Source organism: Phacochoerus africanus, chromosome X, assembly GCF_016906955.1.
Source record: "Phacochoerus africanus isolate WHEZ1 chromosome X, ROS_Pafr_v1, whole genome shotgun sequence".
Taxonomy (NCBI): Eukaryota; Metazoa; Chordata; class Mammalia; order Artiodactyla; family Suidae; genus Phacochoerus; species Phacochoerus africanus.
Genome location: NC_062560.1, coordinates 22,844,020 through 22,969,884, shown reverse-complemented (window position 1 = coordinate 22,969,884; position 125,865 = coordinate 22,844,020). Strand labels below are relative to the sequence as shown.

At 42.9% G+C, this 125,865-nt stretch overlaps 1 protein-coding gene across 5 annotated transcripts; it reads right to left on the bottom strand.

Annotated features, from left to right (window-relative positions):
• Nucleotides 1–7,139: 7,139 nt before the first annotated feature.
• Nucleotides 7,140–121,457, bottom strand: PDK3 (pyruvate dehydrogenase kinase 3). 5 transcript variants are annotated; one of them, XM_047763962.1, is made up of 14 exons: nucleotides 87,443–87,528; nucleotides 86,535–86,633; nucleotides 71,219–71,364; nucleotides 65,750–65,891; nucleotides 60,633–60,704; nucleotides 55,962–56,146; nucleotides 53,925–54,014; nucleotides 40,340–40,417; nucleotides 30,869–30,945; nucleotides 29,432–29,533; nucleotides 28,349–28,459; nucleotides 25,187–25,300; nucleotides 22,937–23,076; nucleotides 7,140–17,664 (listed from the first exon to the last, which is right to left on the bottom strand). In XM_047763962.1, the coding sequence occupies exons 4-14, from the start codon at nucleotides 65,857–65,859 to the stop codon at nucleotides 17,634–17,636; spliced, it is 1,110 nt and encodes a 369-aa protein (XP_047619918.1). In that variant the 5' UTR covers nucleotides 65,860–65,891; nucleotides 71,219–71,364; nucleotides 86,535–86,633; nucleotides 87,443–87,528; the 3' UTR covers nucleotides 7,140–17,633. The 5 variants fall into 5 exon arrangements, with proteins under 5 accessions (XP_047619918.1, XP_047619915.1, XP_047619917.1 ...); XM_047763959.1 differs by lacking the exons at nucleotides 71,219–71,364; nucleotides 86,535–86,633; nucleotides 87,443–87,528 and adding exons at nucleotides 120,465–120,534; nucleotides 121,036–121,457; XM_047763961.1 differs by lacking the exon at nucleotides 86,535–86,633 and having other exon boundaries at nucleotides 87,443–87,798.
• Between the last annotated feature and the right edge of the window lie 4,408 nt (nucleotides 121,458–125,865).

Here is a 125,865-nt window from a genome sequence, read left to right as displayed (position 1 = left end):
CCCTCTCAGGGGAGAAGCTCCTCGGATCAGCTGGAAGCAGAACGAGGAGGGTGGAGGCGCCAAGTCAGGACCCAGATGTCAGCAATGAAGGCGGATGTTGATGCTCCGAGCATTGCCCTCACGCCCTCCGCTAGCCGAATTCAGGAGCCTCTGGTAACTCCACCTGCCGAGGTTTAAGCTCTTCGAAACAAGAGTTCTAACGTTAGCCTCGACCCTGGAAGGAATAGAGCCAGGCCTGCAGGCAGCTAGGGAATTCATTTAAAAACAGAATACCCTTTGTCTAGATACTCATGTTGCAACAGAACAAAGGAGAGGGGGGGATGTAATTGTAAGGTATACATGTAAGGATAACTTGATCCCCTTGCTGTACCATGGGAAAATAAAATAAAATTAAATTAAATTAAAAAAAATAAAAACAGAATACATATCACTGGTAGACCGTATTACTCTGGCTTTGCCACACAGATCAAACACATTCTTGACAGGCTGTATTCGGAGTAACAGTTAGAGGTTTCTTTTTGACTTCCACGATACCGCAGAGATGTTCGCAAGGGGAAATCAGTTCTAAGGCGTAATAAAACTCATGTTTAAGAGCTCCGGTAGTTGCCCCAAAGAGAACGAGCCTTTGTTAATAAATTCCTAGGATTAAAAGGTACACTATCAAAAATATTTACACACACTTCTCTTGGACTGGAGTCCTCACTGGTGACTGGAAATTAGGTTTAAGCAACTTCTCCAGGTATTCAGCAGAAGCTATTAGAATAAAAAGACTCCTACAGAGATGCTTTTCAGACCAAGAGTGACAGTTCATAAGCACCAATGTATACCCAGTGATCAGATTCTTTAAGAAACCATCAAGTGAAAAGCAATATAGAACCAGTAAAATCTGAAATTTATCTCACTAACAGCGTAAATATCCACAGGTCCCAAATGATCTTTATGTTAGGCCCTGCACTGCCACAATTTATACTGTAGAAAAAACACCATATTGGTTGAATATCAGCTGCAGACGCCAAATGTAGGAAACTTGAGAAGCGTTCAGAGTAGGGTTGACTTGTCTCCTAAAAGCAGTATTTATTTTCCATGCCTTCACTGTCTTTCTTAGGGGGCAGGGAAAGGAATCAATCTGCAAAATTACTGTACTCTATTCACCAAGGCTGAGTTCTGAGGGAGAGATTACACATAAAATATTTGATATGTAACCTTCCATTTTAAAAGAATGATTGAATCCAGGGAGTTCCCGTCGTGGCGCAGTGGTTAACGAATCCGACTGGGAACCATGAGGTTGCGGGTTCGGTCCCTGCCCTCGCTCAGTGGGTTAACGATCCGGCGTTGCCGTGAGCTGTGGTGTAGGTTGCAGACGCGGCTCGGATCCCGTGTTGCTGTGGCTCTGGCGTAGGCCGGTGGCTACAGCTCCGATTGGACCCCTAGCCTGGGAATCTCCATGTACCGCAGGAGCGGCCCAAGAAATAGCAGCAACAACAACAACAAAAAAGACAAAAAGACAAAAAAAAAAAAAGAATTATTGAATCCATACCTGAAAGAGCTGGGATACTTGACCCTTTCCACAGTGACCTTTTCAACTTCTTGCAAATGAACTTGTCACTCTAAAATTTCCAAGTTCAAAAAAGAACCTGTCATCTTCTGCCATGCACGGGGCAGGACACGACTCATTATAGAGCTTGAGGCGATAAACAGACTTTCTTGCCTGGTAATCATGTTCTACTGGAAAGATGTTGATGTGCCATTTCCCAGCCCGACCACACCAACTGACACTGACACAACGGAGTCGCTGATTCTTTTTCCATTTCCCCCCATCTCTGGTACCCATGGATTAACCACAGATGAAAGAGGTTGAAGGGGTGTGTATTAGTTTCCTACTGCTGTAACAAATTCAATGGCTTAAAACAACACAGGTGTGTTATTTTACAGTTCTGGAGGTCCAGAGTCCAAAATGGGTCTTACTAGACTGCAATTAAGGTGCTGGCAGAGCTCCAGTCCTGTCTGGCGGCTGTAGGGGAGAAACCATTTTCTTGCATTTTCTGGCCTCCTTCCATCTTCAAAGCCAGCAGTGGCCAGTCCGGTCTTTGTCACATCACCTCCCTCTCACACTCCTGCTGCCTCTCTCCTCTGCCTAAAAGGGCCCTTATGATCACACATTGGGCCCACTTGGGTAATCCAGGACACTCCCCCTATTTTAAGGGCATCAGCAACGTTAATTCCGTCCTTCCTGGGCTCTGAGGACTGGGATGTGGACATCTTCGTGGGGGAGGCATAATTCTGTCCACCGCAAGGTGACTGGAGACAATGGGCATACGCCCATGAACCTTTCTCCAGGTCCTAAAAGAACTGAGGAGCAGTAATCCTCATGCAGATAGATCCATGCTCCTCTTTTTAATAGCCCGACAGCTACTCGTGAGGAACCTGCTTGAGTCTTGACAGCCACAAGAAATGCATGAAATAGGCATAATGGGCGATGTCGGACCCAAGTGAACGTGCTAATTGGTCCACGAGAAGAGGAAGTGTTGGGTCCTCAACTCATGAACATGCAGCTGTGGCTGGTAGAGAAGGAAGCTTAAGAGCTCACCTCCCCCTTTCTGTCCGTTTCCCCTAATTCATACGCGGCTACACCAAGAAGACAAGCAGTACAAGCGTTCTAACCAAAGTCTGATCACCGGACACATTTGGCTGAAACAAGCCCAGGAATAGTTTCCGGCTGGCAGGCAGAAACTGTTTGCTACCTCATCTCCCCCTGGTTTATTTTATTTTATTTGTCTTTATTTTTAGTCTTGGTCCTTGGATGTTGACTCCAGCCAGTTTAAGTTGGGACTCATTCCAGCCATCCAGTGTCAGGATACGCCATGCTCCTTTCTAGAGTAACTTATTTTCCCATTGTTGCCTTGGATCTGCTTTTTTTTTTTTTTTTTTTTTGGCTGCATCCACAGCATGTGTAACTTCCCAGGCCAGGGCTCAAACCCGCGCCACAGCAGCAACCTGCGCCACAGCTGCAGCAATGCTGGATCCTTAACCCACTGCACCACAAGGGAACTTCCTGATCTGCATTTGAATTTAAGGTCTTTCATACATTCCTATCTGAAGCATTCAATAAACATTTGAGCGAGCTTCTAGGTGCTGGGGATACAAAGACTAAAGAGGCCATAATCCCTCCTCGCCACCCCAATTTCAGTTCAGTAACTTGACCCTAAACTCTGGACTCTCCTGACTGGCCCTGCCTCTGACTTGACTGATCTCTAGAAGAACAGTCCATGTTTCAGATTCTGCCAAATAGATTTTTACAGTGATTTTACTAACTTGCTAATTCCACATTATTCTCCTAATCTCTTTGGGACGGAGTGCTCTTTCTCAGACTGTTAAGATTGCTAACTCCTGCTCAGCGTGGGGGAAGATAGGAAAAATGGATTTAAAAAAGCAGACTTTCTATTGATTAGAAACCACTCGTTAAGAACGCTGAATGGCGAAGGCTGGTGGTGTCACCTCTCTGCTGGTCCGTGAATAGGAAGGCGCTGGGCGAGCTGGCTAAGTCATTAGGTATCAGCACATTCTCTCCTTCAAGGCCTTACCCGACACGAGTCTGGCCTGGAAGAAACTCCCCTATTTGGACAGAGCTGTTCTATGGATGAGATGGTCATCTGAGGTCTCACCTTGGAGTCTTTGATTGCAGGGTTGCTGTCGGACTTCTCTCACTGAATAATGGGGCAGTATCTGCTCTCACAAACTATTATTTTGTTATCAGTTGAAGCCCTAGGAAAAGAGCAGTTTTCATGTAAGAAACTCTGTTCCAATTATTGTGCTAGGGTAACAATAATTATCTATAACTTTAGAAATAATTATACTGTTAAACTGTTACTAAAGAACTACTGGATGCTTCTGCATCCATCACTGTTGTTGAAATCATTAACATGTTTGTTTGAGACTAGCAAATTCTGTTTGGACAAGAATGCCAGAAAACACTAAGAGTAGCAATGAGCTTAGCGTACAGTTTCTTGCACAGAGGGAAATAGCAAAGCTGCTCAGCTGCCCTAAATTCAAATCGACAAAGCCTTTTCTCTCTTTTAAGTATTTTCCAATTACCTGTTAAATAGAACATCAATAAAACTGCCAGGACCCTAGACCTGCTCTGTGCCAGGGAACAGGATTTGCTGCTGCCAGCATCTTAGCTATTCTCAAAGGCTGGTCAGGGTTTGGACTTGATGGGTGGATTTTATCTTTTTTTTTTCTTTTTTGGCTGCACCCATAGCATATGGAAGTTCCCAGGCCAGGGACTGACTCTGAGCTGCAGCTTTGACCAACACCAAAGCTGTGGCAACACCATATCCTTAACCCACCGTGCCACAGCAGGAACTCCTTTTTTTTTTTTTACAAAATTTTTTTTTTCTTTCGATCAGTGGTTTTCAATCCTCTCACATGTTAGAATCTCCTAGTGAACTCTTTTAAAAAAGACATGATATGACAGGATAGATCTGAAACAGGGTCCAGGACTTGGAGATTCTGCTATGGCCAGGCTGAGACCTGGGCTCTACTTAATACTTCAACTCAGGGAACAAAGTGAACCTCTGAGAGAACTTAATTCAAAGAGGTTGACCATCAATGCCTTTTGGAGCAAAGACAAGAACTGACACGCCAGGCAGCTATGACAGGAAAAAGTCTAGGTATCACTTTGTTATTTTCTTATCCAAGGAGAGACTATCATGTTGATGAACGTGTCATCAGTAGGCAGAGGGCAAAGGATTCATTTTAAGACCAACGTTTAGAAACGACAAAGGTACCGTCAAGCACCCAGCCCAATGACTGGTAAAAATAGGTACTCGATGTTAATTTTTCAAAATTCAACAGTGCGTAATGGCCGTATCTAGCTGCACTGTCCACTATGGTTGTCACTAACCACAGGTGGCTATTTAAAAATAGATGAACACCAATTAAAAATTCAGCTCCCCGGTTGAACTCGCCACATTTTAAGTGTGCAGGTGGCTAGTGGTGAGCATATTGGACGGAAAAGATAGAACACATGCCCATCATCAGAGTTCTAGTGGTGGACAGTGGTCTAGAGAAACCCTTCCCAGAGGCAACACCTCCTATGCGATGCTTCATGACTTATCCATGTGATCGAAGAATACATCTCTGTGTTATTATGAAGGGGACATCTGACAATATCAGCGCATAATCATTTGTAAACATTCTTTTGCTGTTGTCAAGCCTTCAGAAAGCATTTTGAAATGAAGGACAAGGAAGTAAAAATGGACACTACAGGGCAATGCTCTGCAGTAATTTCATGGGACCGCAGACTCTTTAGTGAGGGTCTCTTCTGCGAGTCTAAACCATACTTACTTTCTGAATTTCAAAACAGGGCGGAAGTGGCTTCTACGAGAATGCTCTTCCTCATTGTGAATGATGTGTTAGCATAGTGACTGTGGGTAAAATACAGATGGACAATTTCAAAATTCTAAAACCACTGTCACTTTCAAGATCACAGGTTTGGCATTTTTTGGGCAAAATACATCACAACATGAAAGCAGTTGATTCGTAACTGCTTCCCATTTTAGGTTCTAGAGAGGGCCCTAAAACATCAGACCTGCAAAGAACCCTGGAACCAGGCAGTCCAGCTCCCTAATTTAATAGATGACAAACTGAAGCACAGCCAGCTGGTAGCTGAGCCAAAAGTGTTAATTTTCTGACATTAACACCCCCCAAGACTCATTCAAACCCAAGTTTCTTTTTGGTCTTTTTAGGGTCCCGCCCACAGCATATGGAGGTTCCCAGGCTAGGGGTCAAATCAGAGCTGCTGGCCTGCACCAGAGCCACAGCAACACGGGATCCGAGCTGTCTCTGTGACCTACACCACAGCTCATGGCAACTTGGGATCCTTAACCCACTGAGCGAGGCCATGGATCCAACCTGAGTCCTCATGGATACTCGTCGGGTTCATTACCACTGAGCCACGACGGGAACTCCCAAACCCAAGTTTCTTGCCTCGAACTTTCTAGAAGTTTTGTCTTTTATTAGTGATGAACATACAGACAGCAATTACATGGCTCTCAAAATTTTAAAAGATGCCCATTCATCACTGAATATTTAGTGAAAGAATGACACATTGGTAAATATGAAGACACCATCTCTGTTATTCAGGAAGTACCTAATTGTAGCCAAGTGTCTTTGGAGGCACTAGGTTCTGGTGTCAGTGTTGCACCAGCTCCTCAGAAGGAACCATGGAACTAATAGCTCTTTAATTGAAAATTTCACGTTTTTTACCTTCTGCCTAATCCATATGGCTGCATTTCCCAACTTTTTAAAAAGAATGTTCCTGGGGCATTTGTTAAGCTAAAGACTCCTAGGCCTTCACCTCAAAGAATCTGAAACAGCAGGGCTGAGGCAGAGCCTAGCAACCTGCATTTAACCAGGATCTCAGGCAATTCTGCTGGTCATTCCATGGTCAGTCAAGCCCCATTTGCCCAGGACAGTCCCAGTTTACACCTGCCTACATGGTTTACAGCATAATTATTAATAGTCCTCTTTCTCACTCTTTCTCACCCTTCCCCAGTCCATGGGTCATATTTTGAAAAATGCTGCTAGAATGGTTTATTGTCAAGAAGCTTCTTTATTTTGCCTATAAATTGTTTCCCCAAAAGGTGAGCTCAATGTTTCCTGCCACAAAGAATCCAAAGAACCTGTTTTTTCTTTGATCAATCATAAGAACTTTTTTTTTTGTCTTTTTGCCATTTCTTGGGCCGCTCCTGCAGCATATGGAGGTTCCCAGGCTAGAGGTCGAATCGGAGCTGTAGCCACTGGCCTACACCAGAGCCACAGCAATACGGGATCCCAGCCGCGTCTGCGACCTACACCACAGCTCACGGCAATGCCGGATCGTTAACCCACTGAGCAAGGCCAGGGACCAAACCCGCAACCTCATGGTTCCTAGTCAGATTCGTTAACCACTGAGCCACGACGGGAACTCCATAAGAATTTTTTTAAAGCACCCCTGTCCATTCCCAGCAACTCGCAAAGGTGATCGGTGCTGTTCACATACCGAATTTCACAAACCAAGCGAGCAGAAGGCAGACCTTACAGGTGGGTGGGATGAGATTCCAGACCAGAGCTCAGGAAAAGACCACACAGACGCACAGTGAGCCACGACTACCGCTTTATTGTTCGATGACTGTGGTGCCGAACTGTCCTCGTGCTCTGGGACTAGTTTGGCCACGACACACACCACAGATGACTGCAGGACTGCTGGGGACCATTATCTGAGCCACACGCTTCCTCACTTGTGTTTCTCCAACAATAGCAAAAACGAAACACTTTTCTCTACAGAATGACACATTACCTCAGACCAAAGTCATTCTTGACTTGTGACAAGCGTGTAGCAGCCAGGCCACCGAACAGCAGAGGATATGAGGGGCCAGCCTTCTCTCTACAAACCACAAGGCAAAAGGTGAACACTGGACACACACGTACATTTCACTGTTATGTAAACTGATCGTTGCTCAAAGTAAATCAGGCCAGATTTGGACTTAGGGGTACGGTCACTGTGATGAACTTGCACTTCATCTACACGTTGCTCTTCTTCTCTTGTTAAATCAGCTACCACTCCCAGTTTAGACACTGCCCTCAGAGGTTAAGGAGTCATGATGAAACATCAGGCAAGTGGCTTTATACTTAAATGCAGCATTAAATATGTTTGCAAGGGTGTATTTTACTCCGCGTTGACTTTTCTTATGTGGTTCCAGCATTTCTCAAGTATTCACAGCTCGCGTTCTAAATCTGGGAAATATTGAAGTTGCAAGCACTTGTGTACTTTGGCGAGGATGTGAACTTGCAGCAACAGATGGCGTGACGCATAGATAAACCTGAAGCAGCCACGGCGACCTCAGATGACTTTGATACCAAGGAACTCTGCACAGAGCAGGGTTAGCCAGCATGCTGAAGTGGGAGCTTCCACTCTCCTAAAACGTGTGTCATGTCGTCCAGGATGGACTCGAGCAAAGCCCGGGTTCTTAATCGGAGTGGAGCCTTTGGGTCTAGAGTGTCACAGTGAGAAGAGAGAATAACAATGGACATAAAAGAAACAAAGGAAGAGGCAACGGAGCTCGATTCCTTCAACCCTGAATATAGTCAACTTACATTTTTAAAACACATAATACTTTCTAATTTCTAGGTAAACCTCGCTTTGGCTATTTCCACAGAGCCAAGATACATTTAGTTTGGTCTGGACTAAAAAAAAGAAGTTTAAGTACATGCACGATTTATTGGTCAAGTTTACTAGCCAGCTCTAACAGGAATTTTAAAAGTAAAAAGCAAGATACCAAAGGACTTTCTGTGATGCTTCCCCAGGAAGAGTGATAAAGGCAGCTAGAGAAAAAGAGAGCAGTTACAGGATGCTGGCAAGCCCGTTCTATTTTAGGTTTTATGCTGGTTATGACAGCCAGGCAAACCTTGCCTCCGGACGGCGCTCAGCAAGCCAGGCTGCGAAGCCTGCCATCCAGCCTGCGCCCTCTCGGACGGCAGGCCGTTTCCAGCGTTTCCAGATCCCTACGGTCACAGGCTGTGGCTGTGATGATTCGAAAATATTTGTTCTAATTCAAGACGGGGGACAGTAACCTCAGCAGTGTTTTCGATCAAGGCACAGGCCAGTTCTTAGTGTCAAGAGAGTGCTCTTGAAAATACTGATTGAGATGTCCCATGGATAGACAAGGTGAAATGAGAAAAGACTACCATGATATATTATAAACGGCAATGTAACATTTTATATTCATCCTGCCTGTTTTCGCCAACTCCTCATCACTCCTCTTGTACATCAAGCGGGGATCACTGGCAGATGCCTGTGACTTCCAAGCAGATTTCAACTTTATCATTGCCTTTTCAATGCTGAGCAGATACGAAGAGCCAAAATAGAACTGAAGGTTGAGATTCCTTTTATTTTCTCTCGAAAAGAATCTCAAGGTAGGAATATTTTAAAACATTAAGCAGTTCTGTCATTAATAAGCATTCCACTCTAAATGTGCCATTTTCATCCAATTTGGAAGGCAAAGATGAACTGAAGAGCCATTAAGCCGTCCTGATTGCCAGGATTAGGCGTTTCTTCACTTTGCTAACTGCAGAGCAAACATACTGCTTACAGTATATATGATCTTTGACATTTGTGCTGTTTTGGCCCATTTGCAAAATTAGGCCACTCTGAGGTTGGCAAAAGTTAGAATTATTTATAGGATGTTCTTTTAAGTGAGATTTTATTATCCCCAAAAGATTCAATTCCAATGGAAAAGAGAATTTTTGCTGAAAAGCCAAGAAGCAAAATTATCAAGCAAAATCAAACTGTAGGGTTTTTCTATGAAAATCTCAGATAAGCATGATAAAGAGACCCCTGTATACCTCCTAATCAAAGGGCTTTTAGGCGCCACTTACACATGAAAAAGCCTAAAGCACATAGAATCTGCGTGTTGATAAGGGTGAAGTTCAAGTTTCTTGGGTAATGCTGTGTTCCTGAGAAGACAATACTTTTGAAACTCTAGCTCTAGAAATTTAGACAAGAACTCTCAAAGCTGAGTACATCGGGAGAGACGTGCAGAGATTTCCATGGGGATTCTTATCAAAGGCTATTCCCTGAGACATGCAAGGGTAATGAAAATGTAATTCTCTGAGTACAAAAAATGTAAGTTAGAAAATCAATTTGATCTCTTTACTTCTCCCTTCAAGGAAATTACTAAAATAAAAAGATTTATCAGTATAGTCTAAACTCTTCTGTTTGACTTTTTAAAAATTCTTTTTTTTTTTTTTTTTTTTTTAGGGAGAGGCCAGGCACGGGTGAGAAGTTTTCATATACATTCTCTCTCCCAATACTTCTCTTAAAAGATCAATTTTTTAAAGGTACAGAAATAAAAACATGGTTCTCACAATTGTAGCAAACAGTGGAATCCCAAAATGGTTGCATTTTAAAGAATTCAACTGTAATTCTTTACTTTTGGAAAGTATAACATGAAGAAGTTAAGCGAACTTAACGGACTGCTAAAATGATGAGAAATTTTAAAGAATGCAATTGCAATTTTGTACTTTTGGAAGATTTGATGTGAAAAACAAATCCAAAATATCTCTCGATGTAAATTAAAGCTCAAGCCATGGTATTCAAAATTAAAATGATTTACATAATCTACTATACTTTGTGGGGTTTTTTAGTAATTAACCTTCCTGAGGTTGATTTTGTTCTCCTTAGCGTTTGCTTAGCTAAAGTGCTTAATAAAATTTCTACAGAATATATTACCCTCTTCATAGATGAATATTATTTTGAACTACAATCTGACAAAAATCTAACTACATTTAATTATGCTTGATTAATCCAAATGTCACTGAGAGATTTATAGAACAGAGAAATATTTTTCAGGTGAAGTTCATACTCTTTCCACTGCAAGCTCCCTGGATCCATTATTACCACAAATCTACCACTCAGTTCCCTAACATTTAAAAAATAATCCCACCAAAAATATTCCCAGTAGTCCACACTGGACCATGGGACTCCAGGCATCAAGCTCTACTGCTTATCCTTTCCAAGAGCTATGCAGACGCCACCAAAGGCTGAAGCCATCACGTCAAAGGGAGAAGTGAGCCGCTCCTGCAGTGCTGGAGGGAAAAAGATACAGAGACGGGAAGTCAAATACTATTATGAATTTATTAAACACTGCAAGGAGATGAGTGGGATATAAGGGGTGGGCTTTCTTTTAATGCAGGCACTTAACCGTAACAGACATTTGTTGGGAGGCTTTCAGTAGTGAGGCCCCAAGGTGCTTCCATTTATATGCGAATCAATCAACCTAAAGGGTGACAGGCTCTACCTCTGGGAATAACTCAACTGCACGGCATCTTCTGCTCCGCACTCAGATCCACCTTCCCTGAGAACAGAGAGTGTCCTCGCCGGCTCTGCTGCTCCCTCCGAGGGAGCGGGACCCGGACCACCACTGAGGGCCACCCACGTCACAACACAAGAAGCTGCCCGTCTCCTGGCTCCACTGACCCCGTTACTGGGATCCTGGGCAATTCAAGTCCAGGTTTCAGAGACAGATGGAAAGGCATCAACGGGTTTCTTAAGGATTCTGTGACCACGATATTGCTGTCATTTTATTGTCTTCATTTTGAGGGTGAACACAGCTAAGGCTAGAAAGCAGACTTGAGAGGGACGCCTCCTCGGATAACCCTTTCCTCCGGCCCTAAAGCCAGTGCACAAGCAAGTGGTAAAGAGGGTCTCTCCCCTTGACAAGCAGCTCTTTTCACTCCAGCATCACCATCCAGAAGCTGGACGTGGGAAGATGTGGTTGAAACAATCATCTCTGAGGTTCTACAAAGACACAGCTGGCACCTGCTGGGACTGCATCTTTGGTAGGAGAAAAGAGCAGCCCACGCCACACAGCGCAACGAGACCCGCAAAGCCATCTCCTCTCACCGGACCCGGGTCCTCACCAGTCAGCGGTCAGCGAGACAAGGAAACGCACAGAGTCCGAGGCAGACTCTCCAGATGCAGGTGAACAGACGCAAAGAAGGAGAGAACTCAGGACTCAGGGAGGCGCCCTCGTCTAAGGAACCCACCCGTCCATGATGACAACAACAATTACGGGGTTTGGTGCCCGCCTCCTACCACTCAACCCTTGCACTCCCCTTCCTGCCTTGTCTCCCAACTGTGCTAGAAACCGTCCCTGATGAGGGTCTCATCTGACTCCCCCACCAGAACGCGAGCTCCGTGAGACTGGCACTTGCAGCTGCTGTCATCATGGCCATGTGCCCAGCCCTGGGCCTTTCTGGTGCACTGGAGACGCTCGCTATTATTTAAAAGGGAGGCATGAACATGGCTTTCCTTTCCACGGCTCCTCTACCGCCTTTTCGTCTCTCGTCCCTTACACGTGGGCGGTACTCCGCTCTGCATTTCACCCCAGGACAGAACCAGGGCAAAGACTCTGAACGAAGCAGAAGGCACTGCGAAGGCTGGATTTGGATGCACAGAGCAGGGCTGTCATTCCTGCTCCTTGATCGGTATGCTCGGCTCTGAGGCTGAGAAAAGTGTGCCTAGGGGAATATGCTGGCCAGTGAGCAAAGGAGGCTTCAATCCTACAAAGAGGCCAACTAAAACCCCCAACCTGTCATCCCCCTGTAAACGCACTTTCGAAACATCGATTGGTGTGGCACCGGGTCTTAGACCTACAAACCATCACAATGTACATTCCTGAATATCAGCAATCAGCCTGATGAGGAATTCGCTCCTTTCTATTTCTTCATGAACCAAATTTAAAAATGGGGTGATTAAAAAGACAGGTAAGCAAACCTGAGTCACAGTAGAGCTCTCACAGGGTCACCACCCTCAGTGGGGCAGCTTGACTAGCAACCTATCAGTAAGAAATAGTTTACACCACTCTTGATAGCTCTGATTATGTGCTAGTTTGAAATATTCCGAACCAATCAATCACTGCCAATGGCTGGTAAATTCTTGAGTTCATTAAAATGTCACATGGCCCCAGTCTTCAAACCAAAAGGTACTGATCGCTCTAATCAATGGAACAGGAACCCGAGTTAAAAGTTGTCTTTCCACAAAGAACAATAAACAAAAATCCTGTGTTGATTAAGTTATTGATGTTTTTTTTCCCCCGCTAATGATATGGACATTATCTTCACAGTCAATGTTTAAGCACCTGGACAGCTGGGAAGATGGCAGAACGGGCTCATGTTTATATAAGTGTTCCTGCCCTGCAACACATACACACACATCCAGAGGCTGATGGAGACGCTGTCCATGGGGAAACTAATAAAAGCCACCACCCTACACTGAGGACTCCAGGGGAGTGTCTGACAACCAAGTTGAGGACTCATCGAAGAGGATTCGCGCGTTCGTCAAGGAGGCCACAGTTGCTGACAGGGTTCCAATCATGTCTGAACTGGGAGAAACAAAGACGGGCGGGAGGCAGGACAAGCTGAGGGCACACTGCGTGGTCACGTTGCCAGAAGCAAAACCTAGGAGGGGAGGCTGACGTCTCAGCTGCTCCACTTGTGTGCAGAGGAGACAAACAGGCACTCGGGAGCCAAACACGCCAACACTGGCTGTGTATGATCCAGCAATGCAGGCCGAACCTGCTGCAGCCCTCTAAGTCAGCATGGAGTGGAAATGAGGAACCTCGAGAGAAAGCTCTCTCCCGACTGGGATACAGCCACCCCAGGGCAGAGGGGTCGACAGTGTGGAAGGCACTGCGAGAAGGCTTTACCTCGCTCCTTCCTCGCCCCCCCCCTCCACCCGCCCCGTGTCCAGACAGCAGAAAGGAAAACGAAGACAGCCTCCACCATCACGAGCCATTGATGGCAAGCCTTAAGTTCAAGGGTTCAGGTGATGAATGCTTCTCACTTGAAAAAGGGGGAGTCGAGGAGGATTTAAACACACTCTTCTTGGCAGCTAGAACGGGTCCCATGCAAAGACCAAAAAATAGGCAGAAAATGCCATGATGACACTTGTGTATCAATAAAAGAGTAAAACAACACAGAAGAAAAGGAATGAAAGCAGCAAAAGACAAACACACTCTGGAAACACAATGACTGCAGAAACCACAAAAACTGTAGACAACACAGTTCAGCCTTCCAAGAAATGAAATAGGGAGTCAAATGGGACAAGAGGATGAGAAAAAAAAGCCATCAGAGCTAAGGAAAGACACAGAGGGGGAAAAACACTGTAGCAGAAGGGAAGGCCACATGGAAAAGGGAGTCAGTGAAATGGGAGGATAAGACCTGAGGAAAAAAAAATAACACCACGGGAAGAAACACAAGGAGACCAAGGCTCTCAAAGGAAAGCTAAGTGTGCAGGACAGAGAACAGAGAGCCAACATGGGGACACCCCATAAAGTGAAGAGAAACACAGGAAGGCCTGAATGTCGATGTCTGATGCTCACTGGGTACCAGATCAAGCCAGCTCTGAGATACACATGAATGAAGTTCCTGCACTTCCAGGATCAACAAGAAATCACAAGTACTCGGGGGAAACCAGCAGATCACCCACAAAAGGGAAAGAAAAACTCTGTCTGGACTCAGCCCTCTCAGTGGCCCCAGACACCTGAAGACCACAGAGGGATGGCTCCAAAGAAGTGAGAGAAAAAAGACGTGATCCGAGAATCTGACCGCCGGCCGAGCTCCTGTTCATAAGGAACGGCCACAGAAAGGCATTTGTAACCACACGAGAAAAGTCCAGCTGAAGCTATAGCCTGTCTACAAAAAGATAAAAGCTTTGACTCACCAACGTGGAAGCTCTGTATAGAGAGGGCTGGCCGTGAGCACTGAGTTCATTCAAACATAGAATTAAGTCTAGAGAAGTCCAGCAATTACCTATGGTGACACACTCTAGAGTCACCTGCCTTTCTAGTCAAAAGCTGCTGAACTCACTCGCTAACCGCCTCGAACTAACTTTGCCAAAATGAAAATGCAAAAGAAAACCTCTCTTGAATGGAATTCTCTGATGTTACAGAGAAATTTTGATTTACATCTTCCACCCTTGAGGGTTAATATCCAAGAAATTCCTCCAAAGAGATAATGCCAATTAGCTAGTGCACAGCTGAGAGCCGGGCCTGGGAACAAAAAGACGCAAGCGCTCACTGTGGTTCTTCCACGCCGCCGTGGCAAACCACCGAACTGCTTTGGAACGCACATGAAAAACAAGAGATAATTCCCACATGGTCCACCTTACAGCATCGTACGAATCTGGTGGGATGCCGTATGTGCAAGTTCTTTGGAATCTATAAGCAAGGGTATAAAACCACGTCACCTGATTGGATGGAAAGAAGCATGAAGGAGCCAAATCAGACATTCAGAGACAAGGAAAGGATCGGATGGCTCCTGTGGACCCAACCCTACTTCCTTCTTTTCATTTCTCTCCATTTTCAAGCCACCTCTTAGCACTATAAAAAGGAAATTCAGTCCTTCCATAGCTCCTGACCTGAACGATTTTTAATTTGGAAACAAAGAGAATTTAAGAACTCAGAAAGATGCTACTCACCATCCAAGGTAAATGTATGCCAATTTCCATTCATTGATTCAACCAGTATTTATTAAGCACCTACTGTGAGTCAGCTACAACTTCAAATAGGAGATATTGTCCCCCAATACTTAAAATAAGATCAAGGAAATGAGAAAGGCAGAAGAATTGGGAGAACCTAACAAATTAAGCTGAAAATCGGTTCATGTCTATTTATATTACAACTTATATGTAGAAATGTGACCATACGCTTAGAGACAAAACCCAGCTAACAGCCAGGGGGATGCACCCAAGTTCAGAGAATCATGTACAGCCAACAAAAAGGATAAATGAATCCTTGGGGCAGCTATTGTGCAAATGCAAGCTGTTCCTGATACTTGTCTTATGGTTGCTTTGGAAGCAAAGTTAATTTTTTTTTCTTTTTTGGACACGCCTAGGGCATATGGAAGTTCCTGAGTCAGGGATCAAACCTGCACCAAAGGAGCGACCTGAGCTGCAGGAGTGACAATACCGATCCTTAACCCTCTGCGCTACAGAGGAACTTCCAAAGTTAAATGCTTAATGCAGAAAACAAAAGACGGGAGAGGCAAGATTGTCCTGGGGGCAGATGGACAGGAGTAAGCCCTAAAGTCTATCTATAAAGAACTACCTCTTAAGTGATTACAACACTGAGAGAAATCTTTACTTTAGAAAAAGACCGATAAATGGAGGCAAGCTATATGCTTTTTTTTTTTCGCATCAGCTTTTCCAGCTCCAACCTTTCCACACAGCTTGTTGTGAGGGCCTAATGATCCACGGGCATTCCTCAAGCACACAGTAAGGCACTGCCAGAACAAGGCAGGAGGCGACACCGCTGAACCTGCTGCCTCCTTCCCCTACAGTGTACCAGACTTGAATGTGTAAGAGGCGGTGGTTGGAAATGGAGGCCAAGCAAGATGCTGACAGGCTATCTGATGTTTATAAGCCGGGGTCTTTAAACATAAAGGGCTGTTATTTTTACATCTTTATACCACAAGGAAATCATCATAGGGAACAGCCCCATTCCCAAGACACTGACTCAGGCCTCAAAAACCAGGCCTCCATATGGACCATCTCCTCATCCAGACCTTGGAAGGAGGTCGGTCTTTTTCCATGTCAGTTCCCCGATGAGAGCCTTCTAAGGGTGGAAGAGACAAGCTCTTTCTAAAGATGAAGGAACTACCATGAGCTCAGGGAATGTAACAAAATGAAAGCATATCAGATTCAGTGGAGCTAAGAGAAACAGAGCTGCCATCAACGCAAGTGCAGCCGGTCAGAATGGCACTCCTTCCACCCAGGGGAAGATCCCCACGTGATGGCAGTGGGGACAAGTGTGTTGGTACTGTGGTATGACTAAAGGAGGAGGAATACATCACAAGTTACAGCTTTTAAATCAGTGGATTCAATACATAAACAGTGGATGGAAACATACGTACGTTAAAAGAGGGCAGAAGTCAAAGTAGATGGTCTATACGAAAAATTATACCAAAGAGAAACACATCCTGTGGAGCTGTGTAAGTCATGGATTTTAATCTGGACTCTCAGATAGTGTCCGCTTCTAAGGATAAGTATAATACAGCTCCACCTGCCTCACCCCAAGTCCTCTGACAATTAAACCTCTCAGCAAAGAGTAAAGGATGGTGAAAATCACATCGGCAATTCTAAAACTGGCCCAAATTCCTGAAAATGTATTTTTATGCAGACCTAGGGCATTTTTCAAAATGAACTAGAAAGAACTTTTCCCTTCGACAGTCTATTTTACAACTAGTAAAGTGCATCACAGAAGGACTTAGAAAACTGCAAAGGGATATAATATGACAAAAGGACTGTATCTGACGGTAAAATTTTTACATAAGTGTAACAACTCCACTTCCCATTCTCTGCAGACTTGACGATGACCAGAAGGTAGTTTTTCACTTAAGATCTTTGCAACCAAGCAGATAAGCGAAAAACTCAAAGACAACGTTTGGAACGCTTTAATCGACAGAATGGAAGCATACAACTGAATTTCAGAATAAAATCAATGCGCTCAAGAGGAAGACCTAACACAAAAATGCCCACACCTCGAAATGAGAATATGGTCAGATGGAAGAAGGCCAAATTCTGAATCAGAGAGTGAGGGGGGGCTGCATAAGAGACAGGAGGGGCACTGGGACTGAACTGTCAAGACATGCTCAGCTCATGTCTTCAACTTCCAGACTCCTCAGGCCTAAGTTGTCAGGGGCAAACATGGTATTTGGTCACCAAGAGCAAAAGCAGAGACCTGCTGTATGTGGAATGCGGAGGGAAGACATCGGGGGAGATGGTAGACTCGGTAAGAAGAGAGAGGTATGAGGGCGCAAGCGCGTACGAGGCTCCGCCTCCTCTTATGACAGGCGCCACCCAAACCAGGGCAAGGTACTACAAAAATTGACTCGAGTTACTACTTTAGCGGAGATCTGGAGTAGTTACAGGAAACTTCTGTGGAAAAGGTCCAGCTCGTATGGAGAGAATACACATTCAAGCACTGGATTAGCTATAGTGCCACACTCAGAGTTGGTGGAGGAAAGGAGCGCCTTCTGGATGATGGGCAGAAGACATTCTTGGCTTCACAGAGAGGATCGAAGCATTCAGTTCTTTACAAAGTTCTGTTAGTCTTGATCTTGTCCCTACAAAGGAAATAAAGGAGAGATCCACAGTGAGTTTATGAGTACAAGCCTCTCTATTTTACCCATTACTTAGAGCATCTAGTTACAGTGGTTACTTTCAAAACCTGGGTCTAATTTCAGAATTATCCTCTATGGTTACTACAGAAAAAGAATTACCATTTAATGACTTTAAAAGAGTTCTTCACTCTCAGTTAAAAACCTGATTAGAATTGAGGAATCAGACATAGAGAACAGACCTGTGGTTACCAAGGAGGCGGGGAAGGGAGTGGGATGGGAAGGAGTTTGGGGTTAGTAGATACCAACTATTACATTTAGGATGGATAAACAACAAGGTCCTACTGTATAGCACAGGGAAGTTTTATCAGTTTCCTGGGATAGATCATGATAGAAAAGAATACAAAAAAGAATGTATATGTATGTAGAACGGAGTCATTTTGCTGCACAGCAGAAAATGGCACAACACTGTAAATCAACCGTAACTTTTTTTCTTTTGAGGGGCGCACCTGTGGCACATGGACATTCTCGGGCTAGGGGGTTGAATCAGAGCTACAGCTGCCAGCCTACACCACAGACACAGTAACTCAGGATCTGAGCCTCATCTATGACCTAAACTGCAACCTGTGGCAACACTGGATCCTTAACCTACTGAGCGAGGCCAGGGTTCAAACCTACACCCTCATGGATATTATGTCGGGTTCTTAACCTGATGAACCACAATGGGAACTCCAAATCAACAGGACTTTAATAAAATCTTTTTAAAAAAAGGAATGAGGAATCACTGGGTATGGGTAAGGGGTTTCTTTTGGGGATGGTGAATATGTTCTAAAATTAGACAGTGGTGAGGGTCACACAACTCTGCGAATATACTAAATACACTTTAAAAGGGTGAATTTTATGGTATGTGAATTACATCTCAATAAAGCTCTTATTAAAAAATGTCCTTAGAGAATAAATTTTCTTAGGATTTCTCATTCACCTAGTGAATTTACCATACCTACTACTTTCCCAAGGCTGCCATCCTATTTGTATCATTTAACAATTTTAAGTGTCAGGCTAACCATTTTAGAATCTTAAAAATTCCTTTCTGCTAAAATTTGTCTAATAAGATATTAGATTAAGATTTGTCTAATTAGATATTAGATATCATACTTAATTAGTATACAAGCTGCTAGACTGTTTAAAGTTTTTATTTATTTATTTATTTTTGTCTTTTTGCCTTTTCTAGGGCCACTCCCACGGCATAAGGAGGTTCCCAGGCTAGGGGTCGAATCGGAGCTGTAGCCACCGGCCTACGCCAGAGCCATAGCAACGCAGGATCTGAGCCGTGTCTGCAACCTACACCACAGCTCACGGCAACGCCGGATCCTTAACCCACTGAGCGAGGCCTGGGATCAAACCCGCAACCTCATGGTTCCTAGTCGGATTCGTTAACCACTGCGCCACAACGGGAACTCCTGTTTAAAGTTTTTAAATAGCTGTTAAAACAAAACTCAACTAAAGTACTCCTTTTACATTCCAAATGGACCTTAACATTTATAAAGACTGCTTTTGTACTACTCAAATAACTCCCCCTACAAGAGCAATAGTTGGAATTAACACTGATGCCCTACATGCTACTTGATTTACAAACCAACTAAAAATTGAATCAAGGGAAACCAATCCAGGTGTTTCAAGCTGATTTAGCTTAATCTTCGCTAGGGATGGTGTGTGTGTGTATGTGTACACACACCTTGTGTACACTTCCATTCATGGGCACAACCCCTCTAATTTCATCATTGGAGGCAAGTGACCAGCCCAGCAATATTGTACAGAGGTCCATCACAATACTTTCATAGGAACAAAAACGGGAGTTCCCTGGTGGCCTAGTGGTTAAGGATTCAGCATTGTCAATGTTGTGGCTCGGGTTCAATCCCTGGCCCAGGAACTTCTGCAAGCCGCAGGCGTGGCCAAAATAAATAAATCAATAAAATGAACATCAATATAGATATCCTTTATATTATTCATCAGAAAAGACCAATACTACTATAATGGTACAAAATCACAAAGCTAAATCAACTATATTTGTATACACATACCTTTCTGTTGCACTGGGTTAGGAATCAAGGCTTTCAGGGTAAGAGGAAATATATGTAATTAAAATATATTAGGGAGAGACACTGTAATGTTAAAATTGAACAAAAATATGAAAAAGAACTTTAACTTTAAAAAAAAGGTATATATTTATACCTGTCCAGAAAGGGAAACTAGAAAAAGTATACTGTACACCGCCAACTCCCAGATGAGGGTCTATAACACCCATTAAAAGGAAACAGGAGTCCTTGTGGAAAATGGCTGATTCTAGACAAAGTGTAAGATGAGTCTAGAACATTGTTTTGCGTCAGAAAGCAAGGAAGCTTTCAAAGATGAATAGGGTTTTGTCAATGGAACACAGAGGATGTGGCTCAAAATAGCTTTCTTTGGCCAAAGGTGTGTCAGTTTTAGCATCGAAAAGATGGCCACTACATGCAATAACATGAGCGAACCTCATGGAAAGCCAGACGCAAAAAGAGCACATACTACATGTTCCTTTTGTTTTTAAGTTCAAGAAGCGAGAGAGTCAGATATATTGATAGGTGATAGGGCTGGAATAATGGTTACATGATGGGGAGGGAAGAAGGAGCAGAGTTTGTCCAGAAAGTGGCCTTTTTGGGTACTTGAAATATAGATGTAAAAACTCATCAAGCTACAAACTTAAGATTTGTATACTTATATACACACACACACGTGTATATATGAGCATGTACACATATATATGTTAAACACTGATTAAAACATATTAAAGGCATAAAAATCTATAATATCTATAATAACGTTTTCAAAAAGAGAAAGGCAGAAACTCATTTGTCACCATTTAAGGCAGCTTTTAACGTCTTACCTTGAAAATTGGTAATTAAAGGGAAAGATTTAAATGCTTATCCTGTCTTGCCAGAAGGGACTGCTTCAAAACTAAATGGCCTTAGTTGATGAGGAAGACCTTTATAGGAGAATGCCAACTAGTAATTGTCAAAGGAAGGATGCTAACAAAAAAACTCATCATCATTTTATGAATGTTAATAAAATTACAGATTCAGGCCAAATTTATCAAGTGGTGTTAAAAACCACTAGGTGATGGTTGCATGGTGCCAAAATAACACTAAGGAGGTTACTTTCTGCTGGAGAAGGGAAAATGAACTATACTATGGAGGGATCCAATAGTCATCATCTGAATTATCATCAGTCTAGCAAAAAAAATTCTCCATTGAGCCTTTAGATGAACTTGTGGTTTACGGGAGATACAGGGAAAGGGGGACAAATTAAATGATATTTCAAAGAAGAAATCAAACAAATCAAAGTGGGATATTTCTGGAGGACAAGTGGCATGGTCTCTCAGCAATGAAAAACTGTTCTAGATTAAAGACAACTTGAGACCTGAGTAGATGTGTTATGTGGTCCTGGAATTGATTTGTCATTTGGACAAATCAGAGGAATTTTCATGATGAAAATTATGGAAAGGTGGAGATAGTTATATGAAATAAAACTAGGTTGTATAACAGTATGAAAAGTATGATCTCATTTGGGGAAAAATACATATACGTATACACCAAAAGCAAAATATATGGAAGAACACAGAGAAAACTTTAAGAATGGTCATCTCTAGGTTGTGGGAATACAGCAGTTTTTCTTTTCTTTTTTTCTTGTTTATATTTTCTTACGTTTTACAATGTACATATACTGCCTTTTTTTTTTCTTTCTATTTTTAGGGCTGCACCTGCAGCATATGGAGGTTCCCAGGCTAGGGGTCAAATCGGAGCTGTAGCTGCCGGCCTGCACCACGGCCACAGCGACGCCAGATCCGAGCTTTGTCTGTGACCTACACCACAGCTCATGGTAATGCCGATTCTTAACCCACTGAACGAGGCCAGGAATCGAACCTGCGTCCTCTCAGTTGCTAGTCAAATTCGATTCCACTGAGCCACGATGGGAACTCCCATATACTGCTTTTCTATTACTAAAAGGTTATTTTAAATAAATACAACCCCTGCTGTTGCTAGAGTTGGAACTTAAAGGTAGTCGGAAGGAAAAAAAAACAAAAAAAAACGACTAGAAATAAAAGATTGGATTGTTGCCCTTATTACCATGAAGTAGTCAAACTCATCCTGTGATTGATAATTTTCCTTCTTCATGTTTTCATTTTTTATTGTGGTCAACTGTACATAAAATTTACCATCTGATTAAGATGGTAAAAAATGGGGTTTTTTTGGGGGGGTACAGTTCAGTGGCATTAAGTACTTTCACAGTGTTGTGGAACCATCATCATCGTCCACCTCCAGACTTTCTCAACTGAAACTCTGTCCTATTTAACACTAACCTCCCTTTCTGCCTTCTCCCCAGCCCCCAGAAACCTCTACTCTGTTTCTAGGTACCCCCTGTAAGTGGAGTCGTAGGTGGAATCATACAACATTTGTCCTCTGGGGTCTAGCTTATTTCACTTAGCATAAAGACTTCAAGGTTTGTCTACACTGTAGCATGCGTCAGACCTTTATTCCTTCTAAAGGGTGAATAAAATATTCCTTAAGGTGGATAAAACCACATTTTATTTATTATTTTTGTCTTTTGGGGGGCCACACCCACAGTATATGGAGGTTCCCATGCTAGGGGTCAAATCGGAGCTTCTACTGCCGGCCTCCACCACAGCCACAGCAACACCAGATCCGAGCCATGTCTTTGACCTACACCACACCTCATGGCAATGCTGGATCCTTAACCCACTGAGCGAGGTCAGGAATCAAATCTGCATCCTCAGGGATACTCGTCAGATTCGTTCCCGCCAAGCCATGACGGGAACTCCCAAACCACATTTTGATTATTTTAACTTTATTTTTCAAGTTACAACCCACCTACAGACCTTCTCTAAACATTCTTCAGTCAATCTCTATGGATGATGACAATTAGAAACTTAATTACTTTTGAAATAAGATTCATGGCTGCATAAACCCCACTTAGTGCTATCCATACCTCCACAGAGCAAGGAATCTGAGAACATCAGCGCCTCTATTGCTACTCTGGCTGTCCAACTCTTGCTATTTTTCCTCCCTGGGCTGAAAAAGCTACTTCAAGCCTTCTTTCTTTAGGGATCACTTTGCTTTTCAAGGGATAAAACTATAAAGATGTGGCTGAAAATCTCAATCATCTGGCTGGTACACTTTGGAGAAAAATCAGATACTTTATAACCGAAAGAAAAGTGGAAAATTACTGTTTCGCCTTGTATTTGGAAGCGTCTCTGGGTTCACTGCTGGGGTTGCTCCAGTCGTCAGCCTCAGGTGTGGTCTTGTAATGGCGCCACGCGGACTTATTAAAAACTGGAAGTCTCTCAAATGATTCACTTGAAAGGGCCTAAGGGAAAAACAAAAATATATACCCAAGGTCGAGAGTATCATTCTTCTCACATGAAACACTAACCCAAATTTTACATGGTAAAGAATGAGAAACCTTGATACATTACTTTTGGAGTTAAATTCAAACTACATTTTAGTTACGTTTACTTAGGCCAGGATGAAATGAAAGCTTTTTTTTTTTTTTTAAAGGAATTCAAAACATCCACTCACAGAAAACCAGTACTGAAGTACACATAATCAGAACCAAAGGCATTTTAATTCCCTTAATAGTGATGTCAGATACTCAATTGCCTTGATTACGTGGTCTGAGATCAAACACTATTGGTCCCTGGGCAACCGCCTTCCCAGAGAGCCCTGAAGAAATAAAGTTTCAATGTAGTACATGAGCTGTGGTGTAGGTCACAGACGCAGCTCAGATCTGACTTTGCTATGGCTATGGTGTAGGCCAGCGGCTACAGCTCCAATTCGACCTCGAGCCTGGGAACCTCCATATGCAGTGGGTGCAGCCCTAAAAAAAAAAAAAAAGCCGAAAAAAAAGCCAAAAAAAAAGAAATAAAGTTTCATACATAGTAGATTTATAAATATAAGCTCATAAAGTGATATCAAACAGCACATCATTTATATGCATGCATTGGCATCTAAGATAAACACTCCAAAAACCCGACTGTCTTATGTTCTAACACACTATGCAGCTGTTAGAAAGGAGGAGCCAGTTCTAACATAAAATTATATTGAAAGAGCTCCAAGATATACTAGAATGTAAAAAAAAGAAAAGGGGAGCTCCCTTTGTGGCTCAGTGGTTAACAAACCCGACTAGCATCCATGAGGACTGGGGTTCAATCTCTGGCCTCGCACAGCAGGTTAAGGATCTGGCATTGCCGTGAGCTGTGGTGTAGGTTGGAGACTCGGCTCGGATCCCACGTTGCTGTGGCTGTGGTGTAGGCCGGCAGCTGTAGCTCCGATTGGACCCCTAGCCTGGGAACCTCCAGATGCCGAGGGTATGGCCCTAAAAAGGCAAAAAAAAAAAAAAAGTGCTAAAAAACTTTTTGGTGTGAAAAATTAGATTTCTCCCCCAATGTTTATGAATGCAGAATCAATTTCTAAGAGGGTCCATGTGAAAGTGGTACTCATGGTCCCTTGTGGGAAAGAGAGCCAGGTGGTTCAGGGCCATTGATGGGAGCAACTTAGTTTTCCCTTTTGTGGCTTTTAAATTTTGTACTATGTGCCTCTATCACCTATTCAAAAAATAATCCCAATGTTCTAGAGTGTAGAAGGAAAGAAAAGTCCATCAAGGAATGAGAAAACTTGTATTTCAGAGAACTTTGTTAGTGTATCAGCCTTTTAGGTAACCATATCATGAGCACTGAATTCTTGTAACTTTCAGAAAGCCAGCAAGTTTCTAACGCAAAAGACTAAGAGACTTTGGTTTATGAAAACCTGTCCACTTTTAGATTAATCCTTCAATGGATATGCAATGTTTTTAAAAAAATCACAGCTTAAAATTATGGTTTTAAAAGAAATCAGTATTTAAATTGTTATATCCTCAATGTTTCCTATTTTGCTATACCGAAGCATAACATCAGGGGTAGAACGTAACTGGATTTGCACATAAAATTGGAGTAGATTTGGGAGTTCCCATCGTGGCTCAGTGGTTAGCGAATCCGACTAGGAACCATGAGGTTGCGGGTTTGATCCCAGGCCTCGCTCAGTGGGTTAAGGATCCGGCGTTGACGTGAGCTGTGGTGTAGGTTGCAGACGTGGCTCGGATCCCATGTTGCTGTGGCTGTGGCGTAGGCCGGCAGCTACAGCTTCAATTGGACCCCTAGCCTGGGAACCTCCATATGCCGCAGGAGTGGCCCTAGAAAAGGCAAAAAAGACAACAAATCAAAACAAAACAACAACAAAAAAAAACTGGAGTAAATTTTTTGAGCCAAATATAAAAGATGATATAGTAGTAGGAATTGACAGAACACTGTAAATCAATTAGAGTGAAAAAATAAAAATCATAAAATAAAAAAAGATGGTACAGTGCTATTCTCCATTAGGTATTAGACTTACAGCTTTAAAAAGTAAAGATGCCTTCCTATACCAGAAATAAAATGCAGTACCTTCAAATAAATGACAGCATCAGTACCCACACCTTCCATGGAATAAAGTTTTAGATCTCCTTGAAAATATCTAGCATACAGACGAGAAATTGGCAAGCCATAACCAAATCCAGCCTACAGAGAAAAGAAAAAATTAATACAGTGACACAGCACAAAACGCTAACATGTTTCGTCTGAGGGCCATCTGGAAGATTAAAATAAATTATTGATTCACATTTACAGCAAATACATTATGGACCCAGCCTTTACAATGATGTACGTGCTCATCTACGGCAAACAATCTATTTTCACCCTCAAAAATACTCCTATGTTTGGAAAAGAATAGAAATACTCCGATTTTTGAGCATTTTAAAGCACATTTTTAGCACTGTTGAAGCAAATCCCAAATCAAGTGGAATCTGAACTGGAAATCAAGCTAAACCACATCATTCCAAAGTTCCGTTATCTGATTTATTTGTCCTTTAAAGTGAAAGTTAAATTGAGCAGTACAGAAGTTGAAATCTACCAGTACCGAGGCTAACACAATGAAAAGAAAGCAATCTCCTAAGAGCTACTTCTAAGGCTCTGAGGATGCTCCAGTATTTTGACATATGGCAGTCCATATATTCTGAGACAAGACAACAATCCCAATACCTCCTCCTAGATCACAGAATTCTGACTACTAATAACAGGTTGTTGGGGAAAACAAATGGTCTCTGATATTGACAAGAACAATAAGAACAATTGAGACTGATTTCAACAACTCCGGGATGGAGAGGAAGGGGCTGTTTGCAAGCTCTGGCCCCTGGGATTAAGTCCAGTGGGGAAGCCACTTGCACAGCAGTGGATGCTTGCGCTCTAGGCAGAGACAAGACCTGAGGTGAAATGCCCATTTTGTGCAACTGTGAGCAGACTGCTCAACCTCTCTGAGACTGTTTTCTCATCTGAAAATGTAATAAAAAGCTCACCTCAGAGCTGCTCTACGAATTAAATGATAACGGTAAGTATAAAGTCTGGGCACAGTGCCTAAGACACAGCAAAACTATCCTAGAAATTTTACTGAGCTCTGTGGCTTTCGACAATTTTCTAACATCTTGCCTAGATTCCTTCCTCAGGGTAGGGCCTAACCCTAAGGGCTGGATGTGACAGAGTGCACTGTCACTGAAGGGCTACAGGACTGGCAGAATGTGGCCAGGGGTGAATATGAGAAAGCCACAATGGTGACCGAAGTCACCAGAGCAAAGAAACCAGTGTACTCCAGGAAGAGGCCTAGGAACTCTCTGTCTCTCCCACTCCAGCAGGGCCTAGAGCCTGCCCACAGGTCTACCAGGGAACAGCCGAGAACTCCCAAAGCAGTTCTGTGTGTGAGGAGGCAGGTAAGCCCAGAGTTCTGCAGAACACAAAGGAGGAGCCTCTACCTTGGATTCGGTCAGGTTCAAGAACGTCTTCCCGGGGTGTCAAAGGGTCACGAGGAGGGGGATAGGAGGATACAGCCAAAAAAGAAACGTGTGTGTCACGGCACAGAGCTGTAACATCGCAAGGTGTCTGATGAGGAAATTATGTTTCCTAGTAGTACATATTCACATGCCCATGTAAAAGCTGAGGCAATCTGACCAACTGGGAGTGATTGGGAGAGATGCCAGTGGAGGCATTTCTTCAAAAGGAGAGCCACACGGTACACTGGAAAGAATGCAGACATGGCCAGTGCCAGCTGTGACGATGAGCTCATGATCTTGGGCAAGGCACTAACCTCACTGGCTCATCTATAAAGTGGGAGGCTGGATGCATACTTTGTAAAGATCTCTTACTTCAGTTGCTCAGTTTCATTTTTAAAAAACTATGACATGACAGCTGTCCTCAAGATGCTATTTTGAGACCTGGAACAGATGATCTATATTCCTTTCCAACAACTGGGGAAGGCTCTAGATTTGCTTGCTTGTCGTGTTTTGTTTGTTTGTTTTTTCCTTTTGACATTTAAGACACTGGTCAAGGATTTCCCATCATGGCTCAGTGGTTAACGAATCTGACTAGTATCCATGAGGACGCAGGTTCAATCCCTGGCCTTGCTCAGCGGGTTAAGGATCCAGCGTCGCCGTGAGCCATGGTGTAAGTTGCAAACACGGCTTGGATCCAGCATTGCTGTGGCTGTGGCGTAGGCTGGCGGCCACAGCCCCGATTTGACCCCTAGTCTGGGAACCTCTACATGCCTCGGGTGTAGCCCTAAAAAAGCAAAAACCCAACCAACCAAACAAACGAAAAAGATACTGGTTGAGACAATGCCTTTCAAAATTCTTGCCTTTCAAGAATTTTCTTGAATCCTATGTAAATGACTTTTTCTCTGTTTTCAACATGCTGTGTTAAACTGTCTCGGAAAAAAAATGATGCTAAGGGTTGGATTTTATTCATACAAATAAAATATGATCTTATGTGCTTATCAGTCAGGTAGGACTTGAAAATGAAAATTTATACCCTGAACCATTTTGCCGACTGATAGAAATGTTGCTGTGTTTAATGACACAGGGTTCAATCGTTGTTTCTCAATTAGAAACACTCAGCGGGGGAAGAAAGTGTGGCCCTACCAGCATCTAAATGATGCCATGGTAACCAGAGGCTTTCCTCACTGCCTTAATAGGGCTGAAGGTTATTTCCACAGTGAGACAGAAAGGGCTCAGAAAATGCTCATGCCACCTATATGTTTCCTGCTTATGTTACTTCATATAAAAAAAATGTAATGTGCTTATAATTTACCATTTTAATTATATAAACAAATTTGGCAGGGGAAGTTCAAAGGCCCTGGGTGATTTGGGCCTCAATGGTATGCAGCGCCAAAGGGCCCAGGGCCAGCTGCAGCCATACACGCTGTGCTGCTCCCTGCTCACCTGCAATTACGCTTCCACCCCCTCTAAGGGGAGCGCCAGGCGCAGTCTCAACCACAGGGACACGCTTTTTCTCTGTATTGGGGAGGTAGGCACTTAGCTTTGAGTGTTTCTTCGACACAAATTAGAGAAGAAATCTGAGTCCAAGGGATTCAGAAAGAAAGCCTAAATTCCACCCCCTCCTTCAAACCATGTGGAAAACATTCAAATTCAACAAGGCCAATGCAACAGCCTGAGGGGAAAGGGGGCAGCTCTGCCCCTCCTCGGGTTAATGGTCTTTTTCTAAGCAGCAGTTTTAGATGCTTACCAGAGGGGCAGCTCTTGTAGGCTCCAGGCTAGGTCTCGGAGCAGTTGAATACATGTAGTTAAAAAGACGATCTATTTTTCGTAGTGGGACCCCACCACCTAAGTCACTTATCTGTAATATACAAAATGTTTTTAAAAAAAAAAAAAAGAAGAAAGAAAGAAAAAGAAGAGGTCAATCTATACTTAGTAGGAGACAAGGAGTTCATGAAATAAAGTACATACGAGATTATTCTAAATCATGCAAGAGGAGTTCCTGTTGTAGCCCAGTGGGTTAAGAACCCAACTAGTATCCACGAGGATGTGGGTTCAACCCCTGGCCTCGCTCAGTGGGTTAAGGATCTGGCGCTGCCGTGAGCTGTGGTGTAGGCTGGCAGCTGCAGCTCTCATTTGACCCCTAGCGTGGCAACTTCTATATGCCGCGGGTGTGGCCCTAAAAAGAAATAAAATAAAATGAAACAAAATGAAATAAAAATGAAATGAATAAAATAAAGTAAAATAAAATAAGATAAACATGCAAGGGTTTGAACCGCCACCCCCCCCCCAGTGAAATATGGCCCCTTTGCGAACAGTGTAAAACAAAGGAGGCAGGGAAGTGTGGTTAGGATCCAATAGGCTTGGGTTTGAGATCTTGGCAACCACCCTAAAAAATGGGGTTCTAATGAACTTTTTTTTTTTTTTTGGTCTCTTTAGGGCCGCACCAGTGGCATATGGAAGTTCCCAAGCTAGGGGTCGAATCAGAGCTGCAGCTGCCAGCCTATGCCACAGACAGAGCAATGTGGGATCTGAGCCGCGTCTGTGACCTACACCATAGCTCATGGCAACACTGGATCCTTAGCCCACAGAGCGAGGCCAGGAAACGAACCTGGATCCTCATGGATACTAGTCAGATTCATTTCTGCTGAACCATGCTGGGGAACTCCCTCTAATGAAATTTAAATGAAGTAACTCAAGCCAAGGATCTAATGCAGTATTTACAAATAAGACACTCAATGTCAGTTCTCTTCCTTTCCCTTTGATTCCTTGATTTCTACACACTATTAAATTAACTGACAACTCAAGTACACAGACAAAATAAGGCAGTTACCTTAATGGATAAGTCTTCTTTACCCAGAGTAACAAGGGTTTTAACCGCTGGGTAGCCCTCTTTTCTATCTTCATATAGTTCGACTGTTGCTCTCATTGAGTTCTGAAATCATAAGACCTTTTTTTTTTAGCACACCACCAACTCACAAACTACAACTTTAAAAAAAGAAACCAGCAAAAGATTAGCTACACACAACAATTCTTTTGCAGGGCAGAGAGCAGTTGGATTTATATGGCATTTCCCCCCTGCCCCAAAGAAACCTAACTAAACATGTGTTCAGATCAAGGAAAAATTTTCTGATGCTTTATTTTGGTTTTCATCTCATTTTAGTCTCATCCATCATGCTAAACACTTATTTTTCTTTCCTGTCTTTTCTCTTTTTGTTTGCGCTTTAGGTAAAGCATTTAAACTATTCAACTCTTAACCAAGAGAGGTTTTTTTTTTTTTTATCATGTGTAATGAGGCTCTAAAGGCTCACTGATGTGCTTTAAATCCCATTATCAGTCTGCCTTTACAGAACACCCTTCCTCAAAAGACGGCAGCATCCTGAGAGGATTCATGCTTCCCACAAAAAGTGATCATTTGGCTGGGGGGAAAAATAAAGGAGAAGAAACGTCAAGTGAAAAGAAATTATGAAAAAGCCACAGCTGTTGAGGAGGAAGTTCACAATTCAATGCCCATCTCAACCTTGTGTCACATCCATTAAGTAACATTATAATTTGGGAAAGCAAATCAGCATATCTGATTTTTCAGGTGTTTTTTACACACTGGAAGAAATAGAACTTCAGTTCAAATGCCTTGTGCCTGTAATACTGCTACTCACATGCCATTAGCTACTGGTTAATAAAAGCAACAGCTTAAGCTGTCAAGAGTCTGAAAAGTTTTGCATTCTTCTTTTTTTGGGGGGGAGGGCGCAGCAGTTCCTTTGAGGTCCAGCCCTTCCACATCTATCCTCTCTGCCTGTCAAACCTTCTAAATTTTTTGAACTGACTCAAATGTGTAAAAGTGTTAACGTGTCTTTCAGGACTGCAACAATTGCTAAAGCACCAACATGGTTGATGTTCAGAGACATGAAAATGCGTGAAGGTGTTTTTATTTTGCTCTGTCTACCCCCAAGAAAACCTCTGCCAGGCTGGGAAACTAAAAAGCATCTCTAATCTCCTCTTTGAAGAAAAGACAGGATGGATTTTTACATAAAGTCACTAAAGTCCAATTAAGCTTCAAAATCAATATGTACTAATAGCCACGAAAACTATACTGTACACAGCAATTTTTCATCTCAGTGTACAAATTATAAAACCCACAGGATATCAGAAATAGAATTTTTAAATGGTTATGCAAAACCTTTTTCTTATGTTAATTTAATGAATTCATTATGCCCTGAATCAAAGTAATTTAAAATGAAGACTTCTTTCCATGTTTTTAAATTCCACTTACCTTGAACAACTCAAATAGCATGTGAAACAGATGTGAGGGCACATAAACTACCTGAATAGGTTTGTTTGGAGCTTTGGCTGAAAAACAGAGACAAAACCGTCAATGAGCAAGGACCAAAACTAGCAGGAAGTCAAGAATGTTGTCTGCATCCTATTTGCCAAGCACATAAAAAAGAACTCTACAAAAGCCTAATTTGGGCTTCCATTTCTCAAGACAGGTGGAGCAACAGCATGTGCTTTCAAGTCCAACAAACTTGGGGTGAAATCCAGTTCCTTCACTTAGCAGCTATGTGCTCTTAGGCAAATTTCTCTTTTTGGAACTTGGTTGAGCCAAAGTGGACTGGCATCCCCTACATCATAGCGTTCATAATGCCATCCAAATAGCACGTGGTGGTTTTCAAAAGGGGGGACACCCTCCACTACCACCGACCCCAGGGGTCAGCCAGGGCGATGTGAAGCCACGGAGGAAAAGGGCCATGCCTTCTTGGAGAACTGGACTAAACAGCGACGGTAAGTTCTGTTAAATTATGACGAACGAGGCATAGTACTAGCGGCCAGCAGACAAATCCCAGGGACCTATGGTCCTTTCTCCTTGCGTCAGGGATCTTCTGAGGAAAATCCAGGAAACCCCAAATCCCATGTCACGCACTAGAAACAGCGTAGGCTACAGGGTAGATACTGGAAAATTTAGGCCTTCCTTCTCTCCTCGTGACCGGAAATCATTAAGAGACTGAAACTGCATAAACTTTCTCAAGTAGAATGGCCATGTTATAATTTCGATTCATTTCCTCTAATAAACAGTGATATAAAGGAGAGCAAACATTTGTCTAGTTCTTAGTGATTTATGAAGAGCACGGCTCAGAGGGTGGGTGGCTGGGGACACGGGCTTTGCCGAAGCTATATGACTTGCCCACCATAACAGAAAAGGCCTAAACCTGGACACCTGAACGAAGGGCTTTTGATTTCAAATCCTGAACTTTTTGATGATCGGTTCTTTTTAAAAGTATTAACTGATATATACAGCAGTCTCCCCTTGACCATGGTTTTGCTTTCTGCAATTTCCGTTACCTGTGGTCAAACAAGGTTCAAAAGTATTAAATGGAAACGTCTGGAAACAAACAATTTCTAAGTTTTGAGAAGTGTGATGCAATCCTGCACCCTCCTGATCCATCAATCATCCCTTTGTCTGAGAGATCCTGCCTGTTAGACACTCAGTAGCCAACTCGGTAGTTAGATCCACTGTCTTGGTGTTGCAGTGCTTGTAGTCAAGTGATTCTTACTTTATTTAATAATGGCGCCAAAGGCCAAGAAGAGAGATGCTGGATATTCAGATACACCAAAGAGAAGCTGTGAAGTGCTTCCTTTAAGTGAAAAGGAGAACGTTCTCAACTTAACAAAGCAAGGGGAAAAAAAAATCATATGCTGAGGTTGCTAAGATCCAGAGTAAGAATGATCTTCTGTCTGTGAAACTGTAAAGGAGGAAAAAGGAATCTGTGCTCGATTTGCTGTCCCACTTCCAACTGCAAAGGTATCGCACTGGCTGCAGTGTGTGGTGAGTGCCTAGTTAAGATGGAAAAGGCATTATTACATTTGTACGATATTTTAGGAGAGAGACCACATTCACATAACATATAGTATAGTATATTTTGTTATGATTGTTCCAATTTATTATTATTGTTATCAATCTTTCTGTATCTAACTGATTAAAAAAAACTACCATAGGTATGTATGTATAGGATACAAACAAAATACAGATAAGATTTGGCACCAACGGTGGCTTCAGGCATCCACTGAGGGTCTGGGAATGCCTCCCCCATGGAAAAGTGGGGACTAATGTACAAAGGATATTTAAACATTTTCTTAAAAGAAGAAAGGTAAAAGTCCCTCTAACCCTTTCCCATCTACTCCCAAGTCCACTCACAGAGGCAGCCACTCAATACCACTTCTTCTTCCGCCTTTCAGCTGATGTTATGTATATCTGGTTCTGTAACCCTAATGAACTCTTCAGTACTTTGCCTATAGGCTTTTTTTGGGGGGGGGGGGCTGCACCCTTGGCATATGGAGGTTCCCAGGCTAGGGGTCTAATTGGAGCTGTAGCTGCCGGCCTACACCACAACCACAGCAACGCCAGATCCGAGCCGCGTCCGTGGCCACAGCTCACGGAAACGCCGGATCTTTAACCCACTGAGGGAGGCCAGGGATCGAACCCGAAACTTCATGGTTCCTAGTCGGATTTGTTTCCGCTGTGCCACAACGGGAACTCTTGACTATATGCTCTTTTAAAAGCTGAACATCAAACATGTTGGTGATAAAACTAGGTAAACATTGCTCACTGCAGAGTGGCCACAGGAGTATGCCAGGATGACAGTTCCTTCCCTATGACTCCAATGCATCATGATTCATGTGTCACCTGAAGGAGAATGTTCTCAGCTTTAAGGAGAAATGGATTGACTTTGCCTACCTCCAACTGCTCAAAAACATGCTACCCTTTTTAGGTTTCCAAAATTTGGACCATGTCTTTCTTTCTTTTGCTTTTTTTGTTGTTGGTTGGTTGAAGAACAGTTTGATATATTCCCTGGAATTTCTAACAGGCTTTCCTCACCACGTCACTAAGAACTTCAGCCTCTTTTTATTGCATGAGATCCATTCATTAGGATTTTTCAAATTAGGATTGACTGCTTTCCAAACATGCTGCACATCCATCATCCTCAAATTGTTTTTGACTGAACTTCTAGAATGCTTTTTTTTTTTTTTCCGCTTTGTATGGCTGCACATGCAGCACATATGAAAGTTCCCAGGCTAGGGATCGAACTGGAGCTACAGCTGCTGGCCTACACCACAGCCACAGCAACTCAGGATCCGAGCCACGTCTGCAACCTACACCAACAGCTCATGGTAATGCCAGATCCTTAACCCACTGAGCAAGGCCAGTGATTGAACCCGTGTCCTCATGGATACAAGTCGAGTTTATTACTGCTGAGCTGCGATGGGAACTCCAAGAATGTTATCACACACACCGTCAGGGCAGTCACATAAGCCACCAGAGAAAGGCGTGCATAGGAGATACAGCTCTCAATCCTTATACCTCTGAGTCACCTGACTGGAGGTTTAGCTAGAGGGACAGAATTGTGGTGTGAAATCATTTCCTTTCCGCATTTAGAAAAGCAGGTGGGGAGGGAATCTTCTGACCATGACAGCACAGCTGAAAAACTTAAGGCTAATCAGGTTTTCTTCCCTGCTGCTGGTTTTCGCCTGAGGTCTGAGACACCTTGGTCGTAATATTCTTGTTGAAGAATGAGGAACTGGATTATCCACTGGAGGGAGCTGGTGCTCACTCCCCGCTGTGGCTCTCCCCTAAGGAAGAAGGCTGACTTGGAGCTCTATGTACCTGGTCAAGACTTTTCTACTGGCTTTAGGATGAGCAGACAGCAAGCTGGCCTCTGACCGGAGGGTCCTCCAAATGCCTGAATGAAGAGGGCTTTACGTGGGGATAATGACACTCACATGATCAGCCTGAGTTTTTCCCAGGGTTTTCTTAAAGAAACAACACTGATTTTGATTCTTGCCCAGGGGAGAAATGCTCATGGCTGTCCTGCAGGCAGAGATCAGCCAGTTAAGCTGCTCCCCCATCACCCATTCTTACTCCACACATGAGACCAGCTTTCTTTTTAAATTTTTTTTTATTCAAGCAGAGTTGATTTACAATGTTTCTGAGACCAGCTTTCAATTAATCTCTATCTTTTGACTTCCCGACACAGTCCTTTGTACCTCCCAGCTCTGCTCCCAGGGTTCTTGCAGGATAATCTGGACCCATTTCTACTGCAGCCTCTTGTTTTGTGGCTTCTTCTGCTTTGTCCCATTATTTAGCCAGTGTACTTCTATCTGGTTACCCTTTGGCAGGAGGTGGGATCCATGGCCCACTGATGAATCCCCTAGTTTCTTTGCTGTTTTTCTTTGTATTCCTTTGTTGTCTTTTTAAAATAATTTATTGGAGTATAGTTGACTGACTACAATGTTGTATTAGTTTCAGGTATATAGCAAAGTGAATCAGATATATATAATACAAATAATATGTCTCCATTCTTTTTCAGATTCTTTTCCCATATAGGTTATGACAGAATATTGAGTAGACTTCCCTGTGCTGTACAGTAGGTTCTTGTTACTTATCTATTTTATATATAATAGTGTGTATATGTTAATCCCATACTCCTAACTTATCCCTCCCTCCCACATTTCCCCCTTGGTAGCCGTAAGTTTGGTTTCCAAATCTTTGAGTCTATTTCTGTTTTAAGTTCTTTTGTACCATTTTATTGTATTCCACATATGTCATATAATGTGATATTTGTCTTTCTCTTACTTCACTCAGTATGATAATCTCTAAGTCCATTCATGTTGCTGCAAATGGCATTACTTCATTTTTTTTATGGCTGAGCAATAATCCATTGCACATATGTACCACAACTGCTTCATCCAGTCCTCTGTTGATGGACATTTATGTTGCTTCCGTGTTTTGGCTATTGCAAACAGTGCTGCAATGAACATTGCGGTGCATGAATCTTTTTGAATTAGGTTTTCTCTGGATATAGGCCCAGGAGTGGGATTGCTGGATCATGCAATAGCCCTATTTTTAGTTTATTTAGGAGCCTCTATACTGTCCTCCATAGTGGCTGCACCAATTTACATTCCCACCAACAGTGTAGGAGGGTTCCCTTTTCTCTGCACCCTCTCCAGGATTTGTTGTTTATAGACTTTTTGATGATGGCCATTCTGACTGGACAATGAGGTTCTGATTTTCATTTCTCTAATAATTAGTGATGCTGAGCATCTTTTCATGTGTTTTTTGGACATTTGTCTATCTTCTTTGGAGAAATGTCTATTTAGCTCTTCTGACCATTTTTTGATTGGGTTTTTTGTTTTCTTGATATAAAGTTCCATGAGATGTTTGTATATTTTGGAGATTAACCCTTTGTCGGGTGCTTCATTTGCAAGGATTTTCTCCCATTCTGTGGGTTGTCCTTTTAAATAGAGCCTCGGGAGCATGCTGAAAGCTTTGTCTGTCTTGTACCAGAAGGCACGATTAGTTATATAAATAGCCTTCTGAATTCAAACTTTTCATTACAAATCTCAGGGAAATTAAAATATCTTATTTTTGTTTTGTTTGCTTGTTTTTCAGTTCACCCAGCATCCTCTAGGAGCCATCTGAAGGCTTGCTCAATTACCCATGCTTTTCTTTGAGAATGTTGTAGTTTAGATGCTGTGCCTTCCTTTTAAAACCATGTCAAGTGTTTTTATCCATGATGCTTCCCCTAATCCTGGGTCTAGAGGCTTTTATGTAGTGGACCCTTAATAGATGTTTGCTGGCTTTTTAAAATAAGACACAAATGGAATAAGAGTTTACCATCTAAGGCTGCATTTTAAAAGTCAGTGGAAAAAATGGCCCAGGTTTTTCATGCTCAAGACTCAAGAAATATAATAAAGTCCCTATTTGCACAGTCATTGCTCCAAATACCATTAGTTGAAATGACATTTAATAAATGCCAACAGAACTCTACACAGGATAAAAAGAACTTTATTTTCAGATGGGATTTTCTCTAAGAATGGAAAAAAAATGGTGGCTAAGCAGAAAATTCATTTAAGAGAAATGTAAGAGAAACTTGATCCACAGTTGGTTGAATCTGCAGATGTGAAGCCTCGGATATGGAGGTCTGGATGTATTTTATATAAGGGACTTGAGCAACCATGGATTCTGGTATTCATGGAGGGTCCTAGAACCAATCCCTTACAGACATGGAGGGAGGGCTGTACGTTAATAGGAATTTAACCCACTTGGGCCTCTGGCAATCCATTTCTGAAATGGGCACAGAATATCTCTCATTGGGTTCATATAAGGATTAAATGAGATAATAGTGATAAACTAGTTTACACAGAGCCTTCTGCATAGTAAGCAGTCAATAAATGTTGGCTATTATATTACTAAAAAATTAAATTCTACAGTGCTAACATAGCTACTAGCAATGGCTTCTTGATTCTTGTATAGCACCGCTTGACCAAAAATATGCCCAAAAGTATCCAATATGAGGAAACGAGAGGTAAAAGATCCCAAGATAGCTGCATACCTTTTCTATTAAACCCTCTTTTAACAAGTGTACATACTGCGAAATGAAATTTTTACTTTTCCTTAAAGCTATGAATCAACTTCTTGACAAGAGAGACTAATTTAGAAAGGATGAAAAAAATGCAATTGGTAACCATGAGTCTTCTCCTTCTCAGGTCAGCCCTGACTTCCAGTAGCCACCTTTTATTAAATTTCGAGCATGTGCCTGGTGCTCTCTTTGCAGCCTCAGAAACATTACCCTTTGATCACCTCCCAAGGTAAGCTTACAGACGAGGCAGCTGAGTGTCAGAAGCGAAAGGACTTGAATCCGGATTTCCACTGCCTGGCTGGCCGGCTACAAAGTTCACATCTTTCCCCTAAGCCATGTTACCTTACCACATGGATGCAAAAAAAGTAAGGCAAAAATATTTGCCTAATGTTTTGGCAAGTCATTTCTCAAGAGAATGGCAATGTTGAAATGAGAACATGATGGAATGGCCACCTACCTGTCTTTGGGGCAACTCACATGCATTGCCACAGGTATCTAAGCACAAAGATCTGAAACCCAGTGGGAGGCAAATAAAATTCTGTTATTTTTAATGTTCTGTTAAATGTGTTACAAAAAGGATAAAAAAGAAAGTTGACTGTAGCTAGCCCCCAACATTCAGAATTCCAGTGATGACTGGTAATTCTGACGACGTTCACAAAGTACATTCTACATAATCCTATTTACTGCTTTCTCAGGGGTCTACATTGGGAAAGGAAAAAAAATCCAAAACTCAGAAAACGAGGTGATGGGTCAAACTAACAGAACGTAAATTCTCAGGTAGCAACAAACCGTTCTTTGCGGTTAATGGCACCTCAGTCCTCTGAAGCGCAGAGAAGAGGGCAGCGAGCTCTACCACTGATTACCGTTAAAGATGCCCTCGCGTGCCAGAAGCATCCTGAAAGTGGAGGCGATGCTAACTCACACGGAATCTACACAACCTGGAGCTGTGCCATTACACAGTGGCACAGTGTCCGCTTAAGGGGTTCAGGACCAACCTCCCACGTGCGTCTCTAACACCGAGCTAAGTTGTTAAGAGACCAAGTGCGGTCCTTAAGTGCACGTGCAAAGAGCTTTGGCATTCAAGAAGTAATAAACAGAAATCATGGACACATCGCCCAAAGCAACAGGAAACTAGACGCTACCTGAAACTAGACGCTACCTATAACCACCAGCATTCATTTCTCTTAGTGAAGGGAAAGGAGGCTTCAAAAATCATGCATGAGATAGTGCCAAAAAGAGGTGGAAAGCTTCTCCCCTGGTGGGGTGTACTGCTCGGCCTGACAGCCTCTCTGGGAAGGAATGTGCTGACCCAGCTGGCACCCAGGAATCAGCAAGACCAGATTCGCCACTCTGGGCTTCAGAGTGAGTAGAGCTGCCATTCATGCAAAAGAGCAATTAATTATTACTGGTGAGTTTAAGTTCCATGTTTGACCAACAGAAATCTGGTCAGTGAGGTCAGGCTCTGCCAAGCCAGTAGGAAGAATCAAAATATCAAGATGCTTCTGGAGTTCCCACTGTGGTGCTGCAGGTTAAGGATCTGTCGTTGTCTCTGTGGCGGTGCAGGTTCAGTCCCCAGCCCAGAGCAGTGGGTTAAGGGATCTGGTGCTGTTGCAGCTGCAGTGTGGGTCAAAGCTGTGGCTTGGATTCAACACCTGGCCCAGGAACTTCCATATGCCATGGGTATAGCCAAAAAAAAAAAAAAAAATGCTTCTACTCAAGAATACTCAAGCAAAATCCACGTGGTGTTGGTGGTGTATTTATTCAAAATAGGGGTACAATTCTTCTCAGAGACTTTGAAAGTAGCTTTGATTCCATACCTCCTAGTAAAACGTAGGGGCAACTGTTTTACAACAGCAGCCTAAAGCCTTCACATTTTGATCCCATTATAAGAGAAACAGATTTCTCGAATATTTTTGAGAGGGAATGTGGTTTATCTTTAATGCCATACCCTGAGATCCCTTACCCTAAGACTCAGTTGCTCCACTTCTCAGAATCTAACCTACAGAAATACTTTCATACATTCACAGATTTTCCTATCTTCCAAACACACACACACACACACACACACACACACACACACCCCTTCATGCTCATTATGTGGAATATGGGAAAATTAGAAAATTCTAAATGTTCACCCAATGGGAAATGATTAAATTATGATAATCTATACTATGGATAATCTCTAAATGACAGTAATATGCAAAGATCTTTAAGGTGAAGTGAAATACACAAGTTAAAGAACTCATGTAGCTTCAACCCTAACTATATAAAAAACAAAATCTGTATGGGAGAGAAAGCAGTGGTTCACTTTTTTTTTTTTAATCTTAAGCATGTCTCTTTCTCAACTTACAAATAAAAAAAAACAAAAGTAAAAGGCAAACATAGTTTCATATAACTCATGTAAAAATTAGCTAAAACTCCACTATCCAGAGAGCTGTTGTTTGTATTTTCGTGTTATAAATTCTTCAACCTATTTTTCAATGAACTTGCACAATTGCAAAATTTCATAGCCTGTGTTTCAAAAAAAAATTCAACTTTCCCCAAACATTATTCTTTAAATTGATAGAACACTGCAAATCAATTATAATAAAAAATTTTAAAAATATATTCTTTAAAGCATTATTTTGAATGGCTGCATAGTATTCTATTTTACAAGTATACCGCAATTTATTTACATAATCCTCTACAGTAGAAAACTTGGGTTGAGAAAGCCACAATCATCATTATTCTTAACACACACATCTGTGCACATCTCTATTTTCTTATAATAAGCTTTCTGAAGTTTATTTACTGGATCAAAGAATATAACCATTATTAATTGAATTTACTGAGCCAAAGAGCAAGAACTTTGTCAGCCTTTTTTTTTTTTTTTCCGAAGAAAGGCTATACCAATGTAAACTTATACCCAAAATATATAAGTGTTGGTGAGAGAGTTTTTTTCTTGGCACCAAATCAAAGCATTAAAATGTTTTAATTTGCCACTCTGAAAGATACAAATGTCATTTCTCTGTGTTTATACTTCTTTGATTAGTAAAGCTAAACATTTTTCCAAATGTTTATTGACTGCATTTGTTGTTTTGAGAACTGCTCATTTATATCTTTGTACATCTTCTACCTTGATTACTTCTGCTCTAAGAACTTGTATTCTATTAGATAACATATTCCTGTTTAAAAACTCACTGACCAAAGATACAGAAAAGGTTTTAAAAAGATAGAAAAGATGAAAAAGCAGCATAATTTTAGGTTCTCACTGAACTATAGCTCAGGTATAATCAATTTTTCAGTCAGCTTTTCTTGGCTATTTAAGGTAAAAATTATTTTTCTTTTACCATTGAATTCTTCAACTTCCAGCTCTGGAGCTACCAGATAATACTGTTCACAAAGCATCTTGGCGGTTTCATATGCATCTGCAAAGAGAGAAAAAAATTTAGCTGCTGCACTAACAGTATGGACTCACAGATAGACAGATTTAATAGAACAAAGAAACAAGGACATTTGTAACCTTACTTAATTACTGCCTTAAAAAAATAGCCTTTTTTCTGGCTATAGTAGAACTACTACAAGTGAACCAAACTATCTCTTTCTTTAGTTTTAATAACCACAACAATATCAAAATACTGTACTAATGACGATACAGCCAGCTCTATACTAAACATATCTTTGTTTAACTTGTAAATATTCCTAAAAGGCATTTTTCATGAAAATCTCTAAACTCAAGACTATACTTCTGAACACTGTGCAACCTTATTAAATTGTGCCAAAGAGATACTTGTTGTAATTTCAAAAATAATAATGCCAACAGTCTTAAGATTTGCCAATTATTTGTCCATGAAACATCAACAGGTATTGGCTGAATGAATGGGTTTCCATAAGCCACACAATTTAAGTTACTGGACATGCTACTCTTGCTTAAAAATGTCCTTTGGAATTCATGCTGTGGCGTAGTGAATTAAGAATCCGACTGTGGTGGCTGGTGGTGCTGCGGAGGCGCAGGTTCGATTGCCAGCCCAGCCGAGTGGGTTAAAGGATCTGGCATTGTTGCAGCTGCAACTCAGATACAATCCCTGCCCTGGGGACTTCCATTTGCCACAGGTGTGGCCATTAAAAAAAATGTCCTTTAAGTTAGTTAAAGGTAGTAAGTTGGGGCTGTTATTTATCAAAGTCTGAGGAGCAATCGCTTTTGAAAGGGGAAAAAAAAAGGATATAGGGTAAGAGGATCAGAGCCATTACAGAAACAGCCAGAAGAGAAAATTCGGGAAGTTATATCCCAAAAGATGGGGAATAATTTCAGAAAGCTTTCTGCATGTGTGCCTTTGCTCTTAAGCTGTAAGCGATCTGAGGTGAGGGTTTGTGTCTTACATGTAACTCATCACATGCTTGTTAGATGGTCAATAAATATTCCTTGGTTTGATCATTTTTAATCCTTCTAATGTTTTTCTGTGCTTTTGAGTTTGTTTTTTGTTTTGTCTTTCTTCTTTTTTGGCTACACCTGTGGCATGCAGAAGCTCCCATACCAGGGACTGAACCCACGTCACAGCGGTGATGATGCTGGATCCTTAACATGCAGCACCACCAGGGAATTCTAGCTGTGCTATTTAAAAACTGTAGTTGACTTAAAACGTTGTGTTAGTTTCGAGTATACAGCAAAGTGATTCAGTTTTATATATACATACATATATATATATATACACGCACACACACATATATTCTTTTTCAGATTCTTTTTCATTATAGGTTATTACAAGATATTGAATATAGTTCCCTGTGTTATAAAATAGGTCCTTGTTGTTTATTTTATATATAGTAAAGTGTATCTGTTAATCCCAAACTCTTCCCTGCCCCTCCCTTTCCCCTTTGGTAACTATAAGTTTGCTTTCTATATCTGTGAGTCTAATTCTGTTTTGTAAATAAATTCATTTTTATAATTTATTAGGTTTCACATGTAAGTGATATCATATGCTATTTGTCTTTCTCCGATTTATTTCACTTAGTATGAAAATCTCTAGGTCCATCCATGTAGCTACAAGCGTCGTTATTTCATTCTTTTTACGGCTGAGTAATATTCCATTGAATATATATATCACGTTTTCTTTATCCATTCATATGTTGATGGACATTTAGCTATGTCTTGGCTATTCTACACAGTGTTGCTCTGAACATCAGGGGGCATTTATCTTTTCAAATTAGGGTTTTCATCTTTTCCATACAGATGCCCAGGAGTGAGATTTTCAGTTTTTTGAGGACCCTCCACACTGTTTTCCATAGTGGCTACACCAATTTATATCCCCACCAACAGTGTAGGAGGGTTCCCTTTTCTCTATACCAGCCTTTATTACGTGTAGACTTTTTTATGATGGCCATTTTAAACCTTTTTATTTGCTTTTTAAAAAAAACTGCTTTATTGAGATATAATTCTCATACCATACAATTCACCCATTTAAAGTGTACATAGAATTCAATGGTTTTTAGTGTATTCGCAGAGTTGTACATCCATCACCATAATTAATTTTACATTTTCATCACCCCAAAAAGAAACTTCATAACCATGAACAGTCATTACTCCCCATCTGGCCCTAGGTATCCATGAATCAACTCTGTCTCTATAGATTTGTTATTCTGGACATTTCATATAAATGGAATCATATAATATGTGGCCTTTTGTGACCAGTTTCTTTCACTTAGCATCATGTTTTCAAGGGTCATCCATGTTGCAGCATGCACTAGTAGTTCATTCCTTTTTATTGCTGAAATAATATCACATTGTAAAAATATATCACTTTTTTTTTTTTTTTTGCTTTTTAGGACTGCACCCGCAGCATATGGAGGTTCCCAGGCTAGGGGTCTAATCAGAGCTGTAGCTGCCGGCCTATGCCACAGCCACAGCAACGCCAGATCTGAGCCACATCTGCAGCCTACACCACAGCTCAGGGCAATGCCAGATCCTTAACCCACTGAGCGAGGCCAGGGATCGAACCTGCGTCCTCATGGATACTAGTCAGATTCATTTCCACTGAGCCCAATGGGAACTCCCCTATATCACATTTTGTTTATCCATTTATCCATTGGCGGACATTTGGATCATTTCCACTTTTGGGCTATCATGAATAATGCTGTTGTGAACATTTATGTCCAAGTTTTTTCTGTGTATGTGAACATATGTCTTAATTTCTCTTGGGTAAATAGCCAGGAGACAAAAATGCTTGATCACATGGTAGCTGCACACTTAAATATCTGAAGAACAGCCAGACTGCTTTCCAAAGCAAGAAGATTTTTTTTTAAGTCCACCTCATAATTTCTAAAGATGAGATATTCCAATTAGGTTAAAATGCTCCCTAGTCAGATCTGCAATGTCCTAAACTGGCTATCAGCTCTTTGGAGACAGGCTTGGACTTCTTTTATCTTCCCCACATCAGTACTCTGCCTAGAATAGATGCCTGTTTAAGACTCAAGTTGTAAGAGAAAGAGGGAAGGAAGGAAGCAAGGGGGAAAAATAAGCCTGACAGAGACTCTAAATATGCTAAAATTTGATAGTGTAAACCTTAAAAAAGGTAAGAGAAAGAGAGAAGGAAGGAAAGAGCAAAGGGGAGAAAATAAGCCTGACGGAATTTAAATATATTAAAATTTGACAATGTCCACCTAAAATAATACAAAGAAAGACTAGGATGTGTTCAGACTCTAAGTTTTGGTTCTTTTGCCTCCTATTGCTACAAAATTTTAATTTTACATAATATCTGATCTCAGAGTAAAAAATTTTTACTTTATTAAGTTTTCAGAATTAAATCATTATAAAAGAACCAAAGAGAGACATCAGAATCTCTCTGACAAGACGAAACAAAGAGGGAGAGCCAAAGGAAACGTTAGCAAGAGGAGAAAAAAATTTAAAGAGCGTTGATTAGTGGAAAAATAGATATTAAAGTAGGACTAAATTTAAACACTAACAAAGAAAATAAAAATTTAGAAATATATTAAATTCAGAAGTTTTTTTTCTTCCCATAGGGTATAAATAAAACTCATCAAATATCTGGAGAGTTTTTTTGTAAAAAGAAATCAGGACTCCCTCTTTGTGCTGTGGCTATACCACCAAACAATGCTCTATCTCCACCTAGTGACACAAGAGCACAAAGCCGACCAAGAACTTCCAACACTTAAACCAATAAATACTGCAATCTAAAAGGGACACCTCATTACCCACATGCGATGCCAATACATCCCCACAAAACAATTCCTCCAAGTCTATAACACCTTTAAAGATGTTTAAACTGCTCTTCCATTCACTCTAAGACAGGAAGAGAATCCAATCCCACTGAATGTGCTACTTCCTCATAGCATGAGCTTGTCCAGTAGCATGAGATTATAACAGCATTATTAAGAAAAGTATTATAGGAGTTCCCTTGTGGCACAGTGGGTTAAGGATCTGGCGTTGTCACTGTAGTGGCTCAGGTTGCTGCTGTGGCTCAGTTTCAATCCCTAGCCCAGAAACCTCACATGCTCATGCTGCAAGTGTATGTGTATATGTGTTTATATATATATAAACTATTACACAAACACAACATGTGGGAGATGGCAGAGTCCAGATAAATGCAAAAAACTTGAAATGTAGAGACCCAGCTTAGTTCCTCAAACCACATGTGAATAAGAATTTTTATTTTTTTTAATTATTGTTATTTTATTTGTCTTTTAATGGCCACACACGTAGCATATGGAGGTTCCCAGACTAGGGCAAATAGGAGCTGTAGCCACAGCAACACCAGATTCGAGCCGCATCTGTGGCCTACACCACAGATCACAGCAACGCCAGACCCTCAATCCACTGAGTGAGGCAGGGATCAAACCTGAGTTCCTCATGGATGCTAGTCAGATTCATTTCCGCTGAGGCACAACAGGAACTCCAGAATATGAATTTTTAAAGCACTACTACAAATTACAGTATATCAATGCTGTGATTAAGAACTGCATTATGGAGTTCCCATCATGGTTCAGTGGTTAACAAAACCCAACTAGGATTCATGAGGATGGGGGTTTGATCCCTGGCCTCGCTCAGTGGGTCAGGGATCTGGCGTTGCCATGAGCTGTGGTGTAGGTCACAGATGCGGCTGCTATGGCTGTGGTGTAGGCCGGCAGCTGTAGCTCTGATTGGACCCCTAGCCTGGGAACCTCCACATGCTGAGGATGTGGCCATAAAAAACAAAAAACAAAAACAAAAAAGCAAAAAAAAGAATTGCCTTATGACCCTTGAAAAACTTAAGACATGATAATGAGACTCACATGTACCAGCAGTCCAAAGTATTTTGGAGACAGTAATGGTAAAATCTATATACTCCTACGCATCTTTTAAAATTCCCATGACACATTGCAATGCCTTGGACACAATACACACCTAGCAAGCATCTGTTATATGGGACAACCTTGCCCGTGAGAAACTTCTCCAAGTTCAATCAGTTATACTCGTGAGAGATGCTCTTTTTGGTTAGACTCAGAACTAGTAGCCCAGAGTGGTTCCCCAAACTGCATGTGTGTAGAACTCATTAGCAGGTTAAAAAAACGTACAGGTCTCTGGAGATTCTGATGCAACAGCTGTGGGTTGAGGCCTAGGAATCGATAGTTTTAAAAAACTTAGCAGGGAATTCTGAAGAGAAGCTAGATTTGGAGACCCCAATCAAGGCTGGGTTATGCTAATTCTGTCACTGTCACTCCTGGGACATGCATGATCATGGGACACTGGGGAGTATGAAAGCACATATATTTTGAAATAGGACACTTATGTTTAAGTAACATAAAAATGAAAAAGGTGTTCCCGTCATGGCACAGTGGTTAACGAATCCGACTAGGAACCATGAGGTTACGGGTTCGGTCCCTGGCCTTGCTCAGTGGGTTAACGATCCGGCGTTGCCGTGAGCTGTGGTGTAAGTCGCAGACGAGGCTCGAATCCTGTGTTGCTCTGGCTCTGGTGTAGGCTGGCAGCTACAGCTCTGATTAGACCCCTAGCCTGGGAACCTCCATATGCTGCGGGAGCGGCCCAAGAAATGGCAAAAAGACAAACAAAAAAAAAAAAAGAAAAGAAAAAGCCTCTCACAATCACCAACATAACAACCAAACTTCAACTGCTGGCTTAAAAAGTCGTTTTCTTTATATCTAGAGTAAAATGCAAATTCTACGACTACTAAGTTTTCTAATAAGACTTTTCTATTTTTTTATTAGAAACCAAAATCTTAAAATTTATCAAATTATTTTTATCACAATATATTTGAGCCACTCTTTACCACCAATCTTTCAAAGAAAAGAACATAAGTGATTTTGTTTTAAGAACCTGTTTTCAATGGAAAAAAGGTATTGACAATAAGGTAACTAATAAAACTGCAGGTGTAGCACATTCTACTTCCCCAGGCTAGAAAACCCAATCTGTGAACACATAAGACTAAAACGAAAAAAAAGGTCGAGCCATAAAGAGTAGGATGAAGACTCACATAGCAACCAGCTCCACAGACCCACTGTAGCCAAGAATCTGTTTTAAGAAAAAGCACAAAGGATCCTGCTTTATAGCACTGGGAACTATGTCTAGTCACTTATGATGGAGCATGATAAAGTGAGAAAAAAGAATGTATATATGTATGTATAACTGGGTCACCCTGCAGTACAGTAGAAATTGACACAACGCTATAAACCAGCTATAAATGAAAAAAATAAAAATCACTAAAAATGTAAAAAAAAAAAAGCACAAAGGAAAATTTAATAGGGTATGGACATTATTTTATTAGATGTTTCTATTAAATTTTCCTATTCAAAATTCACTACAGGACTCTGCTATTAAATCTTAGCCTGTATTACAAATATATGCCATTATTTGTTTACAAATATCTTATAAGAGGCTGGACAAGGATGAATTTGAATAAGTGCTGAGAAAACAAACATGAAGATGCCAAGGTCCCTAACTTGGGTCTAACAGGACACTGAAAACCATAAAGCTCAAGTTTAAGAAGCACTGCCCTAACAAGGTAAATGTAAACGAGCACAAAGTGCTACAAAGTCAGCGATGTGCTGCTTCTTAGGAATGTGATTCTAGTACCGTATGTTTATCATAATCTACTGAAAACCTATCCCAAGAGGGAGACCACAGGGTTGGTTGGTTGGTTTTTGCTTTTTAGGGCTGCACCTACAGCATATGGAGGTTCCCAGGTTAGGGGTCTAATCAGAGCTGTAGCCACCAGCCTTCGCCACAGCCACAGCCACACGGGATCCAAGCCATGTCTGCGACCAAAACCACAGCTCACAGCAACGCCGGATCCTTAACCCACTGAGCAAGGAGAGGAATCGAATCCGCAACCCCACGGCTCCTAGTCGGATTTGTTTCCGTCACACCATGGGTGCGTGTGCGTGTGTGTGAGCTAGACCCTCTTCCACCCCCACTGCCACCCCTGCACAAGCACAGCCAACTGGAGAAGCGGGGGGGGGCCCGACCATCTAATACGATAAGGACAACCAATCTACAGGCGGACCAGAACCCTCAAACCTGTGCTCAGGGGCAAAAAGATGGGCTGAGCCAATTAAATTCGTCTTTGAGAATTCAGGATCAAGACACCCAGGCGGGGCAGATGGACACACTGAGAGTTACCATGATCTACAAGGTCTGGAGTGCCTGGCAGAGCCCGACACAAGCTGCCTTAAAACGTCCGGCAGTCTACAAATAACAGAGAGGTGGGGGGGGGCCATGACTTGACAAACCCACTTGCAAAGATACACAGGAAAAAAAAAAAAACGCAAACAAAACTTGCCTCTGTTTCCCAGTTCCAATTTCTATAGCTCTGACCGTAAAGCACTTCCCACCCTTGGATTACCGTGGGACCTACTAGGTTCTTTTAATAAGTCTGTCTCTTGAGCTAGTGGGAGTGGGTCTGTGCTACTTGCAACCTGAAGAGCCTAACGTGAGAACCTAAGACCTTATTTCTTCCCCAGAATAATGCCACGCTCTCCGGATACCATTTGTATGCTATTACGCTAAGCGGTAACAGCATTTAGGGAACAACACAGGCAGGCTAACGTCGCTGTGAGAGCTGACTTTTGTACCAAATATTTAAGTCTGTGCCTTTAAAATGATCTTACCACGGGATTTTCCATTTCATTTCCTGGTTTCTTACAAAGAAAGAAGGGAAAAGGGTCACAATGGAAGGCACCTCCCAAAGGATAATAGGAACTGCTCTGCAGCACTAATTCCAGCATTCACTACAACCGAGGCTATAATTTGTAGATGTGTAAAGGTAGAGATTAATGTGCTAAATAAGCAGCAAGGAGGCACGCTTCAGTGTTCTGCACATCTAATTACTGTGATGCAAGATGCACCCCAGTCTTACACATTTCTACAACTGTCTAGTCAAAAATAAAAACACTGTCCTTACCTTTCTACATCAAAGGTTCCTAGAGTCTGTCTCAAGAGATCTAGGTATGGAATCACTGTTAGCTCATTACGGCTTCCTAAGGCTGTGAAACACACACGTGTGTATGCACAGGGGCACACACCCAGGTCACACGGGCGGCACATGTGACTGTGCTGAAACCAGGCAGGATCTTCACAGCTGAGAAAATCAATAGCAGAGCTGTCATGAAAAGTCAGAACCCTTGCACCCTCTACATCGAGCTTCCTAAAGCAAAAGGAAGGAGAAAAATAGAGGCAGAGACGCTGTGTCAGAAGATCAACTGAGGAATCAGAAGGTACAAGGAGAAGGCGAAAAACCAGGGGAAAAATACCAACTATCTTGGTGGCTCAGCGGGTTAAAGGATCTGGCACTCTCACTGCTGGGGCTAGGGTTGAGGCAGTGGTGTGGGTTCGCTCCCTGGCCTGGGAACTTCTCTATGCTGCAGGCGCAGACCAAAAGAAAAAAAGGAAAAAAAAAGAAAAAAAAACCCAATTACCTTAAAAAGAGGAAGGGAGTGGTAAGACGTCACTAGGAGGTGAAGGATCCTGATACACATCTCTTCCTGTCCTTGACAGCATCTGGGAGTACTGGGAAAGGGAGCTCTGGAGGCCTGGGCCCTTTTGGACTCTCTGGTTATTGCCCTTGAGCACTTGGGGGTGGACGCTTCAGTGCCTTTTTGTTAGAAGACATGGAAAAATTCCCAGGCCTTCTGACCATTGGTGCTCTTGGCCTTGTTTGTTCTTTCTCCGTCTTATTTTGAGCCAGAAAGAGCTCCTGCTTGGGTGTCCAGACACTCAGAGAATTAACAGTGGGGTCCATAGGGAATGAAACAGAAAGCTGACAATTAAAATCTGCTGCATCCACGAAGAAGAAAGGGACGTTCGGGCCTCCTGTTGAGTTGCCTAGCCCATTGTGCAATGGTAGGAAAGGTAACTGACTTGAGACTAATACTGAGGGGGAGGAACAGAGATAAAATAAGTACACCTAGCTGAAAAACCATCTGAATACAGAGATTATGAGTGTGGCACACCCGACACTGAATTCATCCAGGAAGGTGGTGGTGTGTGATGGGTATTAGTGCTGGAGATGGGGAAATACACACAAATACTATGGATGTCATACAAACAGACTCAAATTATTCACAGTTGCGTGCCAATCTGTAAAGTTGGAGGAATGCCAGTGTATATAGCAATGTTCTCACTGGGTTATGGAGACAGAGGAATTTTTTTTGGCCGTAGCGTGCAGCAGCTTGATGTGCAGTTTAAAGTGGGATCTCAGTTTCCAGACCAGGAACTGAACCCGGGGCACAGTGGTGAAAGCACTAGTCCTAACCACTAGACCATGAGGGAACCCCCAACAGGTGATTTTTATTCTCTCTTCTCTTGTCCCTCATTTTCTCAGTTCTCTTCAATGAGCAGTTTTTATTGCTGTGGTAATACAGTATTAGTCCTCTTAATAGACCAAACCAGAAACAGGAGTCGGATGACTGACAAAAAAGCTGGATAGTAGGAAACCATAAATATGACCCCAATTGTAAACATGAACTTAAAATACACATTTGAATACGCAATTTATTCCTCTACCAATCTTTTCATATAAGACCAGAGTCTCTCCCTGGAATATGGATTGTCTTGGGGTTCCAGGTCATATTCTTCAATAAATAATAACATACACATCTATGAATTCCAATTCCTATTTCTCCAAAGTGTAATTTTTTTTTGTCTTTTTTTGCCATTTCTTGGGCCGCTTCCCGCAGCATATGGGGGTTCCCAGGCTAGGGGTCTAATCGGAGCGGTAGCTGCCAGCCTACACCAGAGCCACAGCAACGCGGGATCCGAGCCGCATCTGCGACCTACACCACAGCTCACAGCAACGCTGGGTCCTTAACCCACTGAACAAGGCCAGGGATCGAACCTGCAACCTCATGGTTCCTAGTCAGATTCGTTAACCACTGCGCCACGACGGGAACTCCCTGCAAAGTGTAATAAACTTAAAGATACTTGTCAAGCAATCTGAGTGCAGATTCCTTCTGAGATTTTTACTCAGGGCTGCCCTGCAATCTAATAGTTACCCTGTCGACAGCCATCTCATCACATTTTTAAGAAACTCTTTTTTTATCAGGTCTTTCCAAAGCACCCAACCTGATTTTTATGGAAATAAATCTTTTTGTACTCGTATTTCTTCAGTTTACATAACACATAAACAGTATGTATATTTATACACACACATGTGGGATGACTTACACCAACAGTTTGAGAACAAGAGACACTGAGTAAGCAGTGTCTTCTACCAAGTGGAAGAAGCACAAGGGCATTCTAGAAAGTATGTACAAGCCAAGCGTACTGAGTGGGCTGTGGCTATGATTTATGATTTTTGAAAGGAATGAGGTGGCTGAGCAGTTGATGGTGTGGAAGTTGTTTTTCATGCTCACACACTTTCAAAATCTGAAACCACCCTTCACTGCTGCTTTCCTTAAGGGAAGCGGCTGTTGAGAAATGAAAAGCAAGGTTTGAGAGAAGCAGCGGGGAGCGGGAGCCAGGCAGCCCTTCCTCCTCGCCCCATGAGTCGGGGGTAGGAGTGTGTGTGCTGTTTGTGTGTGCTGGGGGAGTGACATTCCGAGTGGCAGAGGCATGTGGCAGGGGGAGGGCAGACAAACGGCAGGAATGATTGCATGAGAGGACCGAGTCAACTTTGCGCCCAGTTACAGCGAGCTCACCAGGTATAAAGTCAAAAAGGGCGGGAGGAAGAGTGAAGATAAAGCTGTGAGTGAGCGGGGCGGGGGTGGGGGTGTTGTCTAGCCCAGGATCAAGCCCAAGACTAAAAAGGACAAAGGAAGGTCCTGCTGTATAGCACGGGGAACTCTATCCAATCACTTGCGATGGAACACGAGGGAAGATAATATGAGAAAAAGAATGTATATATGTATAACTGGGTCACTTGGCTCTACAGTAGAAACTGATGGAACATTGTAAATCAATTATAATAAAAAAATAAAATAAAAAGGACAAAGAACGCAGGAGGCTCTGAGGTAGGCTGGAGGCACACACTTGAGCTTCCCCCTTTCAAATACGGAGCCAAGTGTTTTGCACAACATCTTCAGCTGGTGTTTGGTAAGAAACCTCTGTCCCTGAGAGATGCGATGCAAGCAGGGATGAGAGGAATTCCAGCCCTTTAGGAATTTACACCCTGTCAGAGAGACCTACAGAAGGACAAATAATGCCAAGACCAGGCAGGACGGAATGAGCCACAAAGAGCCTTCTAGACAGTGAGGGCTGGGAATACGGATTCTGCTCATCGTAAGTGTCCAGTCACTTCTCCCGACTCACTCTAGCACTGCTGCATCCCTGTGCCCTTCGAGGTGCTATCAACTGCCCAGGACTCCCTGTTACTTACCGACTTGTACTGACTCATGGTGAGACTTCTTGGGGTGATGAAATGTTCTAAAATTGGATTATGGTGATGGTTGCAAAACTCTGTGAATATACTAGAAACCACTTTGTATACTTTATTTTTATTTTTTATTTATTTTTTGGGGCCATGCCCGCGGCACGTGGAAATTCCCAGGCCAGGGACTGAGCCCACACCACAGCAGCGACAACGCCACATCCTTAATCCCTTGCGCTATCAGGGAACTTCACTTTAAATGGATGAATTGTATGGTATGTCAACTGCATATGAATAAAGCTGTTTTTTTAAAAGTAAGTGATCAAAAGGCTGAACACTTGTCAACCCAAGGAATACCTGCTGAGCATCTACACAGGCATATACTGTTTTCTGCAAGTCACAAACTCCGACTTCAAGCTGTTTGCAGTTCAAGAGGAAAGGCACACATACAACATATTACAATACACTTTCGCTTTATGAATTTGTGCCTTTTTTTCTAAGAGCAGTCAAGTATCTGAACCAGGTGTTCTGAATCATAAAACCCACTGGGCTGGGGCCAAATGAACACACAAGCTGGGATAAAATCGATCCTGCTTCCCTTTCCTGCTAGGGGCCCGCGGAGGTCACAATCCACTACAGGGTTATCTTGTGACAGAGAAACCTGCAGGATTCCCAAGGAGCTGAGGCTGAGCCCATCCACTTAAAAACTGAAATAACCTGAGTAAAGGTCTTCTAACTAAACAGAGGTCAGGGCGGCCTGACCATCCCAGGCTGAGCTATGGCCACTAGGGGGCGGGGAGAGGGAGGCCCAGGGTAAGCACACAGCACAGGTTTTCCTTAGCTTTCACAGCTGAAGATCTGGTCTGTCCCCCAGCTGGGGGAGGCTGCACACACTGCACACCTCCCTTGGCCTTCTAAGCGCCAACGGAAAAGGTCACTCTGCTTGAGGCAGGCTTGTGAGCTTTGTCAAGGAGATGAGGTCCTCTTCTGCCTCCCACTCACCCATCCAGAAAAAGTAAGAGCAACAGAGATTGCAAAAAAGATGGGGGGAGAGCTGTGCTCCTGAAAACTGGTAAGGTGTGTGTGTCTGAGAAGGGAGGAGGACCACGGCAGGAGAGGGAATCCAGGAAAGGGGACAGTTTGGGGAGCTGAGGCTGCAGGGAGTAACCATAATACCGAAGAAAGGTCCTGAAGCCTGGTGGATCACTTAAAACCAGAAAGGCTTTCTGGAGCTAGCATTTATCTCACAAAGAAAAAACAAGGAAGCTGCTGGTCAAATCCAAGTGCCCGGGATGTATGGCTCCAGGGCTCTGTTCTACTCTGAGGCTACCACAACAGTGTCCAGGGACCCCAAGAAGTCCACGTGCCACACAGATTCTAAAACCTGGGGTGCATGTCAGAAAGACGAACACAGTTTACAAACACGTGAATTCGGATGAATTTTTTTTTTCTCTTTTTTGGCCGCCCCAGGGCATTTCGAGTTTCCGGGTCAGGGATCAGATCTGAGCCACAGCTGCAACCTACACTGCAGCTGTGGCAACACCAGATCCTCAACCCACTGTGCTGGAAGGGACTGCGTCCCTGTGCTGCAGAGACACCATTGATCCCGATGCACCACAGCGGGAACTCCCAGATGAATTTTTTTTAATTAATTTTTATTTTGACCTGCCCGAATTCCCAGGCCAGGGATCAGATCAGAGCCACAGTTGTGACCTATAGTGCAGCTGCCGCAACACCGGATCCTTTAACCTACTGTGCCAGTATGGGGATCAAATCTCTACCAGATGAATTTTTTAATGAGGGTTTGCATCCTCTGAAATTTTCAGACACGGCTAGCAATCAAAACTTAGAGTCTTACTTAAGACAACTGATATTTACTGTTCAGATAGAACCACAAGTAAAACCCCAGTCAATGAAGTAGAAACTCCCATTCTGACCATTACTAATTATGTATCTTTTCCTGAACCGCTGAGAAAGAACAGGTCATGTTGGGATCAAGTGTCTTGGGCCCAGAATGTGCAGATGTACCAGCAAACAGTTCAGTGACATAATCCTATAGCCCAGCCTCAGTGACACCACATCCTGTTAGAACTACAACTACAACTGTCATTGGCCTCCTTACCTTTCACGACATCGGCCACGTTGCAGGTGGGATCAATACTTCCTATGTGTTTAGGATGCGCAGGATTGGTGTCACCGCCAAAGAGAAGTGCTAAATACAAGAGAAAAGAGAGAGGATTAAAAACAAAAGAGGCTTAGACTGGTCGAGCAGAGAAACATGGGGCTTGTAAGTTCAGTTCTCTTATTTGTGAAAACCATCTTAGCAGCCACAGTGACCTAAAACAATGGCATCCACTCAACTGGTGGGTGATCAACTTTGAGACAATGAGGTAGGAAAGACAGGCGTGAGACCTGCCAGGTGCAGGTAAGCCAGTCCTAAAGCAACAGGATGGGCCAGGTATCCGACCTGCTCTCCCGCCCAACCCAATGTGGCCTGGATGAAAAAAACACTTCCTTTCATCCTTAGCCAAGTTTACCCACCTTCTCAGCAGTACTCTAGACCTTCATTCCAACATTCACTACATACTGAGAAAATGCACTCCACACCCTTATGAAGGGTCTTCCCTTCAACTGCCCCCATCGTGAAGAATAGTTTTCGCTGTGCTACACACGAACAGTATTTGTGCAAGTGTTTTTAAAAGCGTGCTCAACTATTTTCATAATACACGAGGTTTACAAAATTTCACTCTTGAAAAAAACGCCAAAAGGAGCCCCAGAGAAAAAAGTAACCTGAATTCAAATGTCTGTATGTACCTATTTTTAAATCAAACAAAAATTGGGAATAACTTGGACTCTACAAAAGTAGAATGCTGAAATAAAACAGGGGAGAGTTTAATTACAAAAAACGACAAATATGGGCATTAGGCCAATCATAAGTGCCAACTAAGTGGAAGAAAAACAATAGATGTACAAGCTTAATCAATGATCTAAAAACATGTACATGTGTATGGAGACACATATTTAGGTCAGAAAGAAAGCAGAGTTATCCGAGTTTAGTTAAATAGTATTGGGGCTCTTTTTCCTATAAATTTACTATAAATTGCCATACACTGATATTTTTAAAAAACACACATTTAGAACAAATACACATTTAACAGCTGCATAACATTTGTTCATTCAAATAAACCAAATTAGTAAAATAAAGATGCTCTCTCCACTTTCTTACTCAGCAAAGAGGATGAAATAGACTCTAGACACCTAGTGCTTTTTCATGAGAATTCTGAAATTAAAGAGATGCTGAAAATGAGTTTAAAAGTTTGGGGGTTTTTTGTTTTGTTTTCTTTTGTTTGCCTTTTAGGGCTGTACCTATGGCATATGGAGGTTCCCAGGCTAGGGATTGAATTGGAGCTGCCGCTGTTGGCCTACACCACAGCCACAGCAACGTGGGATTCGCACAGTGTCCGCAACCTACACTGCAGCTCATGGCAATGCTGGCTCCTTAACCCACTGAGCGAGGCCAGGGATCGAACCCATGTCCTCATGGATACTAGTCAGGTTCCTTACTGCTGACCCACAATGAGAACTCCGAGTTTAAAATATGTGTAGAGAGAATTTTAGTTGTTTCTTTCTTACCTGCTTATCAGCCTAGAGAGTGGACTAAAACTCTCAATATAAGATTAGGGTTTGACAATCCGGCTTAATCTAATTTCAGTGATCACTGTGAAATACAAGACTGATTGCTCATACTGGTAACATGTCAATTCAATATTCTTAGTATCAATGTTTTTAAAATCAAAAAGGAAAATATGAGCCATCCTGGATAAAGTCTAGAACAGGCTCTGAGAGACACAACAAGTATTCAGAGATAAAACACTGGCATGCCGTTAAAGCCGGTCCCTCGCCCACACCAGGAATGTATGTAGAGGCTTAAGTCCTGGCTCTCATTACGAGCATCCACAAACGCCTCTCAAGTTCTTTTAACAAAGCATTCTAATGATGAACTTTTTAATAGATAGCACTCAGGAAAAACTCAACTGGAAATGAAATTCCTGCAGACAAAAACGCAGATCAGTCCATTACAAGTGAAGCAAATGGAGAACATTTTGGAGAAATCACTCTGGCTATTTTTTCGAAAGTGGACCAAGAAAACCCAACTTACTGTGCTGGTTAATAAGCATGCGGAAAGAGATGCGGTTGGTATAAAACCGATCCAGAAAATACTGGATGTTACTGCTAATGAATGGATCAAACCCAAACTTCTCCTTGTATTCGATCACTCCTTGTGCCATTGTAGGAACCACGTCATTGTGTCTATTTCTGACTTTAATCAGAACTTGTAGGAAGCTGTGTGGGAAGGAAACCAAAAAGATGGTCAGTCTTTCTATCTCACTTGCTGATGCATAAAACTTCTCAGCTCTGTTTTGGGACTATTTACCTGCTGGTATTTTTAGAGAAACAGCACTGTCATTATAGGCTATAAGGAAGTTCTCCCAAGAAACTAAAGTATTACCCAAGCTTTTGCTTGAGACTTTCTACAGAAGCTCTTCCTTCAGAGATACAAAAAGTAGAAGGTTTTGGAGAAGAAAAAAATGTTCAAATACCTTTTTAGGAACCCACTAGCTTTATGGATAAGTGGTTACATATAGTACAGGTTCTATAAATGTGTGCTGAATACATAACTGCAGAACATATTAATATTTCTTCTGATAACATGAAGACAATCCCAAAAATGTCCAAGGATTTATTATGGAGTCTCAGGGCAACAGCTTCCATGAATAAATTAATAACGTCAAACTTTTTGAGAGTAAAATTTTGCAGCAGTAAAATACCGTGATGAAATGTATATAGAACATGGGTGATTAAGACAAACTTATGCAAGTATTCTGGTATATTCCTGTCAAGGTACAGAGGTAAAAATACATTGAGAATGGTAACTAAGAACAGAAAGACAAGTCAATGGAACCAAATAAAAAGCTTGGAACCAGGCCCAAGGGTGAATGAGTATGTACATGTGTAAAAATTTAGCATATTGATAAAGTGACGATGTAAGTCAGTGGGAAAAATTAGTTGGGACAGCTGGCTAGGAATTTAAGTCACCCTCTAATAGTAAGCCTCAAGCCCCAAAGTGGTTTAAAAGATTAAAATATAAAAGGGTGAACTCGTAGAAAAGAAAAAAGAAAACCAGGTGTATAAGTATATAACCTTGGAGTAAGGAAGGCTGTTCTACGTTTAATACCAAGGGCAGGAGTTCCTGTCATGGCTCAGCAGTTAACGAACCCAGCTAGTATCCATGAGGACACAGGTTTGATCCCTGGCCTCACTCAGTGGGTTAAGGATCCTATGTTGCTGTGGCTGTGGCACAGACTGGCAGCCACAGCTCCTATTGGACCCCTAACCTGGGAACCTCCACATGCCGTGGTTGCAGCCCTAAAAAGACAAAAAAAAAAAAAAAACAAACAAACAAGGGCAGAACCCATGAAGAAACAAGTGATAGGACCATGGAGGACTACAGCAATTTTATGGGACACACACTATAAAGTCAAAAAACAAAGTGAAGACAGGTAAAAATATATTCGCAAAAGTTACTATCCTTAGCAAAGGAAAAGATGACCACTCCAACAGAAAACTAGGCAAGGGGCTTGGTATCAATGGAAAATTTTCTAGAGGAAACGCCAACACCAATAACTTCACCTTCAAAACAATAAAAGAAAAGCGAATTAAAGCAATGCAACACTACCCTCCACTAATCAGACTGGCAAAGCACAACCAGTGTGAGGTAGAGTGTAGGAGCATAACAGAGGCATTGGTAGGGGCAATTCAGCAGCATGTATCAAAAGCCCAAAGCAAGTCACTTCACTGCCAAGGAACTGATTTTAGGCGAATAACGGAACAAGGCCAAAAGCTGTATTTTAGAGGTGCTATTCAGAACACTGCCTGTAGTAGCAAGAAAACTGCAAACTATTCTAAAACCCAATAACGGGAGGTCAAATCACACGACATCTTCGGATGGACCATTATGAAACCACTAATAATGCCGCTGCAGAGTTATAATGCTGACACTGTTATTTTTGTAAAAAATAAATTCTATACATAGAAATATATATGCCTAATTAAAAGGATGGATGGGAGGGAAACGTTCACAGTGGTTGTCCCCTTGTAATGGTAATTTGGAGTGACTTTCTTTTTATACTTACATGAAGTCTTATTTTCTCAACGAAATATTTCTGGAACAAACACATGTATACAAAGACAGCAAAGATGAATAAATCAACTCAGATATTAGAAGGTCATCATTATTTTTTTTTTCTTTTTAGGACCGCACCTGCGGCCTATGGAAGTTTCCAGACTAGGGGTCAAATTGGAGCTGCATCTGCAACCTACATCACAGCTCACAGCAACACCAGATCCTTAACCCCCTGAGCAGGGCCAGGGATGGAACCTGCATCCTCATGGATACTAGTCGGGTTCTTAACCTGCTGAACCACAGTGGGAACTCCAGAAGGTCATAATTATTCACAAGAAATTTTCTAATGGACCATTTGTCTTTTACATAATGTTCTTTCCAACCTATTTGTAAGTTAAGTATCTCTAAGGTAGAACGTTCATTACAGCAGAAAAGGGCCTCCACTTATCTGAAGGGAGGAGACTTGCCTCAGGGATTCAATTCTCAGAAAACTTCCCCAGTCTTCTGGGGCCCTTTAACCTTTATCATTACGATAAACATCCGCCACCAAAGCTGCTTTTCTTTTTAAATGACTTCCTTGTGCTTGCCTCCTATATAACATCTCACTGAACAGAAAAGGCGGCTGGCTACCGTGAGAACTCCCCAGTCCTTTCTTCCCCATGAAATCCCACGTCCCCTAACTAGATTCATGAACCTGGGTAGGTTCCCGAAACTCACTGAGCGAGAGCCATTAGCATTAGGATCTTGCACACACTGGATCCAGCACTTGGCAGTTTCCAAAGCAGGCTCACATCCATAAATTGCATCTGACTGATAACCTGTTCCAGAAACTGAAACAGGACTCCGGGAAACACAAGAGCAGAAATTTAATATTGCAGACTGCCAAAAATCCATATCCGAAAATTTGAAGCTAGAAGGGTCAGCCCTAGTTTGGAGGATATTGGCCAAACTGTCACTAGCTAATGACTGTGGAAAAAACAAAGCTTTTGGATTTGATTCATTTAACTGTGGTCACTGAAATGACAACGAGGGCTTATAACAAGGAAAACACCACGGCTGGGTCTCTAATCCACATTTCATAAACCCATCAACCAAATACCGAGCAGAGTATAAAACAGGCCAGGACTTTTCTTCCCCCTTTGCATCTCCATTTACAACTCAACTTGAGCTAGCTACTGGTGACTTAGTCCAGGAGTCCTGGCTGTATGACACACTGTAAAAAGCCATGTACCAAAGAAGAGGAAACATGATTTACAGATCCAGCCCTGCGCCTAACTCAAGTTACAATCTTGGGAAAATCACATCCTGGACCTCGGTTTCCTTATCTGTGAATTGAGAGAGCTGGGTTAAATGCTCCGAGCTAAGGTCACTTATATAACATGGTGTTTCTTCGTTCTTTTTATGGAACACCTACATGTAAGGCACCTGGTGTCACAATTATGTAGGCCAAGTTTCTACTTCGAAAAAAATTCCTCAGCACAACAGGCCTGCCATATGCACTCACTGATGGGTACTTGAAAGAAGAGGAAGTAAGATGAAGGGGATACTCAATTTCTCTTGGCGGGGGGGACGGACCCCACTCAAAGCTAGGGTCAGCTCTGTTAAATGAAAGAGCTAGGTTAAATGAAAAAGAAACACCAGAAATATTTTCCATCAGCATGAAAATTTAGCAGTCTCTGTGCATAATGGCAGCAAGAGAATTCAGAATGGTCATCATATTAATAGCACACTCTTTTATGCTGCTCCAAAATAAAAGCATCGTTTCTCTGAGCTCCAATGTAATATTGCATTGAAAACTTAGAAACAGGAGTTCCTGCTGTGGTGCAACAGGATTGGCAGTGTCTCTGCAGTACCAGGACACAGGTTCGATCCCAGGCCCAGCACAGAGGGTTAAAGGATCTGGCACTGCCACAGCTGCGCCATAGATCCCAACTGTGGCTTGGATCTGATCCTTGGTCTAGGAATTCTACAGGCTTCAGGGCAGTCAAAGAAGAAAAAAAAAATCTAAAAATAAATTGTAAAGGACTAAATAGATACACTCATGTATACACAGAAGCCAGTGCATTCTTAAAACGACCACTAGGTGGAACATTTACTGCAATATTTATAGCGAGTGCCCAGCACCAGTTCACCAGGAGCAGAAGTATTAAGAATTAGATCATGGAGTTCCCGTTGTGGCGCAGCAGAAACGAATCCGACTAGGAATCATGAGGTTGCGGGTTCGATCCCTGGCCTCGCTCAGTGGGTTAAGGATCTGGCGTTGCCTTGAGCTGTGGTGTAGATCGCAGACGCAGCTCAGATGCCACATTGCTATGGCTGTGGTGTAGGCCGGCGGCTACAGCTCTGACTGAACCCCTAGCTTGGGAACCTCCATATGCCAAGGGTGTGGCCCTTAAAAAAAAAGGACAAAACACACACAAAAAAAAGAATTAGATCATGAAGTAATTTGAAGTGTTATTAATTCTCCTGGTATTATGTTAAATTCTTAATTTGAATTTTTAAAAACTGCAGTATTGTTAGCTATTAAGAAGCCTAACACTTTCATCCAAATTATACTTCTTGGTTCTTAAAGACATGAGTTCCATTTACCAAAACGTTTTTTACCTAGGTATTTTGACCTTGAGTTAAGTTGGGGACCATACTTACTTATCTAAGACCTGTGGATCTTCAGGGCTCTTGTTTTCATATTCTAGAAGTTCAAGAAAACTCTGCATATACCTGAAAAAAAGAGAAACTGTGTTAGTTGTCTACCTACCACCCATCCTCCTTTCCCTCTTCCTAAGAGTAAGAGTACTTTAAATTTCTGCCCAGATAGCCATCCAATCCCCTCCACCCTCATGTAGCCCAAGTGTTTCAGGGGAAGCTGATACCACGCAAAGCTCCTGAGTAGCCCAGGTTTTCTCTGGGTAATTCTATTTCTCTTGTCACTAATTCCTAATTAGTCCGATAGTCCTGGTCTAAGCCTGTCACAGCTTCACATTCACCTGAATGGACACTATGGCCCCAGTTCAGGCCAGAAAAATAAGGGAGCAGACTCACTGGTGGTCTCTGGGAGAGAAAGCAACTCACTCTGCTTTGGGACGGTGTGGTGTGTGGACGTAAAGCTTGGAACTGCTGCAACTATTCTGTCACCAGGAGAAAATCCAGCCAGAAAATGAAGCCGACCCCATGGAAAGCAAGACCTTCATAATCTCGTGAATCTCTGAATCAAACCACCACCAAAAGCTCATCCTCTGACTAGATCTTATAGTTTCAATTTATTGCTTAAGTCAGGTTCAGATGGGTTTTCTGCTATTTACTAACACACATATCCTAACTGATACACCAAGTCTGTAATTCGATTACCTAAAAAAGTGCATTTGAAATTTAAGAAGCATGTGTGTGACCCTGACATGCATGCTAAGAACTTAGAACTAAAGAAAATTCCTTATCAGAGTTAAACTAACTTCCTCAACACATAACAGAGGAGAAAAATGCCTCTTGGGCCCTCGGCTTCTGGACACATTATTATTACTTGCTTTTTAGGGCCGCACCCACGGCATATGGAAGTTCCCAGGCTAGGGGTCAAATCAGAGCTACAACTGCTGGCCTACGCCACAGCCACAGCAATGCCAGATCCAAGCCATGTCTGTGACCTACACCACAGCTCAGGCCAATGCCAGATCCTTAACCCACTGAGCGAGGCCAGGGACTGAACCCGCATCCTCATGGATACTAGTCAGATTTGTTTCTGCTGAGCCACACCGGGAACTCCACGGCACATTATTTTTATCATGGCCCATATCTCAATCAGGGCCACGATAAGAAATAATGGGTCCAACATAAAGATCTGGAGAAAAGAGGGAAGATGGGACTGAGATGGGACTCAGAGAGGACCTTACGGTCAGGTCCTTTACCAGACAGGACCTGCTGGATCTGGTGGGGATTCTGAGATTCCAATTACTTAGAGGCATATGAGTGCTGCTTTGGCTCTTAACATGTCCTAAAAGAACTATCCCTTATTCCAATTATTTCTAATAATTAATTACTACTAATCCTACTATCCTGCTTTGGATAGAGGATGAGGGCACTCCAGGAACTAAAAATGACTGCGAAGCTTATAACTGCATAAACAGGAGTGACCTTTCATTAATCAGCCTCACTTGAACTTTATGACAATGCCTGATACTAAAGTATGCTCATTTCTCAGTACAGTTTTAAGTTTCTGGGCATATAAGGATGTGGATTAGACATTATTAAAACTGTCAGGTCAAACCACCTTGAGAGGCCACAGTTGGCCATCCGCAATGATGCCCTCTACCCTGCCACATGTCAGCAGAATTTGAGGCGGGCAGCCCATCCTTCCAGAAAGAGACAGTGTGTTTAAAGAGCAAAGTCATTAATGGAGAGGAGTCAAAGACTATGCTGAGCTTCCTAGCTTGAAAGTCAAGAGAGCAAGGAGAACACACTCTGACCGAGGTGGGCTCCGCAGCCTGTTACACCTAAGATTCACTTTCGGGAGGAAAAGGAACTGACAAGTAAACACGAGGCATGATCCTGAACCCAATTCCTAAATGAGGGGTGGGAGTGGGGACTGGTTAAAAAGAAAAACACCATTAAGACAATTAATGAAATGAGAGCAACTTCTACGTATTAGATGATATTACTCTATCAATGTTAAATTTCCCAAATTTGATAATCATACTGTAGTTTTCTAAGAGCTGTTCTAAGGAAATACATACCAAAGTATTTAGGGGTAAAGGGGCATCAGGCCTACCATTAACCTCAATGGTTCAGGAAAAAAATGTATGTGACATATGTGTGTGTATACCATATGTATACATTAAGAGGGAAAGAGAGAGGATACGAAGGACAATGCTAGAACAAATGTTGCCAAATGTTGACAATTAGTGAATCTGGGAGAAAGGACACGGGAATTCTTGCTACTAGTCTGGCAAACCCTTCTGCGAAATAGGCAGTTATTTCAAAATTGAATGTTTATTTTATTTTATTTGTCTTTTGTCCTTTTTAGGGCCACACCCACGGCATATGGGGAGGTTCCCAGGCTAGGGGTTGAATTGGAACTATAGCTGCCAGCCTACACCACAGCCACAGCAACGCAGGATCCGAGCCGTGTCTGCGACCTACACCACTGCTCACGGCAACACTAGATCCTTAACCTACTGAGCAAGGCCAGGGATTGAACCTGCAACCTCATGGTGGCTAGTCAGATTCATTAACCACTGAGCCACGATGGGAACTCCAAAATTGAATGTTTAAAAAAGAAAAGGAAGGAGCTCCTGTGGTGGGGCAGTGATTAACGAATCCGACTAGGAACTATGAGGTTGAGGGTTTGATCCCTGCCCTTGCTCAGTGGGTTAACGATCCGGCGTTGCCGTGAGCTGTGGTGTAGGTTGCAGATGAGGCTCGGATCCCGCGTTGCTGTGGCTCTGGCATAGGCCGGTGGCTACGGCTCCGATTAGGCCCCTAGCCTGGGAATCTCCATATGCCACAGGAGTGGCCCTAGAAAAGACAAAAAAAAAAAAGAAAGAAAGAAAGAAAGAAAAAGAAAAGGAAGAAGTAGCATGCATGCATTTGGAATGGTTATGGAAGAGCAAAGGTAGGGAGACAAAAAAAAAAAGAGCTGGCTCAGTAATCAGAGTTTCTATTTTGCCAGCAATTCAGTTTGAAGTCCCTGAAGTGACTTTTACGTAGGTGATAGTATGTATCTGGCTGTTGCTGCCACCAGGATGGGGACCTGAAAATCATCTAGCCTATCCAGAATCCTCAGCATAGGAACTAGCCCCCAAGAATGCTCACAGACTTTCTGCTGGACAATCTCTAATCACGGTCTTAGAGCAATAAAGAAGTCTTATGCAAACACATACCCACTGCTTATGAAACCAGTGTAAGTTCAGGGTAGAATCCAACTGACTAGGAGATGGAAGCCATAGTTGCCCCATTCCTGAGCTTCCCTAGGTGCTAGAGCCCTGGTGCCTGCCACGGTGAAGGGCTGCGGCTTGTCGCAGAAAGGGACTGGACGTGGCGCCTCTAAGACCACCCAGTGGAGTGTTCCTCAGATGATTCATTCTCAACTCTAAGAATTTATTATAATTAATACTACTGAGGAATGACTGATGAATGTCCATCCTCTTTCAGGAGCCCGGCCTCCATGAACCCTCTAAACACAAACTAATGAATGGTCCCCCATCAGTCCCATCCCCCGAAGTGCTCTCTGTGTTCCTCTCAGTGCCACTGCCCACCAGGGGGCAGCGCAAGCCACAGCTGGTACCCCCTCCCCTGAGTTCCCACAGCACTCCCTCCCTGCTGGCTTCAGAGCGCTTTTGGCTTCTGGCCTCCCAAACTCCTCCAGCTCCCTCCACGGGGATGTCTTCTCTGCTTGTAGAATACAGAGGAGACATGCAAGTGTTTCTTGAATCCGTGCAAATCCCTTTCTAAAAATATACCACCTGCTCTTCCCTCCCACCACTCACCCATCACATTCTGCCTACCTCGTGGGAAGTTCGGGCACAAATTTAACATCCTCAAGTAGACAGCACGTGCTTGAAGCATCAGAGCTACACCTGACTGATCTTTAAGTTATACACTGTTGGGATTTTTTCAGATTTTTCACGGGGCAGAAGAAGCACAGTAGGTAGCTGATGTTTTTCATACCAGAGGTTCCCTTTAAATGACTTAATTTGTCCTAAAATAAGTACTGTCTTCAGGAAACTTCCATAAAAGGAAAACAGAAATAGCATGGCATGGAGTTCCCGTTGTGGCTCAGCAGTTAACGAACCCAACTAGCATTCACAAGGACACGGGTTTGATCCCTGGCCTCGCTCAATGGGTTAAGGATCCAGTGTTGCTGTGAGCTGTGGTATAGGTGGCAGATGCAGCTCGGATCCCAAGTTGCTCTGGCTGTGATGTAGGCCTGCAGCTACTGCTCTGATTCCACCCCGAGCCTGGGAACTTCCATACGCCACAGGTGAGGGCCTAAAAAAAACAAAAAAAAAGAAAGAAAGAAATAGGTTCATTTGTGCCATATATTAGATTCCAGATATGTGATATCCTATGATATTTGTCTTTCCCTTTCTGACTTACTTCACTCAGTATGAGAGTCTCTAGTTCCACCCATGTTGCTGCAAATGGCATTATTTTGTTCTTTTTTATGGCTGAGTAGTATTCCATTGGGTATATATACCACATCTTCCTAATCCAATGTGTAGCACTGAGAACTATGTCTAGTCACTTATGGTGGAGCATGATAACGGGAGAAAAAAGAATGTATACATGTATGTGTTACTAGGTCACCATGCTGTACAGTAGAAAAAAATTGTATTGGGGAAATAACAATAAAAAAATTTTTTTAAATCCTATAATCCCCCCCCCCCAAAAAAAAGAAATAGCATGGCAGAGACTGGATCAAAGCAGCAACGTGCCCCTATCCAAAAGGGTTGCAGATCTGTTCATATGGGCCACTGCATTGCTATTCCTTTATTATTTTTCTGTACTTTCTAATTTTTTTCAATAAAAAAAATCACATTTATAATCACAAACAAATGTGAAAAGTCAAGAAAGTGTCTAGTGCACTTGAGAAGTATTCTCTTTTGGACAATTGTATATTATCAGTTTAAAAAAATAAACTTCTAATTGCCTGGGAAACGCAGCTATATGGACTCATTCCCACACAAGCAGTGTGTGTACTTTTAGGGGGAATGGTCCCAATGCCAAATGTGCAGAGCATTATGGGTAGACCCCCTGAGGCCATATTATTTACTCACCAACTCTGAACCAATCCCACCGAAGGGCGGTTAAGCAAATTATCTGGCAGAAGATTAACTTCTCTCATTGTGTTAGCCAGTCGCACAGGAAGCTCCTTTCGCAGGAACATATATGAAGTTTTCTCACACGCATTATCTCTCCCTATTAAGACATGAAAATGTATCATGATTTTATAATCTGACAGACCAAACAATAAAGCGCTCTTCTGGTAGCCCAGTAACTGGTCGGGAAGAGAACACGAAGTAATCCTGCAGCTTCCAGTTAAATCTTTATCCTCTGAAATATCAAGTTCAAGAAAACAATTTAATTAGACTAGAAAAAGAACATTTTTTCCAAGAGGCAACCTTGAAAGCAGGCTTTTTTCCCCTGAGCACAAATACATCCCCAGCATTACCAGCGGCAGTATACAAGTGACCTGGGATATAATCTGAATTTGTTTTCAAATCAACACTGTGGGAAAACTGCCAAGTACAAAAGTAGGAGAACGTGTGTAAATCCCCTCCTGTTCATGGGGGTTTCCAGAAGGCAAGAGATCCATTCATTCCACACATTGTCACCTCCTGCGGGCCGACTGCTTCCTAAGCTTTTCTTCAAATGTGTTTCCTCAGGGACCAGAGCCCTACCACTCTAGGAAGCAACCACAGACCCCAGCTCTGACCGAGACACAGGACCAGGGAGGTGCCAAAGAAACCAGCTCACAGGTGCCCTCCTAAGTGGAGGGCTGTGCTTCAGCGCCCCCAAGAGGACAGAGACGCAGTGCTGACTACAAAGACAGAGCTCGGGGAGTCTTCTGTTGAATGCCCTGAGCTGGCTATGCATACAAATTATCTAACTAGGGCACAGTGAGACACAAGGTACCAGGACACCTGAAAGAGGAAACCCGAGCCCTTCCCCGGCTGCCATGTGACCAGAGCAGGTCCATGACTGGACCTGCGCCCAAGCCCTGACCCTGCTGTAAACCCAACAGGCTGGGGGGATGGAGGATGGGATAGAAAAGACAGGAGCTTTGGGGACAGAAATATGCTTCGGCTTCAAGTCCTCCGTTTGGGGAGTGGGGCAGCCTTGGTAAGCCTCTTCTGAGTCTCGGCTGTCTTAATCTGTAAAATGGGGATGAAACGTCAGTTTCTGTAAAGACTGCATGTGACAACTTGCATGGAGCCTGACACAGAGCAAGGGTTCAGTGCACATTAGACAGGTCTGTCCCAGCTCTCTCACACTTGGGTAGGCCTTCCGGACTCCCCATAAGCCCCGAAGGCTGGTTGGGAAAGGGCAACCTTGAGGCCAGGCCTAGAGAAAGGGAGGCAGAGCTCGTCAAATGATTTTCTCCTTCAAACTCTTCTCTTTCTGCCAAATGTGATGAGGACAAGTAAATCCATTCTAACACTTCCTGCCAAATCCTGGTTGATTCCTTCCCTATCCCCACTGGATAAGACTGGACATAAAAGGACCCACTTTTGAGAGTCACGTGCAGAAGCTCTCCCCTCCACTGACCCCTGTGCCCTGCTCAATTGCCCAAAAAGCTAGGATAAAAGAGTCAGGTCTTAACCCATCTCTCACTGCCCTCACTCTGAATGAGCAGTATATCAAAGGCCTCCAGTAAATCTTTAACAAATCAATAAGTCTGCCTTTCCCTTTTCTCCTAAGGGAAATACTCCCCAAAAGGAAGAGGAGTATAAATAAGCTGAGCAATGACCTTCCAACAGTTACTCCATACACATTCATTTGGCCATAGATGCTTTAGCATTTAAACTGATTCTGGCTGTTTTGCTTCAGATACACACACACACACACACACACACACACACGCACGCACACTCCTAAAATGTTCAGTAAAAATATAATTTTTATGGATGAATAATTTTAAGTACTTTTTTCCTTTTCACGGCCACATCTGCAGCATATGGAAGTTTCCAGGCTAGGGGTCAAATCAGAGATGCAGCTGCCAGCCTGTGCCACAGTCACAGCAACGGGGGATCCAGGCCACACCTGTGACCTTCACCACAGCTTCTGGTAACACCGGCCTTTAACCCACTGAGCCACAATGGGAACTCCAATGGATGAATCATTTTAAGTGCACTAAAAATGCTGATATTTAAAAACAACTGGTAGTGAACCTCATTATAAAACAAAGGCCCTATTAGCTATGTTGAAATGTACATCTGCATTTGCACATACCAGGAGAAATACTTTGTATCTTGGTGAAATAGAAAGCACATTTTTTAAAAAGTACCAAAGAAATGAAGTTCTCCATGGAGGAGAAGGAACCTGGGGGATGGGGAAGCAGCAGGAACCCCGTGGAGTTGAATCAGAACCGGAAGTATCAGTATGAACCTGGGATTTTGAAAAATTTATTCAAGCTTTTGGGGTATGGAAAGTAGACATGCTTAAAATTCCACGTTCACAGCACATGAGCAGTAGCAAAGAAGCAGCCCGGACAGTGGTGGTGGGGGGGGGAGGTGGAGGGAGGGGGGACAGAATGAAGAGGGAAGGCCGGGAGAGGTGACATCGGGCTGGCAGGCGCCAGGTGAGGGAGCGGTCAGGTTCACGTCTGCTCTGGAAACATGCTAGATGGCTTCGGAATGGAAAGGTTTTTCATATGTGAGGAAGGTCAAGAAGAGGATGCACATCTACCATGTAACAGTCTGCTCTGGAGATGCAGTATAGTTGCAGCCCATTTCCCTGCACATGGACACTGCCCAGGGTCAAGACCATAGCCCCAGGTCAGTGCAGGCCAGGTTTTACCACGGACCGAGTTTGGGCAACAAAGGTACGGAAAAAGAACCTCAATTGTTTGAGCTCTTTGGGTCTCACAATTCAGATGAAAGGCTGCAGTCCTGCAGAACAGCAATGCCAAGATCAGATGCCAGGGTTAGAGTTGGGTGTGACCCCTGTCCCCGAGTACCCACAAGCTGTGCGAACGTGGGCAAGCGTCATTACAAGCGTAAGCCTCGGTGTAGCCATCTACGAAACAAGAAAAGGACCTGTTTTGCAGAGGTTGCACTGGTGTGGGTTTAAAAAGCGCTTAACATTTAACATGAACAGGTTCTTCAAACTGGGAAAGGGGGCTCATTAAATCGCAATCACTAACGATGCCGGCTGGTGATAAAGCAGAACAGCCTGAGGCAGTGGGGTGCCAGATCAAACAGTCTGATACTCGCTAAGCCCTGAGAGCGTGACTGCATTCCAGTTCAGCGCAGTCGCCTGTGCTCATTTGATGATTCTACATAATTAAAAAAGGATTAAAAAGGCTTAAAGGATGTCCTGTGTCCCTATCATTCACTTTTATTTATTTTAAAATAAAAGGCCTCGATATTTAGGGTGGTCAGCTCTGCACTAACTCGAACCCTTAACTAACTACTAGGCCTGGCCTGAAATAAGCAAATTTCAGGATGCATTTAGTCCAGGCTTTCTTGGATTATTAGCCTTTTATAAACTAGTGTTGAAAGAAACTTGATTTGTCTGTGTATTCCCTGTGGCACTGATTAGAGTGCCTCACCTATGGTAGCTTCTCAGTGATTTACTGGAATAATAGATAATACTTTCAGAGGTTTGTATTTAAAAAAAAAAAAAAAAGAGTACCTGCAAAATCTCAGCTTTTGCCTCCTACATTCTAATTTAGCTTTAGAGACGCATTCTTTGTACTTGGATACCTTAATTATACATCAGCTTAAACAGGGGGATAAGTCTTTTTTAGTTAGTTAATTAGTGAACCTAAAAATAAATATGAAATGCCAGATTTTTTTAACCTTTCTGTGGTTTTCCTCCTATAAGTTAAAAGTATTTCATCCTATGTATTAATGTTAAATATTCAGTTTAAATCAGAGTTCCAACTATCTTTTTTTTTTTTTTTGGTTAACTTAACAAAAAGAAACTTTTGATTTTAACAGAATGTCCTCTCAAAAGGATTCTGTTTTTCCAAGGCTTCTGGCACATTAAATATTTTCCAGTTATTCTTCCCAGTTATTTGACTTCACTTTTCCCTCACTTACTTGGCTTCTCCACATTCCTTAATTTAGATTTTCTATTTTTGTTCTGCATTTCCATATACTTCATCTTAGTCAAATTCGCCAATTAAATGTTTCCCTAGTAGCAGTTCAGAAGATGGTGAAGAAGCAGTGGGTGAGGGGCAAGGAAAATGTTTCACTGGGAACGCAAATAAGTCATTGGCTTAAATACACTTACGTACGTCTTCGGTTTTTCTTCCTCTTTCAATGACTTTTTAATTCGCTTCTGTTTGTTTTTCATACTTTGCCTTTTCACTGAGAAGTTGGAGACAATTACTACATTTGCACAAGAGTATGACTGGCTTTGTCTAGAAAGGTTCCAAATAGCTAATTCATCAAGACATAGGATGACAGACACACAAACACGAACGACTTTTTTTTTTTTCTCCAATAAATGACTTGATGTAATGTGGGGCACCCTCCCACTGATGGTCACCAGTAAGAAAGGAGCATGTGACTAGCTTTCTGAGAGCAAGTGCTCTGACTTTTTCTTCTTTGTATCTAGTTTCCATAGTGGCCTATATTTCTGGTGAATCTCTAGCCCTCTTTTCAACGAATTTATAGGAAGCAGAAAAAGATTATTATTTCTTCCATTAATGAAGTAACCTGATAATATATCTTATAATTAAAGCAGAGAGCCCAGCACACGCCTCCCCAAAATGTAGTCTCCTGTTTGGATTTACTTGAAGGCTATCTTTGGCCCCATCTGTCAGCTTTTATACCTGGTGAGGGATGGTTTGGGCGTGGTAGGAAGGGAATCAGAGAGTGGAAAAGGAGGGGAATAAATGGAAAAATTACTAGCAAAGCACCAAAACCCAAGAGGATGTTCAGCTCCTTCTGATAATGCTGCTTTTTCTAAATATGTCTATTAAATGTCTGAACTTACTATGTGTTTTTACCATTAACCATGTAAAAATGGGTGAACTCTAACTGAGGAAATAATATTTCAGGAGCAGCTCTTTGATTTTTCCTTCAGTTGTATTTATAAGATTTCAATCTTTTGAAAACACTCAATTTTAGGATAAATAACTTATTCTTGAACTTACCAGGGCTATAAGTAAAGACTACTTGAATAGTCCTTCAAAAGAAACAACCATAAGTGTCAATGGAGAGCTACCAAGTGATTGTGTAATTGTGCTGTTCACAATCATGCCATCACAATTCACAAAACAATCCCCTCCACCTTTTTTTTGGGGGGGGGGTAGCTTCATTTATACTTTTTAAATATTTGCCTTACTCCATGTCCAAAAAATACTATTTCATCGCCTGGGAAGTTTAATGATTTTCCTTTGTTTGGGAAAACCTTATTCCTGAATTTAAAGAGATCAAAATAAGTAGTGGGTTTGGTCTACCCAACGTGGGGCTGTGTCCACTCTAGGCTAGCCTATGTTTGGGTTATTATCACTAACAACGAGCTAAAAACTTCAGAGCCAAGGAGCCAAAGATTAGGTATTTCACACTTACCTCATTCCCCATCAAACGCAACACCCCAACAATATCCAGCTGTTACACTACTTCTTTCGGCCCACTGTCTATTTATTATGCTCACAGATGCTGTGGGTCAGGAATTCTCACAGGACACAGGTGGGAAGGCTCATCTGGGAGCTCACCTGGGAAAATGTAAACATTGAGCAGTGACTGGACCACGGCGGGCTGGAGATTCTGAAGGCTTCCCACTCACAAGTCTGACCCTTGGGTCAATGACTTGCCAACTGAGACTGCCTACTACTGGTGCATCGACAGGCGGCCTCTCAGTGGGCTTCCTCACAGCTTGGCTGCCTCGGCCTACCTGGATTCCTGTTATGGCTTCAGTAAACAAGGCGGAGGCTGCATGGCCTATCATGACACAGCCGCCAAAGTTACACAGCTAGCCCCGTCCTGCCATACACAATTGGTCTAAGCAGCCATGGCCCGCCCAGACTGGAGGGTGGGGATCAGACGCCCCCACCTTGATGGAGGGCTGGCGAGAGCACATGGTGGAAAAGTACTGTCATGTCCGTCTTTGGAAAACGCCATCTGGCCTATGACGTTCATAAGGAGGTGTAGAAGATGATTTATTTCTCAAATTATACTTTAAGGCACTCTTCTACTACCTGAATTTGTTTCCTTTGAAGTCATTTCAGGACCATTTATTTATCCTAGTTTTTGTTTTTTTTTCCTCTCTCACTGTGAGCTTATCTCAGATGGCAGGCGACCCCTGCCTGTTCAGTGAGGCAGCCTAAGGACTAAGTGAGCACCCAAAATGCCTGATTACACAGGTATTTTTTGTAGGGTCCCAACACCACACCCTCTTCCCTTATTCTCCTTAAACAGTTTCATGTGGTGTCTTTAGAGAAGAACCCTCTTCTTGCCCTTTCCTTTGCTAGAGGTAACTGCCTGCCTACTGATGGTACTGGATGGAGGGTAACCCTTCTGTTTGCAGACCTCTGGTTCATTCTCCAGTTTTCACCTAGTCAGGCCTACCTGTCACACCCACCCACCATCCCTGATGCTGCATTACTGCTCCTAGGACCCCACTGCCTCCTGAGTATGGTCCAGACCTCAGCTATCCAATACAGGAACCATGAGCCATGTAGGGGAAAGCTGAATATTCAATTACAGTATAATATCAATGATAAATTCTACAGGTGTGATAGTTATGGTTACTAGGAAAATATTATTATGCTTAGACTATATATATATATATATATATATATATATATATATATTCTCTCTATCTATCTATCTATCTATCTATATATACAGGTAGTCATTGCATCTTCAAGTTACCCTCAAATGGTTCATTCAAAAAGGTGTGTATAGAGAGGGAAAGTCAGGGATACAGACAAATGGAAGAGGAAGAGAGAAAAAGCAAATACAGCAACGTAACTGGTGAATCTAGGTGCTAGACATGGGTGTTGACTGTACTGTTCTCTCGTTTTTTCCTAAGGTTTGAAATTTTTCCAAATAAAAAGTTTGGGAGAGACACTGTAAAAAACCTAAATATCCCATGATAAGGGAATGGTGAAATAAACTACAATACTACATATTTACATGGGGAGATACATAGTCATTAAAAAGAGTTTTGAAAGAAAAAAAAGCAGTCTTCTGAAAAAGGTCTTTCTATAACTAGAACCATTCTATAAGAAAAAAAAAAACCTACTAGAGCCATTCTATTCTAAAAAAAAAATTAAAAAATCTTATACAGATTGTGCTACTACACGTAGCTCTTCCTAATGGGGTTAAAGCCTATGCTACCTTCATGTAATGGTCTTTGAGGCTTTTGTAAAAAAGAAGGTATAGGATGGTCATGACACGGGGTTCTTAAGGTAGATGAGGGTTACTAGAGCTTCCCCTGAAGGAGATCCGTGTTTGTGCGGAGAGAAATTGAGTGACGTCCACTAGCATTTGGATCCTCTCTCTAATGAGAGATTCTGTCTACCCTTTTGAGTATAGGTGTCCAAAAGGGATCAGTGAGACACCTGCCCCTCTGTACTCCAGGTAAGGCCAAACGAAGTTGTAAGTGGATTTCAACACGGGCCCACAATTTGTGTCCTTGGCTTGGGCAACCCCTCTGCCATCACCCTCAGCCACTTAAGGGCCCGTTAGCACAATACCTGGAACACTGGAGGTGTCTAATATTTCCTGATTAGAACGGAAAATTAAAATACCTACTAAGTTTCAGCAGAAACTTACAACAGCAAATAAAACTCAGGGGTTCAAGGTAACCTTTGCCGGTAATGGTAAATTCTGCTTAAAGACAGATCACTTCATCCTACATATTTGGTTAGGGGTATTCCCAGCCTTATAGTTAGGGGAGGAGGAGCCAAAAGCTAGAAAGGCAGGTGTGTCGGGCTAGAGTGTGGAGACAAAAGGCACGGGTGGGTTCAGATCTGCTATCACAACAGAGCTCTGATCGGCTACAGCCCGTAAGAATCCTAGCCTGAGCCACCACACGGATCCGCATCAACCTAATTCCAGGAGGGGGTTGAGGATCAAGTCCTAATGGTGCACTGGTGAGTTACAGAATGTCTTGTTGTCATGGAAGCAGGAACAGCTCAGTAACGGTCACGCTGCGCTCATCGTTGAAGTTAATTGAGGCAAAAAGTTAAGTTAACCGTTACGGTGAATAAAGAAGATCCAAAGCCAGTCACGCTCAAAGCACAAATGAGCTGAAAGTGCTATGTTTCTTGGAAAATGATCAGTTTATATAGCTGGGACCTCCAGCCAACAAACTTGAAAATAATTAACATTCAAGGTTAAGCGCTCCCTATGCAGTTTTTATTCTTAGCAGGAAGCTGATATCATCCAGGAAATGCTGTGTCACTAACTTCCCCTAATACAAGCACACCCAACGTCTTCTGAGCACCTCCCATGTGCCTTGCACTGTGCTGCACGATCTGACATGAGTGCAAGAGGCCTGTGATTCGATGCTATCGTTGGTTTTGTAGGCGAGGACGCTGAAGTGCAGTGGGATTAAGTGATTTGTCCAGGCTTGCACTGGTGGAAGGCACCAGAAATCAAGCCTTGAGTACAAGTCCACACCGACTGCTTATCATATTCCCAGAGAGAGACAATGGGCAGACTCACAAGGATGGGCCTTCAGGATAAGAATTGATTCAGTGTAAGTAAATGAAGGAGGTAGCAGAGTTCTTAATGAGAAGGCTAGACAAACATTAATTATGGAATTTCCTGTCTGATAAAATTTAGACAAAAATCCCAGCATTACTAATAGAGACTCTGTTTGCTAGAAAGAATTGCATTGGGGAAATGGTATGTTAGGTGGAAAGAAATGGTATATTATGTTGAAAGAAAAAAGCATACATTTAAAAGCTCAGTCTACCTGAATTTTTTTAAAGGCGTGGGGGGGGGGTCTTTTTGGCCACACCCATGGCATTTGGAAGTTACTAGACCAGGGATGGAACCCACACCACAGCAATGGAGATTCCAGGTCCTTAACCCACTGAGCCACCAGGGAACTCCCCAATCTACCTGAATGTGAACTGTGGTTTTGCTCCTAACTTTGCTTAGCCAAAATACCTAAATCATCTCAGCTTCAGCGTCTTCAACCAAGAAATTATTTCAACCTGGGTGCTGTAAGAATTACAGCTACATTTGCCCACTTCTGTGTCTGGAAGAGAATGGTACACGAAGGTAAGTTCTATTTGCCTCCTCGAAAGAATAATTTCTGGCTCACTTTGGAAGAAGCAGCCAAGATGTTATGTCGACAAGTAGCTGAGAGTTTGGGCAGTTTCTTCACTCCGGGCTTCAACTTCCTCGTGGGTAAAACTGGGGAGGTTGGACAGATGATCGCGAAGCTCAAGTGCCCACTGAATCAATCTAAGAGGCTAAGATTTTCGTTTCTATCTCTACACTTTTACAGTTATTTATCCGACACCAACTCTGCTTATCTTACGTCTTGCCACATCTCTGGAGGGAAAACTGCCAGGAGTGGGAGGCCAAGGAAAGGAGCTAGAAATCAAGAAAAAGAGGACACTTTTACATTGGTTCTGCCATGTTAGTTCTCAACCAGAAAGCCTCCAGGGGTGCTTTGGATAAAGATAAGTGGGTTAACACGTCACGCTTAGCCAGAAACACCTGGATTCCACAAACCTCCAAGGGAAAGGTAGAAGAAGCATGCCACAAACTCACAGAACTCACACATTCTGGCTAGCCTATACATATTTATGTGCGTGTCCTGGCTTCTCATTTATCCGTAGGCTCCTCAAAAGCAGCAACTATGCCCTGACAATTCCTCAACGCTTCTCAGTTGCCCGCTTCATTCCGAATCCAGAAAGTTCAACGAACGCTGACGGACTCCTTAACTGTCAACCTTCAGCATCTCACAGACTTTACGCCCTAAAGCGGTTGAGAGCTCTTGGGCAAAATTTTGACCAGATGGAACACAGTTCTTCACTCTGGACGCGCATTATATTCCCCTGGATAAGTCACAAATAGCAGCCCTTAGACCCTACCTTCAGAGATTGATTTCACTGGCTTCCACGAGCAGCAGGTGGCACTAGTTTGCCGAGGTCCCCAGATGAGTCTCACAAGCACCCAGGGCTGAGATCCATCTGATCACAGGAAATTCAACGAGCTCCTCAGGCTCAGAACATGGCTATTTAGCATCTCAAACTTTTCAATTTACCCATCTATCTTTAGCCTCTATTTTCATGTTGGCATTCGGTTTCCACCTCCTAGGAAAGGGACCACAAATGTCTTCATAGTCTTAAGCGACTTTTCAGCATTATCAACTCTTTTTTTTTTTTTTTTTCCTCTCCTTCTCTTGCAGATGATCCCAAACGGGGAAAATAAAAACTGCTGAGCACACCCATGAAGGAAATAGCTGTACTTCAGATGTGGTGACTTGTGACGAGCAGCGATGGTACATGTGCGGACCCTTTCCTGCAGGGGGTTTTGTTCCCACGCTACACCCAGTCCTCAGCGACCTTCTCAGCTCCAGAGGGACGGTCAGATGAGCAGGTGGTGGGGTCCGCGGCTCAACCCCCTACCGTTTGTGTGGATAATTTTCTTACCTGCCCTGAACCTCAGTTTCCCATTTTGCAAAACAGACACGATTGTTGTGAGAATCTCACGACAGCATCTTGGAGAGCGAGTGTTGCTCAGTACGCCGCAGGTGCTGGCTGAATCTCTTGAACCTTTTTCAGTTTCCATAAAGTCCGTTTTAATTTTCTTCTCGAACGGCTTTACTGAAGCCAAGCTCGGGTTAAAGAAGCAGGAACATGAGTAGTTAGGCCAGAGATGACATGGTGGAGGATGTGCAAAGAGTGCTAAGTAAAGAAGAGGTCCCCCCCTGTATACAAAGGGTAGTTTCAGGAGTTCCTTTCATGGCTCAGCGGTTAAGGAACCCGACGAGGATCCATGAGGACGAGGGTTCCATCCCTGGCCTGTGGTGTAGGCCGGCAGCCATAGCTCCGATTCGACTCCTAACCTTGGAGTCTCCATATGCCACGCGTGCGGCCCTGAAAACCAAAAACCAAAACAAAACAAAAGGGTAGTTTCTAGAAAAAGGGAATTTCACTATTTAATCTCAGAAGCAGGAGGATAAATTAACCAAATTTATATAAAAGAATATCTGCTACCAAGCTTAAGGAAACACGACTCTTCCTAGAATAGACTCAAGGGAAGGGTCGGGTAAACGCTGAGCATGCTCTGGTTCATGAAAATGTAATAATTCGTAGGGAAAAGATAGGTATGGTACACATTTGAAAGGGCCCAACTGTCTTCTGGCCAGCAACATATGCTGAATCCTTAACTTCAAGCTTTGGGAAAATGTGAGAAAGACACGCAGAAATTTATTGCTAACGGTAAAACTATTACATACTGACCTTCATGCCCTAGTAAGAAAGAAACTAACACTGATACAACTCAAATGGCTGAGTGCAATCAGGGGTCAAGGCTAAGAGTGAGAATAAAATCATGACTGCCTGGGTGATGCTTAGGGACATAACCTACCAAGGTAGAACCCCAAAGAGTCAATCAGAGGTAATCAAAGTATCAATGCATATAAATATAATAGTTTCCTGTAATGTGTGTACCATCCATTATAGCAGAAAGAATAATCTTAAGCAAGATGAGACACTGACTGGGAAGGAGTTTTCAAGGGTTAAGAAGGATACCACTATGGGTCACAATCAAAGCCAGCTCTGCCACAAGGTTAAACACAAGACACCAAAAACGGGCCAACTCAAGACGTTTCCAGGCTAGTTTCAGTGAACACCAGGCACCCCATCCACACTCCCCTTGGCATATTCTCTCTAATTTATCAAGACTAAGAATAAAGAACAAGAGGCAAGAACAGCGAGAGTTTCCAAAAATCTAAGGCAATAAATAAGGAGCTGCTCTCATCATATTTTAAGACAAATTAGAAGCTAAGCATTAGCATATACTGTTAAGCTAACATCGGAAGAGTTGGCCTTTTGAAGAGAATCCACAAATATAAACTGCTTTGTGATAAAATAGCAACAACAGAAAAAGATTTGAGGAGTTCCCATCATGGCACAGTGGAAACGAATCCGACCAGGAACCATGAGGTTGTGGGTTCGATCCCTGACCTCGCTGCTCAGTGGGTTAAGGATCCGGCGTTGCCAAGAGCTGTGGTGTAGGTTGCAGGTGCGGCTCAGATCTGGCGTTGCTCTGGCTCTGGCACAGGCCGGCAGCTGTAGCTCCAATTCGACCTCTAGCCTGGGAACCTCCATATGCCATGGGTGTGCCCTAAAAAGACAAAAGACAAAAGACCAAAAAAAAAAGAAAGAAAAGAAAAAGATTTGAGGTCTTAATAATTGCTGCTTGTGCAACTGGACAGCAGAACAACAAAAGTGAGTTGACTACAAGTGTCCCATCAGACATGGCAGTAAATTCCAGAAGGATTTAGTAACAATTCACATACTGCTCTAGGTGATAAAGCTGACAGTGAGAAAAGCAGTGTAACTGAGTACATTAAAACTCAGACTATGCACCAAATAAAAAGGAAACTAACATGCAGTGTCAACATACGTAAATACATGGGCAAAAACTGTAAGGCTATCACCAAAAAATGGATGGAAGAATTACTCTTTCCAAATGGCTTTAATTGTATACTTTGATAATTACTTCACCAAAGAAGGGAGCACAAGAGGAAGCAATACTTACAAAGCTTACATAGCTTGCCGTGCCAAGGAGGCACAGAGAATTCATGCAAATGATTACAACTCCAGACTCCAGTTACTAAATGGTCAAGGGCACGCCACATACAACAAAATGCACAAAATAAACCCACAAGGGGAAAAAAATAAAACGTTTCGCTTCTATATTACCTATTACACAATTAAAATCATAAAACATCATTTTGGCAGGGCTGTGGAGAAACTGGTACACTTAAACTTTGGTAACAGCTCTGTAGATTAAAGCTATGAAATCCCTGCAAGGCTCTCACGTGGCAATTCCATGCAAGGGCACACGCCCTATAGGTAAGTCACCAATCACCTAGAAAAGTCATAGCTACCCTACAATTCACCCTCCAGACAGTCAAGTTTTACTGTTAAAAGCACGTGGGACAAATAGAGCTTTATTATTTAAGTGCAAATTAAGAGCAAAAACACTGTGCACTTCTCTAACAGGGTGCAGAATTATCGTAGATGAGAGAGGTCACAGACGTTTTGTAAAGGGCCAGATGGTAAACATTTTGACTTTGGGGGCCAAAGAGTCTCTGTGGCAACTAATCCACCCTGCTGTTGTTGAGGGACAGAAGCCACAGGCAAAATGTAAAGAATGGGCATGGCTGTGTTCCCATAAAACTTTACTTATAAAGACAGGTGTTGCCAAAACCCACTGAGGGTACAACACAAAGAGTGAACCCTACTGTAAACTATGGACTTTGGGTGATAATGATGGATCAGCATTGGTTCATCAGTTGTAACAAATGTCCCCCACTGATGCAGGATGTTGACGGTGAGGAAGGCTGTATCGGGGATGGGTATACAGAACTCCCGTACTTTCTGCCCCATTTTGCTGAGAGCCTAAAGCTAAAATAAAACCTTAAAAATAAAGCCTATTAATTATAAGACAAAACAGACGGCTGGCCCTCAGGCTATAGCTGAACAATCGATCTTAGACGAGGTAGTCCTAAAACACAAAGATTTGGCCAACTCCAAAATCAAATCATCACAGAAGTAAAATAAATGAAAGCACATATAATATCAAGGAAAAGGAAAAGTGGTGATATTTTCTGACTCCATCCAGTAATAAAGCCAAGGTTTCCCAAATCTTGCCAACAGTCTCATCAACTTCCCCAAACTCAATGGGAGGAAACCATTCAGTTAGCAATAGGTCCGTTAGCGTGGCCATGCCTCCCTTCAGAGGCACACAAAGCTACCAAGACAATGAACAAAGCCAAACTATAAATGCGCAGAGACTGATAAGCCAGATTATGATGAAGTCCAACCAGATCAGACCGTTAGGGCCCAAAAGGCCAATTTTTTCTTTAAATTTAAATATTGATCGAGGTGCATCAAGCCACGTTAGCTATCTTTACCCTAAATGAAATTGTTCTCTTCCCCTTTAACTCAGCATTGTTGGCTTCTATCTCTAAACAGGTTACTCTAATTCTTGGCAACTCTTCACAGGAGAAAAACCTTACTGCTCGCAGAAAAGGTGTGTCGTGTACACATATGTAAAGGCACGAAATGAACACTCAGAAAGAGAAGGTGATCGTTTTCCCCTTTTCCTAACACAATTTAAAAGAAACAAAAAAAAAAAAAAAGCAGAAAAACCTCTTCATCTTCTCCAGAAACAAAACCACCCTTCTCTCCAGCAGTAATCAGGCCTCAAGGAGCATGACTTAAAAATCCAGGACTTTTCAAAGAGCAGTCATTTGGAACCCACGTCAACTTCTCAGTGGGTACTGGAATCTTAAAATACTTTCTAAAGGAAAACAGACGGCAGCTGGGCCTTCAAACCTCACGAAGAGTAAAAACAGGGAAACTGGCTGTTGCCTTCCAATAGCGAAAGGCTCCAAGGTTTACAGAACAAGTGTAATTATGGTAGAAACCATTCCTGTGAAAAGAAGCCAGGGTTGTCAGACAACCTGTCCTCTGGTGGTTTGATTTCAGCGACGCTATATTTAAATGTGAGGACATTATAGAAGTTTAAACTTAGGTAACAACTAAAGCGACATAATGTTTAATAACCTTTTTATGGAGTCAATAATCACCACTTATGGAGCGCCTACTCTGTGCAGAAAGCCAACAGCTGAGGAAGCTGTCAGAGGTTATGAAGGACAGCCAAGTGTCCACCCTCTGCAAAGACAGAGTTTAGAAAAAAAAAATAATAATAATAATAACAGAGCCAGGAGCAAAATACCTTTAATACAAGTGCAGCCGTGCAAAAGACAAATACAAAGGAACTGGGAAATAAAACAGGTAGGAAGTCAGTCTGCAGGGAGGGGATCAGAGTGATTAATGAAGGAGCCAGGAGGACAGGGTGCCAGGGTGAAGCTGAAAGATGACAAGCACAGCCAGATGCAAGTGTGAATCACGACCTATGAATTCCCTCAAGATTCAGAAGGGTCAGCCTCTAATTATGCCATACAGTCCGAGTTCTCCTTTTCTTACATCACTAAGAGAACTTTGAATTCATCACAGCTACTTAATAAAAGACCTCAAGCTTGGCAAATATCACAAAGAACCACCGTAACAGTAATGGCCAAAGACAATAAATTGATCCAAAATTCCTGAGAGTAACAGGTTTAGGAAACAAACAAACAAAAAGTTATATTGAGAAATAAAATCCATAAACTTATCCTGAGCACCAAAATGGGATATGTCCATTACTCCTAACAAGGAATATATACTGTCTGAAGCCTCCAATAGAAATATGTGAATCACACATGTAACTTCAAATTTCCTTGCAGCCATATGACCATCAAAAGAAAGAGGTGGAATTTTTCATGTTTTATTTAATCCAACATACCCCCCCCAAAATTACCATTTCAACATAAAATCAATACAAAAATATATTGAGATGTTTTACTATTTTTATATTAAGTCTTTGAAATTCAGTGTGTTTCTTATATATATCTCAATTCAAAGGTAAATTTCTATTAGAAATAATTGGCCTATAATTAGATTTCGTCAAATTTGCAGTTAAGGCAGAGTCACATATCGAAATTGTGTTAAACATACTTAAAAGTTTTCCAATTAACTGAACCAAGTATCAGTTTTAAGTTTAAATCAAATCAGTTCAGTTTCTCAGTCATATTAGCCACATTTCAAGTGCTCAACAGGTTCAAGTAGCTGGTGGTGACCATACTAAACAAAGAAGATCTAAATAAATAAATATGAAGGTAATCCCTACCAAAAATTCAAACCTAATTATTAAAAGAAATATAACAAAACAAAGCAAGCTATGTAAAATGGCAGAAAAATGAAAGAAACAGAAAGCAAACGAAAATCATAGATGTGTTTCATTACAGATGACAGATCTGTTTTATCAAATACAAACTGCTTCAACCTTAACCGCACAAAAGAAAAAGTTTGACTCACAAAGTGAAATCCAACTTCGTGCTATTAGACAATATCTAAAACAAAGTAATTCAGAAAGACTGAAAATAAAAGGACGGGAATGCTGAGGAAATAGGGATCCTGATCTGAATGAGGTTGAATCCAGGCCAAAAAGCACTGAACTAGTAAAAGGGCAGTGCTCTGTATCCTAAAGGGTGCACCTCGCAATGAGAACATGACAGCTAAGGACATCTGGGCAGCAAACGTAACATTAACAGGCATAAAGGAAAAACCACAAGTGACAGCTGGAGAAAGAGAATCATATTATTAGGAGACTCAACATCTCTCGGTCCATGACACCCAGTAGCTTAATAAAAGTAAAGACATAGAAAACTCCAAAAAAAAAAATTAATATGGTAGATTTGATATATCAGGCTTCATAACCTGAGCAGAGAACATAACCTTCTTTTTGCTGCCCAAAGAACAGTGACAGGAAATGGGCACGGATTGGACTACAAAGCAAATATCAATAAATTAAACACATAATCATTCAGCTCACATTCTCTGATCACAATGCAACAAAACTAGCCATCGACAAAGTTAAAACACAGGGTGCGCCTATGTTGGAGATGTGAAAACTCAACTCAGTTCACAGAAGAGCTGGGAGGGAAAAAGGATGAAATACTGTACACATCAGCTGCTAACCCAGTGCTTGGAGGAATGACTGTAGCCTTAAATACTCAAGTAAACGACAAACAAGAATCTTCCCACTCAAAAAGAAAAAAAAAAATAAATAACGACACCTAGGAGATCAGGGGGAGTTAGTAAAGTCAAAGTAAGCATTAATTAACCAGAAAACTAAAGTCGTAAAACAAGTAAGTGAATCCAATCCTGTAAACCAGCCCCTAATCTAATCTAATCAAGAAAGAGGGGGTGGGGAAAAAAAACCTTAGAAGGAATAAAGCAGGGAACAGCCACAGAGAAAATCAGGACTAAGAGACTACTATCTCCGCTATGCAAACTGACTTAAAAACCTTGATGACTACAATAATTTTCTAGAGAAATATATCAAAATGGACTCTACAAGAGACAGAAAATCTATACAGATCAATACCACAGAACAGAGAAACCTGTCAAAGAGTAATAGTCACCAAGATATGCTAGGTTTAAAAGGTTTCACGGGTGGATTCTACCAAATCTTTAAAGAACAGATAGTTCAAAAGATAAATTGGTCCTAGGAGTCCCTGCTGTGGCTTAGTGGCTTAAGGATCCTCAGTGGCTTAAGGATCCAGCAAAGGTTGCAGCTACAGCTTGGATTTGACCTCTGGCCAGGGAACTTCCATGTGCCATGGGTGTAGCTGGGGGAAAAAAAAAAAAAAAAAAAGATAAACTGGTCTTAGTGCAGAAAAAAAGTATTGCTTCTGGAAATCCTGTGAAATTGGATTGTTATGATCATTATACAACTACAGATGTGATAAATTCATTTGAGTAATAAAAAAAAGAAAACGAAAAAAAGTACTGCTTCTGAAACAAGTACGACACCGCTAAGAAAATCTACTATACTGCAGACACACAACATCCATAAATAGCACGTGAGTATCAACAGAATGAACCCAGGCATGCTGCATACTACTCATTCTAGTTCTGTACATGCTTAAAACTGTCCATAATAAAAAGCTAAAATTAAAAATTTTTTACTCTATAAAATAATGAATCACTAAATTTGTACATCTGAAACTACTGTAATATCATAAAACCAACTACGCTTCAATTAAAAATATTTCTTTGCTCAAGGAGACAAAGATTCTATCTAGATGCATTTTTTTACTTATCAAAAGTTGGACAACAATGTGAAAGTCTAGCAAAATAAGCACTCTCAGAAATTTCTAGTGAGAGGATAAACAGATAACCTCGATGTAAAGCAATTTCATGAAAGGATTAAAATTTCAAATGCATATAGCCTTTCGTGTAGAAAGACCACGTTTAGGAATTTGTCCTCCACATACACTCGCACAGGCATGAAATGAAGAATGCAATAATTCCCCGTAGCACTGGCTGTCACAGCAAAGAGCGGAAACAACTTACTAGCCATCAACAGGGCGTTAGCTAATGAATACAGAACATCCATAAAAACAAATTCTCAGAAGCCATAAAAAAGAAAAAGGAAGTTCTGAAGATACCAACAGAGAAAGCTGTCCAAGGAATTAAGTTTTAAAAGCATGGTACAGACAGAAGTATTACAAGATGTCATTACTTAAAAACTGGGAGGCTACTGGACAGAAGTAGGAAGCTAACTGCTCTATGTCCTTTTGCATCTTCTGAATCTGGAACGCCGTAACTATAATCTCAGAACGAAAAGAATATTTTTAAAAATCCCACCCTTTAGAACACATTACTGCCATTATAAACTCATAATTCATTAGAATGCTTGCTATTCTCATGGCACCTGCTTACTGCGTGGAAGGCCACTTTTCAAGTGAAGACTGAGCTCAAGAAACTCTTCTCTTAAAAGGCATGGAGAAATATGGCCCACAGATGAAAGGGGGACAGAAGCTCAGATCCAGAAGATCATCTAATTAGTGGTTCTCAACCCTGGTTATGCTTAAGAGCAACCCAAAACACCTATGCCCTGTACCCTGCGATCAGAACATTTATAGTAAAGTTTGGGGGATGGGGTCCAGGCAGGAAAACCATTCCTCTAAATGCTTTACAGCAGAGGTCCTCAATAGACAGTGATTTATTTTGCACAACCCCCGCCCCCGCCCCCAGGGAAATGGCACTGTCTGTGTTTGTTGTGGAAACTCCTGGGTGGATGGATGGGGGGGTTGCTCCTAGTGGGTAGAGGCGGGGGATGGTGCTTTAGTAAACCTCCCACAATGCATAGGACACCCCCCCCACCCCACCCCCGCAACAATGGCCTGTCCCAAAATGTTGGGAGTGCTACCTTCAAATAAAATCACTGCTTCTGAAGTAACAAGCAGTTACTAAGAACCTTCCCTCTTAAGAAAGATCATCTCATTTATCAGTATGGATACCTTAGCCTAGTAAAGCCATTTCAGTGGCCATAGAAACCACAATTTGTTGGTGTGGTTGTAACAAATACTGTAAGCATGAAATTATATCCTTTTTCATGTCTCCTCCCCTTTGTAAAGTAGCCAGGGAGAAAGTCACAAAGCGGTAGTCTGTGGGTCAACACAGTCCATGCATCTGTTCTGTTTGAGCCCCGGGTCTTTTGAAATACACTGAAATGATGCCAATCAGCTTCCCCCCGGAGCCAGCATATACCCAGAAGTCGGCGGTCTTCTCCCCGACCCCCTTCCAAAGCCAACTTCATGAAGGCATTTGCTGCTCCCCACCTGGGGCCTGTAAGCATTTGAGGTGGCCCTCCCCTGCAGTGTTCTCCAATCATTCAGGGGCACACAGCCTCTTTCCTCTTCTTCCTTCTCACCTTAAAAATATCCCACACCCATCTGAAATTCTCAAACTCCCACATCATTTGCCAAAATCGGACTTCTATCAAGATCTGGAAGAGCCAGGAGACAGGCAGAAGTTGAAATGGCCGTTGTGTGACAACTGTTTGCTAGCTGTTGCCATTAAAGATAGGTTGCCTGCCACCTGATTCAGCTCTGGGCATTACAGACAAGGCTTGAGTTTCTAGCAAATTCCACTACAATTATATATAGTGCTTCTGGGAGCTTCCTTATAAGGAAGAGACTTCAATTATTAGGCTTCTTCCATTATCCTAGATTAGAGTAGCCCCTCCACTGCTCCCAAAATAGGTCAGAAGCCTTTTATGGGAAATACCTATTCAAAGATCTGGTCATTTTCTGCTTAAAAAGCTCATCCCTTCTCCTTTGAAATTAGGATCACACCATTTGGGAGCTGTGCTCTAGAGATGACCTTATACAATCCATGCATTTTATTGCCAAGGAAAAACAACCCCAGGGAGGTTCAGTCCCATCGCCAAGGCCAAGCTCTTGAGTCAGTGGCATAGCAAGAATCGGAACATTTGTTTCCAGATAATGGTCCCATGGGTTTTCCATGATAACACTATCTCCCACTGTGGTTTCCCTCCTCAAATAACATCTCTGCCAAGACACCTATTAACATGGGCAGATACTAGCTGCAATAGAAATAAATCAACCAAATTTCATCAAGCTATGTACGAGAACTATGGCTTCAACTCTGAGGGTGGAGGGAAGCAACTGGGAGTCTCTGGATTCCTTTTGTTCCTTTTATTGTGAACTAACCTGTCTCAGTTCACCCCAGTGAAAAGCTTATGTACCTTCAGAAACTCTCTAAACCATAAATGAGGGATGGAAGACATGCTATTTATAGCAACAGCGACATTCTCTTCCTAAACTCTGAAGTCGGGAGCTGCCTCAAACCTCTAAAATTTTCACCAGCGACCAGAGAGGGTAGAACAAAACTACTGAAAAGCTTTTGGGAGTGAAGCTTAAGATGCAAAGATCAACATCTCACTGAAATCTGACTTTCCTCATCCTTCGCTGGCAAATTGGTTTCTGAAAATTTAATTTGGTCTCAACTTTTACTCCTCTCCTCCTATCCCACCTTAGGTATGGACAACATCACAGTGGGCATACTGGCTCTTCCCCTAACGAAGGAACATGCCACCTATTCTGCACTGAGATGTTTTAGGCCCACATGACACCATCCCTTGACATTTACGAAAAATTCATTAAATGAACAGCCGCCCCATTATTTTCCCTTGAGAGCTGAGAACACCTCTGCTGCTGTTCCATTTTCTTTTCCTTCCAGGAGGCCGCGTTCCGTACTGATACCTGGGTGCGCACTTTTGTTTTACTTTCGGGTGTTTCTCAACCAGCTCCCTCGCATTCAGCAACTGCGAGTGTTCCCTCCTCGGTTGAAACGGCACCACTCTGGAGAAACACGATCCAGTTAACAGAAGGTCCTGGAATCTATTCTCATCTCAGCTAGGCCTCAGGCAGGTGGGAGGCCGGGTCTTCTGCGCTCCCACCTCAATGCGTGGAAGCTGCCCACCAGCCCACCCGACAGGGGAGAAGGTGGGTGGGACACAAAAGGAGAGGAGCGACGAAAGGTGCCGGCACCGAGGCCCGGGTTGTATCAGACCCTGATCTGACGCTAGGCGCCCACATGTCCGCTCTTCCCCAGCATTTAAGGGGTTTGCAGCCCAGGCCTCTAACTGCCGTAACACCAACAGGACAGCAGTTCGAGTCCTGTCGCTCCAGCCCCACAGAAGCACCTTAGGGCAGAAAAAGAACAAAATACCATTGCATAATTTATTCGACCTCGAGGTGTTTCTACACAGCTGTTAGCCAATTAAAAAAATCTAAAATTAAAAACCGTTTAAAAGCTACCCACATTCCGCTCCGAAGTTTTAAGGGCGGTGAGGTCTGTGTCAAGTAGATTTGAAACTAATGATGGCAGGTTTGTGGAGTGCCGCCCCGGATCAGGCTCCTTGAACGCGGTTTCTGTGTTTCCTGGTGAACCCCCAGCGGGTGTGCGGGTGCCAGGCCCTGCCCCTCCGCGCCCCGAAATCCGAGCCCCCGGGAGAGCCCCCGGGCATCCCGGAGCTCCGCCCGCGGTTCCCACGGACTTTGCCCGGAGGCTCCAGAAACCCGCGGTGGCGGGCCCGGAAGGCAGCGGCCCCGTGCTCCCGGGCCAAGGGAACCGTGGCGGCCGTGGGGGCCCGCGGGCCCGCACTTACCGAAGTCCAGGAACTGCTTGATGGACAGCGGTGACGGCGAGAAGCGCGAGTAGCGCTCGATCTGCTTGGGCACCGGCTGCTTCAGCAGCCACCGGAACAGCCGCATCCTCACCGGCGCAACGCAGAGACCAGCCGAGACACCCAGGCGGCCGCAAGGACCGGTGCAGCCAAGCCGCGAGGGTTGGGCACGTTAGCCAAACGCGCGCCCCGGCCTCAGTCTCGGCCTCAGCGCCGCGGGGGCAGCCGCCGCAGCAGAAGCAGCAGCAGGAGCAGCAGGAGCAGCAGCAGAGCAGCAGCAGAGCAGCAGCAGTTCCCGGGCCGTAGCCGGCCGCCCGCGGCTTCCGCAGGCTCCGCCCACGGGGGCGGAGCGGGGCCGAAGCACGTACGCGGCGCGCGAGGGACGCGGGGGGCGCAAGGGGCGCGTGGCCGCACGCGCTGGCTGCTGATTGGCCGCTGCCTCACTCGCTTTCTTTCGCCGGAGTGCAGTTGGGTGTAGGCGCCTCCCTCCTTGACTTCTGGGACCCAGACCAACCTGGCAAGTGCTACCCTGGGCTGTATACCCTGCTGGGTCCTGCGCGGCCGAAAGGTGGCGGAGGCGCTAGGGGACTGGGAGGAGGCCCAGAGTCTTCGCTCAGAATCCGATACGATGCACCACTCAAGGCCCTCTATACCGAAGGCACCTCTTCCGGGAGGCCTTCCTTGGGTGGGCTGACTTGCACTTCAGGGTATTCTTTGCATCTTGACACTTTGATTTTCATCTTCTGTTTGCCACTTAGCTATAGTGGCTGTTTCATGCCCTCTGCCACTACCACCATCGTTGGGCAGAAATAAACTAACTGACTCGGATTCCTGTCCGCTCCTCACCATTGAATGGGATTCATTGTAACGTCGTGTTTCGTGCTTCTACCCATGCCGCCCCACCTCCCCTCGCTTCCACTCTTTGGAACACTTTGCCCAGGATTGTTAGGGCACTGACTCTGTTTCGTGGCTCCCCGTCCCTGGTTCCCACCAATCGTCTCATCCTACCCTCCCCCCGCCTGGGCCAACAACTTTGGGCAAGAATTAAGTCACTGATGTCATCAACACCATCACCATGGAACAGGATCAATTATAAGGTCGCTGACACTTCACTTAGTACCTCCCTCACCCCCTGTGCTCTCCCCCTAAGACCGCTGGGCAGGGTTAATTGTAAGGTCATTGTCTCTCTGTTTCATGTCGCCACCACCACTACCATTGGAAAGGATCAAATTTAAGGTCTTTGGCCCTATCTTTCATACCCCCTCACCTCCATCACCACCGCAGGAAAGCCCCCTGACTCGTTCGTGCCTCACCAGTACCAGCACCACTACTTCTGGACAGGAGTCAGTGCTTACACTATGTCTTACAGTTACGCAATATTAGGTATTCTTGGTGTAAGAGTGAACTTGAACTCAGGGTTCAATATATGAAATCATTATTCCCTAATGTGAAGGTATAAAGTACACCTTGCTTTAACCATTTCCACCAAAACTTGCTTTATTTTTGGCAATGTATAAACATCCACTAAATGAAAGGTAGAATGTTCTCTAAGAAAAGGTTAAAAAATGTAGCTGGAAACCACTCCTTTGGTCTGATTGGACTGGCTTTCTCACTAAGATTATTGGTGTGCAGCTATTTAGCTTTTGCACCTTTGTTGGGTTTTTATACACCCAATTCTTTGCTTAATACCTGCATCTTTACTCTGAACTTCAGGAGAAAAGTAGTACATATCCTCAAAGATATCCAGTGGTGATATCCCTCACTTCTAGATTTTCACGTACATCTTGGTCATCTTGGTGGTGGTATGAACAAAAGCCGAAAAGACATACTAACAATCTCTTTAGCCAGAAGCTTTGTCAGCAGAGCTAAGCAATCCTGTTGGTGTACATGAGCAAACAAAAAGACTTCTGGCCTGTGGTAGCACTTTCCCAGGTGCTACCTGGAGGCAGAGTGTACTTGGTGGCAGGTGTGGGAGTCAATGAGCAGGAAGAAGCTGAATACCCACGGAGAGGGAGTTTTTCCCAGCCTAAGCCACAAATCGCTACTCATCTTTCTGAGCTTGGAAAGACTTGTTTCACTCCTTCCTTTTTTATTGAACAAAATGCTACTTTATGTATTCTGCTGATTTATTGAATTGCCATGTGCCTAGTTTTATTAATGTTTCTCCAAAAGGTGGCAAAGTCTTAGAAGCTGGGGACAACATGAAAGAGCCTGGGAAAATAGAAACTGTGCTGGCCCAGGGCTGAAGTAACTCAGTTTGAAGCTTGGTTCTATCATTAACTAGCTGTGAGACCTTAGATAAGTCACTTTGCCTTTCTGTGTCCCAGTTACTTTTTTTTTTTTTTGTCTTTTCTACAGCTGCTTCCGTGGCATATGGAGGTTCCCAGGCTAGGGGTTGAATCGGAGCTGTAGCCACCAGCCTACACCAGAGCCACAGCAACGCGGGATCTGAGCCGCATCTGCGACCTACACCACAGCTCATGGCAATGCTGGGTCCTTAAGCCACTGAACAATGCCAGGGACCGAACCTGTAACCTCACAGTTCCTAGTCGGATTTGTCAACCACTGCGCCACGACGGGAAGTCCCCCAGTTACTTCTTACGTCTTATGGGGATACCTGATTTCTCTCCCTGGTATTTGTGACAAAGCCAATGAAACAAATCGAGTTTAATATAAATACATGGTATTACTGTACCCCCTTTATCCACTCTGTGTGTGTGTAGCTAATACTTTCATGTCACCTTGCAAAATCCAGAAGCTATACCAGTGGGTTGATTTCAGTGCTGTTTACAGTTATAAAAGAAGGATCTTGAGAGAAATAAATAGATCTTGATGAGCTTTTCCCAATTATTTTTACATATCAAGGTCTTGCCCAGGCCCTGCCCCCAGTGCCTCTCAAAGTGAGATCCCTTGACCAGCAGCAGGAGTGTCACCTTGGAACTGGTTAGAAATGCAAAGTCTTGGAACCCACCCCAGACCTACTGAATCAGAAATTCTGGGGATAGGACCTGGCAATGGGAGTTTTAATAAGCTATGGGAGTTTTAAAGATACGGCCACATTTTTTTTTTGTCTTTTTGCCTTTTCTAGGGCCCCTCCTGTGGCATATGGAGGTTCCCAGGCTAGGGGTCTAATCAGAGCTGTAGCCACCGGCCTACACCACAGCCACAGCAACGCAGGATCCAAGCCAAGTCTGCAACCTATACCACAGCTCACGGCAACGTCGGATTCTCAACCCACTGAGCAAGGCCAGGGATCAAACTCTCAACCTCATGGTTCCTAGTTGGATTCGTTAACCACTGAGCCACGACGGAAACTCCCACAATTTTTTTTAATATTCCTCCCCTCAAGAGATGGAGCTTAATTCTTCTCCCCTTCAGTAGGGGCTAGGTGTAGTACTTCTAGCCAATAGAAGATGGCCAAAAGTGATGCGATCTGACTTCAAAGATTAGGTTATAATACAACTTCTGTCCTGTAAAATACCTAACCAATATTCCTCAAAACTATCAAGGTCATTAAAAACGGGGAAAATCTGAAGACCTGTGACAACCAAGAGAAAGCTAAGTAGACGTGCCAACCAAATATAATGTGCTCTCCTGGATGGGATTCTGGAACAGATAAAAGGATATTAGATAAAAAGTAAGGAATTCTGCATAAAGGATGGATTTTGGACCAGATGTGTTTAATAATAATGTATCAACATATGTTTATGAATTGTGGAGTTCCCGTCGTGGCTCAGAGGAAACGAATCCGACGAGGAACCATGAGGTTGCAGGTTCGATCTCTGGCCTCGCTCAGTGGGTTAAGGATCCAGCGTTGCTGTGGCTGTCACATAGGCCAGCAGCAACAGCTCCAAATAGACCCCTGGCCTGGGAACCTCCATATGCCATGGGTGTGGCCCTAAAAAGACAAAAAACAAACAAAAACAAAAAACAAAAAACCACATATGTTTATGAATTGTAATAAATGTACCATACCAATGCAAGACGTTAGTAATAGGGGAAACTGGGTATAGGACACATGGGAACTTTGTGTACTGTCCTCTCAATTTTGCATAAATCTGAAATTGTTCTAAAAATGTCAATCATACGATATAGTATTAACGACTGTAGTCATCACATTATATGTTACACCCCCAGAACTTATTTATCTTATAACTGGGAGTTTTGAAAGTCTCCAAGAGAGCAGATCTTAAAAGTTTTCATCACAAGGGAAAAATTTGTTGTAACTATGTGAGTTTACAGAGGTGAACTAAATTTATTGTGGTAATCATTTTGCAATATATACCTCTATCAATCCTTATATTGTACACCTTAAATTTATACAATGTTATGTCAATTATATCTCAATAAAACTGGAAAAAGCAATACCTCCTGGTACTGCTTTTACAAAATGTAAAATCAAAATATTCAAGTACCATAAAGAACATATTTAAGATAGCAATGAAACTCACAGAGAACAGACTTGTGGTTGCCAAGGGGGAGAGGGGAGGGAGTGGGATGAACTGGGAGATTGGGGTTAGTAGATAAGAACTATTTAGAATGGATAAGCAATGAGGTCCTGCTGTTTAGCACAGGGGACTATATCCAATCTCGTAAGGTAGCCCACGATGGAAGATAATATAAGAAAAGGAAGGTATATATGTATGTATGATGGAGTCACTTTGCTGAACAGTAAAATTGACACAACATTGTAAATCAACTATAATTTTTAAAAAGATAGCAATGAAGACATTTTATAACCATGGAATAACTACTGAACATTTAAAGGACATGAATTACTACTATTACTACTACTACTAATAATAATGTCAACATTTTAAAAAAACTGTGGCTTCCATCTTAGCATTTTCTCTCTCTCGCTCCCTCTGTCTCCGTCTCTCTCCGTAGCTCGCTCTTGCTCTCTCTTAGAAGCCATCTGCCTTGCTGTGAGGCAGCCCTGTGGAGACACCCACAAGAGTGATCTTGGAAGCAGATCGTTTTCCTGCCCTGCACCTTGACTATAACCTCGTGAGAGACCCTGAGCCACAACCACTCAGCTTAGCAACTCCTGGACCCCTGACCCATAGATGTGCTCGCAGTTTGTTATAATAAATGCCTGTTGTTTCCAGCTGCTAACATTTGGTTAATTGGTTATGCAGTAATGGTTAACTAGTCTACAAGCCCTCCAGGTGATCCTGACACATGCTCAAGTGTGAAAACCCATGCCCTGTGCCATGTACTCTAAAGAAGCACCCTAGTCCTTCTTGTTAATGCCTCAGACCGTAGCATGGTCCTCACTTAGACATAAGTGAGGCCTTCCCTGATCACAAAGGCGATTCATTCCCCTTGCTGTATGGTTTCCTGATTCTCTGTGCCTCCCACTGTAACACTCAAAACACTTTGTTAGAGTCTTCAGCACTAGACATCAGCCCTATGACCAAGTCTGGCTTATTCACTGCTTCATCCTTAGTGCCCAGCATAAGTGCCAGTCACTACTTATGCCACAATAAATATTTATTACATAAATGAAAACCAGCAACAATAACAATACCCACCCCAAATCGCATTCCTTCCCATAAGCTCTCAATTATTATAATAATTTGATAAAGCCCAAAGCCAAAGTGGACTGGAACAGATGAGGAAATAAATACTCCCTGATTATCTCATCATCAACCACCGGTCGGTGGATCTTGTTATAATACGCCCCCACCCATCACTTGGCTTTATGAAATCCTGGTCTCCCTGTCTTTTCCTCCTCTTAGCTTCTTCACTCTCAGCTAACATTTTTGGAGCACCTACTGTGTGCTCTGTGAAAGTACCTATGTTGTCCCTTCACAGCAAATCTAATGGATGAATGTTATCCACATTTTACAGGTGAGCGAACTAAGACACAGAAAGCCTAAAATAATTTAAGATTGCATGGCCTGTACATGATGGTCCAGATTCGAATCTGCATCTCCTGACTCTCTATGTCCTTTCATAATACCAGCCTGAATTGTTTTTAATATACATTTTTAAAAAAATTTTTAAGTTGAGCAAAATTGAGTGGAAACTGAGTTCCCACATCCCCCCACCCTCCTCCCACACACCACCTCTCCCCCCCATCAACACCCTCCACCAGAGTGAAAACTTTGCCAAAATCAGTGAACCTACAGTGACACATCATTATCAACCAAAGTCCACAGTTTACATGACTGTTCACTCCTGGTATTGTACATTCTATGGGTTTGGAAAAAGCACGGTCCTAAAAATCCTCTAATTTTAAAAGTGGAAAGTAAGAGTGTGAAGATGAGTGAATTAGAGGAGCAGGAAATTTTACTAAATTCATACCTTTAATCAAATATGTGTGTTATTTGAGGCATTAGCTCTATTCTTTAAAGTGCCTGGATTCTTGATTTTCTTGACACACTGTTTTAGATGGGACCAATCCTCTTGAAACCCACTTATCCTGGTCCTTTCTAATTTCTAGATATGGAGGGTTTTCAGTCTTAATAATCTCTCTCTTCCCCTAAAAGAGGTCAGAAAAGATTTTTAAGTACAGGGATGGGGGGACAGGATAACTTACTGAGAAATTAAAACTGGATTTTGTTTTTGGTGCTCTTGAAGGGACAAAAGGAGGGGGTAGCTAACCCTAAAGATGACAGAGACTTGGGGTCTGGGCTTTGGGCTGCTGTGCCTTGGGAAATGCATTAGCTGTTCTGTACAGCAGGGTGCTTTGGCTTCTAGGGCTGAAAACAGAAGTTGGAAGCTATAGGAGACATTTTGGTAGCCTCTGTAAATTCATTCCCTCTCCTCTTGGTAACTACCCCTTCCATTTTGTTTAGTTCACCATGAAGTGCAACTGTGCTTTGGCCGAGGTTGGGGGTTGGGTGGGGAATAACCCACTTTAGTTGTAGTAATGACATAATGTGGCTCAACCAAAAAACTAACAAGCTTAATTCTGACCACTGGCCATGGCTCGTGGTATTGGCACGTGACCCAGTTGAGGCCACTAAGAAAGGGGGAGACATTTTCCAGGGGCTTCTGTAAAAGAAACTTGCTTGCTATTCAGAGGAAGCTTCTGGAAGAATCTCTCCCTCTTTCACTCTTTCTAAGCACACTCATGCACACACACACAGATACACACACACAGACACACACACACACACGGAAGCATCAATTGATAGCCATTTTGTAAAGCTGACTGTGGAGAAAGCAGAGCAGAAGTGGCAAGAGCCTGGGTCCTCCATATCATCAGGCAATTAAATCACCATTCCTGAGGTTTCCTGTGAACTCTCAGTTTCACAGGCTAGTACATCTCCTTTATAGTTCAGGCCAGCCTGGGTAGATTTGTGTTGCTTAGAGTAAAAAATATCGTAACTTTCACACGAAGCATTTTCCAGATACCCTGCATACACACTCAGGAAAAAGTCCCACCGTGATGGTTGCTGGTGGGCATCTTGCTAGCTCTCAACGTAGGAATTCAAACCCAGATTTAATTTGATTTTAAAACAATAAAGAAAGGTAATGTTTCATGTGCTCAACTGTTATGAAACAAAATCATGTCATAATATCCAGAAAAAAAAAACATTAAAGGAGAATGGTTAAGTAAAACATGGCACATGCAACTCAAGAGACCATTATACAGTCATTAAAAATTCACTGTATGAAGTCTATATGAGAACATGGCAAATACAAACATTATAAGTGGGTGAAAGCAAGATATAAAACTATGTATTAAATTTGAGCTCAGCTATGTAAAAGATCACATAGAAAAACAGTCGGGAAGGAAACAGCAAAATGCCAACAACATAAGAACATTAAAGAGTGTTTTGAGAGATACCATTTAGGAAATTCTTGAAGTCCCTGGGTGTGAAGTGATCTAAAAACACGATCCGGAGTTCCCGTCGTGGCGCAGTGGTTAACGAATCCGACTAGGAACCATGAGGTTGCGGGTTCAGTCCCTGTCCTTGCTCAGTGGGTTAAGGATCCGGTGTTGCTGTGAGCTGTGGTGTAGGTCGCAGACACGGCTCGGATCCCGAGTTGCTGTGGCTCTGGCGTAGGCCGGCGGCTACAGCTCCGATTCAACCCCTAGCCTGGGAACCTCCATATGCCGCGGGAGCGGCCCAAGCAATAGCAACAACAACCACCAAAAGACAAAAAAAAAATTAAAAAAAAAAAAACCACGAACCAAGGATAGGTAACATGAATGGCCTTATTCAGTTCTCTTTCACCCCAAAAGATGAAGGTTAATTATACAGAGACTTGTCAGAATCCACTCTTTTATTTTCATCCAAACATGATCTTACCAGTTCCTATTAATGTTTACTTAGGGTCCATAATTAACTGAGCAAGAATATTACAGGCAGTGGACTCTGACATCTAAAGTGCTACCTCTTATCTGGAAAACTTAGTGTTTGTTACATCAGCAAATCTAGTACAGCCTTCACCCATCCAAGCTGTTGGCCAAGGAGCAGTTCCCACCCCCAACCCCACCGCTGACCATCAACACCACCCACAGCCAACTTGACAATGACCCTGAGTCAGTTTTCAAGTTGCTAAGATTTTCGTCAGAGAGAGCTGTATACCTACCAGGAAGGCCTCTTCCCCAGCCTCTAGAGCCTTATTGTCAGCCCTAATCCTTTTCACCTCCCGCCTCCCTCCACTTAGCCCAATGCTCTGGAGGTTTGAGGCTCTGAGGAAAAGAACGACAGCCATTCCTCCCACGGAGATTCCTGCTCTAGGATAAGCTGTACCGTGTACTATCTGACACCTGAGACAACTATAAATAGTGATGTTAAAGGCACAGGACTGGGGCCAGTCACCTCCCACAATTTGAAATGTGCCATAGGATAGAATCAAAAAGGTCAGATTTCAAAATCTAAAGGGATTCGGTCTCGTTATAAGAACTAAAGCCCATGGGGGGGCTATCGAGCACTTGAAGTGTGCTGGTCCAAATTGAGACATGTAATAACTGTAAAATTCACACCAGATTTCAAAGACTTAGGAGGCAAAAACAAATAGGTAAATAAGTGAAAGAAAAAGCAAAAATGGAGTTCCCGTCGTGGCGCAGTGGTTAACGAATCCGACTAGGAACCATGAGGTTGCGGGTTCGATCCATGGCCTTGCTCAGTGGGTTAAGGATCCGGCGTTGGCGTGAGCTGTGGTGTAGGTCGCAGACGCGGCTCGGATCCCTCGTTGCTGTGGCTCTGGCGTAGGCTGGCGGCTACAGCTCCGATTCGAGCCCTAGCCTGGGAACCTCCATATGCCGTGGGAGCGGCCCAAGAAATGGCAAAAAGACCAAAAAAAAAAAAAAAAGCAAAAAGACTAAAAACATCTCAATAATTTGATACTGATTACATGTTGAAATGATGTTTCAGATCAGTTGCCTCATATATATTTTTACAATTACCTTCACCTGTTTATCTTTGTTAAAGTGTGGCTTCCAAAAAACCTAAAATTACACCTGTGGCATGCATTTGGGGCTCATGTTCGATTTCTATTGGACAGGGCTATGTTTGGTTACTTGCAGGGTGTCTCTTACACTCCTGTGAATATAGACAAGGTAACTAACATTTGCTGCTGGGCTTCATCATGTCAGAACTATATTAGGTGCGGTTAGGTCTTTCAACCCTCATATCAATTCTGCAAGGCACTCATGACTATACCTATTTACAGATGAAAAAAACTGAGGCTCAAAGAAGTTAACTTGCCCAAGGCCATCCAATGAAATACAGTAGAGCTGGTAAATTCAACACCGATAATTGTTCAGGGCGTTATCCTATTGCTAAGGCTTTTCTCTCTGCCATGACTGGACAATCTCTACAAGGAGAGGAAGTGATGCCAAGAAAATGGGAGGAGACGTGTTCTCTAAAATTGAAATTGCTAAGCATGGGCAAGCCTCATTAAAAAATAAAACTACACCTTCCCAGTCCATGATGCCAAGTTGCCAAACACATGACTGGTGACAAGTGAGGTAGCACTGCTTTTCTTTTCCTCTACCCCTAACTCGGAAAGAGGTTTGGAGTGGGTGCTGTTGAAGAGCTAGACCTGCCCCATTTGGGAAAGAAAAGACTCCTGTAAGTTTCTGCCTCCATTTTAGATGTAGCAGGAAGAAAACATTACTACTTAGCCCTATAATTTCCATTTTCCTATAGAGCATCTTTTTTTTTTTTTGTCTTTTTGCTATTTCTTGGGCCGCTCCCACGGCATATGGAGGTTCCCAGGCTAGGGGTCGAATCGGAGCTGTAGCCGCCAGCCTACGCCAGAGCCACAGCAACGAGGGATCCGAGCCGCGTCTGCAACCTACACCACAGTTCACGGCAACGCCGGACCGTTAACCCACTGAGCAAGGGCAGGGACCGAACCCGCAACCTCATGGTTCCTAGTCGGATTCGTTAACCACTGCGCCACGACGGGAACTCCCCTATAGAGCATCTTAATGGGTTTGGATATACAAGGTTGGGATTGCAGCTGTGGAGAGAAGTACCTGCCCCACCCCACTCCCACCCAAGGTGATCCGGGAAGGAAGAGAGTGAAGTAGACTGGAGGAAAAATCGGGGCTTTAAGAAGGGCTGAAGTTGTATGGCCCACAACTCCCCCTCTCCCCAGCAATTTCATAACAGGTACTTTCTTACAAATGCCTGTTTTCCTGGCAGAGTCTGGTGAAGGAGGTGTGTGGTTCAGTAGCAGCAATCCAGGAAAAAGCCAAGTAGTGAGGTGGCTAAAGCACAGTATGAACAGAAGTCCAGGAGGGCTGAGGCCAGTGATAGGCTGTGGGATCTGAGGGTAGGATGGGAAAGCACAAAGGAGCAAAGACAGAAGGGCCAACACCTTCACCTCAGTCCCCTGGGCATGAGGCCCCCAGCTCACATCTGGGTGACACAAAATACTAGATTGTTGGTGAAAGCATGGCATAAAACTAGCTCTTCATGAACATTCCAGAGTTTCATATTCAAGCTCAAAATGTCATAATTACAGTGCTTTTTTTTTTTTTGGTCTTTTTTAGGGCTGCACCCATAGCATATGGAGGTTCCCAAGCTAGGGGGCAAATTGCAGCTGTAGCCACTGGCCCACACAACAGCCACAGCAACTTGGGATCCTTAACCCACTGAGCGAGGTCAGGGATCGAACCTGTGTCCTCACAGAGGCTAGTCAGATTCATTTCGACTGAGCCATGATAGGAACTCCATCATTATGGCCTTAAATATGAGACGAGTTTTGGTTTCATTCCCCAGAGCAGACCGTGTGCAGGTTGCAAATTTGAGAGAGAATGACAGAAAACACCACCCCAGGAGTAGGGAAACCCACCGATACTGGGCTTGTAACTGCCAAGTTATGGCAGGTAACTGCAGTTCCATCCTGAGAAGGAACTCTTTGGAGGGGCCAACATGCATCTGAGTTCTCCCAGCCAGAGGCCAGGGGTCGGTGGCTGAGCATTGCTCCTGCGGCGAGCAAGGCTTTCCCTAGGACTTTAGGCCTCCTCTGTGTACTGCCCAGAATTTCATTACTCTCCAGCTCTTCCTCAAATCATTTTATCACACTTCAACATATGCTTACATTATCTCATTTCAATTGTTCGAAGCTTCATAAAAAGAGTCCTATGTTGTAAGAAAACTTCTAGAACTAATTTTTGCACTCAGTATCATATTAGGAAGATTCATTTTATGTTATGTGTGTTGCCAAAGGGGCATTTAGGCTGTTCCTAGTCTGTCTGTCTCTTTCTTTTTAGGGTTGCACTGCAGCATATGGAAGTTTCCAGGCTAGGGGTTGAATGGGAGCTGTAGCTGCAATGTGGGATCCGAGCCTCGACTGCGACCTACACCGAAGTGGATCCTCGACCTGCTGAGCTAGGCCAGGGATTGAACCCGTATCCTCAGGGATACCAGTCGGGTTCCTTACTGGTGAGTCACAACAGAAACTCTGCTTCTTTCTTTATTTGAAAGTATTTATTTACTTGCTACAAATAGTAAACAGTAGTGCTGTGACTGTCATTTTTGGACTGGTATATAGCTAGCATGAGAATGTTTAATACTAGAAGATAATGCAAATTGATTAAACCAATTTATACTCCTATGGATGAATAAGAGATTGCTGTTAATCCATAGCCTCTTCTTCAGAACTCAGTATTGTCATATAGCTTCATCAAATACTCTAGTTTTGGGCTTGGGTATTAGGTTCATGGGTGTTCATATTTATTTATGTATTTATTGAAAAAGAGAAGCACACATGGACCTGTATAGCGTGAGCCCAGGATCATTCCTATTAACTCATTTCTATGCAATTACAGAAAATAGTAGAGTCTCAGCATATCTATCAAATTTTATAAATGCGCGCCACCGGCTTCCATAAACTCCTCAGCCCAGGATGGGATGCAAAGATTCAGTCTAGCTACTGTTCTGAGCTGGGCAGTGTCTGCTCTTTCTCCAAAGATCATTTCCCTTCCAGCTGCCTCCACCTGACCAGCATCATTCTCCTGGGTCCAAAAAGTTCTCCTTGCTTCCCGGAGTTTCCCTTCCCAACAAAACAATAACTCATCAGTGTCACGTTTCCTTAAGACCCTGCCCTTTCCTACCAATGATTCCAAATGGAAATTTCAGGCACCAGAGCCAAAGAGTTGGGTTGATCATTGTGGTTGAGTGGGCTTTAGAGCATTCCTCGTGGCACCAGGCAGGCCGTTATCTGTCCCCACTGAGGTGTAGGGGTAGGATCACCCCTAGACACGGGTAATCCCTACTTGGCCGTCCCGCAAGATGAGGCAGTATTGCTATTCACTGACGATGTGGTTTTAGGCAAGTGATTTAACCTCTCTGAGCTTTGGTTTTCTCGCCTGGGAAATGGGAGTGACAAAGGCTCCTTTAAAGGTTTGTTGTGAGAACTGGAGAGAGTACCTTCCTGGCCTCAGGCAGCTGTCAGTTATGGGGGGGCTGCTACAGTTTCTACGCATTTGAGCATGACAGCAAAGCCTACCAGATACCTGACCTCCAAGTTCCGGGCCTAGATCTGCTATGAACTAGCTCTCTGGGTCTGAGGAAAACTGCTTCAGCTTTCCCTGCTCAGTTCCTCAAATGTAAAGTGAGAGGGTTGGACTTCAGCTGACCTCTAAAAAGACGATCAGGAGTCTATGAGAAGAACTCTGACTACAGTACTCAATTATTTATCAGTGCCAATGTAGTCACTCACAGCGGTTATTCCTCAGGTACTAACTTATTCAGTAGATCCTAAGAGTTTGGACAAGAGCTTTCCCAGGAAATGAGAGAAAAGAATTTTGTTTTACTTGAGGGAATAATTTCCAAATCTGAAGGGCTAAGGAAAGAGCGAAAGGGAGGACCAGTACCCTAAAATTTACACACAAAACTTAGGTTTGTGTTCAAAACTGGGTTCGTAACTCTGACATTCTCCAGTTACTCCAATTATTTTTTCACCACTCAAGGTTATTGCATGAGTCAGCACTGTATTCTGTTTCTCCTTGTACAACCCCTTTCTTCTTTTATTCCTTTCCCTCAAAATGGCTTCATTCTTTGCCTGCATTATTTTTTCTTTTCTACAGTCCTGTTGTTGTTTTGGTTTCAGTGAGAAAGTCACTTGCCTTAAGTAAGTTTTACTTGGCAGCGTAACCCAAGGAACACCTGCTCTCATTCTTAAGCTATGTTCTCCCAGGGCCATGGCCAAAGAGTTCCATTTGAATTAGATGTAAGCTGGATTTCAGTAGACAATTAAAAGAAATAGAGGAACATTTTCTCTTTCCATTATTTAAAACTTTAACCTCAAGCAACTCTTTTGGCTTTTCCGATAAGCTTCTTGGCTTCTCACAAAGTAGGAGACTCACCTGTATCCTCCCTTTATCCTACTCTGGGGACTCACCTACCTCACAAATGTCCTATTGTCCTTTGTCATAGGGCTGCATACCTACTGGATGAGAAGCAGTTGTGATGAAATGTTAATTTACTCAGACTCCCTAGAGACACAAAATCTCTCCAACACAATCCAGAGGATGAAAGGAAGAAAGAGAAGGAGAGGGTGAGTTCATGGTTTAGGTCTCAGAATAACCAAGGCTCCAGACAGGGAAGGCAGCCATCAAGAATTTGGCAGCCTAGAGGAAGATCAAGTGATGGAGTGATTCTGGCCAAAGATTGCAAGTGAACCGAGATTATGTGGTTAAGGCCCGGGGAGCCTGCAGACCTGTCCATCACCTCTGTTTGTCTTACTGGGAGGGCAAAGTACGAGTGGGCATGAGCTCTGGTGGGGCAATGGTGCTAGTCTTTCAGCCCTTCCCCAACCACAGTTTCCCGTCAGACTCCTCGCCCCCACATTGCTTTTCCTGAAGGCTCTGTTCTCACTAATATCTGCCAGAAATACTCAGAGGAAAAGACAATTCCTAGATTCTGTCCCCCTCACCCCACCATACCAAATTCATGCTAAGGCCACCAATGATCTTCATGTCCAAGGGACACTTAATAGTTCTGTTTTTCTAGACCTCATGGTCACTCCCTTTTTGCTGAAAAACCCTGTTTGAATTCATTGGCTTCCAAGGCTCACTGTTTTTCTCCCTGCCTTCCAGGTCGCTTTTTCTGACATGGGCTCCTCTACCTCATCTTAGGGTTCCTTAGAGCTCTTTCCTAAGCCCTCATCTTACTTGCTTCTCTCTTCCCAGGCAATCTCCACTATCCCCATGGCTTCATTTACTATTAAAATGTGGTTTCCCAACAACCTCCTGCCTCTGTATATGCAAATGCCTACTTGCCATTTCCATTTGACTGTCTCAGTGACCCCCCCCTCCTCAAGTTATACATGTCCAAAATTATATTCATGATTTCCCCACCAAAATTCTTCTCTTTCAGCATTATTCAGTTCCTTAGAAAACTTCCTTAGTTTTGCTGACTGGGCTGCTTAAACTAAGAACCTTAGACACCATCCTTGACACCTCCCTCTCTGTCCTCTCTCCCACTCCATCAATTGTCACCTTTTGATTCTCTGTCCTACATACATATCTCTTGAATCCTTCCTTCTGCATCTCTCCATCTCACTACCACCATCTTGACTATGGACACCAATAGTTCTCACCTGTGCTACTGCGCTGTCCTTACAAACTGGAATCCTGGCATCTCCTCTCATTCCTCACTCCACTCTTTTATCCACGGCAGCCTAAGTGATCTTTAAAAGTGTAAATATGGTCTAGCCCCCACTCAGCCCTCCATCTCCTCTTGTACAGTTCTAGCTCTTGCTCTGTCTACTCCAGCAATACTGGATTTATACGAATGCCTTAAAATGCTATGTTTTGCCTGCCTGCAGTTCTTGAATATGCTCTTCCTTCTGTCTGAAAGGCTCTTTCCACCCCTGATGACCTGAGACAGCTAACTCCTGCTCATCCCTAGAATCAGCTTTCAATATCACATCCTCAGGAAATCCTTCCCCCACCATCCAGATGGACTGAGTCTCCTATTAATCACTTTCATAACACCATGCAGTGCTCCTTCATAGCACACTGCACACTTGAGGTTAATTAATTACAATTTTGGGGCTTAATGCCAATCTTCCTCTTGTGGAAGAGGAATAAGTTCCATATTGACAGAGCCGATGTCTGTTTGTCCACCCATGAGGTCCCTGCTCCTAGCTAAGTGCAGGCCCTTGAAAAAAATCTGTTTAGGGGATTTCCTGTCGTGGCGCAGTGGTTAACGAATCCGACTAGGAACCATGAGGTTGCGGGTTCGGTCCCTGGCCTTGCTCAGTGGGTTAGGGATCCGGCGTTGCCGTGAGCTGTGGTGTAGGTTGCAGACGCGGCTCGGATCCCGCGTTGCTGTGGCTCTGGTGTAGGCCGGTGGCTACAGCTCCGATTCGACCCCTAGCCTGGGAACCTCCATATGCCGCGGGAGCGGCCCAAGAAATAGCAACGACAACAACAATAACAACAACAACAACAACAACAACAAAATCTGTTTAGGAACTAACTCTCTGAACATTCCTACCAGTTCTTACTCCAACGTTTTCTCAAACCAAGCTTGTTGAATTGAAAACACCCTGCTGAGTCCTATCTTAGTTCCCCATTGCCGCTGTTACAAATTGCTGCAAACTTGGCAACTCAGAACAACATAAGTCCTAAAATGAAATATGTAAATATCTCATACATCTTTATATCAAAAACAAACACCAACCCAACCAAAAAAATGGGCAGAAGATCCAAATAGACATTTCTCCAAAGAAGACTGATGACCAAAAAGCACATGAAAAAATGCTCAACATCACTAATTATTAGGGAAATGAAAATCAAAACTACAATGAAGTATCACCTCATACCAGCCAGAAAGGCCATCATCAAAAAGTCTACAAAGGAATTCCCTTGTGGCTCAGTGGCTTAAGGATCTGATTTTGTCACTTCAGTGGCTCAGGTCACTGCTTTGGTGTGAGTTCGATTCCTGATCCAGGAACTTCCACATGCCATGGATGCAGCCAAAAAAGAAAGAAAGAAAAAAAAAAGGTCTACAAACAATAAATGCTGGAGAGGGTGTAAAGAGAAGGGAAACCCCCTACACTGTTGGTGGGAATGTAAACAGGTAAAACCACTATGGAGAACAGTATGGAGGTTCCTTAAAAAACTAAATATAAAAAATCTTATGATCCAGCAATCCCACTCCTGGGTATATATCTGGAGAAAAACCGTAATTTGAAAAGATACATGCACCCGTGTTCATTGTAGCACTATTTACAATAGCCAAGACATGGAAGCAACCATCAAAAGATGAATGGATTAAGAAGGTGTGGTACATATATACAGTGGAATATTACTCAGGCATAAAAAGAATGAAATAATGCCGTTTGCAACAATGTGGTTGGAGCAGGAATGGAGATCACTCACATGTGGAATCTAATCAAGAATTATACAAGGGAGCTTGTTGACAAAATAGACTCAAAGATTTTGAAACAAAACTTATGGTTACAGAAGAGAAAATGTTGGGGGAAGGGATAAAATGGGAGGTTAGGACTGGCATATACACACTACTATATATGGAATGGATGAGTGATTAGGACCTACTGAACAGCACAGGGAACTCTACTCAATGTTCTGTAGTGACCTATATGGGAAAAGACTCTGAAAAGGAATGGATATACGTATGCGTATAACTGACTGACCTTGCTGTACACCTGAAGCTAACACAACATCGTAAGTCAACTACATGCCAATAAAATTTAATTTTTAAAAAGGGGGAAAAAAAAACCCTAAAATCAAGGAGTCAGCAGGGTTGCATTCCTCCTGTAAGCTCTAGAGAAAAATCCATTGCCTAGCTTCTAGAGGGTGCCTGAATTCCTCGGCTTGTGGTCTCACATCACTCCAACCTCTATTGCCATCATCATGCCCCCTTCTCCACTGTCCTGCTTCCCTCCTATAAGAACCTTTGCAATTACATTGAGCCCATCTAGGTAACCAAGGAGCACCGCAACATCTGCAGATCCCTACCTTAATTGTATCTGCAAAGTCTCTTTTGCCATGTGAGGCGATATATTCACAGGTTCTGGGGAGAAGGAGCTAGACATCTTTGGAGAGGGGCTTTATTCAGCCCACCATAACTCCCAGGCCCAGAGGGTAAAACTTTGGCAAAGTTTTCTAGAACAGATTCTTAACCGTGCTATAAAACATCACACACCACACACACTCCATACACATCGTGATTCTGCCCACGTTATAACTTTCTCCTACGTCCTTTTATCAGTTAGTTTGGATTAGTCCGTCCTCAAGTGTGAGCATATACGGCATAGTGTCCACATACACATGGTCCTCGGATGTGCTTAGCAGTCCCTTCTGATTCCTGTCCCCTTGGTAAAGAAGGCAGGGCCATGAAGCAGAATGGGAATGAGGCTGAGTGGCTGAAGTGACCTCACCTTGTTTGATGTCACAGGCTACCCTTCCAACCCCAAGTCTCCTGTCCAAGCTGTTGCTTGCTGGGGAAACTGGCTGAGGGAATGGGTGGTCACAGTTGTCTCAGGTGGAAGAATCTTAGTAAGAAGCTGTGGTAGAACATTTTTAGACACACTTTTAATTTGTAAAACAAAGCTCAGATGATGCACAAATATTTGGCAATAAGCGTGGAAGCAAAAAAAGGTTTCATGATACAAATAATTTATATCTTCAACACTTAGTTGGTATGAATATTCTTAAGACCAAGAAAGCCTGATCTTCAAAGTACTACCTCTGGACTGTTTACCTCAGCCCCAGGCATGGTCTCCTCTTGCGTTACAGCTGCCATTACACGCCCCACCACCGCTTTTTTTTTTTTTTTTTTGACAGTTATGGAAATGAACAGAAGACTTCTGGCAGCACTGCATGTACTTCCTGGGAGTGAATCTCTGGTTCCTAATAGGCATGATCTGGATTTTTGTGGAAGCAAAGACAGGCATGCTTTTTTCTCACATTACCTAGTCCCCTTGGAGTAACCAACTCTCAGTTCTTTAATCCTGGGTCCCATCTAGAATTATTGCTTTATGGATATTCTGGAGTTTTTCCAAGTCTTGATTATTTTACCCGTGAAAGATTTCCAAAGGGATGAGATGGCAGTGAAAACACCTTTTCTACACTCTTCTTACCTTTATTAAAATAAAAACATCACTATCAAGAATAGTTCTAGGGGAGTTCCTGTTGTGGCTCAGTGGTTAACGAATCCGACCAGCAACCATGAGGTTGGAGGCTCAATCCCTAGCCTTGCTCAGTGGGTTAAGGATCCAGCCTTGCAGTGAGCTGTGGTATGAGCTCGGATCCCAAGTTGCTGTGGCTTTGGCGTAGGCCGGCAGCTATAGCTCCAATTTGATCCCTAGCCTGGGAACCTCCATATGCTGTGGGAGCGGCCCTAGAAAAGGCAAAAAGACAAAAAAAAAAAAAAAGAATAGCTCTAGGTAAGTTGTTCTAAGTCGTCTATTCCTAACAGGGACACACCTTTAGTGCAATCTAGTCATGAAGTTTTAGAGCTTGGAGAGTGGAGATAGGCTGGTCCACCCCCTTATTTTGCAGATGAGGAAGCTGAGGGGTAGCCACCTAAGGAAATTGTCCAAGGGCATACAGGTTAGGGCTGTTGACAGTTTCATAAGGCCATAAAAACGTATCGACCAAGATTCTACATATCCAGTTGATAACATTCATAGATATAGTTTCCATATAATAAATTCAGTCTTCATTGTTTTAAGGTGTTGTGATAATTCGACCTGAGCTAGGCCAAAGTTTACTTCAAATGTTCTATGAAAGAAGAGCTTACTAAGCAGTTAATGGTGTAAAAAAGATCACAGAGCATGTTGTTTACTGGTTCCTAGGGGCAAACTGTTTAAAGGACATTTGCCTTTAACTGTATGCAACTGCATTTTTGATTTAAAAATAAATCATTAAAATAGGCTCTGCAAAACCTGTTTAGAGTCATTTTGTTAATTATTTAATCCTCATTATAGACTTGCAATTTTTAAAAAATTAGTTCTTTTAGGAGTTCCCGTCGTGGCGCAGTGGTTAACGAATCCGACTAGGAACCATGAGGTTGCGGGTTCGGTCCCTGGCCTTGCTCAGTGGGTTAACGATCCGGCGTTGCCGTGAGCTGTGGTGTAGGTTGCAGACGCGGCTCGGATCCTGCATTGCTGTGGCTCTGGTGTAGGCCGGTAGCTACAGCTCCATTCAACCCCTAGCCTGGGAACCTCCATATGCCGCGGGAGCAGCCCAAGAAATAGCAACCACAACAACAACAACAACAACAAAAAGACAAAAAAAAAATTAGTTCTTTTAAACAATGAGTCTCAGCTTTCATTGATCCAGCCTGATTATCCCTTCTATTGACTCAGAATTAGAAGAGTTTAAACTTCAGGGCTTCAAAGGGAATCAGAAACTGTGTGGCAAGGCCGACCCTTTCAGAACCACTGCCTTCATGCACCTTGAGTGAATCTGGGACGCTTTTGCTTTGATGAATACGGGAGGGTGGACTGTTGAGTTTGGTTTTCCCCATGAGGACGAATATAGTACTTTTAATGGTAACTCATTTATACACATCAAGGATTTCTTCAGATGAAAACTGACTATAAGTCACTGCCATGCACGAGGCCTTTCGGAAGTCCTTTGCCCTTCCTGCCTGCAGCCCACATGCTGCTATCCTAGGCTGTTTCTGTCACCCAGCTTTGTGGGAAACAGTGAATGTAACAGGATTTGATTTAAACTCTGGACGCCTATCAAGACATGCAAGAAACAGCCCCTAATTTTTTATTAATTGCAAAATCAAACTTATTCACAGTGGAGTTCCCACTGTGGTGCAACGGGATGGGTGGCGTTTCTGCAGCTTTAAGACACAGGTTGGATCCCCAGCCCGGTACAGTAGGTTAAAGGATCCGGCAGAGCCACAGCTGCAGCAGGGGTCACAACTGCAGCTCAGATCTGAACCCTGGCCTGGGAAGTCCATATGCCATGGGGTGGCAAAAAAAAGGAAAACAACAACAACAACACCACCCTATTCCCAGTGGAAAGTTCTCTCCCTCCTGGAGGGCAAGGACTGTTAACTAATATTATGTACCTGTCAGACAGTCTGGTTTGGGGGTGGTTCCCTGTGTTGAAAAGATTCATTTCATGTTTCCTATGATTGTATCTCCCTCTTACTTCCCTTGCATCTAGGGTTGCGAAGTACAAGACACTCAGGGAAATCTGAAGTTTAGATAAATAAGAAACATATTTTTAGTACAGGTATTTTTCATGTACTATCTGAAACATACTTATACTTTAAAAACTTACTTGTTCATTATCTGAAATTCAAATCTCACTGGATGTCCTGTGTTGATTATTTTGTTTTTGTTTTGTTTTTTGCTAAATCTAGCAACCCTGCATAATTCTCTTCAACTTTTTTGTTCTTTCTCCCCAAATTTTATTTTAATAGGCTTTCTTTCCAATTTCCCTCTCTTCTTTAGAACTGTTATTTCTTCATCTTCTGCTCTAATTTAGGGGGTATTAATTTTTAGTGATTTTGGATTGTGATGGGCAGCACCAGGCTTCTGCATAAACGGCCTCAGAGCTACACATCAGGTAAGATTTGAAGAGGGCTTATCTGAAGACATTTCTCCTGATATTCTATCCTCAGCAAATACTCCTTTGAATTAAGCACAGCCTTCTCTAAGCGGTACTTCTAAAACATCTCTAGGAAATAGTAATGCTAGTTACTAATACCTAAGGAGAAATGACAGTAATGATTTTAAAATTTTATCTCCATGTACCTTTTAAAAACAAATTCTTTCTTTGGAAGTATAACAGAAGTGTGTCTGAGTTCCCCTTGTGGCTCAGCAGAAACGAATCTGACGAGCATCCATGAGGATGCAGGTTCAATCACTGGCCTCGCTCAGGTTAAAGATCTGGTGTTGCCATAAGCTGTGGTGTAGGTTGCAAATACGGCTCAGATCTGGAGTGTCTGTGGCTGTGGTGTAGGCCAGCAGCTGTAGCTCTGATTCAACCCTTAGCCTGGGAACCTCCATATTCCTCAGGTACAGTCCTAAAAAGACAAAAAAAAAAAAGTGTCAATAAGTGCACAGCTAGATGAATTTTCCCCAAATGAACATACTCAGGTAATCAGCACTCAGACCAAAAAACATAACATTGGGGAGTTCCCTTGAGGTGCAATGGATTAAGGATTCAGTATTGTCACTGCAGTGGTTTGGGTCATTGCTGTGGCTCAGGTTTGATGCCAGGCCTGGGAACTTCCACACGCCACAGGTGCAGTAGAAAAAAAAATGGGGGGAGAAAAAGAAGCATAATATTGGGAAGGAAATCCTGCCACCTGTTACAACATGGATGAACCTTGAGGTCATTATGCTAAGTGAAATAAGCCAGTCACAAAAAGACGTATGATTCCACTTACATGCAGTACCTAGAGAAGTGAAATTCACAGAGCAGAAACTAGAATGGTGGTTACCAGAGGCTGGAGGGGAGGACAAAGGGAGAGTTGTGTGGGGTTTTTTTTTTTTTTTTTTTTTTTTTAGGGCCACACCTGAGGTATATGGAAGTTCCCAGGCCAGGGGTCTAATCAGAGCTATAGCTGCTGCCCTACACCACAGCCACAGCAACACCAGATCTGAGCCGTGTCTGGAACCTACTCCACAGCTCATGGCAATGCTGGATCCTTAACCCACTGAGGGAGGCCAGGGAGTGAACCCACGTCCCCATGGATACTAGTCAGATTTGTTAACCACTGAGCCATGATGGGAACTCCAAGGGTTGTTTTTTAATGGGTACAGGTTTCAGTTTTTTAAGATAAAAAAGTTCTAGAGACCTGACTCACAACAACGTGACTATATTTAGCGGTATTGAACAGTACACTTAGAAGCAGTTAAGGTAGTAAGTATTATGATATGTATTTTTTTTGCCACAATAAAAAAAAAAGAAGTACAATATTACCAGTTCCCTAGAAGACTTCATGGCCCTTCCCAGTCACTTCTTGTCTAAGATAACAGCTGTCCTGATCTCTAAAAGGAGCCCATCTGCTTTAAAGAGATTCTAGACCCAGTAAGAAAAATAAAGTTCATTCGGCCCCTTTCCTTCTGTCAGGGGGACTCTGTCGAATCCCAAGAAGATGTGCTCATGGCTACCGCAAGGTGCTTGGCATACTCCAAGAAACTAGCTAATTCTATGCTGATTGAGAGCCTTAGGCCTGTGGTTGTGGGAGGAGCTGAGGGAAGAAAAGGGCACCGAGGAAAGGAGATGAAAGCGCTGGAAACAAATGCCAGCCACTTTGCAATCTTGCCAAAGGTTAGCCCTGCATATTCATTACACGTTTATTCACTGATGATGCATTTTTTTCCCCTCTTTCACTGTGTTGACAACATGATCTGTAGGTTCATATTTGAATCCAGCCCAAAGTATATAGTTATTTTTTGTGACTGTGGGTATAGCTCTAACTGCTTATTTTCTTACCAGGGTGTTTATTGCCAGTGTGTATGGCATGAGACGAAATAGATGTGCTTGTTAATGCTTGCCTCCAAATTCCTCAAAGGAAAATTCGAAACCCAAGGAGATTTAGGTTCACTTCATTTTATAACTGCCTTAAGGTTTGATCCAGTGGGCTGTTTGATTACGTCTTTTTCCAAGAAGGTACCAAATGTTCCAAGGAACAAATGACCAAACTGTCAGCATTGATCAAGAAAATGGAAAAAATTGCTATTTTAGACCACCAATGGTAGTGACTGAGGCAGAGATGAACAATCTCTTACCGTCTTGAAGCTAAGGGAATATGATATAACACTCTGGTGTCAGATGGTAGACAGATATGCTGGGAGCCTGGGAAACAAGTGGCTATTATCCTATTACGTTAAGGATTAGTTATCTAGATCTGTAGTCTCAGATGTATGGATCCCTTTTATAACATATATTTAGTAGTCCTCTTGTATTGGTTTGAAATGACATGCATAGGTGGTACCACAAAGCCCTACCATCATTGTAAAAAAATCAACATCATGACCTAGGAGAAAGGAGAAATAAAAGGAAAATAATTTATACTGAAGTAGCATGCACCTCACAATGTAAACCCTCAGGCATGGCCACACTAGAAGACAAAATAAAATTGCCAGATGCTTATACTAATCATAATATCACTGTGAGTGACAGCTCAAGACACAGACCAATACGGGTGTATGTTAGTGGTCATTCAAATTACAAAAGCAGTACTGCCTATGTTGCTATGACTTCCCAACATGGTGAACAACTCTTGGAAAAGTCTAAGCAAAACTAAATGCAAGCATCCTTCAATTTATATTGTGCTTGCATTCTTGGAAAATCAGATGCTTATTTTCACCTACGTTAAGGTTCAGCAGGACATGTGAAGTTCATTTGGAACATGGAACAATTTCCAAGTCTAGCAACACTGGGCTCCACCCTTTCTTTATCTATCTATCATCTATTTATTTTTGCTTTTCAGGGCTGCACCTGTGGCACATGGAAGTTCCCAAGCTAGGGGTGGAATCAGAGCTGCAGCTGCTGGCCTACACCACAGCCACAGCCACACCAGATCTGAATTACATTTGTGATCTACACCACAGCTCATGGAAACGCTGGATCCTTAACCCCCTGAGCAAGGCCAGGGATTGAACCTGCATTCTCATGGATACTTGTCAGGTTGGTAACCTGCTGGGCCACAAAAGTAACTCCCTCACATTTCTTCACATTTAAAAAAATATTTCATCTTTGCTTTTACAATCCCACCAAAAAGGAGTTTCCCTGGTACAACCGCTATGGAAAACAGTATGGAGGTTCCTCAGAAAACTAAGAATAGGACTACCATATGATCCAGCAATCCCACTCCTGGATATATATCCAGACAAAACTATAATTCAAAAAGATACATTCACCCTTATGTTCATAACAGCACTGTTTACAATAGCCAAGATACGTAAACAACCTAAATGCCCATCAACAGATGTCTGGATTAAGAAGATATGGTACATATATATACAATGGAATACTACTCAGCCATAAAAAAGAACAAAATAATGCCATTCATAGCAATGTGGATGCAACTAGATATTATCCTACTAAGTGAAGTAAGTCAGAAAGAGAAGGACAAATACCATATGATATCACATATGTGGAATCTAAAATATGGCACAAATGAACCTATCTGCAAAACAAACAGATTCACAGACATAGAGAACAAACTTGTGGTTGCCAAGGAGGAGGGGGGTGGGGAGTGGTATGGACTGGTAGTTTGGGGTTAGTAGATGGAAACTTTTACATTTTGAATGGATAGGCAATGTGGTCCTAATGTATAGCACAGGGAACTATATCCAATCTCCTGGGATAGACCATGATGGAAAATAATAAGTAAAAAAATATATATGTATGACTTCAGAAATTGGCACAACATTGTAAATCAACTATACTTAAAAAAATTAATATAAAAATTTTACAGAGGATGTAGTACATATATATAATGAAACACTACTAAGCCATAAAAAAGAATGAAATAATGACACTTTCAGCAACATGGATGCAACTAGAGATTCTCAAACTAAGTGAAAGTCAGGAAAAAAAAGACAAATACCACAGGATATCACCTATATGTGGAATCTAAAATACGGTGCAGGAGTTCACGTTGTGGCTCAGCAGTAAGGAACCTGACTAGCATCCATGAGGATGCGAGTTCAATCTCTGGCCTTGCTCAGTGAGTTGAGGATCTGGCGTTGCTGTGAGCTGTGGTGAAGGTCGCAGATGCAGCTTGGATCCTGCATTACTCTGACTGTGGTGTAAGCTGGCAGCTGTAGCTCTGATTCAACCCTTAGACTGGGAACTTCCATATGCCGCAGGTATGGCCCTAAAAGACAAAAATAAATAAATAAATAAATAACAAAAAAAATAAAATATAGAGATTATTATACTAAGTGAAATAAGCCAGAAAGAGGACAAATATCATATGATATATCACTTATATGTGGAATTTAAAATATGGCACGAATGAACTTATCTACAGAACAGAAAGAGACACAGAGAACAAACTTGTGGTTGCCAAGGGGGAAGGGGGAGTGAGTGGGATGGATGGGGAGTTTGGGGCTAGTAGATGCAAACTATTACTTTTAGAATGGATAAGCAATGAGCTCCTACTATATAGCACAGGGAACTATACACAATCTCTTGGGATAGACCATGATGGAAGATAATACAATCAAAAGAATGTGTGTGTATTTTATATATATACATGATTGTATCATGTTGCTGTACTTGGCACAACATTGTAAATCAACTATATTTCAATAAAAAAATTTTAAAAAGGAGTTTCCAAACATCTGAGTCAATAAGATCATCAAGAAAGTCAATAAATAAAATTACATAGTACTTTTTTCTAGTGAATGCTTACTTAGTATTTTACCCATTAAAATAATATGTTGACAAAGTCAAAAAGGAAGGGCAAAACCCTGCAGGTTGTCTCATCAAGAAAAACAATTTAATGAGAAGGTGTCACACAGATCTAGGATAGCAATAAATATTGTAATTATTTTGTTCCATTTTTACAGTCTTGCTTTTAGTTGTGTTTTTCCAAAATGTTCGGTAATTGTGAATGTTCTTTACTAGCAACATAATATAAATCAAATATCTTGCAGTTCCTGTCATGGCTCGGCAGTTAACAAACCCAACTAGTGTCCATGAGGATGCGGGTTTGACCCCTAGCATCACTCAGTGGGCTAAAGGATCCGGCATTGCCGTGAGCTATGGCGTAGGTCACAGAAGCAGCTCCGATCTGGCATGGCTGTGGCTATGGCATAGGCCAGCAGCTACAGCTCCAATTCGACCCCTAGCCTGGAAACTTCCACATGCCCTGGGCATGGCCCTAAAAAGACAAAACAAAACAAAACAAAACAAAAAAACCAAGTATTTTACAAACGCTATCAGTTCCAGCGCATAGAGCACTGCCCTATAGGTGGGGTTGTTACTGTGTCTTAGGGCCAGGGGCGCGATGGAGCCAACTGGTTCTAGCTCAGAAGGGTTCACTGCACTCAGCTCTTCCCAACTCTGCATTTGGTGATGATGTCATGCTGGTAGCCTGAAGTCAGCAGTGATGGAAGTAGTCACACCATGGAAATTGGCAAACGCTACAAGCTGGGTCCACCCTCACCCATACATCCTCACTCCCAGAGGACCAACTGTGAAGCATCCACCAGGTACCACTACAGGGGGCTGGCTTGCAGGGAAGAACCTGTCACAGAAGCACACAAGGAGACTTTGATACAAACTCTTTTCAAAAAGATTAGTCCAAATTTGGCTCTCTAGTGTTTCATTCAATTCTAGTAAGGTACAAAATGATGGCTCATAAATAACAAAGGAACCAAAACGAAGCAGAAACATTAATTCACTAGCATCCGAATATTTGTTTAATACCAACTCTGTACAAAACAGTCTCCTTAAATTGTTCCTGAACTAAAGCAAGGTACAAATTAAGTATATGATGTGCAATGGACCAAAGCATATTCTGCCAATTTAAAAGAGGTAATTAAACAACAATGTTAATGTTTTTCACCTTTATCAAAGCATTGTGTCCGCTATCAAGCAAATATTATCTTATTTGATCCTCACAACTACCATGTAAGGTAATCATTAGGGGAAGCGTATGAAATTGCTGCTAGTTGACCATTTTTGACCTTTACAAGTGGCAATTTCATGAAGTTTCAGCTAATATTACTTTCTCTGTTTTACAGACAAGGAAGCCAAGACCCCAACATACCAATTTGTCAAATGTCGAACAGCTATTAAGTGACTAAGCCAAGATTCCTTGCAGACCTGACTGGCTCCAGAGCCCCTGTGTTGTCCACCACACACACTTCAAATAATTGTTAAGCTTCTTTGATATGTTGCAAACACTGAAAGAAATCTTAGAATTAAACTGTCTTGAAATAACTCACCGTAAAAAATTTAAATAAAGGACATGTTGTGTCTTCACTAAACACTGGCTTCCTGTGTTTCTTAATCATAAATGATCAGAAATAATCATAATTGTTGATACACTTTTAGAGACTGAACAACATTTTAATATAGATTGCAACCATTGTTTAATTTGTCCTTAAGAAACCAAATTAATGTTTATTGGTACTTAAGAAATTCCATTACTGTTCAAATTATGCTTAAGAAATTAATGTTTTATACTTAAATGAATTTTTTAAAATGTTATGCTATTACTAGTGCCAACTATCAAAGGTCTTCTAGTCAAAGGTCTTCTGTGATTCTCAACACACTAGAATGATCAATGCTTCAGAAACAGTTACACTTAGAAATATTTGAACTGGGAGTTCCCGTCGTGGCACAGTGGTTAACGAATCCGACTAGGAACCATGAGGTCGCGGGTTCGGTCCCTGCCCTTGCTCAGTGGGTTAACGATCCGGCGTTGCCGTGAGCTGTGGTGTAGGTTGCAGACGCGGCTCGGATCCTGCGTTGCTGTGGCTCTGGCGTAGGCCGGTGGCTACAGCTCCGATTGGACCCCTAGCCTGGGAACCTCCATATGCCACGGGAGCGGCCCAAGAAATAGCTAAAAAGACAAAAAGAAAAAGAAAAAAGAAATATTTGAACTAACGGGTACCGTACAGGAGTGTCTCTTAAATTTTTTATTTTAAACTCGCAGTGAAACCTTGACATAATATACATATGTATATATGTATATAATTGAAACAAAAGTCTCATGAAAATTTTTACTTTTTCTTAAATGGCTGCACCCAGAGCATGTGGAAGTTCCCCAGCCAGGGATGGAACTCATGCCTTCGCAGTGACCCAAGCTGCGGCAGTCAGATTCTTAACGCACTGTGCCACAGCGGGAACTCCAAAAATTTTTACTCTTGGTATGTGAAAAACACTCTGATGTTTTCTATTTCATGTTTTAAAATGCAGACCACAACTTAGTTATGTCGTTTTCACATACTCACTAATGTGTTGTAACCCCCAGTTCGAAAAACATTGTCCTGGAGACCTTTACTTTAGAGACCTCATCCACATCCCCCATTTTATTCCTTTCTCTCTAGTTTTCTCTGGTCTTTTCACCGAGAACTTTGGCCCCCAACCTACCAACTTCCTTTCTTCCTTCTTTCAGCAGGCATCTACAAATCTGCTCTGTGTCAGACACTGTGCTAGGTACAGGAGATGAAATGAATCTGTATCCACATCCTGGGCCCAATATTCATCCAATCATGAGGCCAAGAAATGCAAGCCGTCACCTGTGCTTGGTGCGACAAAGGACAGATTCCAAGAGAGGGGAATTTGACCTAATAAAGGAAGACACTCTGAGGAAATAGTACCTGAGCTGAGATGTAAAGATCTAGTCTGTTGTATTTCATTAAGAAAATTCTGGTCACTCCCTATTATTCCCAATCCCTAATTTACTTTCAGCAGCCACGAATCTACTCTCTGTCTCTACAGACTTACTATTCCAGACATTTTATGTAAATAGAATCACATATCATAGAATATGTGGTCTTTTGCAACAGTCTCCAATCACTTAGCATGACGCTTTCAAGGGTCATCCGTGTCACAGTACTGTATGGGTACACCACATTATGTGTATCCATTTGTCAGTTAATGGACGTTTGGGTGGTTTCCACTTTGGGCTATTGAATAATGCTGCTGTGAACTTCTGTGTACAAGTTTCCTTATGGACCGATCCTTTCATTTCTTTTGGGTATATACCTAGGAGTGAAATTGCGAGGTCATACGGTAACTCTAATTTTAACATTTTTAGGAACTGCCCAAGTATTTTCTCAAGCAGCCAGACAATTTTACATTCCCATCACCAGTGTATGAATGTGGGTTCCAATATTGCCAACACCTGCGTATGATCTGCTTACTTGATTATAACCATCCTAGTGGGTGTGAAGTCATATCACATTGTGGTTTTGGTTTGCATTTCCTTTATGGCTAATGATGTTGAACATATTTTCATGTGCTTATGGCCCATTTGTATATTGTCTTTGGAGAAATGTCTACTCAAATTCCTTGCCTATTCCTTTTTATCTGGGTTAGTTATGTTTTAATACTTTCTCCCATTGTGTAGGTTGTCCTTCTACTTTCTCTTTTTTTTCTTTGTCATTTTGGGGTCACATCTATGGCATATGGAAGTTCCCAGCCTAGGGGTCAAATCAGAGCTGCTGCCTCTGGCATACTCCACAGCCACAGCAATGCAGGATCCAAGCCGCATCTACGACCTGTGCCACAGCCTGCAGCAATGTTGGATCCTCAACCCACTGAGCAAGGCCAGGGATCAAACCTACATCTTCATCGACGCTAGTCAGGTTCTTAACCCTCTGAGCCACAACAGGAACTCCAGTCTTTTTACTTTCTTAGTGATGACATTTGAAGCACAACATTTTTTATTCTTTTTATGGCCACACCCATGGCATATGGAAGTTCCCAGGCCAAGGATTGAATCTGAGCTGCAGCTTCGACCTATGCTGGGCCAGGGATTGAACCCACACTTCCACAGCAACCGGAGCTGCTGCAGTTGGATTCTTAACCCATTTTGCCACAGCAGGAACTCTAAACACAAAAGTTTTTAATTTGATGAAGTCCCAACACCCAACTTATACCCCGCTTCTCTGATCACTTCTTCAACCATCAACTCCATTTTACCTCAGCAATGGACTTTGGTAGCACCCAAAGCTGTCTGAACTCTGCTTTCTTAAACTCCAGTATTCTACTCTCGGGATTAAACCCTATCTTGTTTCCATCACATATGTTCTGTAAATCCTCTAAGACCTCCATTTGCCAGCATTCTGTTCTCTTCCTGTGTGTCACACTTGCCTCTTCCCAACCTTCTCATCTTCCACTCACCCAGCCTAGCTCTTAGAGCACAACACTATAATCTCTCTATTCCCAGTATATCCCACTCTCTTTTTGGCCACACCTGTGGCATATGGAAGTTCCCAGGCTAGGGACAGAACCCAAACCCAAGCTGCAGCTGCAACCTACACTACAGCTGTGGTAATGCTGGATCCCTAACCCGCTGCACCAGGCCAGGGGTCAAACCCGTGCCTCCGCAGTGACCCAAGCCGCTGCAGAGACAACACCAGATCCTTCACCTACTGCACCACAGTGGGGACTCCTGCCCCACTATCTTTTTGTTACACTTGTTCTGAAATCTCCAACCATATATCAATCCGACCATCTACCTTCTCTACTTCCACTGCTACTCAGCAGCATCGAAAAAATCGTGCAACCTTATGTATCAGTACCACGACTGATTTATGCTCTCCAAGATGAGCTGAGCTCTCAAATCAGTCCTACAATCTTTTTTTATTTTTGGTCTTTTTGGTCTTTTTGCTATTTCTAGGGCCACTCCTGCGGCATATGGAGGTTCCCAGGCTAGGGATCCAATCGGAGCTGTAGCTGCCGGTCTATGCCACAACCACAGCAACGCGGGATCCGAGCCGCGTCTGCAGCCTACACCACAGCTCACGGCAACGCCGGATCGTTAACCCACTGAGCAAGGGCAGGGACCGAACCCGCAACCTCATGGTTCTTAGTCGGATTCGTTAACCACTGAGCCACGATGGGAATTCCCCTACAATCTTTTTTAACCTATTTTCATTTCCTCTCCCATTGCCTGATGTCAACAACGCTCCCTTTCACTCATGGCATTCCCATCATGCTCTTCCTTGAATAAGCCAAGTTAACTGAAGTCTCCTTAGTGCTCGCTGTTCCTTAGCCGTAAGCACTCTCCCACCAGGTCCTTGACTGGCTGGAAACCCCTTGTTATTCAAGTCTCAGTTCAAATGTTACCTCTTCAGAGAGGCCTCCCCTATTCACCCTATCTACCATTGTTGCCTTCCTCCCATTGCTATCACATTACCCTGATTTATTGTCTTTATCTGTGCTGTCTGTTGGGATCTTATTCATGTGTCTAAAACCCTTTCCTGGCTCAAGTTAGACTTGCTCCTCTGGGCTTTCACAATACCTTGGGCAGAGCTCTCATACCCTGTGTAGAACTCTTCCTAGGTTGCTGTTATTTCTGTCTGTGTTCCTCTTCCACATGCCAAGCTCCTTGCAGATAAGTGCTGTGACTTATTCATCTTTGGTTCCCCAAAGATGCCCAGCAAAGACCAGGAACTCAATATGTATGGAAGAAAGGTATAGAAACCCATTATCTATGTAGCATGGGAGCTACCCATCATGAATGAAGATTAACAAATGCTGGAGGAAAAAAAACTGAGAAAACATACTACAATGTACACCAAATCCTGCTGCCCATTATGTATAATGGCAAAAATAGGCAAAAAGTGTCTGAACATAGGTAACTAGATAAGTAAACTATGGCTTATCTACCCACTAGAATTTCATGTTGCTATTAAGATGATATCTGATGTCCAACAAGAGAAAATAACATAGAATGTGCTTATGCTATGAAGATAATGAAAACATAAAAATTATACATAGAAAGAGTGGAAGAAAATACACTAATGTAATGTTGAGTTTCCTGCATGCATGAGAAATATAGATGTTTTTTCTTCTACTTCTTTGACTTCTCATTTTCTCTATATACACACTGTTTTACATGGAAATAAGCCCTAATATTTTGCTTCTAAAAGAGAGATACAGTCACATTCTTTCTTTAGTTCATATAACTGCAAATATTAATTAACATTTAATTAGTTTTAAAAACTGAAGAATGCAGTGTCAGAGAGACTTACCCAGCATTCCTCAATAAACTCATGACAAAAAAAAGAAATATTACGGTAATCCTAAAGCGATGCCGGGAAACACAAATAATTCCCTGTAGGCTCTGTACCATCGATATTGTATTTCAGATAGATCTGTATTAGTTGCTTGGTAATGGCCTAAATAGCACTCATATAAATAGCATAAAAAGAGGGGAGAGACTTATAGGTGAAATCCTGTTTAAAGCAAAGTGAGTATAGTTCACTTTAAGGAAACACAATATGTGAAAATTCATAAAGGTAAATGTGGGCTTTATTTTTTAGATTTCCTAATTGAGTTTATTTCAGTAAGTGCCCAGAAACTGAATTTCTGGGTTCAAGTAACATGGGCTTTTTATTTTTTTTTTAATTGTTTAATTTTTTTGTCTTTTCTAGGGCCGCACCCATGGCATGTGGAGGTTCCCAGGCAAGGGATCCAATCAGAGCTGTAGCCACCAGCCTATGCCAGAGCCACAGCAATGCGGGATCTGTGTCACCTCTGTGACCTACACCATAGCTCACGGCAACGCCGGATCCTTAACCCACTGAGCGAGGCCAGGGATCAAACCCGCATCCTCATGGATTCTAGTGGGGTTCGTAACCTCATGGTTCCTAGTTGATTCGTTGACCACTGAGCCACAGTGGGAACTCCCACATGGGCTTTTTAAATGAAAGGACTCACAAAAGAATTCATTTGAGTTCTAAATTTCCCTAATATATTTAAAACATGGCCCTCCCCTGGTAAACGATCAGAGAAGACATTTGCCAAGTGAAAGCCTGTCTATGATTCAGATATCAGAACAAATATCTAATATAGAAAATTCCCATCTACCAAAGAAAGTGCCTTAGAATCACAGAAGGATTTTTTAAAATGTGGATATGCCTGTATTGAACATACCAATTGGATGGAGGAGCCGCTCCAACTTGGTGCTGAATTTGAGGATAAACAGTTTAGAGGGAAGCGAAACCTGTTAAACAGGGGAAGAGAGCAAGTTTCAATAGAACAGGTACAGGTAGGAGGATGTCTTAGTGGGGGCTCCCCCAGCAGCAGCCACTGACCTCGGTACATGGGTTGCAGAGTAAGAAGTTGATTTGGGAGAGTTCCGGACACTTGGGGGTTGGGCAGTGGGGAAGCTAGCACAGGAAGGGGAGAGAAGGAAGCCACTTGGTGTTATCAAGCAAGCTGCCACTGCGGGCCGCTGGAACATCATCCTGCTGGGGGACACCGGGTGACCAGAGGGAACACCTACGCTGGAGTCCCCACGCCTGAGGAGCTAGGGCACTTTGGAGTTGCAATGGCATCCAGATTACATCTCAGGGCTGAGCCGCCCTTGCCGACTGTTGAAGTTGGGGGCGGGGGGGGGGGGGGGGGCGGGGAGGGGAGGGGGGTCGGGCGCCGCGCATGAAAATGCAGAGAGTTGGGAGTGGAGAAGCAAAGCATCTGCCACCGAGGGAGAAAATCAGCTCACCATGACACGGTTCTTTGTTGTTGTTGTTCTCTTTGGTGCTTTTAAAAAAGTGGTTTTAGTGACCACCTTTATGGCTTGAAACTCCACATTCTCTGGCATGCACTTTCGTTTTTTTCCTGTCCCAGAGGGCATGGGGACTCCACCCATGCTGCTGCTGACACATCCTTCACTGCCCACTCGCCGCCGCCGCCGTCGTGGAGGAGGTGCCCCGGGAAGAGCAGACTGAGGGCCTCCGCGCCCAAGCAGCTCCTTCTGGTCGGACCTGCTGCCTGTTTTTGGTGTATGTGGTTCCAGACAGTGGAAAACACGGCCTGCACTGCTATTACAGCAGAGGGTCTGGCACCTTCAAAGCATTTCTGCAAACAACCTCATCCGGTTTTCTATTTGTTGAACATGCTCCCCACGCAAGGAACAAAAGACCCAATGAGTTAGTCACTCTAGAAAGGAAACTGGCAGTTTGCAGTCGGAGAGAACTGGGTCTCCTTTTTTTCCCCTCTCCCCTCCCTCTCTGCACCCTCTCTAGACATGAAGGGCTCTTTCTAAGCAATTTTCAAAGTCCCAGCAATGATCCTGGAGTTCCTAACCTGCACTTTAGGACATAAAAAGACTTGGCAGAGGAAACAGTAACAAAGTCAATGCCACCTTGCCCTTTCCATGTGGTTATGTAATAAAAGGGCAAACTGCTGTCTCAGGCAGACCTGGGAGAGGGCTGGGCTCCTTCCTGCCTTAGAGGGTAGGGGAGGAAGCACCCTTCCATCTGAGTTGTCACAAGGCTTCACATAGAGGCGTTCCAGCCTCTCTCCTCTGTCCCACCACCCGGAGCTAGGACTGCCCCTATAACACACTAATGCAGATTTTTAAAGGCACCCATCCCTTCCTCTAGGAGCATAAAGCCCTGTGCTGGGGCCCACAGTTTGGCAAGTGGGGCTTGGGCTGGATTTCAGCTCCCACTTGGCACCCTGGGCCAGATGCCTGAGCATAGAGCAAGGCCCCCATAGTGCACTGGGGGCCCCTGTCAGAGCGGAAACTCTCCCAGGCCTGGCAGAGAGCACCCCACCCCAGGTCAGAGCTAGAGTTTACTCTTTTTTTTTTTTTTGTCTTTTGTCTTTTTTGTTGTTGTTGTTGTTGTTGTTATTGTTGCTATTTCTTGGGCTGCTCCCGCGGCATATGGAGGTTCCCAGGCTAGGGGTTGAATCGGAGCTGTAGCCACCGGCCTACGCCAGAGCCACAGCAACTCGGGATCCGAGCCGCGTCTGCGACCTACACCACAGCTCACGGCAACGCCGGATCGTTAACCCACTGAGCAAGGGCAGGGACCGAACCCGCAACCTCATGGTTCCTAGTCGGATTCATTAACCACTGCGCCACGACAGGAACTCCTAGAGTTTACTCTTGATCTCACTTTTTCTTTCTTTCTTTCTTTTTTAAGGGCCGTACCCTTGGCAAATGGAAGTTCCCAGGCTAGGGTTGAATTGAAGCTGCAGCTGCCAGCCCACACCACAGCTCACAGCAACACCAGATCCTTAACCCAATGATCAAGGCCAGGGATCAAACCCGCATCCTCATGGATTCTAGTGGGGTTGGTAACCTGCTGAGCCACAACAGGAACTCCCTATCTCACTTTCCTTTAAGTTTAAGAGCCTGAAAGATCAGTCTTGCAACCTCAGAGGACAGATCCTTACTCCCACCACAATGTGCTTTCTTTAGAAATTATCTGGAAAGCCCTGCCTCTCCATTTCAGTTAGTTTATTTCCCTAATTCCTCTGGCTGGCTCTGCTAGCATCTCCCCAAGGCTATATCACTCTTTCCACCCCAAAGTGGCATTACTTTATGGCAAGGTGTTTAAGCAGGCTAATTTCTTTTTTTTTTTTTTTAAGGTTAAACAAACAAAAAGCTTCAAGGCAGAGGAACTGCAGATTTGCCTAAGTGGGAGGAGAGAAATTTGCATAAGAAGCCCAGGTGTCTCCTGGGAGGAAAGTAACCAAGAAGCCTGTGCTGAGATTCCCTTCCCAAAGACCGGATGACTCTAGGGAAGGGCCACAGGCAGGGGAAAGGAGACAGAGGGAGTGGGGTTGACCTTGCACTGGACAAAGGTGGAAAGATAGCAGGTCTGGGTCCCGGTTACAGCAGACACCAGAAGCACGTTAACTCGGTTCTCCTGAGAGCAAAACACCACCCTCAGGAAGGGGTTGTGTAAGCAAACCGTCAAGCTGCCCTCGCAGCCGCTGGCTCCAGGGGCTGTGATCTAGGGATTCAGGAAGCCACTGCTGGAACCCCTGGCTTCGGAGGAACACCAGACCTGCTGTAAGCTGCAGCCAAAAAAACAGAAGCTTCCCACCATGCCTCTTCCCCCACTTTAAAAGAGGTCTGCTCCCGATTCGACCCCTAGCCCTGGAACTATATGCCATGGGTGTGGCCTAAAAAGACAAAAATAAATTAAAAAAATAAAAGAGGTCTGAATTTGTCTCAGCTGACCGCCTCTGATTGGTAGGACTGAAATTAAACAGCTGCCAGGGAGTCTGGGAAATGTAGTTTTAGGTGTGTAGACTCTGCCGTACATAAAAGTGCCCTGAGAAGAGGGTGAGACAAATGCTGAGTAACCATTTCCCTCGCAGTCCCTCCGTTTGAAAACCTTCGCTGGCTCTCCGTGTGGATAGCGCTGTCAAAGGAAAGCAAGACCTGAGTCCAGGACACAGTAATGACTTTGAAACTGGAGACGACAGACCCTGGGGAGGAGACTAGGAGGCTTCACAAGATATTGTGATCCAGTCACCTGTGGACTGGAAGGAAAAAAACACAACAAAACATTGTGACTTTCATATATGTGTTCACCTATTTTTCAAACACGGAAGGACCTGATTCAAAAAATACAAATCACTGGGGTTTGCGTCATGGCGCAGGGGAAACTGACTAGGAACCAGGAGGTTTCAGGTTCCATCCCCTGGCCTCCCTCAGTGAGTTAAGGATCCAGCATTGCTGTGAGCTGTGGTGTAGGTCGCAGACAATAGCTCTGATTTGACCCTAGCCTCGGAACCTCCATATGCCGCAGGTGTGGCCCTAAAAAGCAAAAACAAAACAAACACAAAAACACAAATCACTTAAAAACCTTTCTTACAAACATCTTCCTCAACCACAGGCCCCACTCCTCTATCTAGAATGGGAATACCATCTCCCTCCTAGCTTGACAATTCCTAGGTAGCATTGGAGACTCAGCCCAAGCTACTACCCCCATCCCCAATTTGGGAGATGATTCGCTCTGACTTCCTCAGGCTGCGGTAGAGTTCTTATCTGTTCTCTCAAAATATCCTGATAATAATAAAATTAAAGAGAACTCATATTAGCTTACTTTGTGCCAGGCTCTGTGAGGTATGTACTCTTATCATCCCATTTTACAGATAAAAACACTAGGGCACAGAGAAGGTGCATCACCTGCCCAAGGTCACTTATTCGTCGGTGGCAGCTGTGACTCTGAAACAGACAGCAGTCTGTCTTCAGTGTCTATGCTCTTGGCCAATACTCTCACTTTCTCTCATCTATCTATTGTTACACGGCCCACCCTGCTATATTCATCTATCTCTCCACCCATCTATATTTTCATCTGTGTGTCTTTCTATGATGTTAAAATGGGGGGGGGGAGTAGAAAAGTTTTTCCTCTCTTCCTAATACACTGAAAATTTCAGGACCAGGATCCAGATTCCTTGATCTTTCCTTCTCTCATTCTCCACTGTCTGTTAACATAGGGACTATTTTCTCCTTCAGCAGAGAATACCAGACTAAATTACAGAGCAGGCTACAAAATTACTACCCTCAGCTCCCTTCTTTGCCTGTTTTCTCCAAAATAGATTCTTCTGTTGGTTGTATAAATACAAGACACAACCCACCACTGCTTTAAAATCATGTGGGAAAGTGTATCATCAGCTCTGAGCTCTGTTGGAGATGACCTCCTGGCCAGGGTCCACTGAGCACTCTTTGGGAAAGGATGCAGTTCCTAGGCACTCCAGGTCACATATCAGCACTCCCAGGCCAACATTTAGGGGGGCGAAATTATGAAGAGCGTGGCATTTCCCTGGGCATCAGGAGACATTTCCCTATCTGTGTTCTTGCCTTCATTGTTTATTACCCTTTCTGTCTAAAACAGATGACACTTGCCTGTGTTTCCTGTACCTCAGTACCTGGGAAGCTCTGCTTGCACTTGCCAACAGCTCCACCTGGTAAGCTAGCTGGTCATTTCCTCTACTGGGGATCAGCTGCATGTCTTTCACACCCTGGAAGCACCCACTTACCCCAGACTCATCTCCCTTCTTGCTTTGCTCAGACTCCTTATTCTTCCTTTTATCTGACTTTTGCTCAGTCCATTGGTTGTGGCTTATAAACCAAGGATTTCCTTTTCCCCCTTCAAGGTAACTTACAAAAGAAACCTTTAGTCACCTCTCAAGTATGCTGTCTGGGCCTCTGTTTGGGAAAGTTCTCCCTGCCTGCAGAGTGCCCTTCTAAAGTCTTGTGTCCTCTGCAGGAAACAGGGAACAAATCAGATGGATCCAACATGATGGCTTTGCAAATCTCCCTTGTGTAATTTACACATCTGAAACCACCATTTCTCCCAGTGAGCACCCTATTCGATCAGGACACATCATCTGCAGGAAAGATAGGGAAGCACATAAATATGCTTAAGGAGAGACTTTTGTAACTCATTATTGTTTTAAGACCTCTTAATTCCCATTCAGGCTAAATGACCTGGCATATCCACAACCTTCTGAGAGAATTCCAGTTCAATCTATGGAGACAGCAGGATGTTAAAGTTGTGTTGCACAAAGGAAAGCTAAAAAAAAG

Excerpts from the sequence above, each read along its gene's own strand:
- PDK3 (XM_047763959.1), bottom strand. The coding sequence starts at position 121,182 with ATGGGTGGAGTCCCCATGCCCTCTGGGACAGGAAAAAAACGAAAGTGC. Across the intron at positions 60,705-65,749 it reads GTGGGATTGGTTCAGAGTTG|GTATATGCAGAGTTTTCTTG; the intron begins GTGAGTAAATAA and ends TCTTTTTTTCAG. Across the intron at positions 54,015-55,961 it reads CATGCTTATTAACCAGCACA|CACTTCTCTTTGGCGGTGAC; the intron begins GTAAGTTGGGTT and ends TCTTGTATTTAG.